Source organism: Borostomias antarcticus, assembly GCF_949987555.1.
Source record: "Borostomias antarcticus genome assembly, chromosome: 5".
Classification (NCBI taxonomy): Eukaryota; Metazoa; Chordata; class Actinopteri; order Stomiiformes; family Stomiidae; genus Borostomias; species Borostomias antarcticus.
The window spans coordinates 17995973-18140151 of NC_140238.1; the positions used below are offsets into that span (position 1 = coordinate 17995973).

At 45.2% G+C, this 144179-nt stretch overlaps 6 protein-coding genes across 7 annotated transcripts in view; 3 read left to right on the plus strand and 3 right to left on the minus strand.

Annotated features, from left to right (window-relative positions):
• Positions 1 to 18707: 18707 nt before the first annotated feature.
• On the plus strand, positions 18708 to 58584 carry begain (brain-enriched guanylate kinase-associated; the record flags this gene model as incomplete). Its single annotated transcript, XM_084438980.1, has 7 exons — positions 18708 to 18778; positions 19567 to 19728; positions 32410 to 32476; positions 52024 to 52131; positions 54950 to 55027; positions 56827 to 57110; positions 57297 to 58584. 7 exons carry the CDS (start codon positions 18708 to 18710, stop codon positions 58582 to 58584), a joined length of 2058 nt encoding a protein of 685 aa, XP_084295106.1.
• A 3564-nt stretch (positions 58585 to 62148) lies between these two features.
• On the minus strand, positions 62149 to 77436 carry wdr25 (WD repeat domain 25; the record flags this gene model as incomplete). Its single annotated transcript, XM_084438981.1, has 7 exons — positions 62149 to 62370; positions 62769 to 62909; positions 67211 to 67381; positions 67754 to 67884; positions 73096 to 73243; positions 76320 to 76434; positions 76694 to 77436. 7 exons carry the CDS (start codon positions 77434 to 77436, stop codon positions 62149 to 62151), a joined length of 1671 nt encoding a protein of 556 aa, XP_084295107.1.
• Positions 77437 to 78204: 768 nt separating this feature from the next.
• wars1 (tryptophanyl-tRNA synthetase 1) lies at positions 78205 to 87509 on the plus strand. The gene is made up of 11 exons (XM_084438681.1): positions 78205 to 78306; positions 78832 to 78970; positions 79101 to 79308; positions 79531 to 79639; positions 82073 to 82192; positions 82596 to 82778; positions 84566 to 84666; positions 84951 to 85063; positions 85319 to 85492; positions 86054 to 86194; positions 86895 to 87509. The coding sequence occupies exons 2-11, from the start codon at positions 78857 to 78859 to the stop codon at positions 87051 to 87053; spliced, it is 1422 nt and encodes a 473-aa protein (XP_084294807.1). The 5' UTR covers positions 78205 to 78306; positions 78832 to 78856; the 3' UTR covers positions 87054 to 87509.
• Positions 87510 to 89986: 2477 nt separating this feature from the next.
• On the minus strand, positions 89987 to 92285 carry slc25a47b (solute carrier family 25 member 47b). Of its 2 annotated transcripts, none has more exons than XM_084438103.1 (6): positions 92170 to 92285; positions 91823 to 91866; positions 91676 to 91747; positions 91339 to 91521; positions 90868 to 91129; positions 89987 to 90331 (listed from the first exon to the last, which is right to left on the minus strand). In XM_084438103.1, the coding sequence occupies exons 4-6, from the start codon at positions 91498 to 91500 to the stop codon at positions 90054 to 90056; spliced, it is 702 nt and encodes a 233-aa protein (XP_084294229.1). In that variant the 5' UTR covers positions 91501 to 91521; positions 91676 to 91747; positions 91823 to 91866; positions 92170 to 92285; the 3' UTR covers positions 89987 to 90053. The 2 variants fall into 2 exon arrangements, with proteins under 2 accessions (XP_084294229.1, XP_084294228.1); XM_084438102.1 differs by having other exon boundaries at positions 92029 to 92244.
• A 689-nt stretch (positions 92286 to 92974) lies between these two features.
• On the plus strand, positions 92975 to 102794 carry slc25a29l (solute carrier family 25 member 29-like). Its single transcript, XM_084437828.1, has 4 exons — positions 92975 to 93333; positions 95233 to 95276; positions 96984 to 97067; positions 99346 to 102794. Exons 1-4 carry the CDS (start codon positions 93300 to 93302, stop codon positions 100108 to 100110), a joined length of 927 nt encoding a protein of 308 aa, XP_084293954.1. The 5' UTR covers positions 92975 to 93299; the 3' UTR covers positions 100111 to 102794.
• Positions 102795 to 139067: 36273 nt separating this feature from the next.
• e2f2 (E2F transcription factor 2) overlaps positions 139068 to 144179 on the minus strand; it is a gene marked incomplete at both ends in the record, with an annotated part of 11436 nt that continues 6324 nt past the window's right edge. Inside the window, 6 exons of the mRNA XM_084438100.1 lie at positions 139068 to 139381; positions 139945 to 140149; positions 140456 to 140565; positions 140790 to 140989; positions 141394 to 141613; positions 142228 to 142327. Of these exons, the coding sequence (XP_084294226.1) occupies positions 139068 to 139381; positions 139945 to 140149; positions 140456 to 140565; positions 140790 to 140989; positions 141394 to 141613; positions 142228 to 142327 (1149 nt within the window). The remainder of the gene's footprint in view (positions 139382 to 139944; positions 140150 to 140455; positions 140566 to 140789; positions 140990 to 141393; positions 141614 to 142227; positions 142328 to 144179) is intronic.

Here is a 144179-nt window from a genome sequence, read left to right on the forward strand (position 1 = left end):
TATCAGTCCAGAACGTGGATTCCTGGAGCTCCATCTTGAGCTCTACATGAAGCATTATGTCCAGTCGTGCAGCAAGGGTGGCAGCAGTGAGCTCTAATCTTGGAATGGTCATTGCTTTGAGGGGAGTAACTCTTGATTTCCCCATCACAAAGGCAACGTGTATATCTCCCATGTCATTGGTAAGCCTTAGATAGCTTGCTACACCGTAGCCCTGTTCGCTGGCATCACAGAAGTTATGTAGTTGTGCCGTTTTCACTTTACCAAAATTATTTGGTTTTACACATCTGGCAACTTGAAATCTGGTGAGCTCGTCCAGGTCTTTGAGACATTGTTGCCACGGCTTTGAGAATTCGACAGGAATTACTTCATCCCATCCATACTTGGCCTTACAAAGTTGTTGAAGTATTTGTTTTGCCTTCAGTGTGAAAGGGGCGAGAAGACCAAGAGGATCATATACTGAGCTGACAGTAGAGAGCATGTTCCTTCTAGTGGGACTTCTGATGTTAACAGTTACACGAAAGCTAAAGGTGTCACTTTCAATGTCCCAGAACATTCCGAGTGCTCTTTCATTAGGCAACTTCTCCCTGTCTAAATTCAAGTTCTTTATTTGTTTGGCTTTGTCTTCTTCAGGGATGGTTGCCAATACTGCTCGGTTATTACTAACCCATTTGGTTAGCTTGAATCCACCCAGCGAGCAGATTTCCCTGAGCCCTTTGACTAACCTGATAGTCTCCTCTTCTGTCGCTACTGACTTGAGGCAGTCATCAACGTAGAAATTGGACATAACTGTGTCAACCACCTCTCTGTCAAACTTGTCTCTGTTGTCTTCCGCAGTCTTTCTTAATGCGAAGTTTGCACAAGTTGGAGAGGAGACGGCGCCGAAGAGATGGACTGTCATTCGGTACTCTTCAAGATCTTTGGTAGTGTCTCCCTCTGGCCACCACAGGAATCTCAGCAGCTTCACATCCGCTTCACTGACCCGCACCTGGTGAAACATGCTCTCAATGTCTGCCATGATTGCAACGGGCTCTTGGCGGAACCTGAGCAGCACACCAATAAGTTAGTTTGCCAAGTCAGGGCCCTGAAGGAGTACTTTGTGGAGAGCTGTGCCTTGATAGGAAGATGCAGCATCAAAGACCACACGGATGGTTTTTTTGCGCTTATGTTACACCCCATGGTGGGGTATGTACCATATCTTGCCATAATCTAGCTGTCGATCTTCTGGTGGCACTTTCTCCGCATATCCTTTCATGATGATATCACTCATGAAGCCCTTGTACTCAGCTGCATAAACTTGATCCTTTTGGAATTTCCTTTTCAGGTGTAAAGCTTGTCGTGCTGCCATCTGGTGGTTATTGGGCATGATGTAGTCCTGGTCACGAAGAGGTAGAGGTAAATAGTAATGACCGTTCTTAAGAGCCACAGAGCCTGACACTATTTGCATGAACTTTCGGTCATCAACAGACATCTCCCTTTTTCCCTCATAATCCTTTTCTGGGAAGTCATGTGTGTATTGCTTCTCCAGAAGCTCCTCAATGTGAACAACTGAAATCCGGTTCACTAACGCCGTAGGGTGTTCATCATCCATGGAGCTGGAAGTGTTAAGTGGACCGTTGACAACCCACCCAAGCAGTGTCAGGACTGCATAGGGGCCATTTTCTTGGCTATTTATTATTCTCCATGGTTCCATGGCCTTTGGAGTGTTCACTCCTATGAGAAGTTCTACATCGGCATTAATCTGCTTTATCTGGATTTCCTGTAGGTAAGGCCATTTGTCAAGTTCTGCTTGTGTGAGAATATTTCTTTTAGTAACAGGGATCTTGTTCTGAGTGTATAACTTTGGCAACTTCAAGAACGAACCACCTTCCAAATTTCCCACTTCTAGACCATCTAGCTCATAGCTCTTTACAACCTTTTCTGTACCCATTGTCTGTAGAAGGACATCCGTTCTTCGACCTCTTGCATTGAGCTGTCTCATGAGCTTCTCTGTACAGAATGTATCTGTACTACCTGGGTCCAGGAATGCATAGGTAAGTACACCTTTACTCCCGTTACAGAGTTTAACATGCACTGGCACTATAGCCAGTAAGCAGTCTCTACCAGCCCCGGTACATTCACCTCCTTCAAGAGAGACCAGGGCACTACTAAGAGATGTCTCTTCAGGCTTTGACACTGCCTTCCTTTTGTCAGCCTCTGGCTTGGCAGTACTCTTAATGTGTAGAATCGTAGGGTGTTTGGCTTGACATTGTTGACAGGTCATTCTTCTCTTACACATTTTACTTAAATGCCCCACTCTCAAACATCCAAAACATAATCCTTGTTCTCTGATATACTCAATTTAAGCTTCATGTGTCTGTTTATCCATCTTCAGGCATTGGCTAAAAAATGCTTGCCTGCACAAAAGGGACATGAGATGACATCAGCACTTGAGGACATGTTGACGCCACCTTTAACAGGTGGCCTCTCTTGTGAGGACTTGTTGCCAGACACAATTGCCACTGTGGTAGCAAAACTGCTTCCCTTACTCTTGAAATTGCTAGATTTTGATTCAGCATTAGACTTGGTCTTTACATTGGAGAGAGGGTCATGAATGTTGGCAAATACTGGGTCTTGTAGGATTCTAGCTTGCTTTTCAATAAAAGTGACAAGGTCATGCATTCTTCCTCTCCTGTTGGTTCGCTCCCAAATGTCACATGCTGTGGTCCTCCACTTCTCTCTCAATTTATAAGGCAGCTTGGACACAATGAGCTTTAGGTTGGATGGCAAATCAAGATCCTTCATGTCTTGCAGGTCCATCATTGCATTACAGCAGCCCCTTAGGAAAAGTGCATAGCCATGCAGGGCCTTTCCATCCTCTGTTTTTATACTACTCCAATTTAGTGCCTTTGTCATGTAAGCACTAGCAATCTTCATATCATCTCCAAAGTGTACCTTTAACAATCTCTTTGCCTCAGCAAAGCCAGTGGTAGCATTCATATGAAGACAGCTTCTCACCAATTCCCTGCATTGTCCAGAAGTATATTGCTCAAGGTAATACAGCCCGTCTTGGCAACTACTTGTTTTCTCCTCAATTCCATATTGGAAGGCCTTCATAAATGTCTGGTAGTTAAGAGGATTGCCATCAAAAACAGGAATTTCCCTCTGAGGGAGTTTTGTCTGTTTGTGCTGGAGGGCTAAAAAGTCAACAATATCCTTTTGACCCTGCCCTATAGTTGTATTGGCATCATTTGTCTCTCCAGTTCTGCCTCTTTGTGACTGGGGATAGCTTTGAGTTGTGGGGGGAGGGATTGTGGGATGATGTCTATGGGTTGTGGGCTGAGGAAGCCTTGGAGTTGGAATTGTAACCTGTGCTGGTGGTGTTGGTCCTGGGTTTAGAAGCAGCCTTTGAAGTCGGGTTTTGTGAACATTTCCAAGATTGGTAAATTGAATGATAGAGTTTTCTGACCCTTCAAATTTACTTTGATAACTTTTCAAATAATCATTCATTCCATCACCTTGTGGTTGAACCTGTGTTGATTTTATTGAACCAGACTCAAAGTTTTCCAGGACCCTTAATTTCGCCTCAGATTCAGCCAAGCTGATTTCTAGTTCCATTTGCTCCATTTTAGCTTTGAGCTGAGCCTGTTCCAGTTCATGTTTTCCTTTGAGTCCTGCTGCACGGGCTACTAGGGCAGCTCTATCTGTTGCCACACTAAGGCAGGCTGCAGCTACAGAAGTTGAAGTTGAGCCTGAGGAACGTGATGATTTTGAATGCTTTGATAGACGTTTTGAGCAATGTGAGCGCCTTGTATTGGAAATGCTATCATGGACATCAATAAGGAGTTGAGGATCCATTTGAGAATCAAGCAGCAAAGAGTCCACTGGAGGTTCTGTTTGAGGATCCATTTGAGATTCAGTGTGAGGACTCATTTGAGATTCAGTCTGAGGATTCACTTGAGATTCAGTGTGAGGACTCATTTGAGATTCGATCTGAGGATTCACTTGAGATTCGGTGTGAGGACTCGTTTGAGATTTTTTCGACATTTTAATATCCTTTAGGAAATCCCTGAATGTGGACATTTTGGGTTCATACCAATCAACTCTCTCATCTTCCCTTTGTTCCTCAGACAAAAACATTTGAACAGATTCATGAACCTCATGCCATTCATCAAGTGAGTTTTGAAGTGATTCAACCCCTTCATACACCTTTAAGGCATCTACACCAGGGGCCTCATTTATAAATATTGCGTAGAATCCACGTAACTAAGTTAGCTTAGCTAAGTGATTACTAAAATATACGCACAAAAAATCTCCGATTTATAAAACGCTGCGTATCACAACCCATGTTCACTCAGGCACGCCTACGCCAGCTGCCCTTTATAAATCACAATCAACACTTAACTTGGCGCACGTGAACGCGCGTTCTGATCACACCCCAATTAACGCCCACAATTGCCTATAAATGGCCAGTGATACGCCTATACATTATGCAACGACAAAGGAGCCGAGTGCAAAAGGCAGAAAGAGAAAGATACATTTTACCGATGCGAAGTGGAGGTATTGGTCAACGAGGTAGAGACGCCGCAAAAGGATCTTTTCGGAACGATGATTTCACATGTGCACGACTGATAAGAGAACCTGTTAGGCCTGAGTGGTCCCATTTAGATTATAATGAATAATCTATCATGCAGGCTATATTGGCATTCGTTTAGTGCGGTAGGCCTTATTAGGTGGCTGCTTATATCCAAACTGCTAATCATTATAAGCCTATAGTGTTGTTGCATGGGTAATGGGGTTTGGATCTATATTGCACGTAATCTAATGCGTCACAGGGTGGCCCATGAATAAAATGCCTAACTTATCAACGTATAAACGGGTCAATTTACAATGACATCCATAACAATGCAAACATGTAGGCCTATAGTGACTACTTAAGGCAAGTATCCCCAATTTAACTGTACGACAGATCTGAGGGTTCTTTGCAGCAGCCAATTTGTGTATTTTCCGGGATATCGTGCATTTCACATACTTTCTCAAAACATTCTGTAGGCATTTAGAAACTGCGTGTTCTAATGGATGTTGCGGGATATCCAAGCACATATTAGAACATCTGTGCCAAGTCCCGGCATATCCAAGGCCCCGTGAGTCATGGCCTACTATAATCCAGCTATATCAGTGTCTGTATCGAGGTCTTGTAAATATATGGGGTCCATGGATGAGTTTCATGTGATTCTATAAAGCGTAATCATAGCTACACACATGACGATTCGGCAAATTATTAATCAAACTTGCGCCCTTGTGTTCTTACAACTTGGAGACGCATCACCTCCATGCGCTGTTTTGCGCACAGCTAATTCTACCAAAGCGGCATGTGAGCATTGGGATGACATGCGTTTTTAGGCCCACATTCCTCGTATGCCTGCTACATGACAATCATAAGACAATATGAGGATATATGATGATGTACAATATAGCCTAATGTAGCCTACAGTTGCCTCAAGTAGGACATTTCCATTCACCGCTCAACATCATTGTAATTGCGGCTTGCCTCAGTGGTCATTCGGGTTTACATAAAAGCCTAATCAAATATAGGCTAAAAATACATAAATACATTAACGAATGAATAGGTGGATAATTAAACATACGAATAATTAACTAAATTAATGATTAACTGAATAAATATAGGCTACTTCAACGCCGAATGCAACATTTGTTTGGTGCGGTATAGGCCTTATAGTTGTAGGCTATCGACATACGGAATCATTACTATGATAAGCTTATAGGCTCGTGTCGTGTTGTGTTATCAACGTAATGTGGCTTTTATTCATAGGCTACTGCCCGTGATGCTTCTCGGGATATACTATAAATCAATAGGCCTACAACATAACATTATATTATGACACAAATGGGTCAATTCACAGACACATCCCAAGCAATGCCAACATTATTTCGTGATTAGGCTACGGTGGCGATTGATTCCGTTTAAACTGTGTGACACATTGGAGGGTTTCTTGCAGCGACCGATGTATTTATTATTCAATAGCTGAATCCCAAATCGCGCACTTAGGCGAAAGTGCAGAGCACTCGCGGCCTTGTGGCCTTACATGCGCGTTCCCGCTAAGTCCACAAGGGCTCGTTCCAAAACGGAATTGCTAGGTCCCCAAGTGCGCCACGCCGCCATTTTGCGCACTGTAACCGCACTTACCGAAAGTCCGCAATTTCACGGACTTATGGTGCGTTCGTTTATAACTGGGAGGTGGCAAATTGCGACTTGCTACTAGGAATTATTAAATAAAACACCGCATGAACTCGCACTTCCTCGTCGCAAATTCGGATATGTTTCTCAGCCCCCAGTTGCTCGAATGCACTAGATATAACTAGGTAACTGTGATATAATGGTATATAGCTCGAATGCACACAGGTCGGAGGTAGGTATTTTCCCACTTGCGACTTGCCACCTCCGACCACAAACGAACGCACCATTAGGAGCAGAAAATACCCACAGCCCACCGCGTCTCATGTGACACAGTGCTTGAGTGCATCCGAGTCATGATCCGAGTGCATCACACATAAATGATGACATTTGCAGATAACACAACATTTATCTTGAAATCCACATGCTGCAAACATATCCCACCCAACCTAATTTTTTAATTATTATTAAATTAAAACAGACGTCAATCGGTCAATTTGCAGAGCTGAAGGGAGCGTCAGAGCAGCCTCTGCGTCGGAGGAACGCGGCAGCCAATGAAAACGAAGTGGGAGGGGCATTGAGCGAAACTGGAAGTGCTGTCCCATTTAATTCACGGCCCTGCACCCTCTGGCCCTTCCAGCTGACGTCAATTAAGTGCTCAGGCCTCAGGCCACAAGTGCGAGGGGCCGCAAGTGCGGTTTGCGCACTCAGATTGGGATTCAGCTAGAATGTCATGTGTTTCGCAGACTTTCCCGAGTTTCATCCCTCTGCCATCGGAGTCGTGTTTTCCCCCTTCTCCAGAAACGTGCTTATTGTAGTTAAAGGAGGGTCGAAGTGTGCGTAGAGTTACGCACACCTTCCGCCAACCTATCGCTCAGCTCGTTTTTTATAAATACCGAAAGTTGCGTAGAAAGTTGCTCAGCATGGGTTACGCACGCTTTTGTACTTACGCAACGTTTATAAATGAGGCCCCAGGTACCTGTAGTAGTGCTTTAACCTCATTCATTTTGCGGGTGCATGTTCCAAGTTTCCCTCTGCGGGATCCACTGAGTGCTTTGAACCTTTCCTCTGCCTTGGCAGGAGACCAATCTTGGTCTTTGTCCTTATCTGACATTTTGTCCTCCATATTTATTTCATATCAGGTTCCACAATAATATAATTGGTTTTCCCATTTGCACTTTGTCAAACTTCCATCAACACGCCTAGTTTGGCATTTCCATAGTTTGAGAAGTGATTCCAACTTGACAGGGTTTCCTTCATAACTTTTCCCAGTGCTCCACTTTACTCACGGCATCCTCCTTGTGCAGCTCACAGCCTCCTATGTCCTCCTTGTGCAGCCTTGGAATCTGTTGAAGTCCTGCCCTCCTCTCATGGAGTTATCTTTCTCCTTTGTCTTCATTTAAAAGATAACACAAAAAACCACAGTCTGCGGAGTCTTTTGACAATGTCATGGCTTCTTACTACTTTCAAAATGATAGCCACTTGTCTTTGCATTGGGTATGTGGTTTTGGACACACTGGCTCTTTGCTTCCATCCAATCAAAGCAATCACAGAGATTCAAGGACTTTGCTTTACCTTCATCTATTTTGGTGATGCAGCCACAGGAACACAACTTACAAAAATCTGTGATGAACTTTGTCCAAATAATATTAACAAAAAGCTAGCGGTCAAAAGACTATACCGCTCCCATCTTCTCAAAACAAACAATCTCTACCCCACACCTGTCCTCATTAACCCCTTTATGCCAACACCCCTTCATGAAGTCATTTCCTGTCTTACACAATGCATATGAAACAACAGCAGGGGGAGTGCTCAACATTGGCTGGTTCAGGCAAAGTGAATAATAAATAGGCAGATATGTCAATAATAAAGCAAATTAATCAATTAGGTATAATCGTACGGATGAAAGGAAAAATGGCTCTAACACCCCTCATCTTCTCTCCCCTCCTCTCCTCTCCTCTCAACTCCTCCCCTCTATATTCCTCTCCTCTAATCTCCTTGCTTCTCATCATTTCATTTCATGTTTTCTTTTCCTCCTCAGGACTTGGATGGAAAGATGCATGACACAAGGTGGGATATTCTTCTCTTACCTACCCCCCTTCTCACTCTCCCTCTCCTTCTCTCCCTCTCTCCCCTCCATCCACCTCTCTCCCTCCCTCCCCCTCCCTCTCTCTCTCGCCGCCATCCCCCTCCCTCTCTCCCCTCCATCCCCTTCCCTTCCCCTCCCTCTCTCCCCTCCATCCCCTTCCCTTCCCCTCCCTCTCTGCCACCATCCCCCTCCCTCTCTCCCTCCCTCCCCCTCCCTCTCCCTCCATCCTCCATCTCTCCCCTCCCTCTCTCTCTCGAGCTCCATTCAGCTCTCAGCTCCCTCCCTCCTGTCTCCAGTCACAATCAGAGAGGAGGCTGCTTCCTAACGCACGCTGCTGTCAGCTGATACACGCACACACACACACACACACACACACACACACACACACACACACATACATACACACACATACACACGCAGACCTTCATCTTCTCCCTGAACATGAGACGTACAGCATGTGAACGGTAAGCATGGGAGATGGGAATGGGAAACGGCTGTGTGTGTGTGTGGGGGGGGGGGGGGGGGGGGGGGGGGTGTTGCTGTACAGTGTAGATAAATGCGTAACTGTCATGCCATTTAGATATGATGTTACAAGATGATTATGATTGCTTTACATGTCTTTAGTGTGTGTGTGTGTGTGTGTGTGTGTGTGTGGGGCGCTGACACTGTTAGTGTGTGTGTGTGTGTGTGTGTGTGTGTGTGTCCATGTGGCACTGATAATGTGGCTCATTGAGAGGTTTAAATGGGACATGTCTTTCTTGCCAGCTCTTTTATTTGTGTACAGTGTTGCTGGAGAGCATGTCTGCATGGTGTAGAATGCATATCAAACACAGGATCTGACTGCACATTAGAGTGAATGTACAGTATTATACAGTGGGTATGGGGGTTATATGTGTGTGTGTGTGTGTGTGTACATGTGTGTGTGTGCCAACGCATGTGTCTAATATGTGTGTTGGTTCGTGCCTTGCACATGTGTGTGTGTGAGTGTATGTGTGATTGTTTATGTGTGTGGTTGTATGCATGCATGTGTGTGTATGTACCGATGTGTGTTTTATAACACAGCGATAGCTTGTTACCACTATTTTAGATAACTTCCCTTTTGGTACCGGTTCAGTTGCGTCATTAATATTCAGTTGAACATATACAGAGTTCTTCCACAGTCGTTTACACCACTGATTCTCTGTAAGAGCACTGACTCTCTGTAATAGCACTGACACTGTAATAGCACTGATTTGTATTTGTATTTATTTATTTGTAAAGGGACAATGCACATAAATCCATAGTACAATACTATATATGAGCCAGATTTAGTCCAAATGGCTAGTTTCCATCTGCTGTCCCTGGCCAGATATTTAAAAGGCAACCTGTAAGAAAAGCATAAAATACAGTACATTTATAATACATTACAGAGGTTAAAAAACAGAATTACTCTAAAAATAATACTGAGACAGCATGCAGGAACTGACAAGACAAAGCATACACAAAGGGCAGGAGAAAATCTGTAATAGCAGCACTGCCTCTGTAATAGCAGCACTGACTCTCTATAATAGCAGCACTGACTCTCTGTAATAGCAGCACTGATTCTCTGTAATAGCAGCACTGACTCTCTCTGTAGTAGCATTGACTCTCTATAGCAGCAGTGACTCTCTAATCACAGCACTGACTCTGTAGTAGCACTGACTCTCTGTAGCAGCACTGACTCTCAGCACTGACTGTAGCAGCACTGACTGTAGCAGCACTGACTTTGTAACAGCACTGACTCTCTCAGCACTGACTCTCTCTGTAGCAGCACTGACTTTGTAACAGCACTGACTCTCTCAGCACTGACTCTCTGTAATAGCAGCACTGACTCTCTGTAGTAGCATTGACTATATAGCAGCAGTGACTCTCTAATCACAGCACTAAATTTGTAGTAGCACTGACTCTCTGTAGCAGCACTGACTCTGTAACAGCACTGACTCTCTCAGCACTGACTGTAGCAGCACTGACTTTGTAACAGCACTGACTCTCAGCACTGACTCTCTCTGTAGCAGCACTGACTCTGTAGCAGCACTGACTCTGTAACAGCACTGACTCTCTGTAGCAGCACTGACTCTCTTTAACAGCACTGACTCTCACTGTAGCAGCACTGACTCTCTGTAGCAGCACTGACTCTCTGTAACAGCACTGACTCTCTGTAACAGCACTTACTCAATGTAACAGCACTGACTCAATGTAACAGCAGCACTGACTTTCTGTAATAGCAGCAGTGCCTCTCTGTAGCAGCACTGGGGGGTGGCGTCCGTGGTTGAATGGGTTCACACGGAAACAGAACTGTTCTCTTTAGATGAAATTCGCCCCACTTTGTTTTGAAAAACAAGAATCCATAATAGTTATACAAGCTGCGATGGGAGAAAAAGATGTGATTGCTTTACTGTACAGAGAGTAAATTATAACAACTGTCTTTTCAGTTTCTTGCCTTCAAAACATTTGATGATGTAGCATCAGCGTAAAGACTCTGTTAGTCCCAGCTGTGTGGGAAGTGGTGGACCTTCCCTCCAGGCCGTGGTGGGGTATGGACGAGTTCCACTTCTGAGTTAGAGTCAGTTAACCCCTTTTTTGCGAGGCTGTCCCAGGACACATTCAGCATATTGGAAATGTGTCTGCCTGTCGGGAGTCCATTACGCCATCCTGCCAAGCAGCAGCACTCAGATACGCCTTCAGCTTAGGGATTCTAACCCCGTACCCCCGCGGGCAGACCCTAACCCTGACCAACGCTGCTCCACCAAGCTTCAGACAACAGGATTAGCTGTGTGAGCTTAAGTCTTGAGTCACACTCATTACACAAGCGAGCGCCACTCCAGGAACCATCACCCTTACACTCCTGCAGGTGACCCCTCAAGCCTGAGCTTCGGCTCAGCGATATAACACAGCTCTGTGTTCCCTGGCTGATTGCTTCATCCTCCTATGGGCTGACTGGATTGCTGACAAAGCTCTCCTTCTAGCACACACACACACACACACACACACACACACACACACACACACACACACACACTCACACACACACACACACACACACACAGACACACACACGCATAAGCATCCACCCACACACTAGTGTGGGTTTGGGATGATAAAAAGCTCAGACGCTGAGCCCTCTCTGAATGGCCAAATCTGAACGTCACACCCCACTCCTCCACTGCACTGGCCAGGATAGATACTGTATGCCTACGGCACCAAATGTAAAACGGCACAGTTTAACTTTAGTATAACTTTGAGAGTTTCTGTTATGCTATCGATATTAGTGTTATTACCAATGTGCTATTTGGTATAATTTTCCTTGATTGCTCTTGTCTGGCACAATGGAACTACAGGGTTGCTCTCAAAAAACGCAGACCCCCACCCACATGACAATTAGACTCAAGCAAGCATGTAGTTAAAGCAAATGGAAACGCAGTAATCTAAAAAATATTTGAAAGGATTTCAAATAATAATTTTCACTCAGATCTGGCAGTTTGGTATGATTCCCTGCGATGCGGGAGCCTGGATCTGTGCTGTTCTTTGTACTGGCTTGTGCTGGGTAGGGAGCACAGGTATGGCACGACTGGTGTTGTCTTGGCAACCCCGGCTAGGGCTGAATTCATTCTGAATGGAAGCTGATTCCTCCCAGGTGCAGGAGGCACAGGCACGCTCCATGTTTGCACGGCTAGGCTCACACCCGACCACAGTGTGAAATATTACATGAAGACATAATGTTGATAGATGGGGTTCGCTATTGTCCTGTTCCTCTCCGTCTCTCTCCTGCCATTCATTCTGGTTTGAGGAGAAAATATTTAACAAAGAAAATTATGAGGAAGGCACTGCTGGTTCAATTGTCTCTTCGAGTGATAAGGAGTTTTTCCAGGCTATTCTTTACCGACAGTTGACAATAACGGCTTTTTCTGTCATCAGCATTATTGTGGTGTAACACAATGGATTTGCTCAGCGTGCCCCAGAACCACTTTCAGCTCTCTGACTCATGTATCACTTGTTCAATTAATTGGGACACAGCATTGAAGTTCATTTCAAAAGCAGCAGGAGGTTAAAACATCCAGTTTTTCTCACTGACGTGTTTACACAGCTTACAGGTTATATGAGCAGTCGGTTGAACAGTGACGTTAATGAGTGTGTAGTCGATGGCAAGGAGTTTACAGAAAAAGAAGAATCAGAGACATACATTCATACAATACTGTACACAGGCCACTTGTGACGTATCTGAAACTTCTTTATATGTTCCTAGGTTAATGGTAGGGGGAATTTGAAGAGGCCTGGATATGGGTCTTATCTCTGAAATATCTAACAATGCTTCCCAGATTGGTCCATCCCAATGTAATCTGCACCAGTTCCCTGATTCTTTATAACGCTTGATAAGACACTACACTGTACTGTGTGATCACAGCAGCTTGGAAGCACACCTCCCATTTCAATTTCCTGTACTCAACCCTGGCAGATACAGAGCAGAGGAGGGGAGGATAGAGGAGGGGAGGAGAGAGGAGGGAGGAGAGGAGAGGGGAGGATGGGAGAAGAGAGGGTGGGAGAGGAGAGCATTGGAGAGAAGAGGAGAGGAGAAGAAAACTACAGTGAAAGGATAGAGGCCATTTCTCTGGGCTCTGCGAGGTACAGATGGTGTTTGAGAAGAGAGGGAGTCTCAGGATGCGAGTGACACTGCCAACGATGAAACTCAGTCCACCAGCCTCATCATCCGCCTAATGATCTACAGCCTTGGCCCTTTTTTAATAATGACAAAATCCTAATCCTGCTTGTCCAGATGGGATTTCACGCTCCATTTAACAGCATTTCTGTGTTAATAGTATCCAGAAAGCCAGTGCCAGGAGGAGTAGGGAGAGGTTTGTTCACCCTACAGTACCCACAGCGGGCACCTGGTGTCACAGTGAATCCAGGCCGGCCTCCAGGAGGAAGCTTGGTGATGGCGGTTTTCACGGCTCTCAAGACTGTGATCTGACAGGAACATGCTTGTCAAAGCCAAGACGATAATTTTCACATTGTTTCCAACGGCGTCGTCTCCGTTCCCCGTTCTCTCCGCCTGTTCACTCTAGCACTCAATCTGTGTCTGGCCATATGGAGTCGGCCACTCCAGTGGGGGTAATTCTACAATCCCATGGCCCCTGGGCACACAGGCCCAGCAGGTGTTACAGAACTGACAATCTCACTTTACAGGCCAACAAATAAAACAGTCCTGGTCTCTAGGGAGAACAGCACCATGCTGTCACAGAGGATCCTCTGTCAGAGATGGATGGAGCACAACACACACCCGCACACACACACATACACACACACACACACACACACACACACATACACAGAGAGAGAGACTTCCTAAAGCCTGCTGTGACCCCCTGCTGTTATTTGATAGGAGGGAAATTTGTGACCTGCAATACGATAGGTTGATTAAATTTCTGCCTGCTCCTACACACACTCACACGCAAGCACGCACGCACGCACGCCAAACGCACGCACGCTATGGGGTGTGATTCGTGCCAGCGTAACAAACACTCAGTGCTTTCGTCGCCTGCATTGCGTGTATAAAGGTACTTTGGCGAGCTGATTAATAGGCGTGCATATACGCACGCGTTACGAGTCGCTCGCATTCTCAGAGGGTGACGTGTAAAAAGTGCTGTGCCACTTTTGCGCACATGCATGTAACGTTTGCACGCTCGTGTTAAAGGGCAATGCTCGTTTTTGACAACCTGGACCTTATTTAAGACATATTATAAGAAGTTTGACTCACCGAGATCACTTTTGTGTAGTTCGGAGGCCTGTAGAAGAAATTTAAAATCCAGCGCGAGCCAGTATATCCATGTAATGACGGTGACCGGGGCACTGACAATGCAGTTTCTAAAAAATCTATTTTCGGCCGCTAAACGGTTGTTTTCATCAATCAGATTGGATGAATCGACAGTTGAGATTCCTCAACGCGAGGCATTGTAGTGGTTTTCAAATACGGGGTCTTTAGCCTCTGTAATATGATCTTTACACGCCTTTCCCCACTTGCTCCAGCACGCATGCGCACAGGCCAGCGCGCAGACTGGCTATTCTCCGGCTCACATTCTCTGCGCTACGATCGTTGTTGGTGCCGAGAATATTGTCGTCGTCATTCGTCAGCAACAATCCGATCGTAGCGCAGAGAAAATAGATTTTTAGAAACTGCATTCTCAGTGCCCCGATCACCGTCATTACATGGATATACTGGCTCGCGCTGGATTTTAAATTTCTTCTACAGGCCTCCGAACTACACAAAAGTGATCTCGGTGAGTCAAACTTCTTATAATATGCACTCAATCAAATTCCAGGACCCTCCTTGCATAACTTTTCCTAGATATGTGTCGTTTTATCTCCACTATCGCCACATTTTCAAATAAGAGCGCGCACGAACTGGTGCTGACGGTGCTGCAGCGCCCTCTATTGACAAGAAACACATGTATCTGAACATTTGTTTTAAATTGCGAAGAAAGAGTCATTCAGATATTAGACTTTATTAAAAACAAGTTGCTTAACATGTGCGAATTCCATTTATTGAGAATGCATTACCAATTGGCAAGGACGAGATTAGAACCAGCTATGATTTAAAGGCAACTGACCTTACACGTGCGGCCGCTAACACGTCTGCTGCGCTAGCAAGGCACTGGCATGTTTGACACGTCGCTATGCAATTTCTGCACACATTACAAGACGTACGTACGTACGTACATCTATGATTTTACCAAACTGTCATGTGTAGTGTTGGTGTCGCATATGTGAGGCGCATCTAACCTGTAGTGTTGCCGTCACGCACACGATGCGCAATACGTGTAAACAACATGTGCACAGCGTCTGCGTTACAGGTACGTTACAGCTATGAGACGTCTGTCTCTCCATTGTTTGTCAATGGAAATTATACACGTGCGTTTAGACGTTTGATGTCATCGCGTCTTCTTAAGTAGGTGCAAGTCAAGCGTTTCAGTATGGTGTGCTGGCACTAATCACACCCCATACGCACGCACACACACACACACACACACACACACACACACACACACACACACAATTACTATTACTATTACTATCGCTGCTGTTGGGTCAAAACATCACAATGCCATTTTGGTGATTTATTTATTTTTTACATCAATTGAATGAATTGAATTCAATACTGCTGTGGTCTATTCCCTCTGGAGGGTGATATATATTCTCATGTCAATACTCTGACCTATACGCCATGGGGCAGTTATGGATTTTAGATATTTCTGTTGTTGGGTCAAAATCTTGCAGCTCCATTCTGGTGATTGTTTTTTTTTCTTTAATCGAAAGCTGGGACTACCCTTTACAACCTCTAAACACCTCATAGCCCTGGGACCAGTTAAATTTATCCTAAACAGCTCATCAGTGATTTTAAGTTCAAAAACATAGAAATTGGAATGTTCTTTTCAGCATTCTGATAACTTGCCATTTTGGAGATATAAGGTTGTGACCTGACAGCAGAGCTATGCAACTATGATGTATCCATTATTCAGCTTCACCTGTGAGGCCAGGAAGGAAGCTGCTATTCAAGCTGTTGACAGCTGACAATGGAGTGACATAGTCAGATGGAAAAGCTTTGATTCTCTCAGCTTCCCAGGGGATGATCTTGGATATTTTCTCCTCTCTGTCTGAGCCTTGGTGTGAGGATGTTGTGTTCTATCTTTGAACGTCAGAAAGAAGATGGATGTTGTCAAGAGAGAAACTATGGAAGGCTTCCTCTGGCTCGGTCTTGACTGTGTTTGACTCTGGTGACAGATCACAGAGCTGTGTTTGTGCCTGTGGTTTTCTAGCTGACACTGGAGAGAGATAACTGTTTCTGCACAGTTGCATCAGAACTCAGGCTCTTCTTTCATTATCCGGTTCTTCAAAGTCAGAAAACGCATTCTGTGGAGAAAAAAATGGTGTCTAGGTTTTCCATAGTAAAGCACTCCGTTGTGAGGAATGAACATGTTTCAGGTCATTAAACTTTTATAAAGTAATCAGGTGGCGGAGTGATATATCAGCTGGCTGGGTGGCTCTCTTTCTTCAGGGAAATCACTTCCTGAAGCCATTATGCGGCCAGGCCGTAGATGCCAGTAGCAGTGACCTTTAGTAACATGGATCCACCTCTGTAAAAGAAAATGCATCACCACAAACAACAATAGCTGCTGAGAGAGAGAGAGAGAGAGAGAGAGAGAGAGAGATGGGAGAGAGAAGAGAGAGGAGGGGGGAGAGAAAAGAGAGAGGAGAGGGAGAGAGCGAGCAAATGAGAGATAAAATGAGAGAGAGAAGGGAGACTCGCTGGCGGTATTACCCTCTTCTATAGAAGAGGTCTGGATACTGTAGCTGTCAGCTAGAGCATAGCCTCGCAGCGCTCTGTTTCTGTTGCAGATCCAGATGCCTCTATTAGGCTACTTAAGGCTTCATAACCCTCCGTTCGAGCGTCACATGCCGCGGTGGTGCAGTGACTGGATGGGATCACTCTGCGTCACCCGGGTTCGTGTTTCAGGGCCGGTTCTTTTGAGCAGTTTTTCTTCCGTGGCTCTGAGCTGCCATGACAACTTTCTGCTGGGTCCTCTGAGGGGTGTGGGGGTGTGTGTGTGTGTGTGGGGGGGGGTGACTGCCGGCTGCGGCTCATTAGTTTACATCCTCAACGCCAACACCATGGGGGAGAAACAGCATGCTGTAGCAAAACAAGCCCGGTCTCACAGACGCACACCAAAGTTAAGAAGCCTTCAGTGTACACTGCGGGTATAGAGGAATGTGTGTCGGGCTGAGGGATGTGTTGTTGTGAGTGTCTGTGTGTGTGTGTTTTGAGTGTTATTTTTGTGTGCGTGTTTGGGTGGCAGAGGGATGTTCATCACAATTCCCTACATCGGAGACTATTTCCGACTTCCCTCCTTCCCTCTTCCTTTCTCTCAACCTCTTTCTCTTTCTCCGTCTCTTTCTCAGTCTCTCTCTCTCTCTCTCTGCAACCCGCAAATGAATAGCTGCTTTGTATTCAGGAGTTTTGTTTTCTATGCAGCAGAGAGCAGATTAAACACTTAAATTGTGTGTTTAGAAAGGAAAGCCATTGCATCTCTTTACAATAAGGTGCACAAAAATATGAGTAGTTACTGAGTAATTCATGAGGAACGAATGATTAGTTACTGGTAGATAGACAACTTGCATGCCACAAGACTCGTTGTTAGCCTGCTAGTCATGAGGCCAAGAGCAAATCCTCAGATCTGTTCATGACTCAGCTTATGCACTCAAGCATCTTTCTCACAGCACATTTACAAGATAATGTTGTTTACATGTACAAGATAATCTCCTCGCAGTTTGCTTCCACAGAGGACCATTTTGCCACTAGCAGCTTCCTGTTAACCCAACAATAGCATGACAAATGAGCTCCAGCCAACCCAAGGTGTGTTATCAGCAGGGATTAAAGCACCAGAGGGTAACATTTTACAATATGGTACGCAAAAATATGAGTAGTTACTGAATAACTAATGAGGAGTAGTTACTGATTAACTCTCAATCAATGACTGTACAATAGATTATGATGGGCTACTACAGAACAGATTGGGGACAAATAAAGCTTTGATTGATTAATTGATTGACTACTATAGTAGTTACTGAGAACTTAAGCAACATTATCTTGTAAATGTGCTGTGAGAAAGATGCTTGAGTGCATAAGCTGAGTCAGATCTGAGGATTTGCTCTTGGCCTCATGGCTAGCGGGCTAACACTGAGTCTTGTGGCATGCAAGTCAACTATCTACCTCCGTTATGAAAAGAAAACCTACAGTATATCTTCATCCAATTTTGCTGCTGTAGGGTCAAAACCTTGTATCTCCAAAATGGTGTTTTCAGAATGTTGAAAAGAAATGTCAATTTCTATGTTTTTGGACATAAAATCACATGATGAGCTCTTTAGAATACATTTATTTGATCCAAGGGCTAGGAGGCGTTCAGAGGTTTTAAGGGTAGTCCCAGCTTTCAATTGAAGAAAAAAATAACCTGACAACAGCGATATCTACAATCAATAACTGCCCCGTGGCGTATACTGTTGGTCAGAGTATCGACATGAGAATATATATCACCCCCCAAGGGGGACAGACCACAGCAGTAGGCGCCATATCACCAGTACAACAGATCAGCTTCCATTACGTCCACACCACACATCACCCAGCACTGGGTGGGAAGTAGATGTGCTGTTGAAGCTGTTTTTTTTATTTTTTTAACTCTGCTCTCTTGGCAGGGTGACTCCAGATAGCCTCCTCCTCCGACTCCCTGCCTCCCCAGGCCACAGCTCTAGAGACCTGCCAAGGCTGCTTTATGGTTAGACCCTCTGACCTGGCAACCCGCATAACCCTCCCACCGGGCGTCAGCGTCCATCAGCACCAGCAGCAGTGATACACACATGACAGCTGAGGTAGAGAGAGAAAATATGAAAAAGATATATATCGGTAAAACCGCCCTCAAAGCCCAGAGAAATGGTTGCAAACATCCAAAGAGAAGGTAAGAAAAGGAAGAAAGACGGGTTTCATCTTCTGAACGTCGCCCCTGTATCTTTCTGGCTGATCACATCCCACTGAAGAACACTCTTCAGTCATTCCAACATCATAGATTCTCATCTTCTCATTTCAAAGGAATGATGGTGTATTTTGTCACTGTCTTGGTATCGATGCCTGTTCGCTCACCGGCCTCTATCCATCTCACAACTACCACACATAAGCATGTCTATTAGTTTGAGGATCATCTTCCTGTAATCGCCTCCATTGCCTTGAGCCCAAAATCTCTGTCCCTCCCCTCTTCCAAGGGGTTATAAGAGCCATAGAGCCTCCAGGCTGTGGAAGAACGAGGTGGAAACGAAGGCCCCTGACACACGCGCACGCACGCACACACACACACACACACACACACACACACACACACACGCACACACACACACACACACAAACACACTCTCTTTCCATCCTTCTCACCACCCACATGTCCATCCATCTACCCACATGCCTGCCACGACCTCAGTCTTCCATTCAATACTTCTCTCGTTTTGTCCTCATCTGTCTCTCTGTGTTCACACTGTTAGGGGAGGGAGCTGACCACTGTTAAATGTATGGTAACGGTCAACATTCAATGTACTGTACATTTAATTGATATTGTCTATATGTGTAAACATTGTATTTTAGTGAGACAGAATGTCCTGTTCATCTCAACACTGACTTCTCCATAGCTTCAGGATCTGACTGCCTAACTTGACAACCTCTGTCTCTGTCTTCCTGCTTCCTGTCTCTCTATTGCAGTTCCTTCCACGACCACAAAGAGGACCTGCGTAAGCGTCTGTCCTACACCACCCACAAGCTAGAGATGGTGGAGTCAGAGTTCGACTCCACCCGCCAGTACCTGGAGACGGAGCTGCGGCGAGCTCAGGAGGAGCTGGACAAGTTCACCGACAAACTTCGCAGGTCAGATATCTACACTAACCCTAACCCTGTCACTGACCCAACACTCATCCTAACCCCGACCCTAACCCTAAACTGCATTACATGACACTACAGTATGCTACAGCAAACCACATAACACTACGCCAGCCATCGCCAACAGGCGGTCCGGATCCGAACCCAGAAGCCATCCAATCCGGGCTGCGTCTTATAACCCGATAAATCAATGAGAATTTCTCCCTTTTGGCTTTTGATGGAGTGTACGCAACTAGTTTGAGCCTGTGCAGCCTTTGTAGTATTTTACAGCATTTGTTTACTATCTCACGCGTCGCTAGCCAATTGAATCTGTGTGTGTTCATTGCCTGACGTCACCCAGTCTACATGTGACAGCCTAGCTATCGTTAAAGGAGTAGTAAAGGGAAAAATCATGTTTAGCCCTGTTTTAAGGTTACTTATGATCATATACAATGGTTCAGATCAAAAAGTTGACAAAACTAGCACTTTTGAGAAAGTCTGATAATTGCTCTACCACCATTTTGGTCATACAATGGATGTGGGTGGGCACCGTGAAAAATCATTCAAAAAACATGTTAAACTCTCAATTTCAAAGACAAGAAACTCACCGAGGTGTTAGTTGGCGTTCTGACATATAATTCGCCATAAAGTAAGATTCTAGTTCATCTGGAAAGGCTTTTTTAAATATTTAGCATAGAACTATTTAGTCGCAGCACATACGTGTGTAAACTTCCGCAATCTAGGTAGCCTAGCAACATAAACAATAACAATAGCTACCGTAAGTAGTTCCGCTTCCTGAATCCCCTCTGCGGATTGATCTACACATCTACAACGGTCGTGTCAATACAAGTCAATTGATTTCATAAAATGATCAATAAAACCCTACAGGATTCATACTTTGCGGCAAATTTGATCTCAGAACACCAACGGACACCAATTACCCCCTCGGTGAGCTTCTTGTCTTTGAAACCAAGAGTTTAAAGTCCCAGTTAACCAAAATCAGAGATTTGCTTGAAAACACATTCTATGTGTTAGTGATGCATTGCTGATAACATGTAAAAATGGGATGAACCATGTGTAGTACTGAATTATGAAGTTAGACCAGTTTTGTGTTTTTGACCAGTTTTGATTTCTGGATTTTCTGGGCGGGCTTAAAACGGTACCGGATGACGTAGAGCGGTGTTCTTAGCATATCCCCGCCCTAACACTATATAAAGCTAGAACGGATTTGAATCTTCGGTTCTGCTCAATCTTGAGTCTAGAATTAGCTAGTTTTAACCAACAGTCTAGAATTAGCTAGTTTTTCTTAGTTAGCAATGCCTATGCATAAAACTAAACGAAAATGCATCCTTCCTGGATGCCAGCAGGAATGGGATGATAAGGTCTCCTTCTTTCACTCCCGAGTAAAGCTGAAATGAGAAGCAAATGGGTTAGCATTTTTGAAGAGCCATGGTGTTACAGAGGAGTCTGTCACCGCTAGCGCCCGCCTCTGCAGCAAACATTTCACTCCCGAAAGCTTCTGCAATTATAATATGAGGCTTTTGGGTTTCACGGACTCACGACTGGTCCTGGTGAATTCGGCGGAGCCAACCATCTCCCTCCCCTGCCTCCATTCTCCTCCTGTCGCATCAACCTTTGGTGCCGACAGCGCTGCCTTGTGTGCTTATAGCCAATTAACGTTATAACGTTAGCTAGGTAACGTAAGCAATAGGAAAATACACTGCTACGTTAATCTACAAAATGTGTCTTGACATTTATGTGGTAATGTCAGCTATGATTAATTATATGTAATCTTAGGAGGAATTATAGCTAACATTATCTATGTAGATTGTTGCAAATGGGAGTGTGTATATAACCTTAGTCTAGCTAACATAGCTAGCAGCACCGACCAGGCTACCACCCACCAAATAACGTTACGGATGATATATTATGACTATAAGCGTTAACTATACAGAAACTGCCTGCCATATTTGTGGCACCTGATATGCGTATGGGTTCACCGGTAATGGTAACAATATATTTCTCCAGCGGGAGACCGGGAGACGGGAGCGAGGGGGATGGTTAGGTAGACCAGCTGCAGCTGGAGAAAGACGCACCCTCTCCCAGTGAAGCGGTGCTCGGCGGCTACTGGCTGAACGTTCTGTTGAATATGGTGCGGGAAAGTTGAAGCCGAGTGCTCGTTATTCTCACACATAACATTGCCAACGAGAGTGGATGAGTCTGTCCCGATTATCAACTCCGGTAGTGTATGCTTCTTCGCGCTATCAGCGCTGTTCAAGCCAGTGACTAAAAGGTACATTTTAAACATCTTTTTCCATTGATCCCAAGGGACGACAGGATCGCCTGTTAGGGATAGGAATGGGTCCGGAGGTGGCAGGGAGAAAATAGGGACAGACTCATACATTCCTCGTTGCCTGTTTTTGTATTTTGCATCTAAGGGCAGTAACACTGGCGCGTTGGTATAGAGTAGCTACAGTTTTACCTGTGTTGTTTGTCAGGAGGTAGGTTAGGAGGAAGCATCTGTGCGTTTGACTCATTAGACAAGTGTAATTTCAACTCCTCTCTGTTTTCACAAAGCTGTGCCTTCCTACCACAAAAGAGACGGCGTGCCAGTGTGACAATATGCAGACCAGAGAACGGTACTATTTGACAGGTTCTTCCCTCCACACCCCCTCCCCACGCAATTGGGTGTGGCTTTGGTGCCTTCAGCAGACACGCCCCCACAGTCTCAGACCAGAGAATGCTGCTGATTTTTAACCGATTTTGAAGCCTTATTTTATATACTTAGCGACATTTTTAATCACTCAGATTTGGCTGGGTGGTTAATGACATGTTTTCCTGTGGTGTGTGAAGCTCATAACAAAAATTTGAACTGGGTTAACCTGGACTTTAACATGTTTTTGAATGATTTTTCACGGTGCCCACCCACATCGATTGTATGTGGTAGAGCAATTATCAACTTTCTCAAAAGTGCTAGTTTTGTCAGCTTTTTGAACTGAACCATTGTATATGATCATAAGTAACCTTAAAACAGGGATAAACATGATTTTCCCTTTACTACTCCTTTAATGTTACTGTTATCAGAGCGATTCCTTGCTAATATTAGCCTAGTTGGAGTTGGACACTGCATGACCAGAGAAACGTAACGACAAACGAAGAGGGAAGTGAGATACTACAAGACAGAAGTAACGTCAGCCTATACATGCTGTGCTCTAAAATACGAAAAATAGATGTTGAAAATAGGGCGTTCCATCAAGAATGGACAGAGTTGTAGGCTATATATTCATTCTCACCGCGGGTAGCTCTAAACCTGTTTGTCTCATATGTTCCGAGAAATGTGAGATGCATCTGGCTGCATACAAAATGCCCGACCTCCGCAAGAGGCGCCTCCGCAGTTGACAGGAAATCATGTGACCTCTGCAATTGACAGGAAATCTGTTCTGTTTTTTGTGAGCATGCGCAAGAGGCACCTCCACAATTGACAGGAAATCACGTGACCACCACAATTGACAGGAAACTGGACGTTGTTGGTCGTCTTCTTGTTTTTTTGTGAATGACAGTGTGCAGTCAGGTAAGAGAAGATATTTGTTGTTTGCAAGCCGCCATTAATTCCAGTGAAGAAGAAGAAGATAAGATATTCTTTATTTATTCTTTATTAGTCCACTTGTTGCCGAGAAGCCTCTGATACTGCGACAAGGATAGACAAAAGTTGAGTTGTCTTTTTTAAGGTTTTATTCAGTGTTGTCTATCAAACTTTATGCCAAGTGGCTCTAAGCATTTAGCTACATTAGCTAGCGATGTTTCGTTACTTCGTTGTTGCAGGTCATGTAGCTAGCTAAGCAGTTATTAAAATATTTGTGTAAATGAATTAGTTTAATTGAGTATAAAATGGATATCGTTTGAGTAAAAACTGTTTGAATCACGTTACATTAGCTCACTAATTGGCAGCAGCTGTAGTTAGCTGGTCGGATGCTAGGGAGATGTTTTCTTCTTTATTGGAAGTTTTATTGGACAGTTTTACTATCGGGAACTAGACTGGCTAACTCCCAGAGCGTGCAGCCAGTGTAGCACGCAGTTGACGTTACTAGACTGACAGCCAAGGTTAGCGGGCTACTACTACCTGGAGAGTAGCCTATTGTATGATTATGTTCATTTTATTGAGTGTATTTAAGAAAAATGTAATGTAACGGTCAGATTGTGAATACACCTTGGGGACTTTTATTTTGTTAGGCACATATGTGTTAGAGGCAACGTCAGTGGCCCGCGCTAGTCAGCTGTGGAGATACGCTGGCATAGGAGAACTTGGTTTCCCACTTTGTTATTTTATTCCTCAATACTAATACTGTTTTCTGTGCATAGTGCCGATCTGTAGATGTGCCCGTCAGACCAGGCATGGCATGTTTGATGTAGAGCAATAAACGGACACACTGTGTGTAATCCCAGTACCGTCTCCCCAGGGGTGTAGTGGTGACTAAAGAAGTGGATATACTCTACAGTTAGAAGTGGGTATACTGTTGCAATTGTTACATTAGTATTGGTTAAAGAAGTAGGTATACTGTGTGTCCATGGATAAAGAAGTGGGTATACTCCGTATACCCCCGTATACCCTCCACTACACCACTGCGTCTCCCTCGTCACCTGCGTTTAAGTACCACCATTACGGCATACCACTAGAAAATAAGTGTTACAATAGCAATAGGAATTTATGAGTTTTATATGGATGGCAAGAGGCCCTTTTCACAGCAGCCATCTTGACAGAAAGCAGGGTAAATCTACATCCTGTGAGCCAGACTGACACAGGTGTAATTAATATAATTGATTATGGCCCTGTTCCATTTAGGACCGCCAAGCCTCTGGTCACACCCCAGCAGGCCCCCACCTCCCAACACAGGCCCATTGTAGTAGAAGTTTCGAAAAATGAAGTATTTGCCCAGGTTCGCTCAAAAAGGTTCAGTCAGATTTATTAAGAAAACAATACGATTGCAAAAGGACCTCAAGATAAAACACAGAGTGGTTCATCAGAACAGAAGTGAGCTTAAGCTCGCCTAGTACCGCCTTATATGTGCTCAAACAAGGATGTGATGCAGCCGACATTTGGTTGGCTGACTCGTCTATACGTCATCGTAAGGTGACGGATATCAAACAGTGGTCGAGGGATGAAAAGAAAAGCGCGGTACACTTTGAATATAGACAAAGGAACAAAAGGCCTGAGCCAGGATGGGAAGGACGAAGTGTGAGGCTTTTCCTGTCCTGGTGAGACAGGGGTCTGTCTTAAAAGAAGAAGTGAGGAAGACAGAGGTTTAGGAGGTGTTTGGAATTACAAAAGAGAGAGAGGAACAAAGGTTTTAAGGTGTTTGGATGTAAATTCTATAACAATCCCCCATTTGTGCCTGAACAGGTACACAAAAATAAAATATAAAATCCAAACACAAAGTGTAAACATTCAGCTATGCTATACATGTGGAAAGGAAGTAATCTCTCCACTAGGTGGAGCAAAAAATATTTTTTTTTTTTTATTTTATTGTGAAATTTAACAAAAGAAATAGATTATTTTCTTTCCACGTGCAAAATCACGCACCAAAACCCCTTGTTTCAGAAATATGACAGGAAACAAGGTAAAAAAGATGACATGATTATATACTATTTATAGTCTAAAAGTGGACAACCATTCACCAAAAACCTTGATTTAAAGTTTGAAACAAGGTAAAAAAGATGAATGGTTACCAGTGTAAGAAGGGCAAAAAACCTCTTGGTCAATTTAGAGGAAAAACCCAAACTTATTTATCAACTCATGTTTCAACCATTGTAACTCTTGTAAACAAATATGATATTTTTTCAAGATAATTTCAAAGTTCATTCACTCTTGTTGTGAATAATCGCATGTAATTTCTTCTGGATCATAGCTTCCATGTTTGCGTCTCTGAATGTTCAATGTAGGTTCCAGTGTGTGCGGTTAGAGGGGCAGTCATTGCTGTTGAGCTTGTCCACGTTGTCATAACAACAACCACGAGAAGGAGGTGACCGGCAAGGTCAGTCTCCGATTGCTCATCAGAGGAGAGGATAGTGTGGCGGTGACCGGCAAGGTCACTCTCCGATTGCTCATCAGAGGAGAGGACAGTGTGGCGGCCCACTGCTTTGCCCTTGAGATCTCTGGTTCGGCTGCATGGACCGTCCTGTCAGCTACTTTTGACAGCTATTCCACACAGGCCAGAATGCCATGGTCCTGATTGTTCCATCTTTGACGGGTAGGTTCACCCCGCTACTTCTACTCTGACGGGTAGGTTCACCCCGCTACATCTCTCTGACGGGTAGGTTCACCCCGCTACATCTACTTCTCTTCCATGTTTTCTGGCCTGTTCTCAGGCTGCTCATCTGCTCCTTGGTTTGGGACGCAACGGCGTCGAAATTCTCTCAGCTACTCTGGCAGCAGTCTGCGTGGTGAGTTGAATCTGGTACGGCCCCAGGTCGCGGATCAGGACCCAACGGCCTGGTTGGAGATGATAAGAAGAAGCCCTCTCTGGCGTCCGGAATGGTCACCTTTCCTTAGTGGGGACTTCATACGGGGAGCAGGTCGGCAATGTCTTTGAGAGACATGGGAGGAGAGACCTGTGAATCCACAGATGAGAGAGACAACAGAGACAAAACAGAAGAGCAAAAGGAGAGTCCTCTGGTCTGGTCTCCCTGTTCCCCTCTTTGAGTCCTCTGGTCTGGTCTGGTCTCCCTGTTCCCCTCTTTGGTCAGGAACGGTTATCAGCAGTCTGTTGAAGATACTCAGAAACATTGTTAAGTGCAAGCCACATTCTATCATCCCCTCTTCCTGGCAGGAGATGATCCTGCTTTGGGGAAGAATTTTGTTATTCAGTCAGGAAAACTTAAACAGGGTGTCTGTTCAAGTGTCATTAGAGCCAGTCGGGCTCGTCAGTCTATGTAGTTTGTCAGTGGGGATCTAGCTTTTGTCCATTTACCGAATCGGACAGTAGCAGGGATCTAGGCTCTGCAGTAGCCTACAGTGACATCAGGGGCAGTGTAAGAATTACTTTAACACGCCCAGTCCCCAATCATGATCAAGGCAATTGGATTTTGCTCTTAGAATTTCTCTCGCGATTTTATGAAAATAAAATAAAAAGATTCTCATCTCAACAAAACAACACCCCCTAAGGGTGAAAGCGAAAAATTCCCTGAAGTCAGGATAAAACAGAGATGGGGGAAAAAATGCATCACTCAAATAAAATAACACTAAAATGAACTCGCTTCATCTACAATTAACAAACCATCAATCAATCAATCAATCAAAGCTTTATTTGTATAGCTAATTATTAAATATTGTATATCTAAAACTTCCCTCTTCTGCATTTGAGGACAGAGTATTGGGCACGCTTCGGACAAAATGGTCTCTTCCCTATGTCATACTTATCTGTCGTTCACGGTGAGTCGGTGACATGGCGTTGGCCCTGCATCTCACGAACCACAGGTCGCCCATCTGTAGGGAAGCAGGCCGGTAACCTCCATCTCCACCTCCGGTCCTGTGCCCGTCTCCTGGTTCGGCATTCACCCATCACTCCCGGAACGACAGTTGTCTGTTAAAACACTCAGAAAAACACTCAGACCCGATGAATGTGCCTCAAACTATAAACATGAGATATTTAACATAACCATTTAAAAATATATAATTTGGGTTGTTAGGAGATGCTGTATTCAGATTAAGACACTGGCAAACATTATCTTTCCCCCCCACTATCATGCACAAACCTTACGTCCTCAGCTACATATGTCTTGTCCTGTTTATTTACCTTAAAAAAATGGGTCTATATTGGCTAGTTAAAATCTACCTTGTGGGTTGTTCAAGGGAACCCCAGCAGGTGGCGCCGAATCCCAGGTTGCAGGATTCTCCCTCTCATTTTGCCTGCGGTAACTGTGTTAAAATGCTATTCTCTATACCGTCGTAGGAATTAATTAATCTATCTACTCCTGCATGAAATTGACAAGATGAGACTTGTTCCCTAGTGGAGAATGTATGAGTTGCTAACCCTTGCCAGTCATATGAATAACAGGAGTTAATTTTTGAGAACAGCTTAGAACGTTGGAGTGACATCTGATCATTATTTTCAATGTTCCAGGAATATGTCCAACTCGTCATAGGTTCTATAAACATGAGGTCGCGCAGTGGTGTTACCTGTTTAGGGGTGGTGTGATCACGGAGCAACGAGTCGAGGGGGAAAAATCTAGGTCAGAGTGATTCGATGGGGGAAGTGGCGGAGACGCCATTGGCTGTATAGCTTCTTTGTCTCTTTTCTCTGACTTCAAAAACCCTTCCCGCGCTACTGACTCCCAAATTTTAAACGCTGCCCAATCAATGGCATTACCACTTTTCCTGCCCAACTTAGTCTTCTCAAACGCTTCTAGTTGAGCCCTAACGTTGGCCAAAGCTTTAACGCTAAGAGTACCAAATGGAGACGAAAAACTGCTATGCTTATTCCATAGCTGAATCTGCCAACAGGCACTAGCAGAATATTTTAGCGCAACAATTTTAGCTGGACTAGACAATTTGAGAATATCAAGCGGTGAGCTAGTAGTGGCACCCATATTGCACAAAAATCGCTTACGAAAAAACAAAACAAAGGACACTCTCCCACACTCCTACGTAACATGGAGATGAACGTCTCTCAGACTACTCACTAGCAGTTACGATTTACGGCCCTCAAAAACAGTGTCGGAAAAAATTAAACAGTACTTTTACCTGGAAAAAAAATAGGCGCGCTTAACAACACATACAAGACAGAGCCGAAACTCCAACAGTTAAAACAGCAGACTAACAACCCCGTGCAGGGACACAGAACACAAAGGACGAACACAGGGGACGAACACAGGCCCACGTTTTCGACAAGCAAAAAAATATATGCCTTCCCGGCTGAAACACCAGCCTCTTGGTTGAAAGCTAAAACTCGTTTAGGTTATACCAACCACCCGGGATCAAAGGGACAAACGCTTCTCCAAGAAACGCGGGTCGGACTACCAAACCACTCCCAGTAGCTACCTTCGCTGAGAAAAAATACAACGGAACACCCGCGACCGGCCAAAGGGAAGCCCGTTCTGTGCCAACTTTGGCGTATTAACTCAAAACCGTTCTAAACTGCAACCGATAAACAACCTTAACTGTACATCAACTGCAGGGGAACAAATCACGAGACCAAAAATCACACTTCTTCCGAAAGGCATATACCCTAGTAACGAAACAAGGACGAAGTCAAAGAACAACACAATATAATATATCTATTGTTGAGTCACAACTCCTTAGATAGTTACCACCCCGGGGCACCCTGTTTTCAACAATCTAGACCAACACAATCTGAAACGAAACCAAGGCAAATACCAAGCATAAAAGGATTCGTTTTTCAACGTACCGTGAGTTTAGCCGAGTGGAACCAACAAGGCGGACTTCTCCGAACCAATGCGAATAGGCGCAAAGAGAGAAGATTTTCCAGAGCTCGCTACTGCTCCGCACGTCTGCTTCCTTCGTTGTCCACTCCAGGCGAATCTCACAGCAGCCGATCCCGTCCCGAGTCGCCAATTGTAGTAGAAGTTTCGAAAAATGAAGTATTTGCCCAGGTTCGCTCAAAAAGGTTCAGTCAGATTTATTAAGAAAACAATACGATTGCAAAAGGACCTCAAGATAAAACACAGAGTGGTTCATCAGAACAGAAGTGAGCTTAAGCTCGCCTAGTACCGCCTTATATGTGCTCAAACAAGGATGTGATGCAGCCGACATTTGGTTGGCTGACTCGTCTATACGTCATCGTAAGGTGACGGATATCAAACAGTGGTCGAGGGATGAAAAGAAAAGCGCGGTACACTTTGAATATAGACAAAGGAACAAAAGGCCTGAGCCAGGACGGGAAGGACGAAGTGTGAGGCTTTTCCTGTCCTGGTGAGACAGGGGTCTGTCTTAAAAGAAGAAGTGAGGAAGACAGAGGTTTAGGAGGTGTTTGGAATTACAAAAGAGAGAGAGGAACAAAGGTTTTAAGGTGTTTGGATGTAAATTCTATAACACCATCCACACCCAGCTGTCGCAGCCCACGCCCCTGCAGGCCCACCATCCAGTGGCTGCAGACAAGACAGCAAGCCAGGTGAGCACTCTCTCTCTCTCTCTCCAGTGACATCAGAAACCTTGTTCTAGTTCAAGTTGGTTTGTGTATAATGATGGAAGTCCTAGGCAACTTGAAAAAGTGCATTTGACATTTGAGACTTGTTTACTCAGATCCTATCCTCTCTCTGTTCTTTCCCCTCTTTCTTTCTCCTAACCTAGCCTCCAATGGACATCCTCAAGATCGCCATGATGGAGGCAGAGATCGACCCCAGCGATGAACCCATGGTGCTTGACTGCAAAGAGGACCTAGATGTCATCGAAGAGTTGTAGAGTTATGAGTAATAGCTGACCTAGTTCTTCTCACTCAGCCATGTCCATCAACATGTGGGGTCTGCTACACCATGTGTGCCAAGTCCACGGTCATGAGACAGTTGTGATTGATGGGTTTCAGCTAGTTTCTTTCACCAGGCAATCAGGCTACTGAACAAAGGACACTGGTGACCTGTAGCATACTGTTGCATAGACTGCACTTAGTACTGTATACTGATCACTTATAACACTGAACATTGAGATAAGTATCGAGTAACAGGCTGAGCACTGTTATTATTGGGTAATGAGCCTTACTGAGAACTTAAACACTGGACACTTGTGTCTGAACGCTGCTATTACAATGTCACACATTGTATATTTGAGTAACGAGCCGAGTACAATCAATGCTAGAGTACTGAGTACTGTGTTTTAAACATTGCATATCATGGTGAGTTCTGCTACTACTATGTTGCACATGCGTGTATTTGTATTTGTGTAATCATTGCCATTGTAATTATTGTGTGTAATTATTATTATTATTAACATTGAGTGTAATTATTGCCATTGCCGCCGCTTGTGTTGAGAGGGAACAATCAATGTGAGCAGCTGATACAGCAGGCCTGCTCCTCATCTGAGCACAAGCCTGTCACTTCTGCAGGAGATATATCTTAAAACCTTACACCAATCACTAATTTTGAAACATCAACACAAACTCAGTTATTGGGAGTTAGTATTGTTGGGATTGGTGTTGGGGGGACTTGGTGATAGGGAGGTTGCAAAAGCAGCCTTTTTGTAAGCAGCCTGTTTCTCCTATGAAGTGATATGAGACTGTCTTTTTCAGGACCACAGTTCTTATCAAAATTATTCTTGTTGAATGTAGCCAGTAAAGGCTTACTGAATGTTAAACAAAAAAATGGGGACACACTTGGAGTTCTATTTGACTATCTAGCTAACTTAATGCAATGGGCCGATTTCCTGTCAACTGCAGAGGTCACGTGATTTCCTGTCAATTGTGGAGGTGCCTCTTGCGCATGCTCACAAAAAACAACGGATTTCCTGTCAACTGCGGAGGCGCCTCTTGCGGAGGTCGGACATTTTGTCTGCAGCCAGGTACTCTTGGAGAAATGTAGCCTACTTTATTTGATTTTAAAGTAAGTTGGGGACCATACAACTGAAGTCAACAATATTTTAACTTCCATGTGTATTTCACAGTAACATACCTGCTGCTATACAACAATTTGATAGGAATATGCAAGGAAACAAATCTGCGTTGAGGGCATAAAAAACGCACGCATCACCACCGGACCCTGGCTTGAGGCATTTTGTCTCTTAGAACTTTACTTGATTACCCCTGCACTACGCTAATCTTTTCTACGCTTCTATAGTCCTACTATCCTGGAGCTCAGCTCTCTAAGTGATGAGTCAGATGTTAGTTCTGTACTCTGGGCATTCCTCTGTGTTTCCTCACATAAAGGATCATTCACACCCACTTTGATCACATTACATGGACTTTTGGTTTCCACATGCTCCACTCAAGGTTTTAATCTTATCCAAACCCTTCTGGAAATATCCCAATGCACGAGCCAGAACCATCCACTAATTTTCTTCAGATTTTGGATCATTGCCTGAGATTTCTGCTAAATTCTCTTGGAAATGGCCACTAAATGGTTGGGGAGCTAAATATAAATACATAAAATGCAGACTAGTTCTACACAGACTGGTTCTAAAAAGACTGGTTCTACAGAGACAGACTGGTTCAAAACAGACTGGTTCTAAACAGACTGGTCCTACAGAGAGTGGTTCTAAACAGACTAGTTCTACACAGACTGGTTCTAAACAGACTGGTTCTACAGAGACAGACTGGTTCAAAACAGACTGGTTCTAGACAGACTGGTCCTACAGAGACTGGTTCTAAACAGACTGGTTCTACACAGACTGGTTCTAAACAGACTGGTTCTACAGAGACCTGTTCTTATTTATTTTTTATTTTATTTTTATTTAACCATTATTTTACCAGGAAGTCCCATTGAGATCGGGAGATCTCTTTTACAAGGGACCTGGCTGAAATGGCAGCAGCAAATAAAAGATACAGTGCATCAAAACAGACTGGTTCTACACAGACTGGTTCTACAGAGACCTGTTCTAAATATATTGGTTCTACACAGACTGATTCTACACAGACTGGCTCTACACAGACTGGTTCTATACAGACTGGTTCTACACAGACTGACTCTGTGAGGCCTTATGGAAGACCACTCTATCTCCATGATAAAGCTATTCTTCTTCCTCTGTGGTAGGATCCAGAGCAGTTATTCAACGCTGCAGAGGATCAACCAGGATCTGGAGGACAAAATGCACAAGACGGTAAGACACTCAAGAACACTCTGGGGGCCACTTTGGACCAGTTTGGGGCCACTGCTGGTATTGTCATATCATATCATACAGTATCATATCATATCAAGGGCCACTTCAGCATTTACAGTAGGCACAACAAGAATGCACGATATTTCTGGTGTTTTTTTATTTCCATTACTAACATCCAGATTTCCAATACTATAGAATTGGGTTTTTATTTCAATTGTATATGAATGTGTAGTTTGAAAGGGAATGAAACAACTAGAAAACATAATTACATAAAAAAAATAAAAAATAAAGAATTTGGCGGGTCGGAATACATTATATTTTTTACATCATGTTGGGGCCTGAGGGAGGGGGGGGGTGGAGGGCCGGAAATGGCCCCCGGGCCTTGATTTTGACACCCCTGCTCTAGAACATCCTGGTACACTCTAAAACGCCTTAGAACACTATGCTATCTGGTGCCTGCACATGGCCCCAACCAATGCCAACCACCTCCCAACACCCAACATTCTGAAGTTGTCAGTTGTTAGAATGTTGGAAGTTTAAAATTCAACTGCAAAATCTATCCAACTAGCGCCAATAATCATCAACTAACATGGCACACCAATCCAACTTTGGTAGTTGGGGCAGTGTGCACTTTAACTCTCTGGTGCAACACAAACACACTTTTCACTGACCACTCCTGTACATCATGGCTGATGGTTGTGATCCCTGCAGCTCAAGCAGATCAAAATGATTCTCATGTTGCTGAGTTGACACTACTGGTTGGTGCAGAGATGCCGATCTGTTTACCTTCTTAACTACAATACTCCATCTGATCACACCCTGCCAGACAAATAAACAAGTCGATGGCTTGATAGCTATTGATTTACTCTGCCCCACAGCCTGTATTTGTGACTTTTACAACTGTGCTCTTTATCTAGCTTAGATTATTTGAAGGAAAAAGGGCCTTGAAATATTTATGTGTAGTTTCAGGCTTATGGGCTCCTGCTGACCTGTTGGCAAGGTTACGCATCAGTGCATGGCTGGGCTCTGACTGAATGTTGTGGGAGAGCTGGGACTCTTCATCCCTGCTGGAGGGGCCATGATTGGAACAGTTATACAACGTTTGAGGAGTTCGAAGAGTTAGTGGAGAGAGGAGGACAGGAAGAGAGAAGAGAAGACAGTGGGGAGAGGAGGAGTGTTAGAACAGAAGACGAGAGATGATGAGAAAGAAGAGATAAAGAGAGAAGAGGGGAGAGAGGAGGAGAGAGGAAGAGGGGGGAAGAGAGAATTATCATAATTGATAATGAAATAACACCACATCAGAAATGTAGGCTATGACTCAACCAACCTAACTCTCTGGGCCGTGCTGGTTGGTCTCTGTCTTTCATTTTTTCATCTCTCCGTCCCTCCAACTTTCTATATATCTCAATTTATCCATCTCTCCATCTCTCTGGACTGTGGTAAGAGATGAGAACTCTAAGCTGATCGATGGCTTCACACCAACCTTGCGGAGAGAGCCACTCTCACAGCCATTACGTGATCAAAGACTGGAGCACAATCAATGTCCGGAGTGATCTGCTCGTCACCAAACCTTGTTAGAAAACTATTACAGCCAGCATAACCCCAGCCAGGCCTCAGGGCCTCTCTACCCTCAGATCCCAGTGGTGAGACAGAGCAGGCCCATACTCAGGACTGATCAGGGCCATAATGGGTTCTGGCCTCATCAGATATCAGAGGCTTGGCTCATCTCCTACTGTAATGAAAGAAGTCTGTGAGCAAAATGAATTTCTCCTCTCCGGTGATGGATGATTAAGCTGTTTCCGTTGGGCCGGCTAGGGGCTAGAGGAGAAACCTGGTGTAGGAAAGTAACGACATAGTGCTAGGGCATTAACGACTTCAGATTTTTTCAGGTCGACTTATCTATCAATAAAGTCGAGTCGACAAGTCGTGTGATGACGTCATCACAGTCAGCACACTTACACAGCGGAGGAATAGCCTAGCCTACATAGATACAGCAACAACAACAACAAAACACCATAACATAATGGCCTGGGGGGTATTCCACAAAGCTGGCTAACTGAGTAAGCCTGACTTTTGCAATGAGTAAAACCTGGAAACTCTTCAAATCTGGAACATGGACTGAAGAAAAAAAATAGCTTTCCGGGTTTTACTTTGTGCAGAAGTCAGGCTTACTTAGTTAGCCAGCTTTGTGGAATACCCCCCTGAAGTAAGTCAGCAATGTGTGCATTGGTCACGGCATTAGCATAGCTCACGTAAGGGGGAGTAATTATGGCCGTGTGGATTTACTAACTGAGAAGACAAACCTGATGAACGTCGCTATCGTTTTTCACATGTGCAAATTGAATTTGCGAACTGAGCAGACAATCAACGCTACTTGTCCACATGTGGTATTGCGAACGTAGCTAACTAAGCAAACACTCGTGAGGAACGTCGCCGCTGTCATCATCGGAAGGTAATATAAGCTGCTAGTTGTCTTTGTTAGCCTACTCCAAATAAGCACAACGTTTATCTTAAGTTAACCCGGCTTTATTAACTCCAGTTTACAACACCCAGAGCAGCCGACATCAAGCTCAACTCCACACAGACTGACTGCGCATGCGTTTTCCCGCCAAGAGAGGGCAACCCAGAATACCGTATATCCAGTAGTATATACGCATAGAGAATACATGTTAACAATCTCATTATTCTATTTTTTTTTTTTAAGAAATAAAAAACTTTCAACATTGCATGAAGTATAAACCACTCATACAGTGACTAAAACAAAAATGTTTTACATTCCCTGAGTAGTCAACATAAGTTAGGGAAACATTTGAGAACCTACATAAAACAAAAGTGCTTTCAATGTTCCATATCAACACACACTTTAACCCAGATCCCATTGTCCTTCACTGAGTGCTTTTAAGAGCACAAGAGCCGATGCTCCCTTTTTTGTGAGACAGTCAGCGAGTTGAGATTTTGTGTCTGACCAACGCACCTCCTTGATCATCTTGCTTTGTATGAGCTCCTTAATGCTGCTGATTTCCAACCTAAATCTCTTCTCTGTGACTTGTTTTGTGGACTTGAGGGCATCGAACAGAGAGTGGTTATCAGTCACACAGAGTACAGAGGGGGCATTCAGTTCAGCATGTCCAGGAGTGAGCTCAGAAAAGAATGTGGCCAGAAAAATGGCATTGTCTATCCCATCTGACATGGCAAGAGTTTCCCCTGCAATGGTACTGCGGACCACTCGCCTGATTTTCTTGGACTGCCAACAGAGGGGGGAAAACTTCCCTCTTTCTCCCATAAGTGTTATAAAAGTACCTCCCTGCGTACCTCCGTCTGGGAGGTTTCCAAATGAAGCATCACTGAAAACTATCAGGTTCAAAGCATCACTGTTTCCCAGATGTTGAAATCTGAGTGTCACCTTTTCAGACTTTAGCTTACGGATATTCTTATTAGCATCATGAATAGACTGTACTGTTGCCCCTTTTATATTAGAAGCTAAACAACATGAATCAAACATAACATCAGGTCTTAGCAGATCGTAACTGCTCTCTCTCAGATTCGTTAAGGAGTTAATTTCTCTGTGTGGCACGACCTGCTTGTATGGGAATAGGCTGCAGGTTCTCAATGTAACTTTGTTCATGTACCTGGACTTCACCGTTAACAGTTACAAAATCCATTCCTACATAGGAGAACTTTTCATGCTCCTCACGCCCAACCTGGAATGCAGACTTTAGTTGAGGGATCACATTGGATGAAAAGTTTGATGAGCCTGCCCAAAGAAAATCATCTACATGACATGCAAGCACCCCAGTGACCTTACATTGCTCATCCAACCAGTAAAAGCGGCGGCGGTATAGCTCAGTTGGTAGAGCGGGTCGTTCAGTGATCGTAGGGTCGGTGGTTCGAATCCCGGCTCCTCCTGACTACCTGTCGAAGTGTCCTTGGGCAAGACACTGAACCCCAAATTGCTCCCAATGAGCAGGCAAGCGCCTTGCATGGCAGCTGCCGCCATTGGTGTGTGAATGGCGCTCCGGGCCAGTGTAACAACTGGATAGGGAGCGCGTTACAAATGCAATACCTATACCTATACATAAAAGACTGCCGGATCCACCTGTGACACTCTACCACCAGTACTCAGCATGATTTCCTTCACTTTGTTGTACCAATAGTGATGCGTCTGCAAGACCATAAACACATTTCTTTAGTTTCCATACAACATATTGACATCCTGCCTCTAAGGGGGGGCGGATATAAATATCCCTGGAAAGCTCCATACCCTGCAAGAACGCAGATTTGATGTCCATAGAATGGACTTCCCATTGGTTTTGACATATCACTGATAACATAAGTCTCAGCGGATCTAAGGCACAGGTGGGGGAATCTTTCTGTAACTCTTGAATATTTAGCTCTTCAAAACCTCTGGCAACCAGTCATGCTTTAGGCACAATACCCTTGGGAGTTTCCTTAAGACTACAAACCCATCTGGTGGAAATACATTTTTGACCTGCATCTTCAACTTCCTCAAAGACATTATTATTGTGCCAGTTCTTTATTTCGGTAACACTTTATAATAATGATCAGTTATAAGGCATTTATAAAACATTTGTTAATAGTAAACTAATCATTAACAGATCATTTATAAACATGTATAAATGATTCATAAATTATTTGTAAATATCTTAGTTAAACATTCACAAATGATCTGTAGATGATATATAAAACATTTAACAATAATGAGCTAATCATTAACAGATCATTTATAAACATGTGTAAGTGATTCATAAATGATTTGTAAATATACTAGTTAAAGATTCACAAATGATCTGTAGATGATTTATAACACATTATCAACATTACTTGTAAATGATGTGTTCATTAATTAATGTTAGTTAAAATGTAGTAAAACATTTGTAAATGATTTTAAGAATGCCTTATTTATTTGTTTTTCATGTTATCAAATGATTTGTTAAACATTTACTAAAAGTCTACAAATCATTTGTAGACATTATTGCAGCCCCAAAGACCATTATAAACTACTAGTTAACAAATCATTTATACATGTTTATAAATGAGTCATATATTATTTATAAATACACTAGTTTAACATTCAAAAATGATCTGTAGATGATTTATAACATCATCAACAGTATTTGTAAATGATTTGTTCAACATTAAATAACATTAGTTTATGTGTAGTAACTCATTTTTAATTGCTTTTAACATTTTACACCAATAACTAGACGTCTTTGTTTTTCATGTTTAACAAATGATTTGTAAAGGTTTTTGCATGCGCTAATCTAAAGTGTAAACTATGAATGTCTATAAAACATCTATAAATCATTTGTAGAGGTTTTTGCATGCGTCAATCTAAAGTTGAAACTATTTATCATTTACAAATGTCTTATGGACTTTTTCTTCACCTGTTATAAATGATGTGTAAATGTTGTAGACTGCTTTGTTCCTTTGTGACATCAAAAAATAACTACAGAATGATGAAAATATAATTTTTTACAAATGTCCATAAGACTGTATCCTGCCGTTGTTTTCGTCTTAAAGTTCTCTGCCATGTCACGGAACTCTGCATTATTCAATTCTCCTCCATTATCACTGTAGCGTCTCTGTGGGGGGCGGTGGACGCTGATCCATGTATGAAGGGAAGAGTTGACTATTTCAGAGGACTTCTTGGTTTTCACAATGTTTCCAGCGCTGAAACGTGTAAACTGGTCAATGATATGGAGGCACCATATGCTTGGTTCCAACTCGTGCAAGTCCACTGCGACTGTTTCATTATACTCTGAAACAAGAGGCAAGCCCACAGTAGTAGGCTTCGGCTTTGTCTTGCTGTACCTCTGGCATATGTCACAGTCCTGTACTATCTGTGGTAAAACAGTGTCACATTCTTTGTCTTTATTTCCCGAGCTGCGGATGAGTCGCTGTAGTCTTTCTGCAGAGGCGTGACCGAACGGTTTGTGCAGTTTCAGAAGAACTTTGCGTTTCTCATTTGAGGTCATATTTTCTGTGACTGTAAGGACCTCATCTTCATTCTGGCTGTTTTCTGCAGCTGTCAAGGCTTCAGTTTCAGTTTAATTTGTTCCTGTGTCCTTGTCTCTGATATCTATACAGTAGTGTCCTGAACTGGTGAATTCAAGAGGGATATTCTGCTTAAACATCACAGCTCTATCATTCTCCATGTCCAATATGGTTCCTGCCCTTTTCAATGAAGTCTTACTTAGCAGCAGTGGAATATCAGCTTTGAATACTTCAGTTTCCACTCGACATTTTTTCTGTCCTATTTTGGCGGGCAGTTTCACTATTCTGGAGGAATGTACTATATTCCCATCTACAAAATGGAATGGTCTGCAGCTTGGAGTTTCACTTTGTGCCATCTGGTTCACTTGGCTTTGTCTGAGATCAGTGACAAAGCTGTCCAACCATTTTTCTCCACACACTGTACGAGTACATGCAGTGTCAATGATGGCAGTCCCTAAAGACTCAGTCAGGAAGATCTCTGATTCAGACATTGAGGCTTTTGTAAACAGTGTGATGTCCCATTCCTCTACCTTTACATCTTCAGTTAGCTTTACTTGTTCGTTATTCTTGTGAGGACAGTCTTTAGCCCAATGGAACATGCTCTGACATATAGCACATTTTGATCTCTTGCCGAACCTATCCAGTGGGTTGGTACCCGGTAATGGTTGCCTTTGTTGTCCAACCTGCTGCGTTGTTTGTCGTTTGTTTCTTCCTTGTGAACGTTGCTCTGTGAAGAACGCTTCATCGTTTACTTGTATTCCATTTGATGCGCTAAAAATCCTCTTCAGTGCGGATTTCATTGCAGCAAAAGTTAAATCCGTACACGCTGTCAGCGCCATTTGCCTATTTTTTTAGTCTAGACAAGCCGTGTCCAAAAGTTTAAAAACTAACACGGCGTCAGGAAGAGTCATATTGTACTTCTTCATTCGGTTGTATCGCTGTTCAAAGTCAATCACATAGTCCGCCATAGACACTGAGCTGTCCTTTTTGATACATTCAAAATAAGAATACGCATCATATGCGCGATCTCTCTCTTCTTTGAGAAACATGCTATCTAGTTTTGCTATCAGTGTGTCCATACCGGTGTCTTTGTTCAAATCTAAGGCGGGTATTTCCATGCCGATGTCCCTTGCCCTTCCTTCAAGCACCAGGACGACAGTGAGGGCTTGTTTCTTCTTATCAAGGTCAGTAACCAGCTTCCAAATGTCAATTCATTTTTCCAACACTCGTATGGTCGAGTTTCGTCGAACTTCGGTGGAACTTTATATTTAGCAGTAGCCATCTTCTGCTAACCATCCTCTGCTACCAATGTTAGCCTACTCCAAATAAGCATGTTTATCTTAAGTTAACCCGGCTTTATTAACTCCAGTTTACAAACACCAGAGCAGCTGACATCAAGCTCATGCGTTTTCCCGCCAAGAGAGGGCAACCCAGAATACCGTATGTACAGTAGTATATACGCATAGAGAATACATGTTAACAGTCTTATTAGCTCCGATATGGCTAGCGAGCATAGTCTCTCCCTGTCAGTTGAATTGCCGCGCTCCACATACTACATAATAGAGAGATCAGCAGCATGCAGCAACGTAGTTAGCATAGCTAACGTAGTGTATCAGCGCAATAACTCTCATGAGTCTGGCATTGAGACTATCTCAAATACAGAAACAGAGAGAGAGAGGGAAAAAAACATGACTTTTCTGTTAATGCCCTACGACATACATGTATAAAGGTGTAGTATATACTGTAACTCTAACTGTATACATCTAACCATCTCTCTCACTCTCTTTATCTCTCTCTCTCTTCTCTTCCTCCCCACCCCCACACATTCCTCCTGTTTAACGTATTCCAGTCCTATGAGATGATTTGGAGCATGGTTGACTTTTCAAAGAAATTGACTGTCCCTGTTTCTAGTACATAATCATGGAAGGGAATATTAAAGGTTTGCGTAACAAACAAGCCACATTGGGATTACCATTCCGTTTCATGTCATATGATGGCATTTCAAGGGTAAAATGTCCTACAGGAACTGTTCTTGGCAGAAATCAGACACACTGAACAAAAGACATTCCATCGAAATCGACGATGCAATTAAAAGTTCTGAAGAGACACAAACACTTCGGTAAAGGTCATGTGAAGGTCATGTGAAAGAGAAATTCAATGTAAAAACTGGCAGAGCAGAAGGTGAACAAAGGAGGAGGTATTTTAACCAGGGTTTCTGTTAGAGAAAATCGGTATCGGTCAATGTGTCCGGGAAGATTAATCTTTTCCGGACAAACTGGAGAAATTCCGGTCATTATATTATAATATAATATTAGGCCTATTATAGGTGTTTGTCGCGGTGATTGGCCGTTGTGTAGCTTATATATGCCATTTATTGTCTTATTTCGCATCTGTATGATTAAATGTGTGATAGGCTGTCATGATTCCATGCGCTAGGTCTATATGTAATTGCACAGCCACAAAAAAAGTCACCTTTGAATTGCGACTGTAGGCTGGAACATGAATTTTTATTTCAATTGCATGAATCAGATTTGAAGATGTAGGCTAATTGGTTTGGGATTCGCAACAGTAATATGTGTTTACTAATTTCTCTTTCCAGTTTTAGCCTACCATTTTTATCAATAAAACAGCGTCGTTATAACCACGGACATCGCAGTAGGCTATGAGGATGAGGAGGACATAACTGTTGAGAAACAACTGATAGGCGGGCTGGGCTAAATAAAGAAATGCCACAATGCATGTCTAGATATAGAATTTTTTTATTTAAAAGTGCAAGAGGTTAGGCAACATGTAGGCTTCTCGTAACATTTTAATTTAAGGCCTACGGCTGCGCTGATTGGAATTCATAGGCTAGGCCTATAGCCTAATTTCGGCCTTTTATCCGATAGGCTAAAATAGAACGAAACTCTTTGAAAATAAATATAGACTACTTAAATAAAGTGTGAGAACCAACGTGCATAGGCTAATTTCCATTCGATATTAATAGGCCTATGCATTTTCGCCATTTTCGCCTCAAGCTCCATCGATCAGGCTCCCTCTCGCTTGCTATGGTGGCCCGAACCTAGCAGGAGAGACTATCGAACGCAGCCTACTGCCTGGGACTAGAACCTTGCAGGAGAGGGTATGGAACGTAGCCCACTGCCTGTGACTAGAACCTAGCAGGAGAGGGTTTGGAATGCAGCCCACTGCCTGGGAGTAGAACCTAGTTGGAGATGGTTTGGAACACAGCCAACTGCCTGGGACTAGAACCTGGCAGGAGAGGGTTTGGAACACAGCCAACTAGGGTTGGGCGGTTTTTCGGGAATTACGGTATACCTGCGGTACTATTACATCTGGACGGTGTAGTCAGCAAAACCGTCTAAAGAATTATGCTATTCTGAATAAAATATATTATTGTTGTTGTTATTTTATTATGATTTAATCGTGTTAAATTGTCCACTGCTAAATGAGGTGCAGCAAAAACATATACTGCGCATTACGATGGCCTACTGTGAGAACGTGCAGGCCCATCGACCAGCAAACTGCAGCCTAGTATAGTTGGTGCCTTCGTGAAATTGTCTAAATATAAGAGGGACAGCGTGCGCTGGAAGACATGCACTGGTGCAAATAGCAATTACCTTGCAAAGGGAATGGTGTCATTCCACACGGTGGAGAAGAAGGAGTTTAAAGAAATGGTGGAAAAACTCGATCCGCAGTAGGCCTACGAGCTGCCCGGGAGAAAGTATTTTTCCAAAAAGGTAATGCCCGACCTCTACAATAAAGTTCGAGCAGATGTGCAGAAGCTGGTGGCCGAGGCAGATCACTACTTCCTAACAACTGATGTGGTCAGCGCGCAACATGACGCCATACATGTCGCTCACTTTCCACACCATCACACCGGAATGGTCTCTCTAATCAATATGCCTGCAAACAGCGTTTTCCCTGAGCAAACACACAGCTGATCATCTTGCTAGAGTCTGCAGCGGCAAACTGGCAGTTGAACGACTCTAAACCTGCTGCAATAACAGATAACAACGGATTGGCCGTTGCAAACCTGAAATGGCCATGGCTTAACTGTTTCAGCCATAACCTAAATTTGGCTACCAACGCAGTTACAGAGCAAAAGAAAACAAGTCGGCGCACCCTCGGTGTATGTATCACTGCTGCGTTCTCTCACAGCTGGTGTAGGAAGCAAGATCTCGTAAGAAGCAGGTGGAACTAGGACTCCCAGATCACCAGCTCATAATGGTAAATAAATCAATCAATCAAAATCAATCAAAGCTTTATTTGTATAGCGCATTTCATACCCAGAGGCAACACAATGCGCTTTACAGAGGACAGGGGAGGTGGGCATACGACCTACCCCTACATATTCCAGAGGGAAGCAAAAAAACAGTATCACCCGGGGGCCAGAAAAGTGAGCTGTAAAAATTCTTCACTGAAGTAAAAAATAGAGTAAAGTTATGTGAATAGCCTATCAAATTAATTTTACATTAGCTTACAAAAAGACTACAACCTACTGTTCTCTCTCTGTCCCCCTCTATCCTAGCCTGGTACGACCATCCCCTTCTCTCTCTGTCCCCCTCTCCTAGCCTGGTACAACCATCCCCTTCTCTCTCTGTCCCCCTCTCTCCTAGCCTGGTACGACCATCCCGTTCTCTCTCTGTCCCCCTCTCTCCTAGCCTGGTACGACCATCCTGTTCTCGCGAGCTCACATTCTGTTTCACTTACGCTATGTTCACACAGGCTTACAACTCCCTGTATTTTTCCACTTCGAGGATTAACTTGATGTCGTCAATCATCTACAAACTCATCATTACCAGACTCGGATTGTTTTTCACTGCCGTTTTTTTCGCGTTTGGAAATACATCGGAGTGAATGCAGCTGACGGCTAACTATGGCTAACTATAAACAGCGAATACGTAGGCTAGTATACAATTACAGATTTCGGCTACTGAAATGAAATCTTTACTTGACAGAAAAAAGATAGACGTTTAAATCACAGTTTTAAAGCCTATTCTTAATTGCTACCTACTTGAGAAATGACAAATATATGTTTGTGTCTACATTATATACAAACTGGACGGCCAACACCTTGTAGAAATAGGTTTTATTTGAAGAAAAAAAAAAACTTTTCCCTTGTCCGATGTTTGCAAATTTTCTTGCATTCACTCGCGGCTCACGCAAAAATAGACCAGAAGCGTAAACTATCCGCTGCAGCGCGCGAGCCGGCCGCAGAGCTTTGCTACGGGACGCTGCCAGTGTGAACAGTCACGTTGGTTAACATGGGCGCCGAACGGAAACAGTCTGCGCTGACGCTTCCGGTTTGAACCCGGCGTAACCCAGAACGCTCTGGCCTTCGCCTCCTCCAGAGCAATTATGCCAAAATCCAGACCATACTGGGCCAATCGGGGACTGCGTTTTAACTGCTGTCCCGCCCCACAGTGGAAAGCAGCCCCTGATTGGTTCGTGTCCCTGCCGCTCGCTTAACAAACATGGCGGCTCCTGAAACAACGAGTGGTAACGTTAACATTAGAAGTATAAACGCAGCTATAAGTGCAGTTATTGCAGAAATAGACTTAATCACAACACTTAAACAAGAACAAGAGTATGCACTATCGGAGTTTCTCGGTGGAAAATATGTTTTTGCCGTTCTTCCGACTGGATTTGGCAAAAGTTTGCTGAACTCTGATTGGCTGAAGGTGTTTCTCTGTCAAGGCAAGTACCCCCGCCCACATAATCGCTCTCTATGGGGCGAAGGCCAGACCGATATTGCGGAGCGAAGCAGTGAGCTTGCCAGATCGGGAGGGTCATACCAGGCTAGATCACCATAGGCATAGCCTATTCCATTCCTAACTTTAGCAAGGCTAGCGTAGGCCTAGCCTAGCCTACTCTTCACTTCACAGTAGTTATGAGTATCCAAAATTTCATTAATAAAAAAATAAAACATATGATTGAGATTGTAAGACAATTAAGGGTACTGTGAGTCATTTAAATGAATGTAGGCTATGTAAAGATCGCCAACTCATGTAGGCCTGACAGCCCAATAGGAATAGCCTACAGTTTAACATGCTCAGCATAGCCTATTGATAATGAACCTGCTTGTGAGCGAGCTATTCTCATTACACTTAGGCTATTAGACTAATAGATAATGTAGGCCTAGCCCTTCTCAGTCCCGTTGTCGCATTCCGCTCGCTCATGCCAGACAACAGCCCTTTGCTGCTCCATTCACTTTGCCGTCAAAATAAATCGGTGTCGGCCTATTTAGGAGAAGGCGCTCATATCAGTCAGATAAACATGAAACTTCACTTACCTAAGTAAAAGGGTCTATTTTAACAAATGCTGGGTTTTTGAGGCCTTGGCGCTACCATTAAATAACTTATTTAGACGCGTTCTGTCTGAGTGAAATTATTTTTCCTAGGTAGTCTTCTTCTGTGGTGGTGGTCTCTTTGAAGCTTCAAAGCATCACCATGTGTGGGGGGTTATCCTGGGTCTGTTGGTGCATGACAATAATAATAATACATACTGTACTGTAGCACAAGAACAAAACAGGACAGTGCAAAATGGGCCTATAGCTGCAAGCAGCAATACTGGGGGCAATGCATCAAGTGCAATGAGTGCATCAAAGGCAACAAGTGCATGATGAATGCATCAAAGGCAACAAGTGCACAATGCCATAACCCCATTTGAACTATCAGGTCATTGAAATTGTCAATGAAAATACGATGAAAGTGCAATGGGGTACGCTCATATCGACATAAAAATTGTATCTGCCGATTTCATGTCCATTAGTAAATTGTAGAACATCACATTACCTACTCACACAAGCAGTTTGAACCCTATTTGGCCATGGGGGGCGCTACAGCAATCGATTGGGTTTTTGCTACTTTTAAGTATTTTAGCTTGTTATAGCGCTTGTTATAGTGTCTTTGAAATTGAGAGTTTAACATGTTTTTTTTCAAGGTGCCCACCCACATCCATTGTATGACCAAAACGGTGGTAGAGCAATTATCAGACTTTCTCAAAAGTGCTAGTTTTGTCAACGTTTTGATCTGAACCATTGTATATGATCATAAGTAACCTTAAAACAGGGCTAAACATGCATTTTCCCTTTACTACTCCTTTAAGTGCCTTGCTCAAGGGCACAATGGTAGCAATGACTGATGGGAACTCGCCAGCAACCCTCCAGGCACCAGTTAAGTTCCCACCTTGTCAAGTGGCCTGGCCCAGTCTCACACCAGCAACCTTTCGGTCACTGGCCTGATGCTCTAACCACTGTTACTACCTACCCCCAAATGTTAATAAATGTTGGGGATTTTGACTGAGCAACTTCCTTTAGGCAAGTGTTCTCACTCTCTATGCGATCAGTATAGAATCAACCGTCCAATCTTAATTACAGCCTGTCATAGCTTTAAAATATAAGCCGTCCGGCAGGACTTTGATCCAGGTAGAAAGCAAGTTCAGTTCTCCAAAAACCTTTCTCAGGCTCACTAATGATGAGCATCAAAAAGGGAAGTAATGGGAAAAAAGTCAGCTGGAACACATCAGCCTGCTGGAGGTCAGTGTGGCCCCAGCTCCCAATATGGGACACTGTTCCCTGAGGACCAAAAATGACTGATTCAAACTTGGGAGCAGGTGGATATTTCTTAAGAGGGTTAAGTTTCTTTCAGAACCTTGTTTTCTGTCAGGAGCGCCTGCATAATGGTGAGTCTTCCCCTCTCCTCTCCCAACTCCAACCTTCAGTAATTGTGTCACACGGGGATTGGGCTTTATCCGTTGCCTAGAGATTATCTCAACTGAGACATACTGTACCAACTAAATGTCAGGCTGTGTGTGTGTGTGTGTTGTGTATGTGTGTGTTGTGTATGTGTACTGTGTGTGTGTGTGTGTGTGTGTGTGTGTGTGTGTGTGTGTGTGTGCGTATGCATGTGTTGTGTATGTGTACTGTATGTGTGTACGTGTGTGTGCATGTGTTGTGTGTGTTGTGTATGTGTAGTGTGTGTGTGTGTGTGTGTGTGTGTGTGCGTGTGCGTGTGCATGTGCATGTGTTGTGTATGTGTACTGTATGTGTGTGTGCATGTGTTGTGTGTTGTGTATGTGTACTGTGAGTGTGTGTGTGTTGAGGGGTATTTAGGTATATTAAAGGCATACAGTGTTCTAGAGCTCACCCTATGGTCTTGTACTAGTTTCACACTTCCACACAAACATGTTTCCCTGTCTTCAGCTGCACCTGTACCTCACACACACTGGAGGTCAGGAGAAAAGACAGATTTTAGGTGTTACCATGGAAACACTTGTTGCACAGTCACTAGGCAGTAATTAGGAAAGAAGGTGAGAGGAGGCCTCCATCTGACGTTGACAAGGACAACACACGTCTTCACACACTGCTGCCACCGGTGTAATGACTGTACTACATTGAATTAAAAAAAATATGAGGATGAAATACTGCAATGGAAATTATTTGTTATTAGATATTATTTGAATTAATTTGACATACAGTACTAGTGTCTGCTGTTTAGGCCACAGAACTGGCCCCTCATACCTTGGCTAGAGAAAGAATGCTACCGTATGCACTTTGTAATGTTGTGTTTTTGTTGAAGTAACTGTCTCTGCTCCCGCCCCAGCCTTGCCAGTCTCTCTGTCGACAAAACAGGATTCCGGCTAGACTGGGGGGTGGGAGGCGATGGCTGGGAATCGTCCCAGATACCAAGGTTGTTTTTCATTGTATAAATGTTGACTGTAACCGCAGATCTGGCCCTCTATTTCTCACATTGTAGACTGCTGTGTGCATGAAGCAACTGAGGTTTGACGGTCCCCTTCTCCAGACGGGTTATTGAGGGTGTTTGTATGTTATTGTGCTGTTTGTATGTATTGTATGTGGCTATGTGCTGCTTGCATGTAATAAACTTTGTTAAACTTAGAATTTTGGCATTGAATCTCTCCTGAACAATACTCTGTGACAGAAATTTCCAGAACAATACCCACTTTTTGTCTTTTGTCGTTTTTGAGTTTGAGCAGCTCTGTGTCTGGAGAGAGCTCTGTAACTGTTAGAGAGTCAGTTAGTGGATGTGTGAGTCACTGTCTAACCTAACTGTGTAATTACAGCCATGGACCCTGTCATGCTCATATGCTAATCCCTTCTCTAATGTCCTCACTACTCCACTTCAGGCACGTCCTGAAAGAAGGCTAACCTAAATAAAGATTTATTTTAATGGAGAAAAAAATCTGACTACAGTAGATATGATTCAGATTCAGTACCTCATGATTGAGGCTAAACTATTTAATAGAGAACCAAGAATCTGAATTCTTCACTCTCCTAATTCTGTTGTCAATAAGACCAGGGCACTGTGTGTGTGTGCGCGTGCGTGCGTGCGTGCGTGCGTGCGTGCGTGCGTGGTCAAATGACCATACCGAATGTGAGGGGGATTGGGTATGAGAACCAGAACAGAGTGACCTGGGAGTGGACAGATTCAGGTGTCCTGGTGCTGGTCCTGGGAGTGGACAGACTCAGGTGTCTTGGTGCTGGTCCTGGAGCTTGGAGTGGACAGACTCAGGTGTCCTGGTGCTGGTCCTGGAGCTGGGAGTGGACAGACTCAGGTGTCCTGGTGCTGGTCCTGGGAGTGGACAGACTCAGGTGTCTTGGTGCTGGTCCTGGAGCTTGGAGTGGACAGACTCAGGTGTCCTGGTGCTGGTCCTGGAGCTGGGAGTGGACAGACTCAGGTGTCCTGGTGCTGGTCCTGGAGCTGGGAGTGGACAGACTCAGGTGTCTTGGTGCTGGTCCTGGTGCTGGGAGTGGACAGACTCAGGTGTCCTGGTGCTGGTCCTGGAGCTGGGAGTGGACAGACTCAGGTGTCTTGGTGCTGGTCCTGGAGCTGGGAGTGGACAGACTCAGGTGTCCTGGTGCTGGTCCTGGAGCTGGGAGTGGACAGACTCAGGTGTCCTGGTGCTGGTCCTGGAGAACATATTAACACGTTGAGTGATGGTTCTTCATTGCAGATGGATGGTGGGATTAGTCTTGAGCTGTGCCAGGGAGGCCAGCCCTCAGTCTATGGAGGAGGTATACCATAGCTAAGCCTCCCTCAGCGGCCAGAGAAATGACTGTAATATGTAGTAGAGAAAGAGAGAGATTTTATTTAAATATTACAATGTAATTGTCATTCAATACATGTTTGCTTTGGGAATACTGTATTTTCTTATCACACCAAAAAACCATTGACATAGAAAAAAAGAATTGAGAGAGGAGGGAGAGAGAGACAAAGAGAGAGAAAAGAGAGAAAGAGGGAGGGAGGGAGAGAGAGAGACTGCCAAAGCTGCATGCTATTATTGATTGAGCATCATACAGAGTGGATCAGAATATCAATGCTGGGCTATTGCTTCAACTGACATTAATTGCTGCCTATTAGATTGTTCTCCCGCCCCCGCATATCAAAACAATAGGATTGCTAGAGATGGAATTGGTAGGAGAGTCAATGATGCATAATTTGTGAACACAGCAGTGTTCGACTGAAGGGTCATAATTAGAAAGAGGGAGAGAACGAGAGAGAGAGAAGGGAGGGAGATGGGAGGACAGAGAGAGAGAGAGGGAAGATGGAAGGAGACAGAGATAAAATATGAAGATTGAGGAAGAGAGAAGAAGGAAAGGGAGAGACAAAGATAGTGATGGAGAGAGAGAAAAGAGGGAAATGGAGAGAGGAAGAGGAAAATGGAGGGAGAGAGAGCGAGAGAAGAAGGAAAGAGAGAGACAAAAGAAGAGGGAGAGAAAGGAGCATGATGGAGGGAGAGAGGGAGAAATAATAGAATAAGTGAGAGGATGAGAGAGGAAGAGAGAGAGAGAGCACCAGAAATGATATCTAGGACTTTTAAGGGTAACAACCTGGGTGGACAACCTGGTCAACTAGCTACTGGAAAGCTACAGGGTGTGTCTAAACAATGTTACCTCTATTGCGAAAAAGCTTGTGTACTGGAAAGCATTTGAGGCATTGGCAGCAAACAGAGAAACACACACTAGCCATGTTTCCATCCACACGTTTTATGCGAATTAAGTTATGTCGAATTAAAAATGCCTTATGGAAACAGTAAAATTCGATTAAAAGTCATGAAAATCGGCAAAAAGGTTGTACTGTCGATCTCATCGGATTTTCTCTTGTTCAATAAAAGTCTTTTGTGATGAATGCTTTATCCGATTTAAAGCTCTAGATGGAAACTTGATGGATATTTTTAGCGATCCTCACACAATTCGATTGACAAGTGGATGGAAACATGGCTACTGGCAGGTAGAAAATGTGTCTACTAGCGTCAGCTAGCAAAGCAAACCTTCAGAGCTTCCTCTGTGAGAAATGGTGTGGGAATAAGCAACAGGAGCCTGCTCATGGCCCAACTCATCTATACCTGCGTGGGGGATTCAAAGAAGAGACGAAGAGCGGGGTGCTCACAGAAGGGTCTGTTATAGATGTTCCTGCTCTGGAATCCATACAGCAGGAAGCTGACACTTGGATAATACTCCACACCCTCTACAGTGTCCAGAATGAAGGAGTTGACAGTTATCATACATGCCAATTACACCAACATCATTACCATGTGCCTGTACTACACTGTATGGTTCAACCCACCTCAGCGATCTACCAGAGCTCTGGGTGAGAACAGTCCAGAATGCATACTTGCCTATAAATGGTTGTGGCACTGGGACCTTCACAGTGTTGTACCATGCCATTTGTCCACAGTGTGAGTGATAGAGATACCTCTAGTTATCCATATTTCACTGGAAAGAAGACATGGTTCAAGAGCAGCATGAGTCTGGACATACTTGCACTTAAAGAGTTTGGTGAGAACCCCACCGATGCCATAACAGATGATCTCAACCAGGCACAAGACCTCACCGTAGCTGTGTACACACCCACAGCTGATCACTTATAGGCCTTTTCCACCAAGAGGGAACCGGTTCGGTGCCGGTTCGCGAACCTAATTTTGAATGGTTCCTAGCATTTCGACCAAAAAGGAATGAGTTCGGGAACCCGAAAACTGGTTCCGAACCGGCACCACAAAATAGTAGGTTCTTCAGTGCGAACAGTGACGACATCATGGGCGTGGGCTGACGTACAACGGTTCGGCTCAAAACTGGTCAAAACGCGGGCCCGTTCTCTGGACAGAACCAAGGTTCCAGGAATTTTGAAACGAACCGGTTCACGAACCAGAGTTCATTTGGTGGAAAAGGGCTATTTGAGGATTCTGATCTGGGCAAACTGAGAGAATACAAGTCCCTGAACAACAGATCAACACTCTTAAACCTATGCCCCCAACAGAGAACACATTTCTCCTGCACCTTAAAAGGGCAGCTCTTGACAAGCACGCCCACATCGCCAAGCCAGAAATCCCCACGTGCACAGAATTTGGATGGTCTCTGGATGATGGAAATGCAGTTCCAGCAGGATACACACACACAACATTTAAGAGCAGCAGTGACTGTACTGGAAAGCATTTGAGGCATTGGCAGCAAACAGAGAAACACAAATGTAGTTCCAGCAGGATACACACACACAACATTTAAGAGCAGCAGTGACTGTAAAATGAGACTGCAAATGACTGGAAAACATTGCACATTTATATTCAGTGTACGTTACGTTTGTAAAATGGCAATCCTGTTTTCTAATTCTGGCCAAGTGGATGATTATTTTGTGTTCAACTTCTGAGTCATATCTGCTGATGAGCATTGTCAATTTGTAGTTAATAACCAAGAAGAGCGTATTAAAGTGAAATAAATGTTTTGCCACCAGGAATTTTGTTTCTTTCATTATCAAATATATTTTTTCGTAAAAATAGAGACATTGATTTGCACAAATTCAATTTCATTTAATCTTATTTCCAGATAGGTTTAACGCAGTTTGGTTTGACCTACCACACAGAATACCAATTAAAGGATGGTGCGGAAACCGTGGCGGCCATTTGCAATTTTCGCTGCCTGTAGCTTTCCAGTAGCTAGTTGACCAGGTTGTCCACCCAGGTTATGATCCTAGAAGGTCCTAGATATAATTTGTGGTGCACAACCTTTTACAACATTCCATGTCTGTAAAACCCCTTTGCCCCTTGGGTATTGTGTCACTTTTCTGAAACGTAAATGACAGTTCCTTCAACACCAGTCACACGCCCTCTAGTATACCACAGGGGTCTAAAGTTGGGAAAATAATGACTTTCGATCTCTCTCTCTCTCTCTCTGGCTCACTTCTTCCAGAGTAATTGATTTGATACGGTCTCTTGCAAGTGTAATCTTCTTTTAATTAAGACCTGCTACTGGCACAGGCTTCTGACTGATACTGACTGACTACTTTCTTCCTCTCCACTCACTCCCCCTCTTCCTCTCTAAACCTCAACTATTTTCTCCCCCTCTTTCTGTTTTCTCATTGTCTTCACATCAAATCCTCTTATTTTCCCGTCTCTCCCTCTCTTCCTCGCCTCCACTCATCCTCTCACCTATCTCCCTTGCCTACTCTCCCCTCTCCTCCCTCTCTCCCCTCTCCTCCCTCTCTCCCCTCTCCTTTCGCTCTCTCCCTCTCATCAAGTCCCAGCACCATGAAGAGGAGAAGCGAGCTCTCGGGAGAGAGATCATCGTTCTCAACAACCACCTCATGGAGGCTAAGCTCACCATAGAGAAGCTTCGAGATGATAACGTAAGTCCATCCTACCCAGGAACAGACAGCAGAAGACTCATTTTCCAGAGGGAAAAAGAAAAAAAACAGTTCACCCATTTGAGCCAATATAGACTATTAATAATAGACTGGCTCATTCAGTCGTTCAGATGACGAACGAACGAATGAACGAACGAACGAACGAATGAACGAATGAACGAATGAACGAATGAACGAATGAGTGAATGAGCAAATTAACAAATTAATTAATTAATTAATCTTGAATAAGTGAATGAATCTCATCTATAGGGCTCAGGCTATAAAAGTAGCAGACAGCAGAGAGCAGTCCGCCACCTTCCCCTCACAGTAAGCTGTAAACTGTATTGCTCCTCTGTGAGATTAAGCCATTAGATTCACTGTTGTGTGGAGGGAAAGTGTTGAGGGTTAGTCTAGGGGGCGATAAGGAATGAATGAGATGAGTGCTGCTTCAAAGTAGAATTAACTGTCCAAATCGGTTTAAGACTCCAGCTATCACCTAAACCCTGCACTGGCAGGCTATACAGTAGGAGATGTTGAGGGAGCCCCCTACAGAAGCATTAATGTTTGTTGGTTGAATAGCAGTTTATAATCATGAAATGATCAACCCAAGATGAAATCACGCAGGCGGGGTAGTCTCTCCCTGTGTGTGTGTGTGTGTCTGTGTGTGTGTGTGTGTGTGTCTTTCTAACTCTCTCCCAACACCCAGCTGACATTGAGAGAAATCAATCAGAAGCCCAGCTTTTCTCTGTGCTGTTGTCAAACCACCAGGGCCCCAAGTGTCCTCTGTTGCAAATATAAAGTTTGAGTTGAATCCCTCTAATACATTGCTTTGATGTTTATGAGAAGTCTGTCAGGTTTGCTGTGTCACCCAGGAAAGGCGCTGGGAAGAACACAGAGCTAGGGGAGAGAGATATTAGAGAGAAAGGAGAGAGAGAGAGAGAAAGACAGACAGAGAGCAGAGAGAGCCTATTATAGGAGGGTAGATAAGAGGAGAGAGACTATTTCAGAGCACCCTAATGAAATTAGCAGTAACTAAGTTAGGGAATGGGAGGGACACGTATTACGAGTGTGAAAGTTCCTCTCACTTAAAGGGCAATGCTCGTTTTTGACAACCTGGACCTTATTTACGACATATTATAAGAAGTTTGACTCACCGAGATCACTTTTGTGTAGTTCGGAGGCCTGTAGAAGAAATTTAAAATCCAGCGCGAGCCAGTATATCCATGTAATGACGGTGGACGGGGCAACGAGAATGCAGTTTCTCAAAATCTATTTTCGGCCGCTAAACGGTTGTTTTCATCAATCAGATTGGATGAATCGACAGTTGAGATTCCTCAACGCGAGGCATTGTAGTGGTTTTCAAATACGGGGTCTTTAGCCTCTGTAATATGATCTTTACACGCCTTTCCCCACTTGCTCCAGCACGCATGCGCACAGGCCAGCGCGCAGACTGGCTATTCTCCGGCTCACATTCTCTGCGCTACGATCGTTGTTGGTGCCGAGAATATTGTCGTCGTCATTCGTCAGCAACAATCCGATCGTAGCGCAGAGAATGTGAGCCGGAGAATAGCCAGTCTGCGCGCTGGCCTGTGCGCATGCGTGCTGGAGCAAGTGGGGAAAGGCGTGTAAAGATCATATTACAGAGGCTAAAGACCCCGTATTTGAAAACCACTACAATGCCTCGCGTTGAGGAATCTCAACTGTCGATTCATCCAATCTGATTGATGAAAACAACCGTTTAGCGGCCGAAAATAGATTTTGAGAAACTGCATTCTCGTTGCCCCGTCCACCGTCATTACATGGATATACTGGCTCGCGCTGGATTTTAAATTTCTTCTACAGGCCTCCGAACTACACCAAAGTGATCTCGGTGAGTCAAACTTCTTATAATATGTCGTAAATAAGGTCCAGGTTGTCAAAAACGAGCATTGCCCTTTAATAGCATTCTGCTTTTGTTAATGGCCCTAAGGGCCCGATGGGTAAAAAAACAGAATAGTGTTAAAGCTGATGGATTGGTTGCAGGACTGATGTGTTTTTTACTCTGATTGGCCTGTCCTTAAATGGCCTCCTGTTCACAGTATCCTGAGTCAGCTATTAAACTGCTAATGAGGAAAACAGCTTGAGGATACAGGAATCTATTAGCTGAGCGATTTTTAGTGTTTTTTATTTGTTCTTTTTCTGTCAGGCAGTGGCAGGTGATTTGGAACGACCATAGAGTCTGAAGACTAACCCTGAACATTCCATTATACCTGTAGGGTTGTTATACACAGCCCAGAGAGAGCCCTTATGCTGTGTTCACACCGGGCGCAGCGAGAAAATGTGCGCCTCCCTGTTCGCCCTATCTCGCCGCGGGATCAATGGGTTGCCGCGTGAAACCGCTGCAGAAAGTTAAAAAAATGTAACTTTTGCAAATGTCGCCGTGCGGCAAATCCTGGCCGCCGCACCACCGAGTTCTGTGATTCGCGCTGCCCGCCGCCCAGTTCGCGTGAATTGTATTGACTTTCTATGTAAACTCGCCGCGCCGCAGGAAAAATTTGCGCCCGGTGTGAACACAGCATAACAGTTAGATGCTACATAACAGTAGATACAGTATAACATAAAACTATATACTACTTAGTACTGTACATACAGTATACTAGTTAGTACATAACACTAGATACTACATAGCACTACATACTGCATAGCACTGCAGGCAGATTCTGCTTAAAACTACTTGATCCACTTTTCTATTTAGTGTTGTAATGTCTTAAAAACAAACTTCTCTCTTATGAAATGTTATAAAAGTGTTATAACGCCTTGTTGTATACGTCTTTTACTATAGGATCTGTACAGGAAGGACTGTAACCTAGCTGCCCAGCTGCTACAGTGCTCCAAGTCTCACTATAGAGCTCTGTCTGAGGTGAGTCCTCATCCCCCTCCCTCATCCCTCCACCCTCTCCTCTCCTCATCTCCCTCCCTCATCCCTCCACCCTCTCCCCTCTTTCACTACAGAGCTGTCTGAGGTGAATCCTCATCTCCCTCACTCCTCCCTCATCCCTCCATCATCCCTTCGCCCTCCCTCCTTCCTCTCTCCTCTTTCACCACAGAGCTGTCTGAGGTGAGTCGCGACCCTCCCTCCTCCTTCATGCCTCCATCATCTCTCCCCTCTCAGAGATCACAAACTGTCGGAGGTCAATTGAAGTTATAATTTGCATACATTTACTGACAAGAAGGTATTTGCAGTGAAAGGTTTTCTTGGACATTTCACATTTTAAATCCAGCTTACTTGAGTTGTCTGAACTGAATGGAATGACCCCGACCTTCTGGAACATTCTGAGCTGCTGACTAGAGTCCGTGTCCGGGAATATCTTGATTGGATTTATGTCACATCCTGGCACTATCAGATTCAGAACTCCAGAATGGGAACATATAGATGTGCAGCATGATAAGACTCTGTATTTTGATGATATAGAAATATAGGGAGTCCTAACACCTGCATACCAATATGTTCCCTTACTCTGATACTGCCTGGATACAGATCCTTTTTGCCCAGGTTGCTGAGAGATTTTCTCCTCCATGCAGCAGCTAATTATGGGCCCCCAGTCTCACCTTCCCCCCCCCCCCCCCCCCCCCCGAGTGGTCTCTGGGGAAGTCAGCAGGCTTCTATAAATAGCTCTGGGTTCAAACACAACACTGCTTTATTACGCCCCATCTTCTATTTTTCAACCAAGCCAGCTCAGTGTTTTATAATGTTCTATTCCCAGCCGGAGCCCACAGCACTGGTCTAGTTTGAATCCTGGCTTCTCCCCATGGAGCTCCGCTGGGTTTGATGGTAGAGGGAAGAGAGAGAGATAGAAGTAGAGATGGGAGGATAGAAAGAGTGAAACAAAGACAGAAAAGAGAAGGCAAAGAAACTGATAGAAAGAGAGAGAACCAAAGGAAGAGGAGATGAGAGAGAGAGAGAGAGAGAGAGAGAGAGAGATAGAGAGACCCCACATAGTTGTTCCTGACCCCTAAGACCAAAGAGGCGGAAGTTTTTAATTGACAGGACGTTCTATCTTGAAGCTGACCAGCCCATGAGCTCTGCCCTGATAACTGTTCAGGGAGTACTATTGTAGTACTGTATATTAAATTCTATAAAGAGAGAGAGAGAGATAATGGCAATACAGAATGGAGACATATGGGTCAGTCATTTCAAAACACTATAATAGATTTTACCAAGCAATACAGACCCAAATCAAAACCAAATTATAACAGTTAAATGAATCAGAATTGGCAATAAAAGAAAATCAGAACCCCCTGGACTCTCCTATTACTGAGCAGGAACTAAGAGAAACACTGTGCACTGAAACCCAAAAAAGCCAGTGGGCTTGATGGCATCATTAATGAGATGCTGAGATACACAAGCCATCCTGAAACCATTCAATTTGATTCTGAGTGTAGGTTACTTCCCTGACATCTGGAATCATGGTCTCATCACATCAATTTCCAAATATGGAGATAAATTCGACCCAAATAATTACAGAGGCATCTGTGTGAACAGTAATCTGGGGAAGATTCTTTGTAGCATTATAAATTCGAGACTCATACACTTCCTTGTATGCACTGTTCTATTAACAGTTTAACAAAGTCATATCTGTTCCTCGGTAGTTATATAAGACCCCCCACCCACTTTCCACTGTAAATGGTTGAACATTGAACACCCCTCCCCCCTCCCAGCTACCTGAAGACTTCCAGGAGAGAGTGAGCACTCACATTGAGAAGCACGGCCACAGCGGTGGCGTCACTATGGCGATGTGCCACTCCCCTTACTCCGAAGCCGTTCCCACGGCGGTCATCGCCAAGGTTCTGGAGAAGCCTGAGCCGGGAAGCAGCTGCCCCGTGACACGCTCACCGAGCCCCACGCCCCAGGATGGTGACTTCCTGCCGAACAGCATGGGGACAGGAAGCACAGACCAACTCAACCGTCGCACGGCATATAAGACCTCCGACCTGTACTGCAGGTAGGCTCACTCTTCATGTTGCTTTGCAAAACTGATTCAAGCATGTTCATTTATCATACAAGATACAGGACACCATGTACACTACAATGAAATTAAATGTACAACGAAATGCAAATGAAGAAGTGTTTTGCTGTGTGTCAAATTGCTGAATTGTTCCTCCTCTTCTTGTCGTTCTATGTCCTGCAGTGACACTGCGCTGTACTGCCCTGAGCGCTGGCAGGACCGCCGGCAGAGTGTGGACATCCATGGAGGCCTCCAGCTCCACGCTCAGCTCTCCATTGACAGCAACCCAGACGAGGAGGCCTTCCTGTCGGGCAGCTTCTCCCACGCCCGCCCCCAGTCTTTCCAGGCCTCCAGCTCCTACTCCAGCTTCAGCGTGGCGTCGGACGTCGAGAAGGGCAACGGTGGCAACCTCGGCAGCACGCTCTCCTCCTCCCACCAGGCGCTGTACATGGACTGGCGGGACGACTACGACTGCAAGAGCACTTGCTCCTACGACAAGGATGCCGCTTCCTGTTACGACAAGGACAGCTTCCCCAAGTCGCTCAGCTTCCAGCACATGGCCCTGCCCCAGAGCCCCCAGGGAGGTGGCGTGGCCTCGCCGGCGTACACCAGGGCCACCTCCTGCTTCAGCGAGCCCTACCACCCCTCGCCATCGCCCTCGCCCCACCTGGCCACCTCCCACAGCATGGGCACCGCCTCCGACCTGGCCTCGCCACTCACCCGGACGCCCCCAGGGGAGGACCGCAGCAGCGCGGAGGTCTTGGAGGAAGAGCTGACCACCCGCTGGCGACAGCTGAGCGTCGACGAGCTCAACAGCTTCTCCTACCCGGACCTGGCCCAGGGGGGGGGGCGCGCGTCCCCCTACAGCTTCTCGGAGAGGCACTTCGCCCTGGGCCCGGCCAAGGCCAAGCACGGCCCGCTCTACAGCAGTTTCCAGGAGGGCGACCACGTCTTCCTCAGCTTCGCCGGTAACCCCTCTCCCAGCCCTAAGCTCAGACCTGGGCATCGTAAGCAGGAGAAGGGGCCCTTGTACCGGGCCGAACAGAACATCCAGGACTCTGAGTGCAGCTTGTTCCTCCTAGGGAGCTCCAAGGAGAAGGAGGGCGCATCGGGGAGTGTAGACGTCGGCCGTGACAGCCCGGCAGAGTCCTTACAGCCTGGCTCCCTGGAGGCCTCCAGCGCCCAGCACTACCAGAGAGAGAGGCCCAGCTCCAGCACCAGCGCCAGGATCAGGCCCAACTCCAGCCCCAGGCTCAGCTCCGGCCCAAGGCCAAGCTCCAGCCACAGTCCCCGGCCAAGCTCCAGCCACAACCCCAGGCCCAGCTCCAGCCACAACCCCAGGCCCAGCTCAAGCCTTGGCCCTGCGCTTCCTAAGAAGACTTCCCCGCGATACCAAAAATTCGGCAGTGCAGGACTGACTCGGAAGGATAGCCTGACAAAGGCGCAGCTCTACGGCACGCTGCTGAACTGACGACAAGCTTGTTCAGTGTGTTTTTTATGCATGATAGTATTTGACTGTGTGTCACTGAGGTTTTGTTTGTAGTCTTGCCCAAGGCACGTTTCCTTCAGACTCATTGCAACACAACCGTTTTCATATCCAGCTGTTTGACGTTTTGATACACTGTAGTTGTCTGAGAGACCAGCCTCTAGATTACTGAAATCGAAATCCTGAATTACCTGCCAGTTCTAACAGAGGTGGTTTGGAACCACACTATCATGATGACGCAGCTCGGTCTTGTAAGCTCCGATAATACCTTGAGACCACACAGATGTCTTCTTGGTCTAGTGGTAGATATTTGGTTGGTGTGGAGGAGAGCCAGGTCTAACCCTCTACAGGGACACCAGCAGATGAAGACCATGACAATAGGCCTGAACTTGCCGAAGTAAAACTGAACTCAGATTGGATTGAAGTTTACTGTAATACTCTGAATACTGTGCTTTGGATGTGTGCTAATTCACCCACTAAAACAAAATTTTGAGATTTCCCTGGAGAGGTAAGAATCAGTGAAGCCTAAACAATGCATAAATGTCATGCTGTTACTGATTTCTAATTTTAAAACCTGCAAGATGCTGTCTCCTCTGAGGATTACAGTATCTCTTTCTGTCATCTGACGAACTTCGCTCCAGCAAATTTTGTGAAAGTTTGTCCCCAGTGTGAATCAGTCCAGACAGGCTTTGGGGGAGTGGCAGACAGACTCATGTCATGTTCTAACACCATCTTGTCGTAGCTGTGCGGTGGTGGTGTGTCCTGTAGTGTCTCCGTCCTCCAGCCACTGAGGCATGACTAACAGAGAGGGACCCGGCAGTAGGCCAGGCATGTCTGACAAGGTCCTGCTGGGTCCTGCAGTAGCTTCTCACAGCATTATCTTCTCCTCACTGGCAAACTGCATGTGGTGTGTGTCAGTAACCAATTTAACTAGTCATGGTGAGAAATTGTAGGCAATTTTCAGTATCCACATGAGAAGAAAAAAGTGTGTCTGAGTGTGTGTGTGTGTGGGGGGGTGTATAGTATGAAACTAAAATACAACATAAATACAACCAGACACACTAAGCCTGTTCACAAAAGTACAAATATTCTGGTATCATATTTAAAGGACCATACCGGTGGTATCGATGTGATGTGATCTCCTAAAACTAGTCACCCAACGTTTATCACATTACCGCAATCCATTTTCCAAATTAAAGCTCACGCTAAAAGAGATTTGCATTTTCCCATTTTACTTACATTTCAAAAGTTGAACGTGATGGCTTCAAAATGTCTTTTTAAATTGTTCCCTTGTTGTGCTGACAAACTCGTCCCGGTTAGTTTCAAATAATTTTCAGTAGTTAATATTTTTGTTTTAACCCTCTTTGCACAGCAGTTCAACAAATTCGAACGAAAATAATATAACATGAAAACTACTGAAAACTATTTGAAACTAACTGGGACGAGTTTGTCAGCGCAACGAGGGAACAATTAACAAATACGTTTTAAAGCCATCATGTTCAACTTTTGAAATGTAAGTAAAACACGAAAATGCAAACATCTTTTAACATGATACTTACTTCGGAAAATGGATTGCGGTAATGTGATATACGTTGGGTGACTAGTTTAAGGACATCAAATCCTATTTAGACCGGTATGGCCCTTTAAGGCAGCTTTTAAACTGACTGTTAGAAATGTTATTTGAGGACATACTGTACTGTACAGTACAACCCCAACACACACACACACACAAACTCTCTCTCTCACACACACACACACACACACACAAACACACACACACACACAAAAGTAAACCCATGGGAGAGTTTATACGTTTATTGACATACTTTAGTCCTTGCATAAAAGAAGGTCTGATACAGCCGCTTCATATTCCATCCAGACTGATACAGGTACAGTACATGAGCATGAACGTACTGTAGTGGTGAATTCTAATCTCATGACAATAGTATAATCTGCCTCCATTTTGTTCTAGGTGTGCATATTATATATATGTATGTAGATGTGTTCTTACTGTCATACTCACAGACCGGGCGTGACCACCAGCCTGGATTTTAAACTCACAGTGCTCTTCACCAAAACAAAAGCACTTAGTCATTTAGTTGAGTTTGATTTTGGAGCATGCTGGCCTGGCATTTACCCCAAAGGGGCCATTAGGTGTGGCTCGCCCGGTTAAGTTTTCCTGATGCAATGGAATCTATACCAAACTCATCACATTTGACACAGCCCTAAATCAAGCGCACCTCTCTCGACAGTCCAGCCAGAGTCTTATTAGCCTGTTACTGCACAGCAACGGATGAACAAGAGACCACATACCCATATTAAGAGTACTTTTTTGTGGATGTAAAAATGAAAAATATATATTAATATATAATCATCACTATTGCTATTTTGACCCTGTTTCTGTATTTATTTGACCCTGGGGAGATGTTGTCCAAGTCCTGTTCTACCTCAAGACTCTTAACAAGGAGCAGCAGGTCATCCGTCCGTCCGTCCGTCTGACCGTCTGTTGCATGTTTCTATATTTTTGCTGTATGTTTATTTAACTAATAAAGAGGAGAGACAGACAGCACCTCGCTGGCTTCTATGGTCATCACATGCCTATAATAATACATCTCTTTACTAGATTTGTGCAACTTCATCACGTTTCTTTCAGTTTACCCACTGACAATTAGAAGGCTGCCTTTCACGGCAGTTGGACTTCAATAAGATGTCATTTGGACGAGGCATGGAATGGGAAAATATCTAATTATATTCATTGCTTTTGACACCACATCCTGTACTCCCCCCCACCCCACCCCGTCTTCTTAGGCTTTGAAAATGTCACGGCAACATATTCACAAGCATCCTTTAATTAGGACGAGCTATAACAACATGCGTGGATCTCTGCCCTTGGGAATGTTTTATTCAAACTTAACTCAGAGCGTCTTTGACATTCCTTTGAATGAACCGAAGGTCTCCAGAAGGTGGCTCTCTGTCTCTGATGTGATATGAGCCAGGCGTGACATGAATAGAACACTAGGAAAGTTCCAGAGCTCCGAGGAGCAAACATGTACAGCTCAGACGCAGGTGGGCGGACAAAACTCCCATTCCAGATGAACGTGAGATGATTACTATCAGTATTCTATTCATGTTCAGACAATTACCTTGGTGTCAATACATTCTGAGTGGATAGACGTTCACTGAGTAATCAAAGTTGAGCACGGCACCTCCTCACTGAGTCTGAGGGCATTGTGCATCTGCTGTACACAATGAGATCTGCATTACAAGTTATCCTTTGATATGTAAATGATGAGAAACTATCCAATTGATGTTGGTTCCTCTAACTCTTTAACATTCGCTACGCGTTCCCATCCAGGATTAAGTGTGCTTCACTGAAACAAACTATAGGTAAAAAAAAGAGGACTTCAATCAAACTCACCAGCTTCCCGTGCTCCTTGTGCATGCACGCACGCACGCACGCACGCACGCGTACACACACACACACACACACACACACACACACACACACACACACACACACACACACACACACACACACACACACAGACTTTAGTTCCAGACCCGGACCTGCCCACCCCAATCACAGGTGGCGACTGTGGCGGGCAGGGCGGGGTGCAGGGCCACCGCCACACAGGGCTGCCCGTGGGCGTGGAGCGTGTGCAGCATCCGGGCGCTCTGGTAGTCATAGAAATGGGCGGAGCCCGTGGAGCTTCCTGTAGCCAATATGGTTCCGTCCTGAGAGAAATCACAACGCACGGCATATCCCTCCACCTGCAGCAGAGCAATAGAAAGAGAAATCACACCCGGGCGGCGAAGTAAGCGGTGCGAGGTTTATGAGCAAACTCTACTGCCATCTAGTGCTGGGGTGCAACGTTATTGGCGACTCCTGATTGGTCTGAATCTCGTGATACGAACGGACACATGGACACACATAGTAGTCACGTATAGAGGCGGCTGCACTGCTTAAAAACAGATCAGAGTACTACAACATCACGGCACTAGAATATCACAACACTGACATCACATCACATATTGTGTGTTGTCTGTTTACCAGTGTGTGTATGGATCAGTGCATGTGTTGAGTAATAGATCACTGTATGGTGAGTATAGATCAGTGTGTGTTGTGTATGGATCCCCCTCCCGCGCGCCCTAAGGCCTCTCTGGCTGACCTTGTGTCCTTCGTAGCGCCGCCTCTTGTTCATCCTGTAGGGACGCTGTCCCGAGAACACGGCCAGGTAGTTTCCGTTGGTCTGGGCCACGAACACGTCCTCCTCCGGGTGCAGAGCCAGGCTGGGACACGTGAACCTCTCCTGATGCCACGGGGGACGGACGGAGGAGCAGAGAGAGGGAGAGAATGAAAAGAAAGAGGGATGAATGGATGGATGGATGGCAGTGAGGAGGAGATCAAGTTGTGTGACTTTCATGGTCAGGGATACTGGTCACTGGTAGAAACACAGCCTCTACGGGGCGGCTGTAGCTCAGTTGGTAGAGCAGGTCGTTCAGTGATCGAAGGTTCAGTGGTTCGAATCCCAGCTCCAACTGTCTACATGTCGAAGTGTCCTTGAGCAAGACACCTAACCACAAATTGCTCCCAATGAGCAGGTTAGCACCTTGCATGGCAGCTACCGCCATTGGTGTGTGAATGTGTGTGTGAATGGGTGAATGAGAGGCCATTGTAAAGCGTTTTGAGTGCCGTTAAGGTGGAAAAGCGCTATATAAGTGCAGTCCATTTACCATTTACCATTCTAGGCTGCTTCATAATGAGGGTTAGAAAACGCAGCACAGTTATACGATACTTGGCTCATTTCGGTTCTGTAGGTTCGGCCAACACACGCTGGCGCTCTCTGGCATCTACAGTTCCTTATCCCACCATAGGGAAATGCCCTTAACTAAGTCTCTGGCCTGATCGGCAAAGCAAAGCTCGTCAAATAGGTGTCGCGGAGGAATCTCAGAGCTGAAGAAGGTTGGGTGGACGGAGACCGCTCTGGAAATCCACTGGCTTGCTGACTCCAGGGACACCAGGGGTCTCTTCAATGGCTAGTGCTGCCACAGTGTGAGCAACAGTGTGAGTCTGTGTGAGTCACAGAGTCGCAATGCGGCTTCCGATCTGCCAGGGGAACCTCCGACATGATTTTTACAGCTCGGCAACTGCAAAATGTTGGGAACGCCATGAACAGAACTGCCCTCTGGTGTGCACTCTCCAAGATCGGATGCCCAGACAAGTATGTGAAGATCCTGCGTCTGCAACATGGACATGACGCCAACCGTAGTAGGCAATGGCGGTTCTGAAACGGCTCCTTTCAGAGTAGACACTGGTGTCAAACAGGGTCATAGGCGATTTTATAGGGGGGGGCAGGGGGGGCACTTGTCCCCCCCTTATTGGCCAGCCCAACTCTGCTCAAATTCTTAAAAAAAAAAAAAAAAATTAAACTAATTAACACAATTATTAAATACATAATTGTGGTTTGTACCAGTTTGTGTTAGGTCATCATTCATTTTAAAAATGTATTTATTACTTAAACTAGGCTACCTTTAAAAAAAACAAAAAAAAAAACATAATCCACCATTGGCACAACTCGTCTGTCGACCTCAACTATTTCCGGTTTGATCTGTTACCGCAAAGAAATGAGATCTGACTGTACTGCTCAGTGCTCAACAAGCTACAACCAGCCAACCTGCACACAATGGCGAAAAGAGCTATAAAACATAAAAAATATAAAACTGGCAATGCTAATGAAGAAGCGACCACTCGACATGACACCGCATCAGGTGCAATCGAATGCAGAAAGTGCTCCAGAGGCTATCGAAACTAGCACTAGCACTAGCAACATCACCATCGGTGAGGAAGCTAGCACCAGCAGGCAGTTGCAGTTTTATGTTGTGATGTTGGGTATGGCCTAGTGCTCGGTCATAAAGTCATATTGACATGCTCGTGGTGTCTAGATGAAGTTGAATGCGTTCTGCATATTGAATTGTCATACGGATTTCTTATTAGCATACTGTTCACAACTGGCATTCTTTGTAAATAGATGGGACGGGACGGGAGAACTGTTTTTTTCTCACGTCAAAATGTTGCCACCCCTACTCTCAGAGGGTAAAATCGCCTATGAACAGGGCTGTATCATTGCACCAACCCTGTTTGCCATCTTCAATCAATCAATCAATCAAAGCTTTATTTATATAGCGCATTTCATACCCAGAGGCAACACAATGCGCTTTACAGAGAACAAGGGAGGTGGGCAGACATCCCACCCCTACATATTCCAGAGGGAAGCAAAAAAACAGTAATCACCCGGGGGCCAGATAAGTGAGCTGTAAAAATTCTTCCCTGACCCCTCTCAACGAGGCGATCGAGCAAGCTCCAGGAGTATGTTTGTCTACCGGCTAAGAACATTTATAGAGCAATAAATAACATTAAATTACATTTTCAGAGTAAGAGAGGCTAATAACATCATAGGAGAGACATGGCAAACATTGGTGTATGTCTGTGTGTGCATAAATGTGCCTGGGCCCAGATAGAGGCAGGGTCAGGGGTAGGATCGGGGTAGGAAAAGGATACGGACCCGGGTTAGGGTGAGGGGAAGGGGATCTTCATCTCAACCATCTTCCACCTCACCAGCCAAAACCTACTGTACATCAGGGAGTCAAACTCATATACAGGATCAGGCTCTTCAACCTTATCAGGGTTAAGGCAAAAAGTAAGGTGCTCACATCCTCCATCATGGAGCTCCAGTACGCAGATGACAATGCCTCAGTTGCTCTCTGAAGAAGACCTCCAGAACATCTTGGATGCTTTTGCCAGAGCTTACCAACTCCTGGGACTTGATATTAACATAAAAAAAACAGATCCTTTTCCAACTAGAACCTGACACACCTTCCCAAGCACCCACAATCTATGTAGACAACAACTCCCTGGAAAATGTGGGTCAATTCGCCTATCTTGGCAGCCTTTCCACAAGAGCTGTCATTGACGCCAAGATTCAACACTGCATAAGGTGTGCCAGTGGGGCTTTCGCCAGGCTGAGGAAAATAGTGTTTGAGAATCGGGACATCCAGGTCAAGACCAAATTTCTTGTTTATCAAGCAGTAGTTCTGCTCTCCCTGCTGTTGACTTTCGTTGTCTTTTATCATTGTCCTTATTTAGCTCTGCATTGTGTTTTGATTTCAATAAAAGACGGCCCCCAATCTCACACAATACCACACAGTCCAGTGTCTCCTTGTTCTGATGTATTCCAAATGAATCTCTCCAACACGGGATTTGAGCCTCAAGCAAAAGCATGTTTATTCCAGAAGGTTTTACATACAAAAGACGATGGCATATAGTCTAATGTACAGTTGACCTCTCGGTATGCTGTCTGGACCCAAATCAAAGCATTGGTCTCGTTACAACTTTCTTATGGTTCGGGTGTCCCCCCCCCCCCTCGTCTCTTCTCCGATAAGACTGTCTTTCTGGTCTCTTCTGTGGCCTTGTTTTGTCAAGTTAACCTACGCCGCCTTGGCGCTAACCACAACAATTGCTGTTTGACAGAGTGTACCAGGCATGGAATGTCATCTTTATCTCATAAGTCTATGGAAGAGGGACACCATTCCTTACAGAAAGCTACAGCTACAGCCATACTCAGAGGTCAATCATTATAATTAGGAACAGCTAACAGGATCAGATTAAACCAACAATTCTCTGAAAATCAACCAAATTCATCAATATTCATCACTGCTCTATGGACCCGATAGCTGGACCACCCACAGCAGACATCTGAAAGCCCCAGAGCAGTACCACCAGCGATGTCTTCGCAAGATCCTTCGGCACAGCTGGGAAGATATACAAACTAGCATCAGTGTCTTGAAGGAAGCCAACATCTCCAGCATCACCACAACCATCACCCGACACCAGTTACGATGGACAGGCCACGTCATACATATGCCAAATAACCGCCTTCCAAAACAAATACTTTATGACTAGCTGAAGGAAGGGCAATGAGCCCATGGGGGGCAGAAGAAGGAGTCCAAAGACAACATCAAAACCCACCTGAGAAAGTGCCGCTTCAATCTCAACAGCTGGGAGGAGGCTGCCCTCAATAGAGACATGTGGAGCAGGATGGTCCATGAATCAATCAATCAATCAATCAAAGCTTTATTTATATAGCGCATTTCATACCCAGAGGCAACACAATGCGCTTTACAGAGAACAAGGGAGGTGGGCAGACATCCCACCCCTACATATTCCAGAGGGAAGCAAAAAAAACAGTAATCACTCGGGGGCCAGATAAGTGAGCTGAAAAAATTCTTCCCTGACCCCTCTCAACGATGAAGGCACAGAACAACTAGAAAAGGACCTTCACCATGCCGCTGAAGCAAAAAGGCAACAAAGAAAGGAGAGATCCACCACCAAAATGGCTCCTCAAACTACCACTACTAGGACAACCATTCACACACTGCAACAGAATCTGTTGGATCGGCTTCTACAGCCACCTGAAGACCCACAAATGACCAGACCCACCGACAGGAGGACAATCATACTCGTCTCGAGTGATTGCCGATGATGATGATGGTGTGTGTGTGTGTGTGAGTGTGTTTGTGTGTGTGTGTGTGTGAGAGAGTGTATGGGTCTTACATGGTAGATCTGGTTGGAGAGCCTGGCGGTGGTGCGGTAGTCCCAGGCCATCAGGGTGCGTTCGGCCGAGTCTCGGCTAACGGCGTCAGAGCTGCTGATGAACTCTCTCCCTCCAGACAAGAAGAGGAGGGCCAGGGTCTGCTGTACCCCTGCACGGTACACACCCTCCACCTGCGGGACAGCAACATGACATGAATGAATGAATGAATGAATTCATTACTTAATGGTTTAATTCATTAATGGTTGAATTAACAAATTAATGAATGAGCAAATTACTGAAAAGAAGAAAAATGAACGGAAAAATGAATTAATTAATTAATGAACAAATAAAGACAAATGAAGGAGTGAACGGTCTTTGTCTTGAGCAGCGGGGGCCGGCAGGTCCTCTTATGACAGATGAATAATTAAAGGAAGGGAAGAAGGAAGGTTGTATTTTAGAGAATTAGAACGAGGCAAAGTTCAGGTTATGATCTCTCTATGGGAACATGTGTCCGACCCAAGGAGGTCATATGAATATGGCCTGTATTATGTATGTGGCCTGACCTTGCCAGTGCGTGAATCCCAAGCCTTGACCTCTGGGCTGTATCCTCCACACAGGAACACCTCTGGGGCGCTGGGCTGCAGAGCCAAACACATCACCCTGAACTGGGTCCCCACCTTCACCACCTGCTGGCCTAAGGAGTTACACACACACACACACACACACACACACACACACACACGCACGCACACGTGTACACACACAAACACACACACACACACACACACACACACACACATTGATGTGTATGAACATACTCAGAAGGTCAAAATAAATCAACTTGCAAAACTGTCAAAAACTTGATTCATGCAATCCATCAGACTGAATCCATCAGACTGAATCCATCAGACTGAATGTTGCTGAACTGAAACATCATTGTTGCAGTTTAGTTTTATACTGCAGAGGAAATTATTAGCACACAAGAGTGTACACTTTAATACCGGCTGGCATATGACAGAGCCACACAGGCATTTCATTTGGACCCCTCCTCACCACAAAACTACAGACCCATATCGAAGCTCCTGTTTGTCTCCAAGGTGTTAGAGAAAGTGGTGGCAAACCAGCTCACACCTCTCTGACGGCGAATAACATCGGAGACAAATTCCAGTCAGGCTTTCGTAAAAACCACTCCACCGAGACTGCCCTCCTCCGAGTAGCCATGATGTCCTCGGACTCAGGCAAGTGCTGTGCTAGTCCTCCTAGATTTAAGTGCGGCATTTGACACTGTTGACCACAGTATTCTTTTAGATAGGCTTAGGGACTGGGTGGGCGTGGCGGGAACTGCCCTAGAGTGGTTTGCCTCTTACCTCAGTGAAAGATGCTTCTCTGTGGCTGTCGGCCCTTACAAGTCCGACTCCTACCCCCTTCACTGTGGTGTTCCAGAAGGTTCCGTTTTGGCCCCTATCCTGTTTGCCCTATACATGCTCCCGCTAAGCCACATCATCAGGAAATTCCCCGGAGTCTCCCACCACTGTTATGCGGATGACATCCAGCTCCACTTTGCGTTCAAACCAGAGAACATGCAGAGTCTCAGCACTCTCCTTGAGTGTCTGACGGCCATTGAGGGCTGGATGGCAAACAACCTCCTCCAGTTAAATGCTGTTAAATACCGAGGTCCTAGTCATTACCTCTGACAGTGTCACAGCCAGGGTGCAAGAACATCTGGGGCCCCTCAAAAACAGCGTCCACCCTAATATCAGGAACCTTGGTGTGCACTTTGACCAGTCTATGCACCTGGACAAACATGTGAAGTCTCCGTGTCGCAACTGTTTTTACCATCTGAGAAACATTGCTAAACTCCGTTCCATTCCGCTCCATCCTCATTCAGAGCTAGAAATGTCTGTCCATGCATTCATATCATCCAGACTTGACTACTGTAACTCATTGTTCACATGTCTCAATCCATTGACCGGCTTCAACTTGTCCAAAATGCAGCTGCCAGATTACTTACCAGGTCAAAAAAGTCTTGTCACATGACACCCATACTCGCCGCTCTGCACTGGCTACCTGTCTCTTTTAGAATACAGTTCAAGGTGTTGCTCTTCACCTTCTAAGCCATCCACGGACTAGCCCCCAGCTACATCTGTGACCTCATCCACCCACACACCTCCAGCTGGACCTTGAGATCATCTGACCAGGGTCTCCTGACAGTGCCTCGGACGCAGCTAAAGACAAAGGGGGATCGGACTTTTGGGGCTGTGGCTCCTAGACTGTGGAAGGCGCTCCCACAGGATCTGAGAGCTGCGGTTTCTGTGGACGGTTTTAAAGGGCAGCTAAAGACTCACTTATACAGACAAGCCTTTGAGTGCTAGGCCGTCTCTATCTGCCACACTCTCTCCTTTCGGCTTGCCTGTTTTCCCCTGGCACTGGGCTGGCCTCTTTTATGTCACTGTTTACGTGCATTCTTTCTCTTGAATGTATTCAGTGCACTTGTATGTATCTGATTGGACTATGTTGTTTTTAATGTTCCCACTGTAAAGCACTCTGTGCACTCGTGCTACGAAGGGTGCCATATAAATAACATTTTACTTACTTACTTACTTACTTACTTACAGGCATTTCAAACACATCAATTACTCACTAAGCCTCTCATGTGCACATTTAAAACTGTGAAACTTAGTGCCATCCTTTGAAGCTTATCCTTAATCTCGCAATGCATCTTTGGAGCCTGGCTACATCTAAACCAGCCGGCCAAACCAGTCTGAAACCCGTCTGTGTAAACCAACCTACCAAACCAGCCAGCACGGGCTACTGTAGGTTAGTTCATTACAGCTATGACCAATAGATTCATTATAATGAAGTCATTATAATGTGTCATAAATCATACACTGACCTGCTGCAGAATCACATTTCATTTATCTCACATAAGTGCATCTAGTTCACTTACATGAGATAAATTATGTTGTGTTATCACTTACAATCACAGGTTTAATTTCAGCAGTCAGCACAGCTTTTCAAATTCAGGAGGCACACAATTAGCCTAGGCATAAATGATGATTTTCCAATTGGTAATTTCAAATACAAACATTGACAGAGAAGGAAGAAAAGAGAATAGCATCATCCCAGTCACAGCTCTTCTCTAATTTGGCGCTGCAACTGTGGAATGAGCCCCCCTTTACTGTCAAGATGACACAGTCCCTACTCGTCTTTTTCAGAAGACTGGAGAACTTTAAAGAACCCTGGGCTCCTCCTCCATTGACCTCTCCACCATGTTACTCTCCCCAGTGGTTCCTCACTACTACTGTACCTCACCATCACCACCTCAGATCATGTATGTGTGTTATCTACAGTAGCACTGTGACGATAGCACTTGTTCTTATCCTGACTGGGATGTACAGATGGTTCACTGACTAACTGACAAATGTGCTTGAGTTTTAAAATAATAAAAGCATCTGCTAAATGACTAAAATGTCAATGTGAATGTAAACCCACTCAGGTTAATGAATTGGTACACAGTATTCAAGCATGAGAAACCAGAAACAAATAAAGTTCATCGCCAAAACAGAGCAACAAGCCAGATTGTTTATGTTATTTTCAGAACAGTGCCCCGAACCATGTCAAATAAATGAGTAATCGCAACTGAAGTGAAACATGTCTTTGATCATAAAAAAGTCTCAGACTGACTAAGCTGTGGGGATGTAGGGAAGAACGAAGAAACTGTTGTGGCCGACGGCCAACCGCGAGCTTGCTCTTATTCAATTAATGTCGAGCTTCAAACAAAAACATAGAGGAGCTTAAACATAATTAAGTCTTAAAAGGCGCAACAATGAAATTAGTTCCCCTGGAAACAATAGCAAATTTTACAGTCATGGAACCATTGGAAACCAATCCAGACTACTACGGCCAGCTCTGTCAGAGGCTGTGCACATCAGTGCCCCCAGCCTGCTGGCTCCTCATTAATTAATCGAACAAACAACAAAGAGTCTCAAGACCCGCATTGAATTCACCTTAAATCCCGCTGAAACAACATCATTTAAGTTCTCATCCTCGTTCTAGGGAGGTCATCCCGGCTTGGGCTGACAGGAGAAAGAGTCATGGCAAATTAAGTGTGAAGAGGGTCCATCTGTTTAACGTTGGACTAACAGATATGTTTCCTCTGGCGTGCGTCTGGGTGGTGGGGAGCACACTTCTTTTAATTGGCAGCTCTGGGAGGCGCTGGAAGTTCTTCAGTTATCTGTCATGTAGAATCAAAACTATGTTTGGGGAGAGGATGAGAACTCACAGCCCCTTGCATAATAAATATAGCCTTTCCCTATTTAATTAAGAAACGTTAATTGGCTTCTCTGTGAGAGGAGATAAGTAGGCTAGCAATCTCTCTAGCCTTGAAAGGCAAAGGACATTAAACGTTGTCTGATCTGATGCCTACTCCTCCTCCTCTCTTCCCCCTCCTATCCCACCTCTTGCTTCAGTAGGCATGTATAGCTCTCCTTGCCGAGATCGAGCCCAATGCGGGGCAAGTGAGGGTGGAAACTGACAAACGATGCAGTGACACCTGTTACAGTGGTGCCGTGACACGGATACATAGTTGGGCTCAGCTCGACCAGCTGGGTCGCGAAGGAATGAGTGTAACCAAGTTGAATTGTTTAAATAGCATTTTGTCAAGATATGATCTATTCCGAATGGTGACCTCATAGCCAGCTTTTCAGCTCCGTTAGTGGAGAGAGGCAGAACTAAATAGGTACAGAAGGCTACTGCATGCATCTCTACCCCAACTAGCCTGCTACACTGATAGAATTAGACAAGAAGGGTGTTGCTTATAGGCCACAAAGACGGCAGAAATGTGCCTGCTGATGAGCACGTTGAGACCTGTTAGTGTGACAGCCAGGGAAAGCCTCAGGGAGCAGGCTGCCGCTGCCAGCAACACCCTTTGGACGAGGTTTATTTATCGATCGCAGTCCCCTCCTCCTAACATATACAGTTTCTCTCTCTCTCTCTCTAGTTTCTCAATCGCCCCACTCACTTACTTCTCTCTCTCTTTTCACTCCCTCCCTCTTTCCTGATTGCTTTCTACCAAGCATTCCCAGTCTATCTGTGGCCCAGCTAAGCGCCTGTGGGATTCTTCTAATGAAATAGGACGTAGAGCTACTGCAGATAGAAAAACACCCTCTGGAGGACAGTGCGACCACAGCAAGAATACAAATGGCTGTGGGATTAATGTAGCTAAACCATTGCCTTGCTTATAGCCAGCTCCAGCCATGTCCAGCCCAGCCCCCAGCCTCCAGCCCCCAGCCTCAGGTCTCCAGACCCCAGGAATTATTCTCCGGCCTCCTGAGCCTCACTCAGCCATGGCTATTATTTAAATGTATGACTCTCAAAATAACGTCATGAATAATGCCTGAGATCCCCTCCCCCCCCCCCCCCTCCACACACACACACACACACAGCCACAAACAGCAGCAGGGTAAAGACTAGGTGAGACTGAGCATCAGTCCTGACCTAAGAGATGGATCGCCTCAGGGAACTTCCAGCATCTGTTGGCCTGCTGCTCTTAGATACATCAGGGACAATTTTTGGCTGGTGCAGAGAAATGAGCAAACTCTCCCAAAAACCTCTTGTTAATAGTCAGAATAGTGGGGAAAGCACCTAAAAAATAGTCTGATAGTGCAGGGATAGCATGTCTTGTGCCATATTCCTGTACATATTTTCACACACTAATCCATTTCCCTTTAGGGAAATCATGAAATTATTGTTTAGGAAATCTATATAATTTCCTAGAAGATTATAATGGTAGACCGATTTCACAAAGATTGATCCAGTAAGACTTGCATGCTTGTTGATTATAACATCCAGGCGAGTCTTCCTCCAATCAGGATCCTATTGACCTGATTGGAGGGGTGTGGCTCACCTGTCTCCACGTCTGTCACCATAGCAGTGCTGTCGAAGGAGCCAGTAAGGAGGCGGCGCCCACAGGGCAACCAATGGGCGTCTCGCACTGCCCCAGAGTGGGAGGAGTATATTTGTAAGCAACGCCCACTCTCTGCTCCATCCCAGACCTGCAACACAAGAATACAGAGCAGTGTATACTAATACACTACAGACCACTGCATGAATACAGAGCAGTGTATACTAATACACTACAGACCACTACATGAATACAGAGCAGTGTATACTAATACACTACAGACCACTGCATGAATACAGCAGTCTTTAGAAAAGAAAAAGACAAAACGCGCTCAACTCAATGAATACAGCAGTCCACACTAAAACATGAAACAATAATATAGGATAGATAGATAGAACAGACAGACAGACAGACATACAGACATGAACTTTATTTATCCCTGAAGGGAAATTAACTATTTATTTATGTATGACATTCATATTACATTGTTACTGAAATGACTTTTCAGACTACAGGTCAGACGAATCCCTCTGTGAGTATGAATGAAGCATCATGCTGAGGAGAAAGTGGCCCTCCACCCACTCAGGTCACCCAGATGCACACTAGGCTAGCTTAATAATTGGCTGACACCAGAATACCACAAATCCATCTAGAGATTGAAATAGTCAGAAACAATCTCTGTACCCCATCTCCTCTACAGTAGTTCAATTTACCTCCTCTCATTCCAACCTCCTCTCATTCCAACAACCGCCTCAGACAGATTAACCGCATTCCATTTTAACCCACATTCCATTTTAACCAAATGCACCGCCTCACTGAGTGCTGGCAATTGCCTTAATGTGTTTAGAAATTAGGTTTACTTTGAGGCTTTAAAAGCAAAGAAGCTCCCTAATTAATTTCTCCAGCTAATTACCTTTGTGTCTACAAATCAATTCTAAGCGAGAAATACTGATTTAGTCATGAGGGGCCGCTCAGATCCCTGATGTTCTGCAGCCTGACGTAAGTGTGACAAGCTACAAGGCTTTACTCGTTTCATCAGACCTGGGTAAATGATTTGGGGTGAATTTGATTTATCTCACCCAGTGCTATCTAAACAATGGATCAGTCCGATAATAAGTGCCAACTCTTAGGTAAATCATGCACACCTCAATCAATCACTTTCAAAATACTTAAAATACAAACAAACAATTAATTTGTAACTGACTGAAGTCTGTTTTTCGAGCCATGAGAAAATCTGAAGAAACGGATGCTGTCATTGCAACAGACAGAGATGGATAACACTGGGATCTCTGCGCTTAAAATAACTGTCAGCTGCTGTCAAACCCTGAGCTAAAGAGGTATCCAGGGGGCACGATAGGGTCTGTGAGAAACTTGTTAGAGGTACAGAGGAGAGCATGTTCCCCAGCGCTCTAGGAGGCAACCCCCCCCACACACACACCTTCTTGGGGAATGGTCTGAAATTGAGTGAGTGGTCTGGCTTTGGTGTGGATAATGATGAGAGGTTTCTCAGGCCATCGTCTGCAGACCCAGACCTGCAGAGAAGCTTTGAAGATCTCTCAGCCTGTGTTTCATTATTGAAGACTGCTGCTGCACACAGCCAAGATAGCTTAAAACAGCATGAGGAAAGAAAGGACAGCTTCCACAATCTCTACAGTGAGGCTCTGGGAGTGATAGATACATCCAGGAACCTGTAGGTATTTTGCCAAACATCCTCACCAAGAAGCGTGACACCGTAGGGGAGGGCCTAAAATCAATGACATCAATGATTTTCATTAGATGATTCTGGTAGGTGTAAATATCAGTGTGATTATAGTGTAGTACTGTACTCGGCTTGGCTACATGAGGATCTAGGCAAAGTCTTTCTAGAATATTTGTCATAGGGAAGCACTGCCCTCTTGAGGATATATGAACCCTTACAGAGAGCTTATGGACTTTTATGGTTCTTCAAATATCAATCGCTATTTTATGGCTGATGTTGCTGATGGGCTCTGCCTCACTGATAGCAACAACAATCGTTTACACCTGCCATAACCTTGGTGAGGAAAGTTTTGTACCACACAATCTGGAAAACTCATCCCATGCAGTCTGATAGACTGACAGTCAAGACAGACAGTGCAGTGTAGGATGTGTTGTGTATTACACATTGAAAACCCCATAAAGAATGCAATAACCAATTAATTTCTCAAATCTCTTCCTAATCTGGACTACCCAAATAGAATAATAGGGCCGGGGAATCCATCATGCTGTCAGTCGCTGAGCTGGTGCCGAGACATGTTCCTCTCTCTCTTGACCCCTGACGCCATCTGCCACCGCTCCACCACCGCATGTTCCGGAACACAGGGCTGCCATAGCAGCACACTGGTGCGCCATCACGAATACATGAATCCCTCCATGAATATTTAAATTGTTAATTATATCCCGAGCCCCATTGTGTGGCGTGTTAATCTGGTATGCCAGGCAAGAGACCCAATTTCGTCTGAGGATGGAAATATTTAATCACCCGCACCTGAATTAATTGATCTTATCTTTGGCACCGGATGCACCGTTCTTGGTCTTGCCGAAGAAAGGGGGAAGTGGAAAAGAGATGGAGTGCAAAGAGCAGGAAAGAGGCGGGATCGGAGGAGGAGAGGAATCCCATGAGTTCTGACACACATTGACAGTGATAGAGATGTTTCTGGAGGCCACTGATGAGAAGGGCATATCCTTGTCTCACTGCCAGGGCTTATATCACCACCTTATATGTCTGAAAGGTTGTAATATCAAATGACAAATAGCCTTGGTGTGTGATTACCCACTTACCACATGTTTCACACTTTCACTGTGTGGGAAAAGCATTCACACACTCACATTCACAGATGCACTCAACTGGGTCATGCAGTTAGCCCAGGACAGACCCAGGCGGACATCAATGCTGTTAGCCCAGGACAGATCCAGACATCAATACTATTAGACCAGGACACACCCCAGGGCTTACGCAGGGTGTGGTTTGCGATACAGTCACAAGTAATTTTCAAAGGAAACCAACAAATAGCCTAATCAATATGTAAAGACAAAATCCTGACTATACGTATATCTGGTGATACTGCCTATACATCTATCTAGGCATGAATTGTAAATCTAGGCATGAGCCGTCGATGGCCTATATGCTCCATAGAGAAATGGGCTTAAGTAGGCTAAATCAGTCAGTGACATCTAAATCTGACCAAAGACCCCCAGTGTGGTATTACCTTGACAGTCTTGTCCATGGAGGCAGAGAGCAGCAGGTGGCTGAGGTGCGGGACAGGGCACCACTGGACGGTGTTGACCGGGCCCTGGTGGGCCTGTAGGCTCAGCTGCACACGCCTGTCAGGGGGAGGCCCTCATTATCAGCAAGTCATATATTTCTATACATTGCAGCATTGGTAGCTCACCGGGTAAGGCGCGCACCATATGAAGGCTAGTCCTTGCGCAACAGACCCGGGTTCGATTCCCGGCTCGGGTCCTGTGCCGCATGTCCTCCCCTCTCTCTCTCCCACATTTCCTGTCTCTTTACACTGTCCTATAACATTAAAGCTGAAAAGCCCTAAAAAATGGAAAAAAAAGAAGAAAAAAAAACTCCTACCTGGGTACCTGTGCCTTGCCAGGCCGGTCGCCAAGGTGTGGGCGCACCCTCTCGGACACCTCCGAGAGCAGCCTGATAGAGCCTTGCAGGGCCTGGAGCCTGGGGCCTGGAGCCTGGTCCTCCCCAGGCCGCTTCCAATGGTCTGGGGCTTGGTCCTTTGTGACCTTCTCCGGGGACCAGTCAGGTTCATCTCCCATTCCTGGAGCAGCCGGCCTATGTCTCTTGGAAATGTAGGGTCTGACCCCGGCAGGGGGAGTGTGTTGTTTCTTCACTGCCAGGCCCAGAGGCCTCTGGGGCGGTGGGGGCGGGAGAGAAGGGAGGGCGAGGAGGTATGGAGGTGGTGGGGCTGTGCTTTCAACAATCCCTGAGGGACCAGACCGAGGATCAGTTATTCTGGGAGGCTCCTGTGGTACTCCAACACTCCTGTAATGTCCCTTGTCAACATGGACCCTCTGTGGTTGAGGAGGCCATAGATTTGAGCTGTCTTCAACACTCTTAGAAGAGCCCAGTGAAGTGGTAGAGATGTAGGTCTCTGTCCACAGGTCTGACTGTGTCCTACCCCTGCCATGTGGGCATAGTTGTCCACAGTCCACAACGCCTACCACGTCCTGGTCTCCCCGGGATGGCCTGGTGACATCACCGGAACATTGGCTAGTTGGTTGGTGTATCTTCTTCTCGTCCTCCTTCACCAATTCTGATTCGTCTTCCGGGTCAGAGTCATCATAGGCTACCAATGAGGACATTGCTCGATCTGCCAGAAGCAACCTCTGAGTGAAGGCAAAAGCACACAGGTCAGGTATGATATCAAATTCACTGGACATCAGTGTCCATCACCCTGGAAACTCTAGCCAGGGATTCCTCTATCTCGCACCTCTACATGAATGTGCGAGCCAGCTACCTGAATACCAGCTGGATTAGAAGCACTACAGTGTCATCTGCTGAATATTTGGAGCATTGCACACATCGTCATGCACTACTGCTGAAGTACCCACCTTCTGCATCTGTAACGTTAGCCAGCGGCCCAATCTCTGTCTGATAACACATGTGAGAGGGTTGCAGATACTAGACTAGACTAGACTAGACTAGACTTTATGTTATCTTGTAGGTGGTTCATGAACGCAACTACAGTATCTGATCAAAGCTAAATAAATAAAATATCTCTGGCTGTGTTGTCTAGAGTTGCAAAGGGAAGTAGGTAGTCAAGAGTAGGCACCGCGTTTTTGAAAGAAAGGTCTGCTTAAGACCGCTATAGTAAACTTTATCTTTCTCCTTGTTGAAAATCTTTTATTTTGAAATTTGCCAGACGGAACGAAATACCTCTTCCGCCACAATTCTTTTTCATGTACGTAGATGATTGTCCTGTCGTTGTGCGGACAATCAGCAAATATACTGTACGAAATGTTCTAACAGAGGCTACTCTCGTTGGTTCCAAAATTGATTTATATTTACCGTTTTAAAACTCACAAATTCGCAATGTGAATCCCCGATGGGGAACTAAGACCAAGTAGTTGTATTGTGGGGACACATTTTCTCCGAACACCGTTCATGTCAAGCTGATGCAAGTGGAATGCTGGTTGAATGAGGGAACAACCTGCTGACTGAAGAATATAGCGGTGAGGTTTTATGCAGCTGTTTTGTTACTTCACATCAGTTGAATTACTCCCTTTGGCCGGTTTTTATTTGATAATTGTGGTTGTCATTTGAACGTCACTGGTCTGGTGTGATGTGGCGTGGTTTGCTGTCGCTACCATGCTCACATATGGAATGGTTGCCAGATGATCAGGCTAGCGTCAGTGCTTGGATTGACTGAGCGCTTTATACAGTATACAGCTATCTGATATGAAGCAGCTCTGTCTGCGTCTTTACTTGCCACAGCAAAGATAAACATTAGCTAGCCACTGTCGTGGTATATTACTGGGGTTAGTATAATAACATTTACAACCCTGTAGTTAATCTGGGTGATGCAAGGTTGCAATATGTGTCCTCATAGCTACAGCTGGATGACTAAGAAAGTGACGGGTAGGATTTCTGTCAATGATAGTGCTGGTTGCTACTAGTGCAGCAATGTGGCTTATCTAATTTCAGTGCAGTACACAGTGATCAGTTTCTTTAACAGAAGTTGATTTCCTCTGCTACAGGTGTGGTTCTGACTCCTGACAGAAGATGACAGAGTGCCATGGAGACGGATCAGGGGGTATCACCTCCATGGACCTGTATCAGAAACTGACAGAACAAGGTGACAGAGTCCGAACTCTGAAATCAGAGAAGGCTGCTAAAGTAAGATTTTACAATCGCCTCCTGGGCAACGTAACTGAACAAAGTTCATTCATTCCCTGTCTGTAATGTCCCCATTTCACTTGGTACTTTGCCAGTATAGATGTTTCACATCTGGTGTTGTGACCTACAGGCTGACATTGATGTCACTGTGAAGCTGCTGCTGCAGCTGAAGCTGGACTACAAGCAGCTGACAGGACAGGAATATAAACAGGGCAGCCCCCCCAGCGAGGTGTCTGCTAGCCAGGACAACGGGCCCCAGGAGGATGGGGAGGACCAGGTGGACCCCTGGAATGTCTCCACTACCAGCGCCAAGGGAGTGGACTACGACAAACTCATAGGTCAGTTCTAACCCCTGACTCTAAACTTAAAACCTGACCCTTGTAGGTTAAAGGGTGGTGTGCAGGGTCCAAAACTTAACTTTTTGGCTTACCAGACAAATGAGCCAGACAGATTTTCTACCAGCTATTGGCTAATAAATAGAGTTAATTTTGGACCCTGGTTGTGTGCGTGCGTGTGTGTGTGAGATGTATAATGATGTCAACCTCTGTGTGTGTCCACAGTGCGGTTTGGCAGCAGTAAGATTGACCAGGAGCTGGTGGACAGGATAGAGAAAATCTCGTGTCAGAGAGCTCACCGCTTCCTGCGCAGAGGAATCTTCTTCTCACACAGGTCAGTTTAGATATCTACTGATCACCAGGGGCCTCATTTATAAACATTGTGTAGGATCCACGTAACTAAGTTTGCTTAGCTAAGTAAGTACGAAAATATACGCACAAAAAATCTCCGATTTATAAATCGCTGCGTATCACAACCCATGTTCACTCAGGCACGCCTACGCCAGCTGCCCTTTATAAATCACAATCAACACTTAACTTGGCGCACGTGAACGCGCGTTCTGATCACACCCCAATTAACGCCCACAATTGCCTATAAATGGTCAGTGATACACCTATACATATGCAACGACAATGGAGCCGAGTGCAAAAGGCAGAAAGAGAAAGATACATTTTACCGATGCTAGGTGGAGGTATTGGTCAACGAGGTAGAGACGCCGCAAAAGGATCTTTTCGGAACGATGATTTCACATGTCTGATACGACTGATAAGAGCACCTGTTAGGCCTGAGTGGTCCCATTTAGATTATAATGAATTATCTATCATGCAGGCTATATTGGCATTCGTTTAGTGCGGTAGGCCTTATTAGGTGGCTGCTTATATCCAAACTGATAATCATTATAAGCCTATAGTGTTGTTGCATGGGTAATGGGGTTTGGATCTATATTGCACTTAATCTAATGCTTCACAGGGTGGCCCATGAATAAAATGCCTAACTTATCAATGTATAAACGGGTCAATTTACAATGACATCCATAACAATGCAAACATGTAAGCCTATAGTGACTACTTAAGGCAAGTATCCCCATTAACTGTACGACAGATCTGAGGGTTCTTTGCAGCAGCCAATTTGTGTATTTTCCGGGATATCATGCATTTCACATACTTTCTCAAAACATTCTGTAGGCATATAGAAGCTGCGTGTTCTAATGGATGTTGCGGGATAGCCAAGCACATATTAGAACATCTGTGCCAAGTCCCGGCATATCCAAGGCCCCGTGAGTCATGGCCTACTATAATCCAGCTATATCAGTGCCTGTATCGAGGTCTTGTAAATATATGGGGTCCATGGATGAGTTTCATGTGATTCTATAAAGCGTAATTATAGCTACACACATGACGATTCGGCAAATTAATAATCTAACTTGCTCCCTTGTGTTCTTACAACTTGGAGACGCATCACCTCCATGCGCTGTTTTGCGCACAGCTAATTCTACCAAAGCGGCATGTGAGCATTGGGATGACATGCGTTTTTAGGCCCACATTCCTCGTATGCCTGCTACATGACAATCATAAGACAATATGAGGATATATGATGATGTGCAATATAGCCTAATGTAGCCTACAGTTGCCTCAAGTAGGACATTTCCATTCACCGCTCAACATCATTGTAATTGCGGCTTGCCTCAGTGGTCATTCGGGTTAACATAAAAGCCTAATCAAATATAGGCTATAAATACATAAATACATTAACGAATGAATAGGTGGATAATTAAACATACGAATAATTAACTAAATAAATGATGAACTGAATAAATATACTTCAACGCCGAATGCAACATTTGTTTGGTGCGGTATAGGCCTTATAGTTGTAGGCTATCGACATACGGAATCATTACTATGATAAGCCTAGGCTCGTGTCGTGTTGTGTTATCAACGTAATGTGGCTTTTATTCATAGGCTACTGCCCGTGATGCTTCTCGGGATAGCCTATAAATTAATAGGCCTACAACATAACATTATATTATGACACAAATGGGTCAATTCACAGACACATCCAAAGCAAAGCCGACATTATTTCGTGATTAGGCTAGGGTGGCGATTGATTCCGTTTAAACTGTGTGACACATTGGAGGGTTTCTTGCAGCGACCGATGTATTTATTATTCAATATGTCATGCGTTTCGCAGACTTTCCCGAGTTTCATCCCTCTGCCATCGGAGTCGCGTTTTCCCCTTTCTCCAGAAACGTGCTTATCGTAGTTAAAGGAGGGTCGAAGAGTTACGCACACCTTCCGCCAACTTATCGCTCATCTCGTTTTTTATAAATACCGAAAGTTGCATAGAAAGTTGCTCAGCATGGGTTACGCACGCTTTTGTACTTGCGCAACGTTTATAAATGAGGCCCCAGGTGGTTCATCTTCAGCTCTGATATGATCAGGTTCCTCTTTGCATGCGCGTGCGTGTGGCAGACCTGGGTCAAAATACTACTTGAATTCCATTTAATTACTTTGCTTGTGTCTGCTTGTAGTGTCAAGTGAGTGGGTTTGCATTTTTGGGAACAGTCCATTGGTTCTGTTGTGCCAGACAACAACAATCAAGCATTTGACAGAGAACCCAGGTCTGTCTGTGTGAGAGAAAGTACGCGTGAATGAATGCATACGTGAGAGAGAGCGGGAGCGAGAGAGAGCACACGTTCATGTGTGATGTATTTTTGTAATCTGCTAGTATCTGTTGTGATCTGACGCGTGTGTTTATTTTTACCTGCAGGGACATGCACCAGGTGCTGGATGCGTATGAGAAGCAGAAGTCATTCTATCTGTACACTGGCAGAGGCCCATCCTCAGAGGCCATGCATGTCGGACACCTCATCCCTTTCATCTTCACCAAGTAAATCAACACACAACTGCAACCACACAGCTACAATACAACAACACAAATACAACACAACTACAATACAGCTACAATACAACTACCACTACTGTATAACACAGCTACAATACAACTAAAACACAGCTACAATACAAGCACTGTATAACACAGCTACAGTACAGCTACAATACAACTACAGCAACACAACTACTACAACAACACAGCTACAATACAGCCACAGTACAACACAGCTACAGTACAACTACAGCATATCAAACACACAATCTATAACACACCTAAGCAGCAAACAACTGCATCACTTATACTGTACAACACTTCTGCAACTCAACCCTGGTCATATAGTAGTGGTGACCTGAGTCAAGGCTAGAGTGAGGGTCAGCCATCTTGTCCCGTGTCCCAGGTGGCTCCAGGACGTGTTTGACATCCCCCTGGTGATCCAGCTGACAGACGATGAGAAGTACCTGTGGAAAGACTTGTCCCTGGAGGACTGCCACCGCTACGCCACGGAGAACGCCAAGGACATCATCGCCTGCGGCTTCGACGTCAACAAAACCTTCATCTTCTCCGACCTGGACTACATGGGGTAAAACTCCCACCATCATCGCCCTAGCAACAGTTATTATTTCCCATAGCAACAGGGAAATGTAATTGAGGGCATGTTTCCAGGCTATAGTTAGCTATGGTTTCATCCTATCATTGTCCTACAATAGTCATCCAACATTTTTTCAATTACAAATCTAGATATATCTTTCCCCTGTTTCTTAGTGTATGGGCAATCACAAAATAGGTGTAAAACAGTCTGTGAATATTGGTCACAGAAAGTACAAGTACAGATAATATTAACATCCGAATAATTAGAAAGGCGACTTCCTTTATCTTATTAGCGAGTAAGTACTTCTGTGGAAGCTTTCAATATTTTTAATGGTCAATATTAGGCGTGGGAATCTCTTGCCACCTTACGATTCAGATTCAGAGGGCAACTATGCGATTATAAAAGGATTATCGATGAATCTTGATGCATCAACATTTTTTATTGGTGTCATGTTTGTTGTGTTCTCAAAGTATTCCATTTTAGCTCGACACAACTTGCATACTGTGTGGCTCTTGTCCAGGTATTTTTTCCCTTCAACTTCATGGAAGCCAAAGTGTTTCCATACTGTGCATTCGCTTTTAAAGCAGCAGGTCCCGGTCGGATTTCTTTGTCATGCTCAGCCATCTTGACCAAAACTCAAACACGATACACATGTTTGTTTTACATCCGTTACATGACTTACAATTCACCTACTTTTTTTTTAACGTTTCGCCATCAAGACTTTACGCTTACAGCGCAGGCCCCCCACCCCCCTTTTTTTGTGCGTGGCTGGAAGCCAGCTCACCTAGTATAGTGTTTGTCAGGCTATCACTCCCTCCTTCCCTCCTGACAATGTTGGCCTGCATCTCTCTGGTGGCACCACAAGAGGCAGTAGTCAGTGGGGATGACTTTATGGGACTATACCCCAAACCTCCACACGTTCATCCTTTCACTCCAACCTTTTTATCCCTTACCTAAATTCCATAAGTAGAGTAGTGGTCAGAGCATTGCACTCCCACGCGGGACATTCTCACAGATTACCGTCTACTTACTTACAGGAATCATCAGTGTAACTGCTTTAGCCACGGACCGCTACCATTAATGTTATGGAAGCTGCTACTAGTTGTTGGCTATCCCACTCTTATTGTGCTGGATTAGCATTGGAAGCATTGGAACTGATGTGTCCAGGCGACAAGACCTATCTTAATTTATCAGACATTATTTTATGTCATTTAAATTCACATCTATTTCAGTGGCATGACTAGCTTCCATCCTACCAGTCCTGAACAGAAACAAGCCAGCCACGCACATAAGCCAGGCTGACCTGGCCTGGTTAAATTTCCAATTATGAGTTTTCCGCATCGAACAATTCATTTTTCAAGACAGAATCGCAATGCATCTAAGAATCGTGAAATAACACGCATATAAATCAAAGAAATATTTTCCCCATATGCCCCAGTTGGCTGATTTAAGAGACGATACAGTACCTCTAAACACTGCTAAATAATAGAAGACTGCCTGCAGGGATGGCATCAAATACCACAGCAAATTCTTACTGTAATTTAACAGCAGATCATCCGGACTTAGCAGTTGACTCACGAACACAATATTATTGTCAAACCAGTGCTTAAAAAAACAATATTTTGTTCTTATACAGCATTTCTCTGTAGTTCCAGATATAAAAAAAGCTGCGCTATACACAGCCCATGCTCAAAAAAATTAAGCCACATATTTCTTAATGTAATGGTTACAGTCCTTCCAGGTAAAATTTAAAAAGCATCTGGTCTGTATTTCCACAGGGCGTCCCCAGAGTTCTACAGGAACGTGGTGAAGATCCAGAAACACGTCACCTTCAACCAGGTCAAAGGCATCTTCGGTTTCACTGACAGCGACTGCATCGGTGAGACCGGGGGCCGTAGAGTTTTGCTAAACCTGTTATTATTCTGATTCTACGCTGACGGCTGTGCGTCCAGGTGTGCGGCGTTTCACAGCTGTTCAGAGACGGGTCGTAATGAATCCTCCGGAGGTTGAGTTTGGTGTGTGACCCTGTCTGATGCGACAGGATTTGCTGGAGTGGAGTTTTTCCCACGCTCAGCGAACGTGAATGTACCCCAAACCTCTCTGGTTATTGTGAATATGCCAGTGAGGATAAAGTGTCTCTCTCTCTCTTCTCTCCCACCCGAGGAAAGATCAGCTTCCCAGCCATCCAGGCCGCCCCGTCCTTCAGCAACTCCTTCCCTCAGATCTTCAAAGGCAGGAAAGATGTCCAGTGTCTGATCCCCTGCGCGATAGACCAGGTCAGCACACACACACACACACACACACACACACACACACACACACAGTTTTATCTGACAGGGGAGGATCATGCGTGTTGTTTAAAGTACATCCACAGCCCGGCAGAGGTCCATTCTGATAGCTTTCTTCCGGTCCTGTCCACACCGGTTGGTATTATGAAAAAGAAGTGTCTTCAGGACGGTGGCCTCATCAGGACGGTGGCCTCATCAGGACGGTGGCCTCATGTCTGTCATGTTCACCCCTCCCCCCTCCAGGATCCATACTTCAGGATGACCCGTGACGTGGCTCCCAGGATCGGCTACCCCAAGCCGGCGCTGCTCCACTCCTCATTCTTCCCGGCGCTGCAGGGAGCTCAGACCAAGATGTCCGCCAGCGACGCCAACTCCTCCATCTTCCTCACCGACACGCCCAAGCAGATCAAGAACAAGGTGAGTTGGCCGAACTCCAGCACAGCGTCGGGCCTGCAGTGCTGCGTGGCCCAATGAGGACAGTTGATTTATTTCAGTTTGTTTACTTCCTGATTTTAGTGCTCGGGTACCTTTTGAGTATTAAGTTTATCTTTATACTGATCACAAGAATGGCCGGTTTCACAACTGTGTCACAAGGAATAATTAGAAAAACGTAATTGTCTAGGAACTACGTTTATATACTGCTCAAAACAATTAAGGGGATACGTCCTCACACTTAATCACATCCAGCTCTCAATGGATTCATGATTTTGGTTTCCGTTGACCGTCATTTTGTTCTCGGCGAATTGCACAATGTAATCAATAAAGATTTTCAACTTTGTTATTTCGTTCATGGAGATCCGCCATGATGATTGATGACTGGCGTTCCCTTAATTTCTTTGAGCAGTGTATTTATACCGATTTCACACACTCAAACACGACTCCAATACAGCACCACTGCAACGTGTCGCACTGTATAGACAGCAAACACCGACAGCCATTAGCTGACGATGTCCGTGTCCGTCATGGTTATGTCTCCAGGTGAACAAGCATGCGTTCTCGGGAGGGAGGGACACAGTGGAGGACCACAGGAAGTTTGGCGGGAACCCGGATGTGGACGTGTCCTTCATGTACCTCACCTTCTTCCTGGAGGACGATGAACAGCTGGAGAAGATCAGACAGGTGGGGATGGGGGCGGAGGGAAGGACAGGGGGATGGGGGCGGAGGGAAGGACAGGGGGATGGGGGCAGAGGGAAGGACAGGGGGATGGGAGAAGAGGGAAGGACAGGGGGATGGGGGTGGAGGGAAGGACAGGGGGATGGAGGAGGAGGGAAGGACAGGGGGATGGAGGAGGAGGGAAGGACAGGGGGATGGGGGAGGAGGGAAGGACAGGGGGATGGGGAGGAGGGAAGGACAGGGGGATGGGGGAGGGAAGAACACGGGGATGGGGGAGGGAAGGACAGGGATGGGGGCTTGGCGCAAAAGGGACTTTTCATTGATTGTATTTAATCAATTGAAAACAACATATTTGAGCAGTCTATACTTTTATAGAGAGCTTCAAGGAATTCATATTTTAAAAGATCATTTTGTGCACCAAGCTAGTGCACTTATGCCTATTTCGCTCCAAATCCATGGTTTTCACTTCCGCTTTTGTTTTCAGCCTTCATTTCAAAAGAAATGTAAAAAAAAAATATATAGTGACCTTATTCTTTTACCATTTGATGGAGCTCATGAAGACACAATAAAGACCAGTTTCACAACCGTGTCACAAGGAATAATCGGAATGAAGAACATTCTCTAGGAATTCCGTTGACCGTCCCGTTTAAAATGACGCATTACGCTGTTCTTCTTTCTGTTTCTATCTTTCTCTCCCTCCCCCCAGGACTACTCCAGTGGAGCCTTGCTCACAGGGGAGCTGAAGAAGATTCTGATTGAGACGCTGCAGCCAATGATCACCGCCCATCAGGAGAGGCGTAAGCAGGTCACAGAGGAGACCGTCAGACAGTTCATGACCCCCAGGCCTCTAGACTTCAATTATTAACCTCTGGCTACTCTTGTCAATCATCTGATAAATCTCTGCGCTATAGAAGAAGCTATGAGCATCGTCAGTGTTGCGGTCTGTTCTACCCCAATTCCCATCAGCTGCGACATGATCTCACCTATCTGGACAGGAAGTCATATGGAACTGACCCCAACTCTTTAGTGGACCTACTCATGTCCAACTCAGCATGTTGTTATATCACATGCTAACTACATACAACAGCAGCAAACACAGCTGATTCCAGAGAATGATGTTTATGTCCCTGCATACGTAGAGCTCATTTCAGCAGAAAGGTGTGTACATTTTATGCCAAACGAAGTGTGTCAGACGGCTCATGTGCATCACTGCAGTCTGTAGTACTGAAACACCTCGGCTTGACCAGGCATGGCCAGAGAGGGACGTCTGGTCAAGTTAGTGTTCACACCAACAGTCTGGCGAATAAAACTATACATTACTGTCTTGTGATTGCACCTTTTTCTTTATTATTCAAATGATTAAACGGTTTATATTAACAATATTCTTTGTTTCACTATAAACTGCAGAAATGTTTGTGCACTAAAACTCTTGCAGGTTACACTCACACCAAATTACACTTTCACACCAGTTACCTTACAGTAGCTGTGCTGTAGACCGGAGGAACACCACCATATGACAGGAAATCATATGACTCAGCACAGTCACTAGTACCCAGAGACCCCGTTTACACCTTGCATTAAAATGTGTCTTGTATCGAGATCTAGATAATGATTTAGCCCGATTACATTTACACCTGGCAATAATATGCGTTTCGAGTATCTTCAACCCGATCCGTTCGACTGTCCAGCTGACAATCGAATGTCACATCCTGATTGTGCTTGAATATTTTCGTCCGACCAAATTGAGAGTAGACTCGTCTGGACTCCAACCTTCACCAGGATCCATTTTTATGCTTTCTTGCTATCACATCATCAGCTTCCATAATATTAACTTGGCTAAAAAGCATCTAACTGCATCATGATAGTCAGCGATGAGACGGCTGATAAGCCTCCATCGCGGGAAGGGAAAGTGCATCAGTCGGCTGTGATCCTTAACAGTAGCCTACGTTATGTCTGAATACAATCCAACGGCTAATTCCCAATAAAGAATCCATCCAGTGCACAAGCAACTCCCCCAAATATAATAATGAGAAGCACAAGCTGGCAAGTGGAAAAGTTCAAGCATAGTTGTGTTTGGCTGAGATATTAATGGGACATCATCGGACGCAAAACTAGCAATAGCCGATCGGCTACAGCTGTGTCAAACTCAGCTGCTTAAACAGGTGATGCACAATTACTTCGTGAAATTCTCTGATGACCCCGCCGTTTTGGGCTTATAATAGCCTGAGATCAGGACACATCACTTTCCCACTCCAAAAGCTTAGCTTCATTTAAGATAGTAGTCATTCATAAACAATGGTTAGTTGCTGCTTGTCTGGAACCGGCGTGTGCCAACGGCTACGTATTTCCACCCACGTTGTTGATATGTGGATTAAAAACACATTCCCGTTTACACTTTTATTAAATGTGGTCGACATGCGTCCCTGACCACCTCCGGAGGTAGTTTGGCCGATCGGATCTCAATCCGTCCTCAAAACGTTTTGGGCGCATTTACACCTGTACTTTCATGTGGTTACGATCAGATTGCAATCTGATCACCAAAAACGCATTTTAATGCAAGGTGTAAACGGGGTCAGAGTGATTCAGTCCTAACCAGCCATGGGCCTCTCACTTCATATAATACACAATGTGTATACCAAGTGTACATCATCATCATCATCATCTTCATCCGCTTATCCAGGGTCGGGTCGCGGAGGCAGCAGCTCCAGCAGGGGGCCCCAGACATCCCTTTCCCTAGCAGCATCAACCAGCTCTGCCTGGGGAATCTTTAGCCGCTCACAGGCCAGTGCGGAGATGTAGTCCCGCCACCTAGTCCTGGGTCTACCCCGCGGCCTCCTCCCAGCCGGAAACGCCTGGAACACCTCCCTAGGGAGGCGCCCAGGAGGCATCCTCACTAGATGCCCGAACCACCTCAACTGGCTCCTTTCGACGCAAAGGAGCAACGGCTCTACTCCGAGTCTCTCCCGGATGACTGAACTTCTCACCCGATCTCTCAGGGAGACCCCAGCCACCCTCCGGAGAAAACTCATTTCGGCCGCTTGTATCCGTGATCTCGTTCTTTCGGTCATGACCCATCCTTCATGACCATAGGTGAGGGTGGGGACGAAGATAGACCGGTAGATCGAGAGCTTTGCCTTCTGGCTCAGCTCTCTTTTCGTCACAACAGTGCGGTAAAGCGACTGCAGAACCGCACCAGCTGCTCCAATTCTCCGGCCAAACTCCCTCTCCATGGTTCCCTCACTCGTGAACAAGACCCCCAGATACTTGAACTCCTTGAACTTCCTCCAAGTGTACATTAGAGTGTAAAACATATAAAAATGTACACTAGTATACAGTGACACTTCCCTCTCAAGAGGAATTTATGTAAAGCAGTGCTACAGTAATACCATATGTGTCACTGACTTCCTATGAGGTTCTTGGTTTGAATTGATGCTGCTTGATTCGAGCAACAAGATGAACAATACATGTTGGGTTATCAGGAGCACATTAAATAAATACTTATTTGTTAAATAATATCTGAATACTAATGTATGTTATTTGTTCACAGCAGGGAGGGTACCGTCCCCCCCCCCCCCAAAAAATATAATACTTAATGTGCAAATTGTGAGTGTTCAAATATACAGTACATACTGTAGCAGCAAGAGAGAGAATAGTGATATTGCTATCACAAATCAACATTCAGTCCAAAACCTGTTTCTGTCAGTCGAAACAGCTACAGAAAAATTATTAAAATATAATTACCCTTTTTCTTTTCAAATTAAAACTTCCAAGTAAAACGCAAAACGGGAGAACCTCCTTTCACTCTCAAACAGTCACCGTTGAAGATTTAGATAGGGTCCATCTGAGCTCCCATGTCCCTCAAGGCCTAGGGTGTGACGCGCAGCAGTCGTATGACCACCTCGTACATGGCGAACACCGACATGTTGACGGGGAAGGCTCGTACGCAATTGAGGCCCAGGCCCTTGAACAGGACCGCGGGGCCCTCAGTCCGGACGCTGTGTGAGATGCAGTGGAAGAAGCCCCTGTACCTCCGCTCTCCCAGCCCGTCCATCTGCAGCCGGGCCTTGATCAAGTCCATGGGCGTCCCGATGCACCAGCCACACATCCCAGACACGCCGCCAGCCAGCAGCACCACCCCCCACTCTGGAGGGGAGAGGGAGGAAAGATGGAGGGATGTTGAGAGGAAGTGTCTGGGGATAGTCCATGGATGTATTAATAGAACTGGATAGGGTCACTCCATTCACTGACTGCTTGAAAAAGTGAAGCCCTTTTTGAAACCGCGCCATCTTTGAAAAAAACGCGTCATTGATACCTTTGACATGCGCAGTCAAAGGTATCAATGACGCGTTCTTGTAGTCCACGAACAGATTGCGTTCATGTGAAATGCAAACGCGAGTTCATGGCTCTCCCCGTTGTGAGTTAGCAATGAAAAGCGGCTTGCTTATTAATCTACTTTCGTCAAATATATCCGTTGGAAAACATATTTTTTTATCCAGGCATCTTAGTTTTAACAGTATAATTGTGACTGAACATGTTTTGTTACCGCCCCCCCCCCCCCCTACACACACACACAACTTCACCCCCAGTCACCACGACCACACTTATGACTGTTTTCTCAGCCGTTCTACCTACACGGCTGTTATCTACTGGTGTTGTGACCGTTTTTGCTGTCTGTGTACCTGGCCGACTGGTGCCCGGCGGGGACAGCTGTTCACAGATGAGGTTGTAGATGAGGAAGTAGGTGGCAAAGGAAGGCCCGTCCCTCATTGCCAGGGCCTGGGCCCCCTTATACAGCCCCAGCACGCCCTCCTCTCTGACGATGGTCATCAGACAGTGCAGCGGGCCACGGTACTTGGGCCTCTGGGCCGCGGAGCCCTGGTAGGGAACCGTCTGACACTGGAGACGCACCTTCACTATGTCCGCCGGAGACAGCACCGACACCTGGGGAGGACAAGGAGAGAGAGTAAAGAACAGGGAGGCAGGGATGGAGAAAGGGGAGAGAGAGGTGAAGGGAGGAAAGGACGGAGAGAGAGAACACCTAGATGAATTTGGGTAACAATCCAACGACTATACACTGGCAGCCAAGGAGAATGAGAAGCACTTCTATACAGACATGCCCCCACCCCTTCCTCAGTTGTCGTGTAGCTTACCTGGGCTACCCCCCCAGCCATCCCTGAGAGGAAGATGTCCAGCTTGGCATTGGGAGCGTCTGGGCTGGAACCGCGCAACTGACGCAGGCAGTGGAGAACGTTCCTGTAGGTCCCAAACACCACTGAGGAGCTGACGGAGACAGTGGTGACGGGCATGGACATGCCCTTATAGAAGCCATTCACCTGAAGGAAGACAGGCGTACACACACTTCATCTCTGGAGTGTCAGATGTTGCATGTGTGTGTGTGTGTGCGTGTTTCTAGCGCAGCACTAACAGACATCTTAAAACTATCTAGCCTGACATATCAGAATCTGGTGAATTGTATAAGAAACTCACCCCTTCAGTCTTGCATGTAGTGCGGATGCAGTGCCAAACTCCTGTGAATTTACTTTGCGTTTGTATCCTGACCTGCAAAGATATGTTTAGCTAAATTAGAACACATCTAGCAAGCATACACCTCAAATACAAGCCATTCATGCATACCTTTACTGTGTCCAAGGGATATCCAACAGCCACTCCAAATGCCCCTACAATCACAGAAAATAAACTATCATGTTGCAAATCCGTTTTTATCTGGGACAGTGGGGTTGGGGGAGGGCAATGACGTTAGTAGTAGTTTTTCCACATCAATTGGCTAGCTGACGTTCTAACATTACATACGATTTGGTTCACAATGTCTCTCTGTTTACCTCCGACGGAACCAGCGACGAAATCGGCCAAATGCATCTTTTTAACGTCAGCCAGCTAGAGAACAGGTCTAGCCAGAGTACAACCTCACACACCATTCACAGCAGGCTACTAGCTAACTAGTAACGTTGATGTTCTCTTACAGTTCCAGAACTTCAATTTTCGGCTTCATAAGTTCGATCATTTAAAGATCCCGTCGTCTTAGGCATAGGCATCACCTGTATCACCCGTATAATATATATTAAAGCTTGGCATGGACACCAAATGACCATGGACGACCTCCACTGATGCTACAGCTACATTTGCTAGCCTATCAGTGCCGCCAGTGCGGCACAATCACAGTCAAACACGCACGGAATTGTGTCACCGTGATTCATGACTCGTGGTGCAACAACTGCCAGGCCGCAGCCGGTAGAGGCTAGTTCCCATACACGCAGAGATCGGTATGGGTCACCAAGTGTCCAAAAAAAGAATACTAGCTATGAATACCGTATCATGTCTTCACTGTATTTGTTATATATAATCAACATATTATATATATATATATCAAAACAGAAACCCAAAGCAAATTAAATTGCTATCTTGCGACAGAGACATTTTGGCCGACTATCTCCTGACAGAGACAAGTAGAGGGTCGCTTGACGAAAAAAGGCATAACTTTTACAATGTGTTAAAACCCTCTATGAATATGTCTCAGCCGCCCTTTACAAAGAAGATCATAAATCAGTGGTTTCTAGGACGCAATCAGAGCTTTTGAACGCAACTCCGTGTTCACTTCAATGCCACCGAAAGCCAATGTCAAGGGGTGTGCAGGGGAGTGTCCTGCTCAATGTGATCCGATTGGACAAACGCCTTCCTCCAAAAGGGCAAACGAGATATCCCTCCCACACTTGTTTGAACTCATGTAGCTACAGAAATAGACAGACCAGCCAGTGTTGTGACCAAATACTTGGAGAGAGGAGTTAATTCAATTAACTTAATACTCATTAAGCTAATTATCTACCTTATTTTTCAGGCGCTAGCACTGGAGAAGACATAAGTATTGATAACCTACTTAGGTAGCTAGGCAGTCTGATTAGTTAAATGCAGCCAGTAAACCACATGAGGAATCTGTCATAGTTGGCATACTCAAGGAAGGGTAGCTAACGGTAGCTAGACTAGCTAGTTAGCTATTACACTAAACCTGATTTTCAGAGATTAACGTTAAACTGAATACCCACCGATAAATTAGCTGAAAAGCTAGATTTTGCCTAATTGAAAGATTATTGAGGGAATGGCATTGGACTATGCTGCAGGATGCTTTGGAGGTAAGTAGCTAACCAAGGGAGACAATTGGCAAGCAATAGCTAGCTACTGTAACTAGCCGAATTCAGCTACGTGGCTTCAGACTCCTGTCTGCGTGACCTGCACTGCAGTGAAATGACTTGTAACTGTTAACTTAGCTACACGTGTATGAATTACAGCCCACGAGACTACAAAACCACGCGGAATTGATTTTGTTAGCTAGTTTTATATCGGACACCTGCCACACGTGAGTGGAAAAATACCGGTCTTTCTATCATGAGTCGCAAGCCAAGCAAACGTCTGTGGTAAGTAGCTAGCTGCCTGGTACGCCCACACTAAAGGCCCTGTCTGAATAGAGATGCTTCCTTCCTTCCTTCCTCCCTCCCTCCCTTCCATCACCCGACGAAATCACCACATCTGTCTCATAGCCAATGCCATTGGGCTGTTTAAAGCCATCTCTCTAGCAAAAAAAAGAAGAAGCAAGACAGTGTCAGTGAGTCGGATCTGAGATTTCTTCAAATGGAGAGAAGAGGTGGGGGACTGGGAAGGATGGGAGGATGCAGTGTAACAGTAGTCCTGAAACGGGCCCGTTCTGACAACCAAGCTGCATTCCTTCCTAGTACTCACCTGGGAGTGGTTCTGTGGCCTGTGTAGATAAGCAGTTACAGGAATGAGGACATGATTGCTGTCCTTGAGAAACAGTCACTAATGTAGTTGACTAATCAAAATATGGCATGTATTGTCTTAATATTTCCCAAAAGGATAATGCTATGTTTATATTTATTATAACACATACTTTATTTAATATTTTACTCAGACGTGGCAGGACAGGCCACCTGAGGAGCAATGCCAACATATGGAGATGGGCTAGGCTTATTCCCACATTTGGTCACAGTCTGATGACTAGTAGGGGTTAATGAAGAGTTAGGGTTCTAGTTGAAGACCTTGAGAGCCACGTCTACATTACTTTGCAAAAAAAAAAAATCAGCAGAGCAACACTGTTTGTAAACTAGTGTGACTTATAGGCTTATCTGAATTGGCTGTCGTTGAGTGACTCCGTATTGAAGAGTACTCCGATGTTACAGTATTTGGCTCTGACACTGTCAGTGTAGTGCCACACGATTCCATGGACACTTATACTTAGGCTACTTAACAGCTTCAGAATTAGAAAGATCCAGTGGTAGTCGTAAGAGGACATTTACATAGGGCAGAATGGCCATCTGGATAAATCCTGTATTAAATACTGTAGCCTTGATAGGAGCGATCATGTACAGTTGGACTACATCAGACTTAAGATCTGTTACAGTGTGGTCACCAACTGAGCATTTCATGGTACATGGTATCTGTATCTTAGACAAATAAACATCCTTTAATCCTTGATGGTAGCCTATATCTGTCCTGGCCTTGGTGTTCTTGAAATCATGTGACACACTCATGTCAGGCTAGTGTCACATGTTTCCAAGAACACCAAGGGCAGGACAGATACAAGGGTACAGAGACAATGTTTACTTTTAATTATAATTTAGGAATGACCCTAAGGTGTTGTTGGTGTAGTGGTCAGCTGATGGGGAATATGTCTTGTCTGTGTGTGCCTGTAATTCTCTCTGACTGCACTGTCTGTCTGTTTGGTCTGAAGGTGTAGCCTTATTGTCTGCCCTTGAGTGTGATGCATTTGGTATTCAAACATACTCTCAACCAGTCACCATTCAAACAGTGTTGCCTCATGTCAGAATTTGATTAATTATTAGCTATGGACAGCATCTCGCGTTCTTCGCACTCATACTACCGTAACCTGTACCATTGTTTAGGCTTACCTGTACCCCCATGGGCAAGGTGTGCAGGCTTTTCATTCCAGTCCTGCTCGAACACACACACACACACACACTGCCGGACACACCTTGTTCTCTGTCTTGCTTCCCCAGGTGCTGCTGGTGTTCTGGTTGGCCATCCCTTTGATACCGTCAAGGTGGGTTTCTGTTAGGGTGGTATTGGAGTCTCTATGGGATCATGTTAGTGTAATAACACGGTCAAGGTGGGTTTCTGTTCTGACCCGGGTCTAGGCTATGGCTCTAACGCTAGGCCTTGCTGTGGGTCATTTTTCCAACCTCCACCCAGTATGTTTCACTTTAGCCACTTTAGTGATTCCCTATACTTATTTTAACTGATTTTAACTGATTTTGTTGGTGATATTTGATTGTATTTACGATATATTTCACCATCATTGTAAATGAGGGATCCCCCTCAATTATTTTCTGAGATTCTCAAATAAAGGTTGAATTGAATTCCAACACAACACAGGTGACCCAAATGCACCTCTTTGACCTAGAAAGCTAACCACGGAGCATTATTCACCTACACACAGGCATTGCAAAAAAAAGAAAGAAGACACAACCAGCAGTAAAACTGACAGTTTGCCTGTTTACCAACAACATGCAGAGAGCCCTGCAGAGCTATGGTTAGGGTTGTGCTTCTGGTTTCTTGAGTGAGTCAGGCTTGGGGTGAGGAACAGGGTTGGGGGCGGCTGGTGTTGGGAGCACGGTTGGGGCTAGTGTTAGGAGCAGGGTTAGTGTTAGTATCAGGGTTGGGGCTAGTGTTAGGTGCAGGGTTAGTGTTAGTATCAGGGTTGGGGCTAGTGTTAGGAGCAGGGTTAGTGTTAGTATCAGGGTTGGGGCTAGTGTTAGGTGCAGGGTTAGTGTTAGTATCAGGGTTGGGGCTAGTGTTAGGAGCAGGGTTAGTGTTAGTATCAGGGTGGGGGTGAGTGTTAGGAGCAGGGTTGCGGCTGCACATTGCACATGATCTGCTGTAGAATCTGTCCAATAACACGATGGGACATCGCGGTCCTGTCCTCCTGCTTCCCTTGATAACACACTGTTTTGTCTGTATGGTTGGTTTATCAGTCTGTCTGGCATGTAGGGCACTTGGGCATCTTAGCAGTCGGGGCTCAGACACAGTGGACACATACAGTATGCATCAGGTAATTAATATAGTCAGATTATCATCTACGTATTAGCATGCTGGGGAGGTGAAAGTGTTGATGGGAGACCGATGTGTGGGAGGGGGCAGAGGTGAAAGGTGGTGGGGCAAAAGTTAGGGAGGGGTGAGAGTGAAGGGAGGGGGGCAAAGGTGAGGTTGAATGTGGCGGTAGGGACAGAGATGATGGAGGGGGGGGGGGGGGGGGTCTGGCCTGAGGGATGTGTGGGTGAGGTTGAGCAGCAGAGATGGGGGTGAGGAGGGCGGGAATAGGCCTGGACTGTGGTGGAGAGGGTGGGCTGTCTTTAACAGCACAAGTGTGACTTTGTTGTAGATGAGGGTGAGGGATAAACAACTTCTCCACGGAAGTGGGAACCAGTAAGTACAGTCAAGGTCTTCTGTCTCTCCCCCGTGTCTTCCTTTGTGAACTACAGAGATAAAGAAATCCAAGCACAGTACACTTATCAATGTTTTGTCAAGTTTCAACCCCCCGAATTATATTTTTTCCCACCCTTGTGCAACACTTACCCTAACCACTTTCCTTTCCCTGCCACTTTAAATTCACTGCACTGGAGAAATAGACTAGTATTTCACTTGATTTGATTGTTCCCCCGTGTACATGTAGTTGTTTGTCTATAGAGCTACCTTAGAATTTTGTAGCTACCATGGATCTGATGTGGCTTTCTTCTTCTTTCCTGCTCAGGTCCGACTCCAAGTTCAGAATGTGGACAAGCCTCTGTACCGAGGAACCTACCACTGCTTTCAGTCCATCATACGGCAAGAGTCTGTGAGTAGCCTTCTGTCTGACCAGTGACCACCCGTACGCCACCAGTACCAGTACACACACACACTGACTGTCCCACAACTGCTCATCTGACCGAATGGCCTTGTCGCCCATCACGGCGCTGACGGTACACAGCCACGTGTCCTGGCCTCGTTCTGACGCAGTGTCAAACCTAATACTCCACGGCCGTTCTGAGGTTGTGAGTCGGCACGTGGCCGCAGCAATGAGGGAGGCCATGTGCCCCCAGCAGTGCCAAGCTTCAACTGCGGGTAGAACCAGTGTCTGGTTCCTGCGGGTAGAACCAGTGTCTGGTTCCACCGTGTTCCTGTGCACCGGGGTCAGATGAGCAGCGTGTACCAGCCAGCCAACCTGTCAGAGCTCATTCAAATACTCTGAAAGTGATCCTCCCCCCTACCTAGTACACAGCTGCTCCACTACACAACTGTTACCAATACTCTTAATAATTCCCCCAAGGCAAGGAAGGGTATTCTACTTGGTGTCCACTGTGAGGACCAGGTGTGAGTGAGGGAGGGAGGTGGAGGTCTGGTGACATATCAGTAGCTGGGGTCAGTCAGTTCACTATGCAGGCCTGGGCTATATTAAGATGAACACACTTGAGCTACTGAGGTATGTCAGGTCTACCAGTAGAACTCTACTGAGGTATGTCAGGTCCACCAGTAGAACTCTACCGAGGTATGTCAGGTCTACCAGTAGAACTCTACTGAGGTATGTCAGGTCTACCAGTAGAACTCTACTGAGGTATGTCAGGTCCACCAGTAGAACTCTACCGAGGTATGTCAGGTCTACCAGTAGAACTCTACTGAGGTATGTCAGGTCTACCAGTAGAACTCTACTGAGGTATGCCAGGTCTACCAGTAGATCTCTTATTTATATATATTTTTTGTACTATTTTGAGAAGCATTTGTCCAGTTCCAGACCTGTCTGCCAATGCCTTATGATTAAGCCTACAATAGATATATGTTTGAGGAAACAGCATTGATAATGGATATCAGGAAATGGTTGTCACAATGGTGATGGTGTACCACAAGGCCTTTGTACGTCGAAGATGATAATTGGAAGTTTGTTAGAAAGGATGAGTCTTGCAAACCATATTGACTCAATCTGAAACTTACATCTGTTGTGGGAAAATGAAAGTGCTAATGCAGTTACCAGCAGAGCCCTCCCTCCCTCTGCCCACATGTTCTAGCACAAAACTAGCACTTTTGAGAAAGTCTGATAATTGCTCTACCACCGTTTTGGTCATACAATGGATGTGGATGGGCATCTTGAAAAATCATTCAAAAAACATGTTAAACTCTCAATTTCAAAGACAAGAAACTCACCGAGGTGTTTGTTGGCGTTCTGACATATAATTCGCCATAAAGTAAGATTCTAGTTCATCTGGAAAGGCTTTTTTAAATATTTAGCATAGAACTATTTAGTCGCAGCACATATGTGTGTAAACTTCCGCAAACTAGGTAGCCTAGCAACATAAACAATAACAATAGCTACCGTAAGTAGTTCCGCTTCCTGAATCCCCTCTGCGGATTGATCTACACATCTACAACGGTCGCTTCAATACAAGTCAATGGATTTCATAAAATGATCAATAAAACCCTACAGGATACATACTTTGCGATTTGATGTCAGAACACCAACGGACACCAATTACACCCTCGGTGAGCTTCCTGTCTTTGAAATTGAGAGTTTAACATGTTTTTGAATGATTTTTCAAGGTGCCCATCCACATCCATTGTATGACCTAAACGGTGGTAGAGCAATTATCAGACTTTCTCAAAAGTGCTAGTTTTGTCAACTTTTTGATCTGAACCATTGTATATGATCACAAGTAACCTTAAAACAAGGCTAAACATGCATTTTCCCTTTACTATTCCTTTAAACGATAAGGTCAGATACATGCCAGGGAAGCCAGGAATAGGGCTAAACATGAAATTCAGTGTCCTTATCCACCAACATCATCTTCCTCCTGGCCAACTCTTAAAGTGCCACTCAATTCATTTTTTCTGTTCTTGTGTATCAGTCTGTTCCCCTGGCCTCCCCCCTCTCTCTCGCCACCTCCCTTTTCTCCTTTTCTCTCCTATTCCCTATCTCCCCGTTATCGTTCTTTCCTTCCCCTCTCTCTCTTTCCCTCTCCTCTCTCTCTCTCTCCCCCCTCTCCTCTCTCTCTCTCTCTCTCTCTCTCTCTCTCTCTCTCTGTATACAGTAGCCATTTTTAATCATACTCTACTGTAGGTTTAAACTCTCCTCTGGCTGTCCCCAGATGCTGGGTCTGTACAAGGGCATCGGGTCCCCCATGATGGGCCTGACCTTCATCAACGCCATCGTGTTTGGCGTGCAGGGCAATGCCATGCGCAAGCTGGGCAAGGACACGCCCCTCAACCAGTTCCTGGCGGGCGCATCGGCGGGCGCCATCCAGTGTGTCATCTGCTGCCCGATGGAGCTGGCCAAGACGCGCATGCAGATGCAGGGCACCGGGGAGAAGAAGTCCAAGAGGAAGCTATACAAGAACTCCCTGGACTGCCTGGTCCGGATCTACAATAAGGAGGGCCTGAGGGGCATCAACCGGGGCATGGTGACCACGCTGCTCCGCGAGACGCCCGGCTTCGGCGTCTACTTCCTGGCCTACGACGTGATGACGCGCTCCCTGGGCTGCGAGCCCGACGACCCCTACATGATCCCCAAGCTGCTGTTCGCCGGCGGCATGTCCGGCATCGCCTCCTGGCTCTCCACCTACCCGGTGGACGTGATCAAGTCCCGCCTCCAGGCGGACGGCGTGGGTGGGGTCAACCAGTACAGCGGCATCGCGGACTGTGTGCGCCAGAGCTGGAGGAAGGAGGGCTGGAGGGTGTTCACGCGCGGCCTCACCTCCACGCTGCTCCGAGCCTTCCCGGTCAACGCCACCACCTTCGCCACCGTGACTCTCTTCCTGATATACATGCGCAACGGGGAGGACGCGGGCGTGCCGGACTGTGAGGCCCCCGTCCCTCACTCGCTGCAGCCGCAGGCCCAGCCCTCCAGCCTGTAACCTGGGGGGGTCTGCAGCTGGTGCTGGCGGAGGAGCCCCCTACTGGGCTAGAGGGGTAGAGCACCAGTGGGCTGGAGTGCTAGAGGTGCTACGCACCAGCGTAAAAGTCGAGCCACCAGGAGGAGCTTTGTGCTGGTCTGGTTTTTGAGCTCCACCTCTTCATGCTTCAGCTCCGGTTTTGGGGACTGTAACTGGTCCTGGATCTGCTTCCAGAACCTTGCTGTCTGAGTGGCTTGATCGCTGGCTAGTAGCTTCATGGTGAAGGCTATTTTTACTAAGTCTGTATTTTCAGATGGAGACTGCACTTGTAAATATGATGTGTCCCTCTGTCCTCTGGTTGGTTTTGTACAGACCAGTCTTTTTATTTAATTGTTAGATTTTTTTTCATTTTGGGGGGATAATTGGAAAATTGATTGCTCTAACATTACTCTGACCAGCTGTAGTGAAAGATTAAGCTCTAGACGTCATGTCTGCTTAGTCCATAATGGTTACCAAGAACACATGTATGCATGACATGTCACTGTATTTTTCTGTACTGGACTGGGGATAGCTTTCCTATGAAAAGACACCCTATTCTGGAACTCCCAGGGATTCCGTCCTATGTACAGTCTTGAGTGGATTCCAGTAGATCCCAGATCAGACTGGATCCCAGTAGATCCCAGCCCCCCCCCCCCCCCCCCTCCTCTGCCAGAATTAGAGGTTGGGAGTGTAGGCTGCCCTCTGCAGGCTGACCTCTGCACCTACAGGCCCTGTTCAGAACATAACAGGAAGCTGAGATGGAACAGGTGGGACTGTATATCAGGGATACAACAAAGGGAAAGGCTCTGTAGCTCTATACTGTAGCCTACTCTCACCTGATATCACCCGGGTTTACGAAAAGTTGTTGATAATCAGTTTCTAGTTGTTGTCAGAAACTATCTGAGCATAGCCCTGGTCAAGGTCGGTATTCTGTATACCCCTGAATAGTATACCGACCTGGACCAGGGCTAATCCGAGCACAATCATTGGCGGTTGACGGTATCAAGAGCGTGGTTGCCATCAGACCATAGGCGAGTGGGTAGAAGACACTGCATCTTACTACACTGGATATTTATGTTCAAAATTAGTTTGAACAGGGCCTGCTGAAATTAACACCTGCCACCAGCCAAACTTCTATACATTTCCACGGTGGCAGGTGAATCTCAAGTGACTGAAGTTAATTTCATGCCCTGAATTTAACAAGACGAATTGATTATAACGTGGCAGTTTGTCTATATCCGCTGCCGCTGATTTGAATCCATGTGGGTCTTTTTTCCTCCTTACATTTGAATCACACCATTTTAATCTGTGAACCAATTATGTTTTTGAATTATGTTGCATCTTTTACAGTTAAGTTACAATGTGGGAGTAAGTAGTGAAATTGTTACACACACAACACACAGGATAATAGAGATTATTATGTCCCAGAAGGTTCCCCCTTGAGCATTTTCTAGAATTTTATATAACATATCAGTCTAGGCGACCTTTAATGTCTTGAACGGTCCAAACAAACAAGTATTATTAATGTTACGCACATTTAATTGAAAGGTCAGGAGGTTCTGTCGCTCAGCTTGTATCATATAGAAATGGTAGAGATGAATATAGAAACCCAAATGGAGCTGTCAACTACCGCCATGGTAACCGCTGTGCATGTTAAATGACCGGTTCAGTGTCCTGACTAATTGTACAAATGAATGATTCATCTGTAATGTGAACTTCAGTTGGTCAGTTTGTCATCTTATATCTCTGTTACAGCACTTGACAATACGAAAGTTAGAACATTAAAGGCTACTGATGTAGCCTTCAGCCTATGATAAAGCATAATTTCTTCTTTTTGCATTTTCTGTTTACATTTTAGTCATTTAGCAGGCGCTTTTATCCTCTTTTACACAGCATCAGTCTGTCTTTCAAGGTGGGCATTCGATTGTCTGGTCATGTGTTGGACTAACAAGTCCAATCAGAACTAGCTCTTTTACACTCAAGGCATGAGGTGTCTCTTGAACAGGCATATTATTTAGAAATGTTACCTTGTTCTGTATTGATAATGTTATACCAAAACTGTATATGAGCAAATGGCAAAATTAAACTGTGTCTGATCTGCATCTGGGTCTCCATCATTCTGAAGAACCAGGTTGATGTGAAGCACACAGTTTACAGGATAACATTACCAGTTTACAGGATAACTTTCCCAGTTTAGAGGATAACATTCCCAATTTACAGGATAACATTCATTGAACACGAACAGTAAAATGGATTACAGTAGTTGAAGCATGTGCTCTGAGAGACCACTCAGATCTGACATGTTTTAATAGTTTGGATGACGTGTCCTTCAATCAGTCAAGTCAAAGTTTATTATAGTTTATTAAGGGCTGTACATAAAAAAAAAACAATTGGGTATAAAAGTGGGAAGCTACATGTAAAACAGTCAAATATATTCCGTCTCAAACCAGTAGATATGTTTGCATTGAATAATTATTTGTAAAGTGTTAGCAATAAAATGAAAAAAGAAAACATGCTTTAAAATTTACCAAAAAACGAACATTTTTCTCAATTAGATTAATCTCATTAGCACAGAAGCACTAACACGTGGCAATTGTTTCAAAAAACAAAACTACCCTTTCAATGTCATTGTACAGTATTAGATATTTTAGTCAGAAATGATTACAAAAAACCTGCAGTAGCATAATGATAGTTATCTACGGGTTATGAGTATATCATGAAACATACACTAGTGTATTTAAGCAGACGGTAAAGTCTGTTTAAACACCGGTTCAAACCAGATATGAACTATGTTATGTTTGTGTGAATAATTGTTTGTAAATTGTTAACAATAAAATGAAAAAAGAAAACATGCTTTAATATTTACCAAAAAAATAAAAATGTTCTATTAGATTTGTCTCATTATATTCACAGTATAGACCCATATGCATCCTTACACAGAAAACAGATGAGATGAAGGCATGCTGTAGATCAGACAGTACTGATAAGAGAATATCTAGAAAATGAGGAATAGGTTGTGAACCGAAGTGAACGCTCAAACATACAGCAAAAGACATGGAATTTGGGACTATAAACAGAACATAATGTTAGATTAGATGCAACTTATAGTCAACAGTCATTGTGCAGAGTACCAGGACAAAGCCAATGAAATGCAGTTAGCATCTAAGTGAAACAATATTGTAGTATTTACAAACAAGAGAGACATACATACTTTAATATCAAAATCTTATTATCTTAGCTTTCAATAACTTCATGTATGAGGTCACCATCTTGGCTAAGTACACAGCCATGCTCACATGTCACTTTGGTGTCAATTTGCATTTGTGCATGCATGAGTGTGTGTGTGTGTGTGTGTGTGTGTATGAGTGCTTGTTCATGTGTGAACTGCAGTAGTGTCATTAACCCAGCCTGTGACCTCTGTCTCCTGCCCAGGTATTGTGTGTATGAGTGCTAGTGAACGAGCCTGTGTTCCTGGCTGCCCTGAGGACAGCAGGTCTGGCCCGGCTGTGGGAGTGGTGTTGGCCAGAGACACAGACTGGCTCTTCAATAAAATACGCTCCTCCATCACCTCAGGAGACCACAGCTCCACTGTCCACCCTCAGGGAGGTGGAGCCACTGAACACACCAGACTCACTGTCTAACCAGATTCATATAATAACCACTACTCATTATTATGGTACACACTTTACACCCCAAAATATTACAAGGAATAAGAATGAAATGTTATTGTCAATCACCGTTCTGAAGTTCCTACCACACCACAGGTCAGTTGTTAAATGTTGATGCTGGCGCTCTTACCAGAACACTGTTGAAGAGGCCAAAAGAGAACATCTATCAAACATTATTGAGTCTAACCGCCATAACCCACATGTTATTTAAAACCATCGACTCTGTTCTGAATGCCCCTCAGCCTGTCTGTTTTGAGCCATCCTCTCGTATGTGCAATAACGAACATGACGAACATAATATCCTGGAGGTTTCCAGTCTGGTTTTAAAACCCTGCATAGCACTGAGTCAGCTTAACTCAGTGTTTTTAGCAAGGCATGGCAAGTTTATTTGTATAGCACATTTCAGCCACAGGGCACTTCAAGGTGCTTTACATGAGACGTTAAAGCATTAAAACAAAATACAAGACATTATAGACATTTAAAATAAAAAGCAGGACAAATAGAGTACAGGAATACAAGTTACAAGTGCAGTATACAGATAAACTTAGAAAGCAGTGGCAAAAAGAAAAGTCTTTAGGCTTGTTTTAAAAGAACCAAGAGTTGCAGCAGACCTGCAGTTTTCTGGAAGTTTGTTCCAGATATGTGGGGCATAAAAACTGTGCCAGGCGACCTTAGGGGTCTGGATGGTTCATAGCGTATGAGCAGATCAGAAATATATTTTGGCCCTAGACCATTCAGTGCTTTGTAAACCAACAGCAGTATTTTAAAGTCAATTCTTTGACAGACAGTAAGCCAGTGTAAAGACCTTAGAACTGGTGTGATGTGATCCACTTTCTTAGTCTTAGTGAGGACTCGAGCAGCAGCGTTCTGAATCAGCTGCAGCTGTCTGATCGATTTTTTTAGAGAGACCTGTAAACACGCCGTTACAGTAGTCGAGTCTACTGAAGATAAATGCATGGACAAGTTTTTCCAAATCCTTCTGGGACATATATCCTTTGATCCTTGATATATTCTTCAGGTGATAGTACGCTGACTTTGTAATTGACTTAATGTGGCTGGTGAAATTCAGGTCTGAGTCCATGACTAAACCAAGATTTCTGGCTTCGTTTGTGGTTTTTAGCATTACTGATTGAAGTTGAGCACTGACTTTTAATCGTTTTTCTTGGGCTCCAAAAACAATTACTTTAGTTTTATTGTTGTTTAGTTGGAGAACCTTCTGGCACATCCAATCATTGATTTGTTGAATGCACTTACTCAGCGCTTGTATGGGATTATAGTCTCCTGGTGATATGGTGATATAAATTTGGGTGTCGTCTGCATAGCTATGGTAACATATTTTGTTGTTTTCCATAATTTGAGTTAGTGGGAGCATGTAAATGTTGAACAGAATAGGCCCCAGGATGGAGCCTTGAGGAACTCCACAGGTCATTTTTGTCGGCTCAGATTTGTAATTGCCTATAGACACAAAATAGTCCCTGTCCTTTAAGTGGGATTCAAACCAGTCTAACACTGTACCAGAAAATTCCCAGCCAATTTTCCAGTCGGCCTACTAGTATGTTGTGGTCTACCGTGTCGAACGCAGCGCTGAGATCCAGTAGTACTAAGACTGAGATTTTGCCATTATCTGTGTTTAAATGGATGTCATTAAATACCTTAATTAGAGCAGTCTCAGTGCTGTGATGTGGTCGAAATCCTGACTGAAAGACATCAAAGCCATTACTTAGTGCCAGGAAGTTATTCAGTTGTTGGTAAACAACCTTTTCAATTATTTTGCTTAGAAATGGGAGGTTTGATATGAGCCTATAATTGTTCATTTGTGAGGTGTCTAAATTATTCTTTTTTAAGAATGGGTTGATGGCTGCAGTTTTCAGGGTTTGCGGGAACACACCTGAAAGAAGAGATGTGTTTACAATTTGTAATAAATCAGAGGCCATGCAGTTGTATACAGTTTTGAAGAAGTCTGTAGGTAGAACATCAAAGGCAACAGGTGGAGGATTTCAGATATTGTATAGTGTCCCCCAGGGTTTTACGGTTGATCGGATTAAATTGTGTCATGGTATTGATTTTAAGTGGACACTGCGACGACACATGTCCTGTACCTGGAATGGAGGCACTAACTGCTTGTCTAATTTTCTGAATTTTGTCAGTGAAGAATGAGGCAAATTCATTGCAGGCCCTGGTGGATAGAGGTTCAGAGGCTACTGACACAGGGGGGTTTGTCAGCCTATCGACAGTGGCAAACAAGGCACGCGCATTGTTATGGTTTTTGGTGATGATGTCAGAAAAGAAGGTCTCCCGTGCATTTCTCAGCTCCAGATTATAAGTCTCTCTTTATAGATGTCATAATGAACATGGAGATTTGTTTTTCGCCACCTGTGTTCAGCTTTTCGACACTCTCTTTTTTCTATTCTGACCAGCGTGGCGTTTCTCCATGGAGATCTTCTCTTACCAGAGACCACTTTCACCTTAGTGGGTGCAATGGCGTCAATAATGTTTGTAATTTTAACATTGAAATGATCTACAAGCTCGTTGACTGAGGCCATAGAGAGGGCGGGTGTGGACGAGAAAGCCTGAGTAAATATTTCACTGGTGTTTTCAGTGATGTGCCGTTTTGAGATAACCTCTGATTGAGAATTTGTGTGCATGGAGATAGTACACTCAACGAAAACACAGGAATGATCAGAGAATGCAACATCAGACACCTCAACCTTAGAAATATTCAGACCTTTGGTGATGATCAAGTCCAGAGTGTGCCCCTTGTTGTGTGTGGGCTCCGTCACATGCTGAGTCAGTCCATAGTTGTCAAGGACATAACCTAGCTCTTTAGTCCCTCTGCCCTGAGGGTTGTCAACATGGATGTTAAAATCACCAAACATAACCACACAGTCAAAGTCAATACAGTCAATAGACAACAGTTCAGCAAAGTCATCAAAGAAGTTTGGACAGTATTTAGGTGGCCTGTAGATGTTTAGAAATATGGCTCGAGGAGAGGAATTCAACTGAAGAGCCACATATTCAAAGGAACCAAAATTTCCATAACACTCTACCCTCACTCATAAAGCTGATAGTTTGGGGCTGACGAGGAATAGATACTAAATTTGATAAATTTGTAGAGCCGGTTGAGTGTTTCCTGTTACTTAGCAGATTCACCATTGTTTTTCTATTACCTATCAAGACAGGAATTAAGGAGGATACCATCACGTTGGGTCCTGGCTTGTCCTGGAAGGGGTCATGAGTGCCATTAGCCTTGTAGCCTGGACCCAGTACATATCAGGTAGAGCTTGCTGTATTTTGTAAACAAGTAACTGAATGTGCTGTGCCTTTATCAGGCTGGGCCTGGCGTTTCTCATGGGAGTTGGGGGAAGAGAAAATGGAAGCATTGCCGGGGGTAAGGGCAGTTGAGAGCGCGTAATACAGCGCATGAAGGTGCTTGCTGGTGGGTGCCGGTGAGAGGAAGCGAGTGAGAGACTCCCCCTCTTGGCGGGGTGGAGGGGGTGGATCCTCGCTGGTGAGTGCTAGTGGTATCTCATCAATTAGGCTGAGCTTCAGTGTGGCAGCTTTGATGAGGCCCTTGATTGGTGAGCATGGTGGAGTAGGGGAGGGGCAGCGTTGGGTTGTTGTCGGTGGGGGGTGTTGTGAAGACTCTTCTTCCTGGCGCGGGTGTCTCCCATAATCAGAGCTTTGTTGAAGTGGCAGCTCTTCAAGGTTTCTGCCATGTTGTGATATGTCTTCCTTCTGTTTTGGTATTTCTTGTCTCTTGTCCTTGACCATGGCAGAGGAGGCAGATGGATGATGCAGATAATAGAACAGATTGGAGATAAATAGTTTTACTCCTGACCTGTTAAGGCAGAGTCCATTTCTCAGAAAAAGATGGTATTGTTCCCAAAAAAATGAAAAATTGTCAATGTAGCGCACTGAGTGAGTGGTACAGGCAGTTGAGAGCCATGTGTTCAGTGCCAACAGTCTGCTGAATCTCTCAACCCCTCTTCTGACTGGTGGTAGAGGGCCGCTGATAAACACCTCCGCTTTCAGAGAACTGACTGTGTTCAGCAGATCAATAAAGTCTCGTTTAAGAACTTCCGACTGCTGTTGCGCAACGTCATTTGTCCCCACAATGATGTTTTCCACAGTTGGATGTGTAGCCCCGAAATGCAAGATTTTTTCTGTCATGTCAGCAACCATATCCTTGGGAAAGCAGAGTATTTTGGTGCTTTCACTGCACATGCTTCTCACATCTTTTACTGTAAAGTCACCCACAATCAGAGTTTGAGGCCCAGTCGGTAGCTTTCCCTGTAGGCTTTTACTTTCTGATTTACTCTCGGTCCTTACCCTGCTGTGTGAGATGTGATCCAGGTCATCAGACGGAGATGCAGGATCCTGCAGCAGTGGGGCAAATTTGTTCTCCAGTTGTATGGTTGATTGTCGAGGAGATCTGTTTCTGGTTCTCTCTTTTGCGGCTGTCCACGGCGGTGTCCTTCTAGGGACAGGGGTTGAAGAGGCACTCTGCCTGGATGATAATGTCTTTCAAATCGAGAGTTTAACATGTTTTTGAATGATTTTTCAAGGTGCCCACCCACATCCATTGTATGACCTAAACGGTGGTAGAGCAATTATCAGACTTTTTTCAAAAGTGCTAGTTTTGTCAACGTTTTGATCTGAACCATTGTATATGATCATAAGTAACCTTAAAACAGGGCTAAACATGGATTTTCCCTTTACTACTCCTTTAATTAGTCAAAAGCGACTAGCTACAAAAATAGCGAGTTTTTTGGTAATTTGGGAAATGATGGACAGCACTGCAAAAGCATTTAACATCCCGTTCTGCTCACGTTACCACCGAGCTCACGAGAACCGAGTATGGCTCCAGCGAGGGCTGCGGTCTCCTCCTCATCTTCACCACTCACGCGGCCAGGCTGACTAGCAGTCCCTCAGCAAATATGTAGCCTTAAGTTTGTAGATCTACATTCATTAGGCCACTGCATATCTGTAAAAAAAGATTAGAAAAAAAGCTAACGTTATACGGCAACAAATGAGTTTGTAAATACGTACATAATTAGTTTATGTATAAACCTTGTCAGACTTTTCTCTTCATTTTGCCTCTTTTTTGCCTCAGAATTGCATATTATGCAAATTAATTGATTACTTACTTACCTTTGGATGAGCCAACAGATGCTTCCCTTTACAGAGGAGTTGGCAACACTGGTCAACAGGGGAGTTAGATATAATATATAGATATAATATAACCTGCATCTCAATTTAAGTTTCATTTCAGCAAAATGATGCCAGTATTGACCACCTCCCACTGTTGCACCCTTCACATGGCTGAATTATTTCTTCTCCCACCGCAACATTACATTACAGTCATTTAGCAGACGCTTTTATCCAAAGCGACTAACAATAATTGCATTTAACGTAGGAAAAGCCAATGTACTACTACTTGCCAGAACTCACAAGTGCATCTTCTTTCTAAAACAAGTGACTAAGAGCATAATCTAGTGCTGAAGGCAAAGTGCAAGAATAGCAATCTAAAGTACAGTGCAATACAATACAATACTATACAATAAGTGCTTAGGAGGGCGGATTGTTGTAGTAGGCCTACTTCTTGAAGCGATGAGTTTTTAGCCTGCGACGAAAGATGGGTAGCGACTCTGCTGTCCTGACATCAGTGGGCAGTTCATTCCACCACTGCGGGGCCAGGACAGAGAAGAGCCGTGACCGTGTCGATCGACCGCAGGAGCCTCGGAGTGACGGGGCAACCAGTCGCCCTGAAGTAGCAGAGCGTAGCGGTGAGGAGGGGGTGTAGGGTTTGACCATGGCCTGGAGGTAGGAGGGGGCTGTTCCTTTCATTGCCCTGTAGGTTAGCGCCAGATTTTTCAAACTGGATGCGAGCCGCTACAGGGAGCCAGTGTAGGGAACGGAGGAGGGAAGTTGTGTGGGAGAACTTGGGGTGGTTGAACACCAGGCGAGCAGCAGCAGGATGGCCATGTTTGGGAGGTGACCATCTTGGTGTCGGGCGGCAGACACCACACCCATGCTGTTACTGTATGGCCTTTGAACTCCTCCTTTACTTCAAAAGAATTATAAATATATAAAAATGTATAAAAGTGAGATAAGCTACATGTAAAACAGTATAAACTAGAGATGGTGCTCATTACCTCTCGGGGGGAGGTAACAAATAGGTTTTACATGGTATATAACATTTGTTGTATAACGTTATAGGAAATATTTAAAATAAGATAGGGTTAGAGTAAGTTCAGTAAACTAAAGGCAGTAAACTACTTCCTCTCTGTGTCATTGCTGAGGCGTCCTGTCCAGAATACTTGTCAATAGCTAACCTGTCCTGTGGTTACTCCTGTGGTCTACAACCAACAATGGCTCTTTAGAGTTCCTCCTGACCTCTTGACCACATCAACCTTGTCCACTGGCCCTTGTCACTAGGTTAACCAACACACAATGTGAATGACTCATGGGAAATTTGGTGTTCTTGTCCACCTATCTGGGTTAGTAGCTGCATCAGTGAATATTGTCACTGCTCATGTCACACAATTTACCCAGCGTGTGGAAATGTCATTGTGCAAGATCAATGTTACCCAGCCATGTCTGCTTATACACTATAGGTACGGTAAGGAGACAGCAAAGGGAAGTCAGTGTTTAATCACTGGTTCAAAACAGTAGATATGAACTACAGTATGTTGTTTGTGTGAATAATTATTTGTAAATTATATGAATCCGTACACAGAAAACAGAAGAGACAGGAACAGTAGGTCAGACTACTGATAAAAGAAATCTAGGAATCAGTTGTGAACTGAACGCTCAAACATACAGACGAAGACATGGAATTTGGGATTAGAAGTCCTGAGAACAACTCCAGGGGTCTCTCATGCTTCTTACCCATCTTGTCCTCCAGGTTCTTCACTGGGTCGATCAGCTTGTGTTTAATCAGGCGTGCGACTCTCTGATGAGGCTCCAGGTGAGTCTCACAGTAAGAGGTCTGACACACCAGGCAGGACTTCAGGGCCCTGAGCTTTGTACCAGTACAGAAGTCACATGACACCTCAGGTTTAGCAGGGTGCTGTTCTGGGCTGCTGGCAGCTTCCACTGACTTCCTGAAATGAGCAGCCAGCTCAGAAATGAAAGAATTGACAAAGAGATCTGGGCTGAGTTTCCCAGAGGCATCGTAGCGCTGCGTTCATCGTAAGCTATGGCGTTCATCATAGCACTACGATGAACGTAGCGCTACGATGCCTCTGGGAAACTCAGCCCTGGTCTCTTATCAAAATTATTTTTACACATGGGACACTGGCATGGGTCAGTGCTGTCCCAGTACTGTGATACAGATCTTGCAGAAGTTGTGACCGCACTGAGTGGTGACTGGGTCAATGAATATATCCAGACAGATAGAACACTGGAACTGCTCTTCAAACAGGAGACTGCTGCAGGAAGCCATATCTAGACAGAGACCCAGGTAAAATCATAAAGCATTTCCTGGAATCAGCTCTTAAGTCAGTTGTCACCATGGGCTATTGAGAGTATGACTTTATCAATCAGTTACTTAACAAAAATAAAGTAGTTTAACTAACAAACTGGAAATTCAGAAAATAAAAGACATGATCTCAGTTTATTTGAACTACAAAATAACCCTGATTCCGTGTAGTGTTGGATTCTGGATTATGATGTTTGATGTCTTTTGGTCTGCATTGTGTTTTCTAAGTTAATAAGCGCAGCAGCACACAGCTAAACCACAATCTTGTTCGGTCTTCCTGCAATGAAGAATTCACTCCTACACAGGATTTGAGGTGGCGATAAACACAGGTTTATTGTACAGTTTCAGCATACATAATTAGTAGACACTTGCACTAAGTCTGTCTACCCTCTCTCTGCCTGCCAAATCAAATCAGCTCTTCACGGCTAGAATGTTCCCTTAGTACTGTTTTCCTTCACTGCATATCAGTAACAGCCAGGTTTTGATAAATGGAGCCGATAGGCACAAGATGACCCTTCCTTTCTATTCAAAGTGTGGCAAGAGGCCCTGTAGAATTCTGTAAACAACCGGTGTGTTGTAAACCTTCTTGTGGCGCCACATACATTGGCGCACGCCCTATGTTCAACCATCAATTAATTTACAACACGACAGGTGGTAATGGGAAACATACGACTTCTACCAAGTTAAGACCTCACCTCGGCCTGTGAGGAGGTCCACCTCGTCTGCACTTTCCAAAAATGACCCCTAGCTCGACCCCTCTGTCTAGGCCTCTCTGCATACAGATTCCTAACTGTAGTCCAACTACACAGCAAGCAGAAAATGTAAGTGTTAAATATATCCCTGTAAATTCCATCAGTAGTGTCCAGATGTAAAGCCAGAGGTTTCAATACTCTTGTTTCTCAATTTAAGTTTCACTTCAGCAAAGTGAGGTTATAGTCACCTCTCACTGTTATGCACTTTTGTTGCCTCTTACTGGAACAAAGTTAACCCTTCATATGGCTGAATTCTCTCTCTCTTTCTCTCTCTTGCTCTGCAGGACAGTTGTACCTGGGGAGAGAGCAAGACTTTGAGGCTCAGCAGGCATGTTGAATCTTGAATCTTAAAGGAGCACTTCCCCGATTACCAATTAGTTTTGTCTGGATACTTTTACTTTATTGAGTTTATTTGAGCAGGGACAGTGCATACTAATCCACAGTGATAGACATGTAAGCATGGATAAAACTGTAAATATGCCAGCATTAACAGGGTTGCTAATTTTCAGCTGCAGTCCCTGGGCTAGATGTTAAAGTCTGGTAGATGTAAATGTCAGCCTGATACAATGTCAGTTATTACAGTGAGAATTGTACCATGGGAGTCAATTGTTGGCCGCTGTACCTCACCTCTCTCTCCTCCGCCCCTTTCCTGTTAATCTATAACTGACTCTCACAGTCTGATCTCCCAGCCAATCAACTTCCCCTTCCCTCCCTGCCTCAGTTCTGCTGTGGGCCTCTCCACTGTCAGTCCCTGGTCTGGACTGTGGCAGCTGAGCCTCTGCTATGCTAATTCATTATCCGAGCCTGGGCTGTGTTGGATCTCCCCCTGGTGGCAGCATCTGATGTGGTTCTTCAGGCTGACGTTGTGGTTGAAGCTCTTTGGGCAGAGCCGGCACTGGTAGGGCCTCTCCCCAGTGTGGACGCGCATGTGACACTTGAGCTGGGAGGCCTGAGCAAACAGACGACTGCACACCTGTGGGGGAATGTTAAAGTTATCAGTTTAAAGCATTTTTATAGTTTAAAAATACACTAAGTTAATACCAGGCTCACACTAGAGGATTTTGGGGCCGATTAATCCCAGATTCACCTCCCCCGACAATCGGAGGAGAAATCTGGTCTGGAACGTTGGTCGGTACAGATGTTCGGCTCAGATTATCTTGTAATGTGAGGGGTTTACAGATCCAATTTAAAACCTCCTGATCGACTCGTAGACCCATGATATTTAGATTATTATGTCACTACTTTACAAGCGAGACCAGTAGTCTGTTGCTCCCCAGGCACAATAATATCCTATAGTGTGTGATGAGCCCCTAATTGAGACCTAATTTCAAAATCGGTTAGGATTTTAAAAGTCCTGTAGTGTGAACCTGACATAAGTCATGTTGCTCTTGAGAAACACAAATCCCTGCTCACCTTAAACCCTTAAAGGGTTTGCTATTGCTGTGGGACAACATATGCCTCCCCAGCAAGCTGCGTAATGGAAAAACTTTATGGCATGTCGGACACTCGTATTTCTTTGGATGTTGCTCTTTGAGATGGGTATTACGTTCAACTTGTCTAAGAAATGTCTGTGGGCATTCTGAGCACAGATATAGCTCCCCCCTAGAGTGGCTCTTCTGGTGGATTTGTTTTTCCTGCATTGTGTGATACGGCTGGAGACAGAAGTTGCAACGATAATTTGCTTTACCCTTACAAGCTGTACTTCTGTGGGCATCCAGGCAGGATTCAGACACAAAGAATCTGTCACAGTCAGGGCACTGAAACTTCTTCCTTGGATCACACCTGTGGACTGTGGTAGAGTAGAGGACTCCACATTCCGGACAAAGTACCCTCTGACCTAACAGTTTATTTGGAACTCTTCCATGCTTCCCAAAATTAATCTCCTTGCTTACACCTCTTTTCGTCTTCTGTACCTCTTCCTCCTCCTCCATTTCCCACTCGTCATTGTCCTCCTCCTCTTCTTCCAGCTCCTCCTCCATCTCCTCATCATTCTCTTCCTCCCGCTCCTCGTCCTCTTTCTCCTCCATGGCTTCTTCTTCCTCATCGTCTTCCTCCACCTCTTCCTCAGAGTAATTAGAGTCTCTACTCATTTCTAGTTGGAGTTCATTCATTTCACTCTCCTTCACTGCCTTGTTAGTTTCCTCCTCTCCTCCACCTACAGGATCCTGCTCCCTGCTGGGGGCTGTGTTTGTGTCATTGTCAGTCTCCTCTTCCTTCACCACAATCCTCAGAGCACCTGTCCATGCCTGGTCCTCCTCTCTCACCTCACAAGGCAGAGACGACAACTCCTTAGCCTGAGTAGAGGGACAGAAAACATGCATCAAAACTCTTGGCTAAGGCTATACAAAATTGCTTTTCTCAAGTGGCATGGCAGCACAATGTACTGAAGCTAACCGCAGCACAGATACTGTTACATGGTACTGTCAACTACACCTGTGCAATAATGTGTAACATTGGAATGTATGCAAGTACAGCCATTGTTATACATCTGCTTTATAAAGAGATTAGGCCAAGAGATGAATACACACATGAATGCTGTTCCCACTTTGTATGACTGTTTCGTAGATATTGCGTGGTTGGCTGTTCCATGTGCTGACATGATGACAGTTTTGGCATCTTTGAACCACCGTGAAGCGCCTCCTGTCGCCGTCCATATCGGTCACACAGTCTCCCCTACACTGGCCACATGTCCTGAACAACCCCAGCAGACAGTCCAGGTTCACTGTAACCTCCTGTAGAGCGAAGATAGAAGGCCTTTTATTTTTAACGAGACCTGAAACTCTTGAGGTTTTCTTAATTGGAGCTTTCCATTTGCTAAGATAGGTGGCGGGCTGCCAATCACTGAAGCAGTTTGCTGAACTGTTGTCTGTCTGTAAGTAAAAAATAATAATAATAATAATAATTAATAAGGTACGTTATATGTATATTATTTTCAGTATGGTTGCAGAATTCCAGAAATGTTCACAATCAGACCACATTTCCATTGAAGTTTTCAGGAACTTTTTGGGAATAAATGGTATTTCTAAACCTGTGAGCTTCCAGCCAGCAAGCTGGTGTTATGGGAGCCATCTCCATGGCGAGGACACAAGTCGCGAGAACGTCCTACCAAAACATTGGTGGACATAATTAAGACGGATGTGGAAGTGGAGACCGCCGGTGAGATAGGCAGGTGTATGGAGGACCGGGATAACTGGAGACAAAGATGGGAGGCCGGTCTGTGGACGACCCGATGATCATTGAAGAATATCTCAATGCTGTAAGATATCAGGACAAGATTCTGCAGCCAGTGGCGATCCCATAACTCCACAATCTGGGACTTAACCCATTCTCCAATGTGACAACGCTCACCCCAAAGAGCCAGGGTTATCACAGAGCCAGGGTTATCACAGAGCCAGGGTTATCATAGACTACCTCCAGAATGTGGGAGTACAGAGAATGGAATGGCCTGCCAACAGGACAGACCTCAACCCAACTGAACACTTGTGGCATCAGCTTGGGCGTGCCCTATGTGCTAAAGTGACCAATGCAACACGGTGGCTGACCTGCGATGACTGCTGGTCGAGAAATGGAATGCCATCCCACAGCCACATGTGGCCAGGCTGGTGACCATGGGAGGAGGTGCCAGGCTGTTGTGGCTGCGTATGGTTCTTCCACCCGCTACCAAGGCACCTGACTGTTTGTTCAGTGAATAAAGCGTAAAATTACTAATGGGAGTCAATACCAATGGGAGAATAAATTATTTGACATTGGCAGGGAAATTTGGCACATTTCAATTGGGACCCACCCACATATCAGCTGCATTGCTCATCGCACAAATGCATGATTACAAATGGGACATCATTGTAAAGGGAAATGAACAGGCTTTCCAATTATATAAGATACAATGCTAAACATACAGTTGCAACAGAGATGTGGTCCGCCAATCACACATTTCCAAACCTTTTTTTGACAGGTTTATATACTGATTAGCCTATCTTTTTCTTTCATGTTTGTCATCAAATCAGTCCTCCTTTCTTGAAGATTTAAATTAGTTTTGGTCGGGGAGGCTTAATTCGATAGGGGAGTTTTTTGTTTTTTTTGCTTTCATAATGGAACAAAAATCCTGTTTCCCATGGTAATTGCTTCAGAAAAAAATAGGACATATTCCCACCCTTTGGAACCCAAATTTTCAGTAAGTTCAAAGTAAGGGTTAGCTTGCAATTAGCTACAATTAATTGAGAGAATTGTAAGCCAAAAGGTAATTAATTATTACCCCAACTCCTCCTTCTTCAGTACATTGCTGTTGACACCATGGCACTGCGACGGGAACAGCCGTTTTCTTCAGGCAAGTTCTCCAGCCCTTGTTTCTCTTCAGGGCAGGGTATTTAACAGGGGTTTTGATCTCTCGCTTGTTTGCTCGATCATAATCATCATCCGAAAAATGATGGCCACATACTCGTAGGTCAGCTGTACGTAGCGTTTCTATTGGAGTGTCTACATCTTGTTGGAGAACAACAAGCCACAACTTCAGTGTCTCTGGGTCATCAAATGGAAGAGGATGAAAAGTGACTGTGCTCCACTCTTCAATTCGGTTACAGCAGGTTGGGACTGCACACAGGCCAACCACATCTTTCTGTCTATTGCTTGAAACAGGTTGACTGTTCAGGATTATACGCTGGGCAGAACTGGATTTTTCATCCTGTGTAAAATACAAGAAAACATAAACACCCATCTTTAAAATGCAAACAGGAGGACAGAGAGAAAGGAGTAGAGATAAGAAAATGGACGGAGAATGAGGAATAAAGAGATAGAGGAGTAGAAAGACATACTGGTGCACTTGACTTACCACAGACTGTCTATAGGGCTGGTGGAGAAGGACTGTGTCGCCCTCCTGGCCAGCACTGGAGTTGTCATTCTGCATAAAAGAAAACATCTCTATATAAAACACAAGCCAGTGGCCCAGTCCCAATGTCCCCCCTAAACCCTCAAGCCCTGAGCCCTCATAGACTTATTGACGTCCCCTGGTAAAGTGGTTGAGTGCGAGAGGCTGCAAGGGCTCGAATTGGTATAAAAAGGAATGGGACAGCACTTGCGACATCACATTACGTTGACGTGAAAACATATTTCTTACTATTGTGGGTGTGGGGCTTTTTATCAATTTTACATATTTTTCTTGTAGGCAAAATAAATCAACTCCAGCAAATAAATCGAAAATCACAATTCGATAAATAAACTAGCATTTACACATACACGCACAAAATGAAGAGCCATAACTTCTTACCCTAAGTTCCTCGACTCCCAATTTATGTATGGTCGGAATCGCTTTGGAGTTGAGACGAAATCTTTTGGGAGATTTTGTTCGACCCACAAAATTAGCTGGGTGAACAAAATCGTTCTCAGTAAAATGCAAACAGCACACACGGCGATCGGCCAAACGAAGAGTTTCCAGGGGTGTGTTTACATCCAACTCCAAAAATGTTAGCCACAACTTCATTCTTACGGGGTCGTGAAAGGGAAGTCGATGACAACTCTGTGCTGAACGAATTTTGCCACAGTTCGCAACGGCACAAAAGCGTCCCATATTTGTTTTAATCAACGAACACTTAACTATACACTATAAATGAAATACTCGCAGCAAAGCAATCCTCAACCCGATGACCCTGTTCCTGGCGATCCGGAAGCAACTCTTCTTCTTCTACAGTAGCCAAAACTCACACTGCCCAATCAGTGGCGAGACTGACGACGCAAATTAATCTGATTCGGGCCGAGAGATTCTCTCGGTACCAATCAGATTCGATCCAGACTATTTTGGAAGAGCACATGGATGAAGAGCACCGTCGCTGCGTCCCTCCGGGGCTGGCTCCGCCCAAGACGACTGTGATTGGTTTAAACAAATACATCGTTTCCCCCCCTCCTATTGCAGAATGGTAATATGTCCAGCCCATGGATAGAACTGGATGCGGTGACTACGTTGACGCCTCGTTCTTGGGAGTAACCGGCCACTCACACGCTTGCGTTTGATGCGTCAACATTGACGGATGCCATCCACTTTCAATGGCTGCAGCCGGATGGCATGGTTCCGTTGTTGTCCCGGTGCGTTGCGTTGCCTGCGTTGCTAGCGTCGAAAGTTGAGAAATGTTCAACTTTCAGATGCGTTGCTGGAGCTGCCGACCAATCAGATGTCTTGACGGAGAAAGACGTCATCGCAAGCGGGGATTTTCACATTTTTCGATACCAAGATGGTAGCCTCGCGTCACCAGTCTCTCCTCGGGGAGGAGAGCCTGGTATCTATTTACTTCACTGCCTTAAGCCCGCCCCATCATCCGGCTCGAGCCTGTAGAGCCCGCCTCCAACATCCGCTTGCTTTATTTTTCCTTAACCGGTAGTTCTCCTTGCATCTTCTTTTACAATTTTCGTCGGTGTTATGCCTGGTGATGCCATCGCGAATGTTATCTACTCGAAACTTCACCAGCAGCCTACAGTAAAAACATTACAACAACTGTTTGTCTTCCGGTCCAGACTGGATGATTATGCGATGCGTCATCGTGCTTCCGCTCTAGACCAGCGAAACAACACCGAACGAGAAAGGCCCCAGACTACCAAGATGGAGGACAATCACTGTTTGTTTGCAGGACAGGATGTACCCAATACCTGCGGGCAACACGTTCACGTTGCCTCAACCACAATGCATAGACGATCGACCAGATTAGCATCCATGACAGCACTAAACGAAAAGCCGGGTGGGTTTTCAAAATAGTGCGCGCTAGCAGGTTCGGAGAATCTACTGGCTGTTGCGAGCGCAGTTTCGGACAATGTGATTGGTTGTTGTTGCGTGCAGCAGACACGCCTTCCGCCATACGTTGACGGACACGCATCGAACGCAAGCGTGTGAGCGCAGCGTAAAGCTTTTTGAACAGGGTCACCGACCCCTTTTGACATGTGCAGTTGTGTTTTCTCGCGTCACAGGCTTGCGCAGTAGTGCTTTTCTCATGTTTTAACCACATGATTTGTTGACCCGGCCACGTCCACAAAGTTAACACGTTCATGTGGATTTTTAATGCGCATTCACCGCTCTCCCCGCTGTATTGCGTGTCCCTGCATTAGCATTGTTAAGTAATAAAAAAAATGATGGCAATAATAATTGCATGGTGCAAACTGTTTGTGAAAGCGGCGCTGATCAAAATGTTTCAGGAAGTAAATCGCAGCCTAGCCCCTTGGTCCAGCCAGCCAGACCTGTCTCCGGCACTGGCACAGCGTAAACAAAGTGTGAAGATAGGTCTGGCTATGCAAGACCACCAAAACTCAGACCTCAAGGGGAAGTTTACAAACCTGTGTACTGGCGGTGAAAATAGTTCTATGCAAAATAAAACCTAATAGGAAGCATACTTCATGGAGATTTTTTTGTCAGAACATCAACAGACACCAGTTACTACTCGGTGAGTTTCTTGTCTTTGAAAACGAAAGTTTATGGTGTTTTTGAGGGATTTTGTATATGCACCTACGGATCCATTGAGTGTGTTAGCGGCGACGGGCTATATCTCCAGAGAACACCGATGGTCGAAACTTTGATATCGGCCGTTGTATATAATTGTAAACAACATGGATTATAATGCTAAATTCCGGACCTGTCCTTTAAATTTTGTCTGATCTGCATAATGTGTCTTGATCATTCTGTCGAAGATGAGCAGACTGTACTAATGCTGCGTTCCATTTGGCTCGTCACGAGATACTGCCGTTTTAACTGGAATGCCCCTCGACTTTTTCTTTTTTGTGTGCGTGGCGACACACACCAAAGATAGCAAATGTCGGGTTGTCAATCCCTCCGTCCAGTTGTTGACCTGCATTTCTATGTTGCCACCACAAGAGGCGGTGGTCCCAGCACACCAAAATAAAAAGACCAGGGGCCTCATTTATCATTGAGGTACGCCATATTTTACACGGTCTTTTTCGCGATTTCAGGCGTACGCCATTTCCCCCCCCCACATTGCGATTTATCAAGCCGAAAGGGCGAAAATTTAGTCGCCTTTCTCCGCGCTTTTGTAGGACACCTCTCAACTTGTCCTACCGATTTACACGGTGTTCTACGCCCTTTTTGAACACAGGGGGAACTGGCGACGCAGGTGGTGCGTCGGTGAATTACTATGTTTGACGGAGAGAATAAGAGCGACAGTTTCTGAACGCACAATCATGTAGGCTAATAGCCCAATTCAGCACCAACATATATCGCAATGCTAGATTAGACGTGTCCTCTAACCGGCTCATTAATGGTCCGATATGGATTTGTTCCCCAAACTGAACCTATGCGCTGTCCCAAACCTTTCCGCGCTATATGTCACACACCTAATGCAGGCACTCCATCAAACGGCAATAATTGACCAATTAGATTGTCATTAATATGTGATCATGTGGACCTGTTTGCTGTTTGGTAAGCATATAAATGACAGTCCTCCTGTGCGTAATGCGAGCCTAAATGAATCCGGCGCTACTCGGCCTACTGGCCAAGATAGAACTCCAAAGAGGTGACGGCGATGGCGACTGCACCCACATAAGGGCACCATCAGTGAATGAATACGTCTATGTGAATCGCAAAAATGTGCACACTATAAATACCCAAATCATATGTGACGCCGACATGCTCATCACAAGTGTAGTGGCACGGTGGCCTGGCTCCACGCATGACTCATTCACCCTGGCGCACAGCAGGGTAGGGGCTAGACTGGAGGCAGGCGCTGCGCGTGACGGCTGGCTTGTTGGTGTGTGCATAGCCAAGATACATATTCTTTGTCTTTTTTACTTTAATCTTTATTAGCATTTTCCATCCATACAACGACAATACAATAAAACATAAAAATTTACAATAACAGCTTATGGGTACTTCCATCCATGCAGCTTTTTTTTCTTACTCAAATATGACAATTTTAATACTAGTGGTATCATCACACTTCCTTCTATAATCCATCAATTTTTCCCATCTCCCTTCAAACTTTCCTTCCTGCATCCTCAATGCATAAATAAATCTCATAAATCTCCTCCACAACACCCACCACTGCTCCTTGGTTGGGGGTTCCACCTTATACCAAGCCCTCATTATTGTCTTTTTACTAGCAACCAATAGTACTTTCACTAGGTATCTGTCCCCTCCTTGTACATCATTCTGTTATGTTTGCCAAGATGTATATTCAAAGCTGATAAGAATGAGAACCAGTCAAGACCCCACCACAAAATGAGGACCCAAGCCCTCAGCCCCCTCCCCGTCATGAGGTTTACCAGCGGGGCCAAAGGGCCCACACTGAGGTCATGCGCCAGCTATGAAGACACAAACAAGTAAGGTTCACATTTCTACCATTTTATTGTCTGTTGGTGGGTGACTGTGTGAGGTGTGTGAGTGCGTTTGTGAGTGAATGTGTGAGGTCCGTGAGTGTGGTAGTGAGTGACTGTGTGAGGTCCTTGAGTGTGGTAGTGAGTGACTGTGTGAGGTCCTTGAGTGTGGTAGTGAGTGACTGTGTGAGGTCCGTGAGTGTGGTAGTGAGTGACAGTGTGAGGTCCGTGACAGCATGTGTGAGGGAATGAAGTGCAGTGAGGATGTCCTGTTGGCTCTGGTGGTGTAGTGTGGTGACCTCCACCAACTGCTGCACAACTGCCCCACAACTGCCCCAATCCCTTCTGCCATTTCCCTCTGGGCCTCTAGGGTCATGAGCCTCCAGCACAGCGTCTGATAGGAAGCCCAGCCCTCAGGGACCCTTGAGGCAGGGACGCTGGCAGCCGGAGGTGGAGGCGTGGGCGGTGGAGACGGAGGCGCTGGAGATGGCACTGGAGGTGGAGGCCGGTGCGCTGGAGGTGGAGGCACTGGAGGTCGTGGCGCTGGATGTAGAGGCTGCAACCGGCGGGGGCACGACCGTCAGGTCAAGGACCACTGCAGACTCCCCCTCCTCTGAGTCCCACCCCACGTCAGAGTCTGGAGAAACAATTTCAGTCATTTTCTTTGAGTTTGTCTGTTAACTTGATTATGCATTAAACATTTTATTGTGTAGCCATATTCAATTGATATGTTTTTCTGTTGGCAGCCAAATAAATGCTTAAGTGTGATTTACCGGGTGATTTAGATGAGAGTAAATTTCCCAGAGGGGAAAATGTTTCATGTGGTCTAACATTATGAAGTGGTCATCTGTGTTATCGTTCCCTGTTTTTGGTCCTAAATCAATCATAGCCTACCACAGAATGTGTGGAATGTTTGCTTTCCTCACAGCCACATAATACAGCATGTCCGTGTAGCCTACGCCACATACAGGATGCACGAAACGTACAGTAGGCTACCTAAACTAGGAGCAATCAGACAAATGTAGGCTGGTACAAATAGCTTACCTTCCGAAGATGATTTTCTTTCCTCGCGTGGACCTCACCAACAAGCACATGCACCTCCGTCTCCGAAAAGTTTCTCTTCTTTCCGCGTTTTTCCATAAACGTCTTTGTCTGTCCTAATGCTCCACGCTATATTATATCGGTTCCTTCCGGGGTATCCACGTTGTGCGCTGTCATAGTTTTGACCATATATGGTTGGATTTGGGCGTGGAGAGGGTGGAACACGGGGCGCGTGCGCGTACGCTCTCTTCCCCGCCAGTCTCGGATTTCTCGTGCAGGAAATGGCGTACGACATTTTTGATAGATCCGAAAAGCGTGTAAATATTCTCGTCGTACGCTACATTTCGCATTTTCCGCGTTTTCGTCGTACGCCCTCTTTTACACCAGAATTTACACGCTCTTTGATAAATGAGGCCCCAGGGCTGCGTTCCGAATCGCATACTTCTACTCCTTACTACCAGTACCTACTACAGCTGCCCTTAGAAAGTACGTACTTTGCAAGCAGTAGGCATCCAATTGGGACATACTACCTTGTCATAACATTGCGCCTTGAAATTTGCCCACATCCGTCGCTGTCCATAACGCGACATTCGTCTACAGCTGTCACGACTTGCACATGGATTGTGGGTCAGAATAGCCAGAAAAGCCTGCTGGCTTGCATACTGCAAAATATGACCGGATGTAGTAGGACATCCTGGTATGTTTGCCATACTGCATGTGACATACTATGTATTGGGACATATTACATCCTGTTTTGGCATACTATATAGTAGGGTAGTATGCCATTCGAACGCAGCCGTTCGAAATCATTCCCTTGTTCACTCACTCCCTATTCCATATGTAGTGTTCCTCATATAGTGAACTGAGTCATTCTACGAAACGGGTGCCATTTGGGTCCTCAACGTTTGATAAGGTGCATAAGGCACAACAACAAATGTGCCAACGTGTGTTTCCAAAGCTTAAAACTATTAATTCAAGTGTTCTTGTTAACACAATATATGATAAAATACTATTCTTAAAGCAGTAACATACTATTTTTAATCATTTTTCATTAGTGCATAGCCATTTTCCGTATTGACCAGCATGACATTTGCATCTAAAATATCACCAATTAAATGTATTTTTTTATCAAACCTTTATCATTTTCAGGATTATATGTGTGTCCCTGTTTACATAAGATATATTTATTCAAAATAAAAAAAACTTTTTTGTAAAAGTTGTATGATTTGTGTGCGTCCCTCAGTTTGACTTACCACCTCCCTCAGTTTGACTTACCACCCCGTCAGACTAACTTGTTTTGTCTGTAAATAATGTACTGTTGCTTTAAATGACATGACAATGAGGATATGACATCATTTGAGCCTTTGGAGGAGCCAGATTCAAAAGCAGGCAAGTTTTTACATTCCTTTACATTGTTTATTTGTTGCTTTTTCATGTTAGATGGGGTCCATCAAGGTCAACCCAACCCCCCTGTCACGCAAAATACAAAATAGATAGCGAAAACTGTTTTCCATAAAAATTTACACTATTAATGCAAAGAACATGATATTTCAAATTGAATGCATGTATGCTAACAGGAACTAGACCACATGAAAAAAGAGCGGGACTTTTTGTATGGAATTTACCACCCCTTCACATACCACCCCATCACATATTTTATTGTGACGGGGTGGTAAGGGATGTGATGGGGTGGTTCAGCCTCCTATTTCAATGTGAAAATTGATTATATTGGTGCCTATACCAATGTATAAAATGTCTGCTTTGAGTAGGAAAGCTCAAGGATGTGTGTTACAAGATTAGTGTCTCTCATTATCTCTTTCACTCACTCACTATCTCTTTCACTCACTCTTATCTCTTTCACTCACTCACTCATTCACTATCTTTCACTCACTCACTCACATCATATTTAAGCGCACACCACTTCCCAATTAGAGCTCCACTTTCCCAAGAGATTGCTTCGGTTGCAGGCACCTTTTGGGCTGGCTTGTTGAAGGTGAAGTGCTGTTCGTTGAAGCACTGACATCTTAGCTGCTTTTGGGTGGAGCACATACAACTGACCTTCTGGTACAGGATCTCTCCTCTAGTGAATGTGACCACTTGGTGGGTTTTCATTGTGGGTGGCACAGGGGGAATCTGGCCTGGAATCCTTTCTACTGCCTGCTCCACTGCTTGGCTTGCGACATAAAACAACTTAACAGTTGTGGACGTTTCTTTGAGGGCCTTATATAACTCATGAGCATCAGGTATATCGCGGCCGTTGGTCACCAGCTTGTCTGCTGTCCTTTTCAAGGTCCTCCCAACACCATCCGGGGCCCCCTTGCCAGGGCTTGCTTCAAAAAAGTTCCATGTGCCACATTTCAGACCTCGTTTTGCGAGCTCTGTGCTAAAAAGGAAATTCCCTTTCTGTTTGGACTGTGTACATGGTCCATTACTCAGAAAGTGTGCCGATGGCTATTAAATTCTTACAGGGATTTTGAATTTTCAAAAGCGTTCACCCGTTACAGCTAATTGAATTTGGTGTTGAAGCCGCCAAACAGGAAGTGGTGTGGTATCTCAGCAACGTTTTGAGATATTGAAACCTCATTTGGCAGATTCATCGAGGACATGCCCCTGTCCCCTGTCAGCAAGTGTCATCTCGACAACTCAAACGCTCTAGTGCCACCAACGTGTCAGAGCTGGAGGTGCGTTCATGCTGAACAGTATGCCCGATTTTCAAAATTCAAGTGCCATTGGATTCCTTGGATCAAGCCGAGTTCGAGACGACCTATAAGCTAATGTCCGCCATATTGAATTTTCCGTCATTTTGGATTTTGTGAAAAAATGTATCTCCTCTTATGACCTTTCACCAATCTACACAAAACTCGGTGAGCACAATCTACAGACCAACGTCTGCAAAATTCCTTCAGGGATTTTTGATCTTCGAAAGCGTTCGCTGGTCACAGCCAATCGAATTTGGCGGCTTAGCCGCCAAAAAGGAAGTGTGGTCATATCTCAGTAACGTTTTGATGTATCAAAACCACATTTGGCACACTCATCAGGGATGGTCCCATGACCCCTGTCACCAAGTCTATGTGGACACCTTGAACTCTCTAGCGACATCAACCTGTCAAAATTGGAAGTGCGTTTATTCTGAACCGTATGCCCGATTTTCAAAACTGCGGTAGGGATTCGAATGCGACCTGCCCAGTGTGCAACCTGCCCAGTGGATGACCGGCCCAGTGTTTGACCGGCCCAGTGAATGACCGGCCCAGTTGATGACCGGCCCAGTGGATGAACGGCCCAGTACGCGAAAGGCCCAGTGGATGACCGGCCCAGTACATGACCGGCCCAGTGGGCGACTGGTCCAGTTGATGAATGGCCAAGTGCGCGAGTGGCCCAGTGCACGAGTGGCCCAGTGTGCGAGCGGCCCAGTGCGCGACCGTTTTGATGTATCATAACCACATTAGGCACACTCATCGGGGACAGTCCCGTGACCCCTGTCACCAAGTCTGTCGACACCTCAAACTCTCTAGCGCCACCAACCTGTCAAAGTTGGAAGTGCGTTAATTCTGAACCGTATGCCCGATTTTCAAAACTGCATTAGGGATTTGAATGTGGCTATGGCGTGTTTCACTTGTTGTCTTTGATGCGCTGGTCACGCATCCTGCTTAGCCCCCAGATTGCTGCTTGCAGCTATATTTCTCTATTAGATGTGTCTCATTATATTCACAATATAGACCCATATGCATCCTTACACAGAAAACAGATGAGATGTAGGCATGCTGTAGATCAGACAGTACTGATAAGAGAATATCTAGGAAATGTAGCAACCTGCACCTCATAGTAAAACCTCCCAGAGGAGAAGCCCTGCTTTCCCAGGACACCAGGCCATTCATCAAACCTGTCTGAGCTGTTAGGGACATTCTGTTCTACTCCTCCATCTCTCACTTGTTTCCCATCCTCAGACAGGATGAGGGAGGGACTTGCTGTATCAGGGTCCAGAGTCACATCCACCGCATACTGCTGAATCCTCTTCAGTTCAACATCACACAACGTCATGATCTCACTTATAAGAGTGTCCACCAGCTGAGACAGAGCTCTCCACCCTGTCTCCACACTACTGTGGACGCTGATCTGAGACCAGTTCTTGGTGTGTGGAGGGGTGCTCAGTGATGGGGAGCTCTGGAGGAGGTGGAGGTGGTCCTCAGTGTTTGAGAGCTGCTCCAGCTCAGTGTTTCTCCTCTTCAGCTCAGTGATCTCCTGCTCTTTTAACAGTTATTTGTCAGCATGGGCTTTTGAGAGTATGACATCAGAATCTGAATTTGTTTATTGCCATTGTACTTTACATACATAGGATTTTTTGTGATACCGTGATGCTTAGAACAATACAACAATGGATAAGTGCAAGGACAGCACAGGACAGGACAGTGCATGACAGTACTTGTAAAGTGCAGTGATACAAACATCTCTCCACAGGGGGTGGTGGAGAGAGTTAGAGAGGAGCCATGTTGAAAAGGCTGATGGCCGTGGGGAAGAAGCTGTTCCTGTGTCGAACAGTTTTAGTCTTTAACGACTGCAGCCTCCTTCCAGAGGGGAGTTTCTGAACGCACAATCATGTAGGCTAATAGCCCAATTCAGCACCAACATATATCGCAATGCTAGATTAGACGTGTCCTCTAACCGGCTCATTAATGGTCCGATATGGATTTGTTCCCCAAACTGAACCTATGCGCTGTCCCAAACCTTTCCGCGCTATATGTCACACACCTAATGCAGGCACTCCATCAAACGGCAATAATTGACCAATTAGATTGTCATTAATATGTGATCATGTGGACCTGTTTGCTGTTTGGTAAGCATATAAATGACAGTCCTCCTGTGCGTAATGCGAGCCTAAATGAATCCGGCGCTACTCGGCCTACTGGCCAAGATAGAACTCCAAAGAGGTGACGGCGATGGCGACTGCACCCACATAAGGGCACCATCAGTGAATGAATACGTCTATGTGAATCGCAAAAATGTGCACACTATAAATACCCAAATCATATGTGACGCCGACATGCTCATCACAAGTGTAGTGGCACGGTGGCCTGGCTCCACGCATGACTCATTCACCCTGGCGCACAGCAGGGTAGGGGCTAGACTGGAGGCAGGCGCTGCGCGTGACGGCTGGCTTGTTGGTGTGTGCATAGCCAAGATACATATTCTTTGTCTTTTTTACTTTAATCTTTATTAGCATTTTCCATCCATACAACGACAATACAATAAAACATAAAAATTTACAATAACAGCTTATGGGTACTTCCATCCATGCAGCTTTTTTTTCTTACTCAAATATGACAATTTTAATACTAGTGGTATCATCACACTTCCTTCTATAATCCATCAATTTTTCCCATCTCCCTTCAAACTTTCCTTCCTGCATCCTCAATGCATAAATAAATCTCATAAATCTCCTCCACAACACCCACCACTGCTCCTTGGTTGGGGGTTCCACCTTATACCAAGCCCTCATTATTGTCTTTTTACTAGCAACCAATAGTACTTTCACTAGGTATCTGTCCCCTCCTTGTACATCATTCTGTTATGTTTGCCAAGATGTATATTCAAAGCTGATAAGAATGAGAACCAGTCAAGACCCCACCACAAAATGAGGACCCAAGCCCTCAGCCCCCTCCCCGTCATGAGGTTTACCAGCGGGGCCAAAGGGCCCACACTGAGGTCATGCGCCAGCTATGAAGACACAAACAAGTAAGGTTCACATTTCTACCATTTTATTGTCTGTTGGTGGGTGACTGTGTGAGGTGTGTGAGTGCGTTTGTGAGTGAATGTGTGAGGTCCGTGAGTGTGGTAGTGAGTGACTGTGTGAGGTCCTTGAGTGTGGTAGTGAGTGACTGTGTGAGGTCCTTGAGTGTGGTAGTGAGTGACTGTGTGAGGTCCGTGAGTGTGGTAGTGAGTGACAGTGTGAGGTCCGTGACAGCATGTGTGAGGGAATGAAGTGCAGTGAGGATGTCCTGTTGGCTCTGGTGGTGTAGTGTGGTGACCTCCACCAACTGCTGCACAACTGCCCCACAACTGCCCCAATCCCTTCTGCCATTTCCCTCTGGGCCTCTAGGGTCATGAGCCTCCAGCACAGCGTCTGATAGGAAGCCCAGCCCTCAGGGACCCTTGAGGCAGGGACGCTGGCAGCCGGAGGTGGAGGCGTGGGCGGTGGAGACGGAGGCGCTGGAGATGGCACTGGAGGTGGAGGCCGGTGCGCTGGAGGTGGAGGCACTGGAGGTCGTGGCGCTGGATGTAGAGGCTGCAACCGGCGGGGGCACGACCGTCAGGTCAAGGACCACTGCAGACTCCCCCTCCTCTGAGTCCCACCCCACGTCAGAGTCTGGAGAAACAATTTCAGTCATTTTCTTTGAGTTTGTCTGTTAACTTGATTATGCATTAAACATTTTATTGTGTAGCCATATTCAATTGATATGTTTTTCTGTTGGCAGCCAAATAAATGCTTAAGTGTGATTTACCGGGTGATTTAGATGAGAGTAAATTTCCCAGAGGGGAAAATGTTTCATGTGGTCTAACATTATGAAGTGGTCATCTGTGTTATCGTTCCCTGTTTTTGGTCCTAAATCAATCATAGCCTACCACAGAATGTGTGGAATGTTTGCTTTCCTCACAGCCACATAATACAGCATGTCCGTGTAGCCTACGCCACATACAGGATGCACGAAACGTACAGTAGGCTACCTAAACTAGGAGCAATCAGACAAATGTAGGCTGGTACAAATAGCTTACCTTCCGAAGATGATTTTCTTTCCTCGCGTGGACCTCACCAACAAGCACATGCACCTCCGTCTCCGAAAAGTTTCTCTTCTTTCCGCGTTTTTCCATAAACGTCTTTGTCTGTCCTAATGCTCCACGCTATATTATATCGGTTCCTTCCGGGGTATCCACGTTGTGCGCTGTCATAGTTTTGACCATATATGGTTGGATTTGGGCGTGGAGAGGGTGGAACACGGGGCGCGTGCGCGTACGCTCTCTTCCCCGCCAGTCTCGGATTTCTCGTGCAGGAAATGGCGTACGACATTTTTGATAGATCCGAAAAGCGTGTAAATATTCTCGTCGTACGCTACATTTCGCATTTTCCGCGTTTTCGTCGTACGCCCTCTTTTACACCAGAATTTACACGCTCTTTGATAAATGAGGCCCCAGGGCTGCGTTCCGAATCGCATACTTCTACTCCTTACTACCAGTACCTACTACAGCTGCCCTTAGAAAGTACGTACTTTGCAAGCAGTAGGCATCCAATTGGGACATACTACCTTGTCATAACATTGCGCCTTGAAATTTGCCCACATCCGTCGCTGTCCATAACGCGACATTCGTCTACAGCTGTCACGACTTGCACATGGATTGTGGGTCAGAATAGCCAGAAAAGCCTGCTGGCTTGCATACTGCAAAATATGACCGGATGTAGTAGGACATCCTGGTATGTTTGCCATACTGCATGTGACATACTATGTATTGGGACATATTACATCCTGTTTTGGCATACTATATAGTAGGGTAGTATGCCATTCGAACGCAGCCGTTCGAAATCATTCCCTTGTTCACTCACTCCCTATTCCATATGTAGTGTTCCTCATATAGTGAACTGAGTCATTCTACGAAACGGGTGCCATTTGGGTCCTCAACGTTTGATAAGGTGCATAAGGCACAACAACAAATGTGCCAACGTGTGTTTCCAAAGCTTAAAACTATTAATTCAAGTGTTCTTGTTAACACAATATATGATAAAATACTATTCTTAAAGCAGTAACATACTATTTTTAATCATTTTTCATTAGTGCATAGCCATTTTCCGTATTGACCAGCATGACATTTGCATCTAAAATATCACCAATTAAATGTATTTTTTTATCAAACCTTTATCATTTTCAGGATTATATGTGTGTCCCTGTTTACATAAGATATATTTATTCAAAATAAAAAAAACTTTTTTGTAAAAGTTGTATGATTTGTGTGCGTCCCTCAGTTTGACTTACCACCTCCCTCAGTTTGACTTACCACCCCGTCAGACTAACTTGTTTTGTCTGTAAATAATGTACTGTTGCTTTAAATGACATGACAATGAGGATATGACATCATTTGAGCCTTTGGAGGAGCCAGATTCAAAAGCAGGCAAGTTTTTACATTCCTTTACATTGTTTATTTGTTGCTTTTTCATGTTAGATGGGGTCCATCAAGGTCAACCCAACCCCCCTGTCACGCAAAATACAAAATAGATAGCGAAAACTGTTTTCCATAAAAATTTACACTATTAATGCAAAGAACATGATATTTCAAATTGAATGCATGTATGCTAACAGGAACTAGACCACATGAAAAAAGAGCGGGACTTTTTGTATGGAATTTACCACCCCTTCACATACCACCCCATCACATATTTTATTGTGACGGGGTGGTAAGGGATGTGATGGGGTGGTTCAGCCTCCTATTTCAATGTGAAAATTGATTATATTGGTGCCTATACCAATGTATAAAATGTCTGCTTTGAGTAGGAAAGCTCAAGGATGTGTGTTACAAGATTAGTGTCTCTCATTATCTCTTTCACTCACTCACTATCTCTTTCACTCACTCTTATCTCTTTCACTCACTCACTCATTCACTATCTTTCACTCACTCACTCACATCATATTTAAGCGCACACCACTTCCCAATTAGAGCTCCACTTTCCCAAGAGATTGCTTCGGTTGCAGGCACCTTTTGGGCTGGCTTGTTGAAGGTGAAGTGCTGTTCGTTGAAGCACTGACATCTTAGCTGCTTTTGGGTGGAGCACATACAACTGACCTTCTGGTACAGGATCTCTCCTCTAGTGAATGTGACCACTTGGTGGGTTTTCATTGTGGGTGGCACAGGGGGAATCTGGCCTGGAATCCTTTCTACTGCCTGCTCCACTGCTTGGCTTGCGACATAAAACAACTTAACAGTTGTGGACGTTTCTTTGAGGGCCTTATATAACTCATGAGCATCAGGTATATCGCGGCCGTTGGTCACCAGCTTGTCTGCTGTCCTTTTCAAGGTCCTCCCAACACCATCCGGGGCCCCCTTGCCAGGGCTTGCTTCAAAAAAGTTCCATGTGCCACATTTCAGACCTCGTTTTGCGAGCTCTGTGCTAAAAAGGAAATTCCCTTTCTGTTTGGACTGTGTACATGGTCCATTACTCAGAAAGTGTGCCGATGGCTATTAAATTCTTACAGGGATTTTGAATTTTCAAAAGCGTTCACCCGTTACAGCTAATTGAATTTGGTGTTGAAGCCGCCAAACAGGAAGTGGTGTGGTATCTCAGCAACGTTTTGAGATATTGAAACCTCATTTGGCAGATTCATCGAGGACATGCCCCTGTCCCCTGTCAGCAAGTGTCATCTCGACAACTCAAACGCTCTAGTGCCACCAACGTGTCAGAGCTGGAGGTGCGTTCATGCTGAACAGTATGCCCGATTTTCAAAATTCAAGTGCCATTGGATTCCTTGGATCAAGCCGAGTTCGAGACGACCTATAAGCTAATGTCCGCCATATTGAATTTTCCGTCATTTTGGATTTTGTGAAAAAATGTATCTCCTCTTATGACCTTTCACCAATCTACACAAAACTCGGTGAGCACAATCTACAGACCAACGTCTGCAAAATTCCTTCAGGGATTTTTGATCTTCGAAAGCGTTCGCTGGTCACAGCCAATCGAATTTGGCGGCTTAGCCGCCAAAAAGGAAGTGTGGTCATATCTCAGTAACGTTTTGATGTATCAAAACCACATTTGGCACACTCATCAGGGATGGTCCCATGACCCCTGTCACCAAGTCTATGTGGACACCTTGAACTCTCTAGCGACATCAACCTGTCAAAATTGGAAGTGCGTTTATTCTGAACCGTATGCCCGATTTTCAAAACTGCGGTAGGGATTCGAATGCGACCTGCCCAGTGTGCAACCTGCCCAGTGGATGACCGGCCCAGTGTTTGACCGGCCCAGTGAATGACCGGCCCAGTTGATGACCGGCCCAGTGGATGAACGGCCCAGTACGCGAAAGGCCCAGTGGATGACCGGCCCAGTACATGACCGGCCCAGTGGGCGACTGGTCCAGTTGATGAATGGCCAAGTGCGCGAGTGGCCCAGTGCACGAGTGGCCCAGTGTGCGAGCGGCCCAGTGCGCGACCGTTTTGATGTATCATAACCACATTAGGCACACTCATCGGGGACAGTCCCGTGACCCCTGTCACCAAGTCTGTCGACACCTCAAACTCTCTAGCGCCACCAACCTGTCAAAGTTGGAAGTGCGTTAATTCTGAACCGTATGCCCGATTTTCAAAACTGCATTAGGGATTTGAATGTGGCTATGGCGTGTTTCACTTGTTGTCTTTGATGCGCTGGTCACGCATCCTGCTTAGCCCCCAGATTGCTGCTTGCAGCTATATTTCTCTATTAGATGTGTCTCATTATATTCACAATATAGACCCATATGCATCCTTACACAGAAAACAGATGAGATGTAGGCATGCTGTAGATCAGACAGTACTGATAAGAGAATATCTAGGAAATGTAGCAACCTGCACCTCATAGTAAAACCTCCCAGAGGAGAAGCCCTGCTTTCCCAGGACACCAGGCCATTCATCAAACCTGTCTGAGCTGTTAGGGACATTCTGTTCTACTCCTCCATCTCTCACTTGTTTCCCATCCTCAGACAGGATGAGGGAGGGACTTGCTGTATCAGGGTCCAGAGTCACATCCACCGCATACTGCTGAATCCTCTTCAGTTCAACATCACACAACGTCATGATCTCACTTATAAGAGTGTCCACCAGCTGAGACAGAGCTCTCCACCCTGTCTCCACACTACTGTGGACGCTGATCTGAGACCAGTTCTTGGTGTGTGGAGGGGTGCTCAGTGATGGGGAGCTCTGGAGGAGGTGGAGGTGGTCCTCAGTGTTTGAGAGCTGCTCCAGCTCAGTGTTTCTCCTCTTCAGCTCAGTGATCTCCTGCTCTTTTAACAGTTATTTGTCAGCATGGGCTTTTGAGAGTATGACATCAGAATCTGAATTTGTTTATTGCCATTGTACTTTACATACATAGGATTTTTTGTGATACCGTGATGCTTAGAACAATACAACAATGGATAAGTGCAAGGACAGCACAGGACAGGACAGTGCATGACAGTACTTGTAAAGTGCAGTGATACAAACATCTCTCCACAGGGGGTGGTGGAGAGAGTTAGAGAGGAGCCATGTTGAAAAGGCTGATGGCCGTGGGGAAGAAGCTGTTCCTGTGTCGAACAGTTTTAGTCTTTAACGACTGCAGCCTCCTTCCAGAGGGGAGCGGTGTGAAGAGGCAATTGCCCGGGTGGGAGGGGTCGACCATGATCTTTCTGTCCGGCTTCAGCGCCCTGGAGTCGTGCAGCGCCTGGGGGGAGGGCAGGGTGCAGCCAATCACCCTCTCCGTAGAGCGGCTGGTCCTTGACTGTAGCGGCGGGGAACCAGGTGGTGATGGAGAAAGTGAGGATGGACTCGATGATGGAGGTGTAGAATTGTACCATTATGGTCTGTGGCAGGTTAAATTTCTTCAGCTGTTGCAGAACAAATAAACAAACAAACAAACAACAGTTACTTCACCAAAATAAAGTAGTTTAACTAACAAACTGCCAATTCAGAAAATAAAAGACGTGATCTCAGTTTACTTGATATTCCCTGCTGCCACTGTGAATCTCTACTCACCTTGAGATCGAGTGTGAGCACAGATGACAGGCTTTTGTATCCAAACAAACTACAGAATAACCCTGATTCTGTGTGCTGTAGTGTTCAGATGTAAAGCCAAAGGTTCCAATACTCTTGTTTCTAAATTTAAGTTTGACTTCAGCAAACTGAGGTCACAGTCGCCTCACATAGTTTTAGTAATAGGGCTCAAATAGATATTTGGATTTTGGTTGTATGAATAAATCTGGTGAAAATGCAGTCATAATCGAAGTTTAAAAGTTTTTAAGTTGCATCCACCTTTTTATCAGCACGTCCTGATAGGCACCAACTCGTTAGGGCACAGTTCCCACCGATAAAAAATGAAAAATTCCTTTCCTCTCTCCCAAAGTTGGATGACGACGCTGATTGGCTCATGACGTTGTTGCCTCTTTAGGGGCGTGGTTGCCTCTTTAGGGGCGGGACTAGCGATGTTATCCTGGGGATATGATATCAGGAGGAGCGTCACCTCTCACTGTTATGCACTTTTATTGCGTCCTACTGGAACAAAGTAAACCCCTCATATGACTGAATTCTCTGTCTTTTCTCTCTTCTCTCTCTCTTTCCCTCACTCTCTCTCTGTGTCTCTCTCTGTGGTCGTAGGCACAACACTTTATGTGTGTGTGTGTGTTCATGTCCATTTATGTATGTATGTATGTATGTATGTATGTATGTATGTATGTATGTATGTATGTATGTATGTATGTATGTATGTATGTATGTATGTATGTATGTATGTATATGTGTACGACCAAGTCATGTTTGAGGTGACCATCTTGGTGTCGGACGGCAGACACCACACCGATGCTGGGGTCTACATCTACGTACTCAGTCCTCTGGACCGCAACTACCCCAACCACCACCACTACCACTACAGTACTGTAGGCTCAGCGCCACTGAGCGCTGGTCTGAGGCATTGTGAGACAGTTCTTAGGAGTAGCCTGGCCGTCTGGAGGTGCAGACTAATGGAACATCAACATTAAAACACACTCTCAAGTGTTCTGCTTTGCTGTGTTGGTCTTGCTAACATAAATCAAGTGCTTAATTTCGCTCTGCTTCTCTAAACACCTCTGTACTGTCTCTCCTCCAGACCAAGGCACCTCAGAAGGCGACTGTGATTTCACATTTCTGGGACCCAGAGCCGTGGTTCATTGCCGTAGTTACTGTACCTGGGGGCCTAGTCCTTCTGGTCCCGGGCTTGCTCACCTGGGCCATGCTGAGACGGTGTGGTGATTAAACACACACACACAACACACCACACACACACACACACACACACACACATACCCATGCACACACAACACAACACACACACACACACACACACACACATACTTTTGCGATACGGTAGCAAATTAGCCTGGAGGAGCCAGGTTATATGACCATAGCATGTGGTATCCACTGGCAGCACCCTAGGGTGAGGAATAATCATGGACATGGCTGCCTGTGATTGTGTGTGTGTGTGTGTGTGTGTGTGTGTGTGTGTGTGTGTGTGTGTGTGTGTGTGTGTGCTGTTTGAGCAGGGAATAGATCAACAAACTGAGCGCACATGGTAGTCAAAATGACACCTTTGAGAATGACCAGGTAAGATTGATTCTGACCAGGTAAGATTGATTCTATGATCTGGTTTTGTGCAATTTATTTGTAAAATGAGTATAGCTTTATCTGCTTCAATGATCTTCCAGAGGAACTAATATTAGATGTGTTTCCTCTGCAGTGAACACTAGATGGCGACGTCAACCTGTCTAAAGTCAACCTGCAGGAGGAGCTCATGGTAAGTGTCCACTAAGGAAACTGTGTAGTCAGGGACTAAGGAAACTGTGTAGTCAGTGTGAGATGCAGTCTGGATGAGATTTACAGTAAACATCAATTTAGATTTAAAAAATCTCTCTCATAGGTTTGACAGTAGGCTAAAGAACAAGATCCAGGTAAGAGCTGTGCTTACACAGCCTGTTAAAAGATGGCCACCCTTTACATCAATTGTTTATTCCTTGTTGTCTTAGTGCCTGTAATGTGAACAGTCACCCTTATTAACTTGCTGCTCACTTCCCGTCTCTACAGTCTCTGGGAGACGTTACCTGTTCAACTCCACTGGGGAGCATCGCTGACTTGTAGTCTCTCTTCCTGCTGTATATCTCACCAATAAAGATATGCTGCAACCTGTATTTGGCTGGTAAGTCATCCTAGCCACAGCTCTTATACCTGACCTGCCAAACCTGCCTAAAACAAAGCAACCTGTAACCTGCAACCTGTTAGGTGTTGTATTATGGAATAGTCTTCCTCTGTCTGTCAAGGTAGCACCATCTTTAAATGCCTTTTCTAATCAGATTAGGCTACATCTCTGGAAGACATCATGTTTTCCTTAGACATGTTTACTCACACCATACACACACACACATAAATTATATTTGATTTTATAGTATAAAATACATACACATAGCCTATACATCCTACATTATCACAAATAGTCATACACACTCAGACTGTACTCATATGCATCCATACATAGTATGTTTTAGTGAATGTGGGTGGAACTGTATTGACTGTTTTATGTATGTTCTTGTGTATGTTTTGTTTTGTTATGTCCACCAACGAGGACCATGTTGGAAACAAGTGTATGCTTTTATCATGCTATCCTCTGGGATGTACTGTTTCTTTGTACTTTTACCCAATAAATCAATCAATCAATCAATCAATCAAAGCAGATGCAAATTGGTTCATCAAAACATTAGCCTATGCTAGGACTAGTGAGAATGTTAGAATGGAAGCTATGAAGACAGTGAGAGGATTGAGATACCAGAGGTGTCTTAACAATATTGCATGCGGCACAGAAAGAGAACTCTACTGTATCTGATGTCATCAGAAATGGACACAGAACACTGCAAGTACCACCGTGGGTTCAATACTTTATTTAATTCAAACAGATCACACAATATTACAAAATACTAAGTGCTGCATGTCACACAGGTACAGTCGTTTTTCTCTTTACAATGGTCAGTGTTAACATTCCAATTCTCTTCCGGAAAAAGCCAAACAAAAACGAAATGAAATGTATAAATACAAAACAATTCTGTACAATTACAAAAAATAATGCTAATTGAAAAAACTACATTTATTCAAATGTTCTAATCTAAACCTAATAATAAAAAAAACACACCTATTTCCCAAATTTGCACACACACACACACACACACACACACACACACACACACACACAAAATTTCAAGTTTTGTTAGGACAGGACATTTGACTTCACCCGCACTGTCAGGGGAAAGGCAGAAAAAGACCCCAGCAGAGAACTCAAGCGTGACCGCATCTCTGAGACTTCTAGAATGCTGTTATCTAGCGACGTTCTAGAACAGCCGGAATGACCAGAGGAGGGAGTAACAGTTTTGACCTTGGGGGGCGATTCTCTGGCCTCTCTCCTGACTTACTGGTTTCAACCAACACACATGGGGGAAAGTGTTCATTAAAGAGAAAACTGAACAGACATTTTTTGTTGTTCCTCTGTGGGTGCGCACACTGCCACTGAATCGAAGACTTTATCCATTTCATGCAGGAGGAATACAATTACCTAATTCCTAGGAATAAAATTACTTAATTCCCCCCTGAATCAAAACACACATTACACCCAGATGTTTGCATATTAGCATACCCTTACTGAACATTTTCCTTAGAAATATAGTTATTTTATACTAAAAAGTCCCTCAATGTGTATCAAAAATTGCATTGACTTCACATTGATGGAGAGAACTTTCATAAACACATGCGTTAAGCTGCCAATTTTACACGAGATACTCTGGTCAGTCGCCTGGTCAACAAAGGGTTAAAATAGGTAGATATGGTTTGGTTGTTGGATCCATCACACAGATCATGACCTCTGTGAAGCTCAGAGACACGCACAGTCACACCCTGCCTCTGCCACAGGAAACTGCCTGTCCGACCGTACATAAACCTTTTTGGGCTTAGAGGGAGGTAGAGACTTGCAGATAGGCAGCTTAAACACCAGGCAGCTTAAACACCAGACCATCACATCTGATGGAAAGACTATGATTACCCAAAGCAACAACATGGTCAGAAATCAACATGGACCTGTGGAGAAACCTGTGGGCCCCCCAGACATCACTCTCTCTAGATCTGACAGGGTTAGAGAAGCAGAAACAACATGGTGGCCATTCAACTCAATCTATTAGAGAACAGGTTGCTGAGGCAAGTCATCCAGTCCTGTCAGATGTTATTGAGTGTTGAGGGCTGAGGGGGTTGTTTCTGGACAGGGTCCTTGTGGTTTTGGGTAGCTTATACACATACAGTGATTCAACCCTGTAATAAAGCTGGAGAGTTAAAACTCAATTAATAGAATGCTGCCCCCTGATGGCTAAAGAGTGGAACAAACATTAAGACTTTGGAGAAAAAAAAGAATACAAAAATTCCTGAGTTTTTCGATGTAAACACCCAACAAAGCCCAAATGCCCCATTTATTTTTGCGGGTCTACATCTGATATGCATAAAAGATGGCTACTGTATTTCATCAGTCGGCTGTGTTTTATCAGTCGGCAGAGATTATGAACTTAACGGAAGCAAACCGTCCGTTTTTTTTCCTTCATTTTTTACCCCGTTTTATTTTTTTTAAATTGGTCACATTGACAGCTTTGTACGCTGGACAGTGCATGCACCAGAGTTGGTCGACCCCCAACAAAAAATAAAAAAATATTTTTGTATTATAAAACATAAGAGGAAGCACGGGTGGCTTCTTAGTGAAGCGTTCCCCACCCCACATATGTACACCATCCCTCCCTCATCCCTCCCTCCCACTCTAACCCTCCTCCACCTCGATTTCCTTCCCCCTGGTCAGTCCCCACATTAGCCCTCCTCCACCCTCCCTCTCTGTTCCCTCCATCCATCCCTCCCTCTCTACAGCATCCCTCTTTCTCTCTCTCCGTCTCTCTCTCAACTGCGGAGCAGATCCCCCAGGTCGTAGGTGTCGAAGAAGTCGGACACGCCCTCCCCGTCCTCCAGCCCCCAAAGGTAGTCGTGCTGGTCGAGGGGCGAGAAGCTGACGAAGGGGGCGTTGGGGTCGGGGGTGAAGGAGGGTCCGGGGAGCTGGTCCTCGGTGATCTGGAGCAGGCTGGGGGGCAGGCCCAGGAGCCCCTCCACGTCCAGCAGAGAGCCGGTACTACTGGGGGGCACCACGGGGGGAGCACCGCCGCTGCTGCTGCTGGGGGTGCCGGGGGCGGGCAGGGCGCTGGGTCTGGACAGGTCAGCTGGTCGGGGGGGAGGGGGGACGGGGATTAGTGACCAGACATGAGGACCGACAGATGGAAAGATAGAGACAGAGTTGTGTGTAAACGACACAGATGTGGCCCTGAGCAGAGGCACTCCAGAGTAGGGCTGCAACGATTAATCGATTAATAATCGACAATACAAATAGTCGCCAACAATTTTAGTTGTCGTTATTGTCGTCTGGATAGCCTGAGGGATTTTTGTTTGTTTTTGTCCCCCCCCCCCCCCCGGAGTCGCACATGCGCATTGCGCAATAGCATTCAGAGTTCACGCAGCAGGACAAAATGGTAAAACAAGCAATTTTTTAATGGAAGTTTGTTCTTTCTTGTCTTGCTAAATTTAAAGCTGATGGCTAAATACCATAAGAGACATTTTATATTCATGACATTAACCGAGTTATTGTTGTAATTTTTTTTTTTTTTAAGTAAATTAAACGACTAGTCGACTAATCGTTTCAATAATCGGTGACTACTCGACTATTGAAATAGTTGTTTGTTGCACCCGACTCTAACCAGCACCCTCTCGTTCCCCCGAGTCAGCTTACCCTCCACAGGCTCCTGTTTGACGCTGTAGTGGGAGGAGGGTGCAGCGGTGGAGGTGGGGGTGGCGGGGCGTCCCAGGGGGTGGGGGTAGTTCTTCCTAGGGGTGGCGGTGCTCTTGACCGGGCTGGCGCCCTCCAGCCCCTCCTCAGGACAGAGGTACACCTCGATGGGCCCGTTCTTACTCTTCAGGTAGATCTGCAGCGGGATCTGGGAATGGGGAGGGGGGATGGGTTAGGGAGTCTGAAATCGTCTAATCCACACATTGTATTCGTACAGGAGGCGGGGACAGGAGAGGGAGACGGGGGTCAGAGTGATAGTGGACAATCCAGAATTAGGGGTTGACGGTGGACCATCAGAGCAGAGAGACACGGAAGGGCTTCGCAATCTCTTAAAAATCTCTTGGAAGTTACATGACAGTCAGTCAGAGGTTTGCAACCACAGCTGGAGTCACTGCCGCAGGGCGGAGCCTTGCTGAGAGTGGGCCTATGGCCCAGACAGGCTCCTCCTACTCACCCCCGGGGACTCTGGGACCTCCAGCTTGGTCTCGGAGGGGGCCTTGACGGCGATGACCGTCTGGTCCTGCAGACTGCCAATGGAGCGGATGTCCTGATAGGTCACGTAGCCTAACGTGGGGCAGAGTCAAGGAATGCCGACCAACCAACACGGCTGAGACGTGTGTCCTCATGTGGAGCGTTATCTGCTAAGTCAATATGTCTGTATGTCTGTATGTCTGTATGTATGTATGTATGTATGTATGTATGTATGTATGTATGTACTGTATGTACTGTATGTACTGTATGTATGTCTGTACTCACACGCAAGCACACAGACTCACACACACACACACGCACACTCGGAGCAGCAGCGGTTCGACTGGAAGGATATCTCTGGTTGTCCTTGTGCTCGGTCAGCTGTTTGAGCTGCGTGCTGCTGGTCTGGATCAGGTCGTCCAGAGCCTTCTCCGCTCTCTCCAGGTCTCCCAGCTCTCTCTTCAGGGACCTGGCCTTCTCCCCTCCACCCGCAGAGCCCTCAAACACACCGCCCACCCTGGGACAACACACACATACATAGTCAGTCAGTCAGTCAGTCAGGTTCATCTAGGAACCACAACAGCAAGTATAAACACAAATGTATCATACCAAGTACAGTCTTGATGATTCACTCACTAAATTAATGGTTAATTTGATTTAATTGGTTAAATGTAAAAGAGCTGGATTAGCAGCTAGATTAGCTGTTTAAAATAAACATGGACAACGTCTAGGAGTTCTCTAGGGATGTGTCCTCTGGCTCACGGTGTCTCTACCTGGTGCTTTAAAATCTGTGTTAGTCTCCAGTCTCCTGTTTCTCTGTATCATAAACAAGTAAGTCTTTAGTTTACTGGACTCATATCCACTGGATGTTGTATCATAATCAAGTGGTTGTAAATGAGGTATTTGGTCTGCTGGACTCACATCCACTGGATGTTGTTCTTGGACTTCTTGCGGATGAGCTGCACCCCTTCCAGGACGTTGGTGATGTCGTAGATGCGTCTCTTCTGGACCTCCAGCACCTCGGTGGCCCAGTTGAGGTCCAGGACTCCGTCCGGAGACTCGCTGAGCAGACCCACAAACTTCTTGGTCAGCAGGCCCAGGGAGGTGTCGTAGCGCGTCCGCTCGCCTGGAGACTTGGGGGCTGTAGGGGAGGAAGTAGGGATGGGGTTATGTTGGATATGAGGGGCTGAGAACTGAGAAACAAATGTAGGATTGTGTGTCTATGTATGAGATGAATGTTAGACATAATTTAGGCTACTATTGCATTCCTTCTAGCATCTAACCATCCAGCTATCCACCCCTCTCCCCCCTCCTTATCCGGCAGACAGACAGACGGACGGACGGACAGACAGACAGACAGACAGACAGACAGACAGACAGACAGACAGACAGACACACAGACAGGCAGACAGACAGACAGGCAGGCAGGCAGGCAGGCAGACAGGCAGGCAGGCAGGCAGGCAGGCAGGCAGGCAGACAGACAGACAGACAGACAGACAGGCAGGCAGACAGACAGACAGGCAGGCAGACAGACAGACAGACAGACAGACAGACAGACAGACAGACAGACAGGCAGGCAGGCAGGCAGGCAGGCAGGCAGGCAGACAGACAGACAGACAGACGACAGACAGACAGACAGACAGACAGACAGACAGACAGACAGGCAGGCAGACAGGCAGGCAGGCAGGCAGGCAGACAGACAGACAGACAGACAGACAGACAGACAGACAGACAGACAGACAGATAGTTACTCACTCCTGGGACTGGGGACCCTGGCTGCGGCGCTGCCTTTGCCCTTCGGGGTCCTGAAGTCTGGCAGGTACAGCGGGTCTTCCAGGTCCAGCTTCCTCTTGGCCTGCAGGGGGCAGCAGAGAGCCGTGGGTTCATGTGAGACAGCAAAGGGGTTCAGGAACATTTTGTTTCACTGATGCCTTGGCAAAGTTTACTTTGAAGTTTAAAAACACTTGTCGTGTCAATAAAGGTTCTCTGAATTCGTTTGCATTTAATAGAGACAGACAGAGACAGCAACAATGTTAAAGCCACAATAGAAAACATTTTTTTCGATATATATTTTTAAATATCTTAGCACACACATTAAAGGCTTAACACACTAGTGCCAGGATTTGAATATGTATGCCACTAGCACCTATTTCAGTTATAGTTTTCCCTTTTCTTTCAACTATAAATGCCAGGTTGGCTTTGGCCTAGCTCAGGAGATAGAGTGTCTGGCTGGTGATTGGTAGGTCCCCGGTTCGATCCCTGCTCCCAGCAGTGTGCCTTAGTGTCCTTGAGCAAGATACTGAAGCCCAAATTGCTCACATGTGGCACGGTGGCGCAGTACTTAGCACTGTTGCCTCACAGCAAGAAGGTCTCAGGCCTTTCCCGTGTTCGCAAGGGTTTTCCTCCCAAAAGAACCCAATACGAAAACTATGCAGAAGAACAGATGCTCTTCGGCCGGTCCCAAGTCCAAGCACTTGGACTTGGACACTGACGAGGCTGCCCACTGCTCCTGGCTGCCCCTGGAGGAGGACAGCTTGGATGGGATAAATGTAGAGGACAATTTCCACTGGCGACCAGTGAAGACGTGTGTGTGTGTGTGTGTGTGTGTGTGTGTGTGTGTGTGTTGTGTGTTGTGTGTCGCTCCTCACTCACGTGTGTTTGTGTGTGTTACGTGTGGCCAATAAAGACCCTCAAGCTCCAGAAAATATTATAATTATATTAATTCTGTAAACCACCACCATCATATCATATGCTTACATCCCCTTAGGACAGTTTCAAATAAAGTTGAATATGACGACCGGGACTGAAATATCTGGCAGATTGATAGAATCACAGCTGTAGTCTATTGAAACCAGCCCTCAAGAGTCTGAATGCTTAACAAGGCCTATTGTCATTTAACACATCCTGTAGAGCTGTAGATCATGTGGATGTGATGGAGAAGGTCTATAGAATGAGCCCAGCCCGTCCGTAGTGCTGTCACGTCTGTACTGATGGTGGGGGAAAATGTTAAATAGGGGCTGCTGAAAGGTGCAAGGTTGTAAATGCAGCGGTGGTCCTCAAAACCTGGAACAAAGCTCTCTCACACATTCTCAAGCACTTCCAAGAGGGGGTTGGGGGGGTGAGACCGCCTCCCGACCAATTGCCCGCCAAACGTCAAGAAATCCCTGGACTCAGCCAACAACTCCCCCGTTCCCCCTCCTCCACTCCTCCCCCGTTCCAGACCCCCTCTCGTTCTCCGTCTGCCCTCTACTGCCTGTCTTCAGAGAACACTCAGGTGGGCTCGCCACGTTCCTGACACCACACACACTGCCGCCACGAGACCTGCTCCATCCACAGGTCGCCTATGATACACACACACACGCACAGCTGCCAAGAGACCTGCTTGACACACACACACTCACTGACCTACTCCCCTGAACCAGCTCAGTGGCCTTGTGTTTAGAGTGTCCGCCCTGAGACTGGGAGTTTGTGAGTTCGATCCCCGGCCGAGTCATACCAAAGACTATTAAAATGGTACCCATTGCCTCCCTGCTTGGTACTCAGCATCAAGGGTTGGAATTGGGGGGGCTACATCACCAAATGACTCCCGAGCGCGGCACCGCTGCTGCTCACCGCTCCCCCAGGGGATGGGTCAAATGCGGAGAACAAATTTCACACTCAGGTGTGTGACAATCATTGGGACTTTAACCTTTAACTTTAATGATCAC

Coding starts and splice junctions, on each gene's coding strand:
- wars1 (XM_084438681.1), top strand. CDS start 78,857: ATGACAGAGTGCCATGGAGACGGATCAGGGGGTATCACCTCCATGGAC. Junction 78,971..79,100: donor AATCAGAGAAGGCTGCTAAA/GTAAGATTTTAC, acceptor TGTGACCTACAG/GCTGACATTGATGTCACTGT. Junction 86,195..86,894: donor AGCTGGAGAAGATCAGACAG/GTGGGGATGGGG, acceptor CCCTCCCCCCAG/GACTACTCCAGTGGAGCCTT.
- slc25a47b (XM_084438102.1), bottom strand. CDS start 92,065: ATGCATTTGGCCGATTTCGTCGCTGGTTCCGTCGGAG. Junction 91,748..91,822: donor ATCCCTTGGACACAGTAAAG/GTATGCATGAAT, acceptor ATATCTTTGCAG/GTCAGGATACAAACGCAAAG. Junction 91,522..91,675: donor CTACATGCAAGACTGAAGGG/GTGAGTTTCTTA, acceptor GTCTTCCTTCAG/GTGAATGGCTTCTATAAGGG.
- slc25a29l (XM_084437828.1), top strand. CDS start 93,300: ATGGCATTGGACTATGCTGCAGGATGCTTTGGAG. Junction 93,334..95,232: donor TGCTGCAGGATGCTTTGGAG/GTAAGTAGCTAA, acceptor TTGCTTCCCCAG/GTGCTGCTGGTGTTCTGGTT. Junction 95,277..96,983: donor ATCCCTTTGATACCGTCAAG/GTGGGTTTCTGT, acceptor TTTCCTGCTCAG/GTCCGACTCCAAGTTCAGAA.